Raw genomic sequence first — 103,071 nt, forward strand, 5'->3', positions numbered from 1 at the left:
ACCAATTTGGAGTTAAAAAATAGAATAAATATGGGGGCACCTTGACGGTCCAGTTGTTAGGACTCCAAGCTTCCACTGTAGGGGACATGGGTCCAATCCCTGGCAGGGGAACTAAGATCCCACAAGCCACCTGGCGCAGCCAAGAAAAAAAAATTGCTAAGAAAATTTAAAAGGGAAATGTCGGATACACAGTTGAGAAAAATATTTAGAGGCTTTAAGTCATGTTTAAAATTATTACTTTATTTCATTATGTGAGGGAAAACGTATCATTGTTAGAGATGTTTAGAGTACAAAAGAACTCCAGCCGGCTGTTCTGAGGAGGGCAGAGAGTGCTGGGTGGCCTCCATGAGTTCATCCAGGTCCCTTGTGCCCCCATCTCAGACTGAAGGTTGACCTGAATGGACCAAATCACCCTTATTTTTGGCTTCTAATTGGGCTAAGCCAACGGGAGGCATGGGGTCCCCAGGTGGCACATTAGCAAAGACTCTGCCTGCCAGTTCAGGAGACGCAAGAGACTCGAGTTCGATCCCTGGGTGGGGAACATCCCCTGGAGAAGGAAATGGCAACACACTCCAGTATCCTTGTCTGGAAAATTCCATGGACAGAGGAGCCTGGCAGGCTACAATCCATGGGGTTGCAAAGAGTCAGACACGACTGAGCATACACACACACTCAATGGGAGGCACTGGCAGAATTCAGACTAATGTAAAACATATATAAAGTTAATTCTCTGTCCTGGTAAACAGAAGTCTAGCCAAATATCTGAAGGCAATGTGTCCAAAATGATGAAAGAAATAATTTTCCACTTGGAAGTGATCTGAGAAATCGTCTGTTTCCAAACCTGACCACACAGGAGAATCAGCCTTGGAGTGTATTAAAGATACAAATTCTTGGGTTCCATCCTGACCTGAGTTAAAGTAGCCTTTCCACAGGTAGGGCCAGGGGACCTGTGTGTTTAGCGTGCTCCCTGGGTGATTCTTGGGCAACAGGTCTATGGACTGCTTTCTGGCACAAACAAATGCCGGCTCTGGTGTTCTTTTCTGCACCAAGTGGAGTAGATAGAGACTTCTGACTTTAAACTAACCAAATTATGAGTACTGATGGATTTTGGTGACACAGTTTATGGGGAACCCTAGCCTTAGTTCTCTTTGTTTCCACTCCCCAAGATCTAGAGCAATGCCGAGCACAGAGTGATGAGCAATAGATATTTTTATGTGAACAGTGGTCCTGCCCTACCTTTCTCCTTTGAAGAGTTAGAACCTTGAAACAGTGAGATGATAGACTGTCAAACCCAGGAATGCTTGTGATAAAGAATGCTGCTTCTTCATTTTATAGCAGTTGGGTGTTGAATGCTTTTTATTTCTAAATATATGAAGATTGACAAGCATAAGAGTTCTGTTGTTGCTGTTATTTTCTAATTTAATGACTTCATAATCCAAGAATCTTGTCACTCTGATGGGTCTTAGAAATTTACTGAAACTTGCTTACGGCTTGCAGCGTAGACACTTCTTGTCAGCGCTCCACATACACTCTACCTGTTGGGCGAAAAATTTTGTAAATGTTATTGGACCAAGAGTGTTGATTTTGTTGTTCTAATCTATCATATCTTTCCTTTTCTGGGGGCTGATCTGTTAACAACTAAGAGTGACGTATTTAAATCTCTAACTGTGGCTGTAGATTTTTCTATGTGTTTCTATTTGGGGAATCATTTCTGCCCTGTTTATGTTTAGACTATTAAATGCTTACTTTGGGGATGTATCGTGTTCTCAGTGAATTGAGCTGTTTCCCAGACGTACTGGCAACCTTTCTGTCTTACAGTCTGCCCTGTCTGATACTGATACACTACACAGCTTTCTTTTTGTCAGCATTTGTTTGATATATCTCTTTCTAACCTTCAGTTTTTACCCTTTCCGATGGAGCTGTCCTAAATATCGTATAGGTTTTGGGTTTTCCAGTCTGACAGTCTCTGTCTCCTAATTGGTGATTCAATTCATATATTATTAGTCAACGTGAGCAAACTTACTTTTGCGACAGAAAAACACAGAAACTTCCGTGGTTTGACAAAATATGGGTTTATTTTTTAACCCACGTGCTTGCTGTTCAAGGCAGGTGAGACATTCTGTACCTATGAAAGTGAAAGTATAGTCGCTCAGTCGTGTCCAACTCTTTCCGACCCCATAGACTGTAGCCTCCCAGGCTCCTCTGTCCATGGAATTCTCCAGGCAAGAATACTGGACTGGATTGCTATTCCCTTCTCCAGGGGATCTTCCAGACCCAGGAACTGAACCTGGCTCTCCCGCATTGCAGGCAGATTCTTCACTGTCTGAGCCCCAAGGGAAGCCCTCTACATCTATAGCGTTTCTTAAAAAGTGCCTCATGAACCCAGGCTGGCTTCCTCTTGCGTCTCACTGTTGAAAAGCCCTTTGCTTCCAGCTTTGCAGACAGGAGAGGGCCTCAGGAAGGTGCATCTGCTTTTGTTGCTCTGGACCAGAAACCCCGCGTTGCGTCTGCTCACATTCCATTGGCAAGAATTAGACCATGACCCTGCCAGGGTGCAAGGGGGCTGGGAAATGCAGTTCAGCCGTGTGTTCCGGAAAATATAATGGTTTGGTGAATACAGGCACTGTCTTTGCTCCATTTCAGCCATACTTATTGTGATTATTGCTGTGTTTTGACTTGTTTCTAATACTGAATTTATTTCAATATTCTAGTTTTTCCTTTTCTAGTCTTCATCATCTTTACTCGTAAATTAATTTTATTGAAGCATAGTTGATTTACAATGTTGTGTTCATTTCTGCTGTAAAGCAAAGTGAATCAGCTACACATGTAGATATATTCACTCCTTTTAGATTCTTTTTGCATCTAGGTCGTTACAGAATATTGAACAGAGTTCCCTGTGCTATCGAGCGGGGCCTGATTAGTTACATATTTTGCGTAGAGTAGTGTGTGTATATCAGTCTTAATTTCCCAATTTATCCTCCCTTTCTCTCCCTTGGTATCTGTAAGTTTGTTTTCTACATCTGTGACTACTTCTGCTTTATAAATAAGTTCTTTGTACCACTTTTTTAAGATTCCACATACAAGCAATATCACATGATATTTGTCTTTGTCTGACTTACTTTACTCTGTATGATCATCTCTAGATCCATCCATGTTGCAGCAAACGGCATAATTTCATTTGCTATAGCTGAGTATTATTCCATTATGTATACACACACACACACACACACACACACACACTTCACATCCTCTTTATCCATTTACCCGTTGGTGGACATTCAAGCTGCTTCCATATCCTCGCTGTTGTAAACAGTGTGGCGATGAGCATCGGGGTACACACACTCCATCTTTTTTTTCAAGCTTTCTCTATACCCCTGCCTTCTTCCCTCTAACCAGATAAGCACCTTAGCATACTTCCAAATACATTCAAATACTTCTCCTTCACCAAGGTTTTCGATCAGCCTTACATCCCATACCTTTTTGGCATCTCCTGATGTTTTATCTTGTAACACTTCCTCCCAAAGTATTTTAAACATGAGTACTTGTGTGGCAAACCTTCTGAAGCTTTGTATGCCTGAGAACATTTTTTATTATAACATTTTATTATAATAAAAAAATACAGCTACATAACATTTAGCTGATGTATTAAATCCTGTTTGACTTTTTTCCTGTACTATTTTAAGTACTATTATTCCAATGTCTTTCTGCATCCAGTGTTGATGTTAGGAAATCTGATGTCTGTCTGTCTAGAACCTTTTAGAATTTTCTCATTTTTCTGCAACTTTTAAAATAACTGTCCTCATTTCTTTATTTTTATTGCTGGCTGTGCTGGGTTTTCCTGGATGTGCAGGCTCTTCTGCAGTTGCTGCGAGCGGAGGCTGCTCTCTGCTTGCAGTCTGTGGCCTTCCCGTTGCGGGGGCTTCTCTTGTTGCAGGGCGCAGGCCCTGGGGCACACAGGCTTCAGCAGCTGAGGCACACGGGCCCCATAGTCGCAGCTCTCGGGCTCTAGAGCACAGGCTCAGTAGTTGTGGCTCATGGGCAGAGCTGCTCCAAGGCATGTGGGATCCTCCCTGACCAGGGATCGAACCTGTATCTCCTGCGTCGGCAAGTGGATTCTTCATCACTGAGCAACCGATAAAGCCCTCACTGTCTGCTATTTTAAAATGTCATTTTATGCATCTAACATGGGCTTGTCCTAATCTTCCTGCAGGACATTATGGAGCCCCTTTCTCTATCAATCCTGAGAATTCTTCCCTTTTATTTCTGTAACTCTTTTCTCCTCTCTATTTTTATCAATTTTTAAAATATGTATTTATATTTAATTGGTTCATTTATTTAGTTGGCTGTGCCAAGGCTTGGTAACGGCCCACAGGATCTATCATCTTTGTTGTGACCTGTGAGACCCAGTTCCCTAACCAAGGATCCCACTAGGGCCCGCTACACTGGGCGCTTGGAGTCTCAGTCCCTGGACTACCAGGGAAGTCCCTCAATCTTTATTTTTATGAAATTCGTATTATCCATATTGGGCACTTCTCTCATTTTGCCTTCTGACTGTTCTATCTTCAGGTTCCTTATCCTTCCATCTTTTACTCTAGGAGAGTTCTTTAGTCCTCCAGCTTACTAACTGGTTTCCAGCTGCATCTCTCCCACCAGTTATTCTCGTTAACATGGTTTTCCATTTGACCACTATATTTTTTACACCTAGAACGTCTATACAGTTTTCCCCATATCCCCTAGGTTTTTTGTTTTCATGTAGTAACTTTTCTTGCTTTCGTAAACACATTGCTCATGCTCATTTGAAGTGGTTAGTCTGTATTTACTAATACTTCTTCTTTTAAGGACACCACAGGCCTGTTTGCTGTTTTCCTTTGAAGGCAGTGGTGCTTCCTTGAAGGGAGGGGGTTGTTATTCTGGCCTGTGAACCAGGGCAGGCCAGAGAAGACGTGGGAAACAGGACGTGGCCTCCCCCTCCGGGCGCCCGGATCCGTAACGTGATGTTCTGACTTTCAGGTTCCTGTATCAAATCCTCATAACACCTCCTAATTTCTGGTTCCAACGCACCACCAAGACCATGAGTAAGAGAACAGTGAACTAACTAGTTTATGTGAAAATTCCCCAAACCGAGACAGACACTCATTCATATCCCCACATCTTGCTCTGGACCCTGTAGGAGAGATACGACCTTGACCCACGTCTGTGATTCAGACATGCGAAAGCCAGTTAATACACTGGGGTCTCCAAAGGCGCTCACAGACGCCCCTGAAAGACGTGGGGAGAATAAAGTCAAGCCGGGGGAGTGGGCGGGGCTGCCAGGGGAGTAGTGACTCCCGTACGAAGTGGCATCAAAATGACACTGAATCACTGAGGGCTTGACAACATTTCTATGGGAAACTCCTGTGAAACAGGAGGTCTACTGCAGAGAAAGATAAATATCCCATGATATCGCTTTTATGTGGGATCTAAAGAAAAGACACAAATGAATTTAGAGACTCATAGACGTAGAAATGGAGAAGGCGATGGCAACCCACTCCAGTACTCTTGCCTGGGAAATCCCGCGGGCGGAGGAGCTTGGTAGGCTGCAGTCCATGGGGTCGCTAAGAGTCGGACACGACTGAGCGACTTCACTTTCACTTTTCACTTTCATGAACTGGAGAAGGAAATGGCAACCCACTCCAGTGTTCTTGCCTGGAGAATCCCAGGGACGGGGGAGCCTGGTGGGCTGCCGTCTGTGGGGTCGCACAGAGTCGGACACGACTGAAGTGACTTAGCAGTAGCAGACATAGAAAATCAACTTATGGCTACCAAAGAGGAGGGAAGAGGGATAAATTAGGAGTTTATCCTAATATATAATAGTTTACACTATTATACATAAAACCGATAGGGACTTTCCTGGTGGTCCAGTGGTAAAGAATCTGCCTGCCAATGTAGGAGGCATGGTTTCGATCCCTGGCCCAGGAGGATCCCACATGCCACCGAGCGACGAAGCCCATGCGCCACAACTACTGAGCTGTGTTCTAGAGCCTCGGAGCCGAAGCTACCGAAGCCTGCTCGCCCAGAGCCCGTGCTCTCCAGCACGGGCTGGAGAAGCCCGTGAGAAGAAGAGAAGAGAAGAAGAGAAGCCACTCAGTGAGAAGCCTGTTGCTAAGTCACTTCAGTCGTGTCCGACTCTGTGCGACCCCATAGACGGCAGCCCACCAGGCTCCCCCGTCCCTGGGATTCTCCAGGCAAGAACGCTGGAGTGGGTTGCCATTTCCTTCTCCAACGCAGGAAAGTGAAAAGTGAAAAGTGAAAGGGAAGTCGCTCAGTCGTATCCGACTCTTAGTGACCCCATGGACTGCAGCCTACCAGCCTCCTTGGTTCATAGGATTTTCCAGGCAAGAGTACTGGATTGGGGTGCCATTGCCTTCTCCGAAGAAGCCTAAGCAACAAAATAAAATTTTAAAAAATAAAATAGATAACCAACAAGGACCTACAGGATAACTCAGGGCACTATACTCAGTATCTTGAAATAATGTTAGAGAACATAAAAAGTATACTTATAAATGTATAACTGAATATATTTGTGTGTGTGTGTGTGTGTATACATAACTGAGTCACTTTGCTGCTGCTGCTGCTGCTAAGTCACTTCGGTCGTGTCCAACTCTGTGTGGCCCCATAGACGGAAGCCCACCAGGCTCCCCCATCCCTGAGATTCTCCAGGCAAGAACACTGGAGTGGGTTGCCATTTCCTTCTCCAGTGCATGAAAGTGAAAAGTGAAAGGGAAGTCGCTCAGTCGTGTCCAACTCTTAGCAACCCCATGGACTGCAGCCTACCAGGCCCCTCCATCCATGGGATTTTCCAGGCAAGAGTACTGGAGTGGGGTGCCATTGCCTTCTCCGGAATCACTTTGCTATATACCTGAAACTAACACAGAATTGTAAAGCAGTTATATTTGTTCAGAGTAAATCAGCCCCATGGTGAACAGCAAACATCCTTATTCCCTCTGCCCCATGCTCTCGATCACGAAGCCCCCAGGGTGGAGCCAACATTGTCTAGACCAGCCGTGGTACCTGCACCCACATTCCGGGTGTACGATATGTGCTCTAGGAACTTGAAAGTTTAGAGAGACCAGGAACAGGCCCTGGAGTCGCCAGGAAGGCGCCGGACATGTCTAGCTCTGACACATAGGTATTTACTGGTCTTGGAATTTCTCAGGAAGGATGCTGTGTAGGGAGAAGTCCCAGAGGAGACTGGGGCTTTTAGATCAGTGTGGGGCTCACCGTGTCATCATACTTCAGTTTCTGACCTGCATTAAGTGCTTTCTTTGTGTCAGGACCTCTGCAGGGAGATAAGTAGAGAGGAATCACGGATGGGCAGGAATTGGAGGGGTCTTTGGGGACACCCATCACTGGTGCTAAGGAGCACAGAGATTCAAAGGGACTGGAGATTTAAAAATCTGATACAAAGAAAAAAAAAAAAGCGGGATTTCCTAGTGGCTCAGTACTAGGACTCAGCCAGTTCACTGTGGTAAGCCCTGGTTGGGGAACTAAGATCCTGCAAGCCAGGCAGTGCAGCCAATAAATAAATAAAGTAGATTTGATGCTGGACTCCCTTCTGAACGCTTCTGTTGCAGAAAGGTTGTCACCCACAGTAGGACAAACATGGGGGAGTTAGGACCCCCTTCATCCCTTCACACCTGTTCCCTCCAGTGCCTCCCCTCGCAGGCCCCTAAGAAGAAGGCGATCTTTCCAGCCGGTGGAGACCGGTGAGAGGTCAAGAAGCACCCTAAGGAGAGGTCACACCACTCTCTCCAGCTCTCCACCTGCCCGCATGCTTGGTTTCCTCTTAGACCTGAAGGTTCCCTAAGGCAGGGCTCTTTATAGTTAATGCTGGAAAGGACCGCAGAGATGATTTAGCTAAATCCCCCATCTGTGGAGAAGGGGAACTTTGGACCAGGGAGGGTCTGTGATTTCTCCAATATCATACAACTGAGTCTAAAAACTCTGAATATTCCATCATTTTGCCCTGGAAAGTGATGGGTTCAGGGGTAGTCGTCAAAACACTTTACATCAGCAGGAATAACCAATACTCTGTTGATGTGTCGATGCTTTGAGGGGGACTGCAAAGAGGCTGGAGATGAGGTGAGGAGATAGAAAGAAAACACAAAGTTGTATAGCTCTGCTCTCTCAGCGCTCCCTGGACACAGGGCAGAGGCAGCCCTCCATCCAGACATTCTGCCGGAAGGAGGATGGAGACTTAAGGGAAGAGGCAAAAGACAGGACCCACACGGCCCTGGGTGCAGCCACTCAGCATCACAAAGAAAGCGGGCAGAGTGTCTCGGGGGCGTGGGGGTCTCTCCCAGGGCAGCCCTGCACTGGTCTCTGTCTCCCGCAGAGCAATACAAGCACAGAGGAGTGACTGCTGAGTCCGACAAGATGGATCACTAAAAGCGATACTTTTACAACAGAAATTTGCATCCAGTTTGACAGTGCCATGGGGGTGTTTCTAGCTGTGACCAAGAAGGCCACAGCGGTGCGTGTTCATTGCAGTGCTTTTTATGGTAGCCAAGCCATGGAAGCAACCTAAGTGTCTGCCGACAGATGTGGTGCACATATGCGACAGAATATTACTCAGCCATGGAAAAGAACGGAACCATGCCATCCGCAGCAACGTGGCTGGACCTGCAGAATAATGCAGAAAGACAAATACCCTGATAGAAATGAACTTATTTACAAAACAGAAACAGACTCACAGACTTAGAGAACTAATTTATGGTTACCGGGGGCGAAGGGTGGTGGAGGGAAGGGATAGAGTGGGAGTTTGGGATTGACACGTACACATGGCTATATTTAAAATAGCCAGTGGACTTCAGCGGCAGGCCAGCGGTTAAGACCACGGACTTTCACAACAGGGGGCACAGCTTCCATCCGTGGTCAAGGGGCTTAGACCCTGCAAATTACATGGCACAGCCTAAACAAATAACAAAATAAAATAGATAACCACAAGGACTTAATGAATAGCACAGGGGACTCTGCTCAATATTCTATAATAATCTGAGACAAGAATTTGAAAAGTAATAGATACATGTATATGTATAACTCGGAAAAGGCAATGGCACCCCACTCCAGTACTCTTGCCTGGAGAATCCCATGAACGGAGGAGCCTGGTGGGCTACAGTCCACGGGGTCGCTAAGAGTCGGACACAACTGAGCGACTTCACTTTCACTTTTCACTTTCATGCATTGGAGAAGGAAATGGCAACCCACTCCAGGGCTCTTGCCTGGAGATTCCCAGGGACAGGGGAGCCTGGTGGGCTGCCATCTATAGGGTCACACAGAGTCGTATATGACTGAAGGGACTTAGCATAGCACAGTATAGCATGCTATGAAAAAAAAAAACATAATGGAAAAGAATATGAAAACAGATGTATATGTATAACTGAGTCACTTTGCTATGCAGCAGAAATTAACACACTATAAATCAACTACACATAAAATCTTAAAAAAAAAATTTTTTTTTAAAGAAAAACTGCTCCAAATTGGAATATCCAGAGTGAGTTCCTGGGACTGAGACAGAGCAGGATGGTCAGAATGCACAGACCCCTGGACAAGGGCCCCACCCTGCCGCGCAGAGCCGAGAGGAGGGTGGGGGAGGGGAGCCCCGGGAGGCGTGGGCTTGGCGTCACAGGAGGGGCGGGCTCTCTGCCCCATCTCCACGCCCCAGGAGGTCCCAGGCTGAGCGGCCTGAACCCAGGAGGCGTCACAGGGCGGTGGGGGAGACCAGCAGGAGAAAGGGCCAGACTTCCTGCTCCTTAAACACAGAAGGAACACCGGGTTCCTGACTCTTGCTACAATCTCTTGTTGTTGTTTTGGAGTTGCAGGAGGAAACTAGGAACCACATTGAAAGAAGAATGAATCAAGCTACTTCTTTTCTCCTTCTCTTTTTCTAATGAGATCAAAAGAAGGCTGTTGGGCTGATAATAGTCTAATGTCAAGATCGTATCTGGCAGGATGATACATCCTTTTGAGCAAAATGGGGAAATGTCAATTTAGGTAGCTTCCTAACAGGTTCAACATTTCTGTTCAAAGAATATTACTTACCAGCCTAGACGTTTCTGGCAAAAGTGTTATAAAGTGTTACAGGGCGCCAGCTTTGACCCTCTCCTGGTCCTCTCTGCTCTCTATTGTGTCTGACAAGGTCTTTCTGGGGAAATTTGCATGTTTCTTCTGTTTTTCCAACTCTTTTCCCCACCTTCTGCCTTCAAGTAGCTCACTGATGATATATTTATCTTTAGCATCTAAATGTCAGTTTGGCTTAAAAATAGTCACTGTAATGTACACCTGTAACTTATATAATCATGCGCATCAACCATACTTCAATTTAATTTTTTTTTAAAGTAAAAGTCAGTTTGGCAAGAAAATCACTTAACATGCGCTTTATCTGTCTCCTTTGTCATAACAGGATTCTTTCCCACACTCCTAGTCCAGGCTAAAGTGAGTGTCACCCCTCCAAGCTGGAGACCCTGCAGGAACAACAATCTGCTCGTCTAACACATGACCGATTTCTATCTGGGCCTCATTCAAGCCCGCTGGTCAGCTGGGATTGTGTCCACCACCTGGTCCATCATGGGGCCTGGGCTGCCCAGCTCCTCGTGATGCTGAAAACAGCCCATCAGCAGGGAGGTGTCTACACTTGCCAGTGGAGCACCCCAACCTGGACAGACTGTCATCTTGGGGTGCAGTGAGTTACTCCCTGATGACCTTGTGGACTCCAGGCTCTGGGGTCCACTCACCATGTGTTGAGATCACACCATGCCGTGCTTTTTCTCCTCAACCCCCTGACTATGGTCTGGGCTGGCAGATTCATGCTAGATCTGGAGATTCTAGCATACGTTTATCCCTGCCCTGAGAGAGCCTAGAGACTCTGTCCTTGTTAGAAAACCTCAGAAAAGTATCCCCTTCGTGCCTGGCCCTCAGTCTCCCTTCAGCCCCTGAAGCTGGGACCTGACCATCTGGCATTGCTTCCCATGAAGTCTCCACTCCGAGATACAGATCTTTGAGAAGAATTCCTTGTGCTATATAGTAGGTCTTTAACCTAGTTCAGTTCAGTTCAGTTCAGTCGCTCAGTCGTGTCCAACTCTTTGCAACCCCATGAACCACAGCACACTAGGCCTCCCTGTCCATCACCAGCTCCCAGAGTCCACCCAAACCCATGTCCATTGAGTCAGTGATGCCATCCAACCATCTCATCTTCTGTCGTCCCATTCTCCTCCTGCCCTCAATCTTTCCCAGCATCAGGGTCTTTTCAAATGAGTCAGATCTCTGCATCAGGTGGCCAAAGTATTGAAGTTTCAGCTTCAGCATCAGTTCCTCCAATGAACACCCACAGCTGATCTCCTTTAGAATGGACTGGTTGGAACTCCTTGCAGTACAAGGGACTCTCAAGAGTCTTCTCCAACACCACACTTCAAAAGCATCAATTCTTCGGCACTCAGCTTTCTTTATAGTCCAACTCTCATCCATACATGACTACTGGAAAAACCATAGCCTTGACTAGACAGACCTTTGTTGGCAAAGTAATGTCTCTGCTTTTCAATATGCTGTTTAGGTTGGTCATAACTTTCCTTCCAAGGACCAAGCGTCTTTTAATTTCATGGCTGCAATCACCCTCTGCAGTGATTTTGGAGCCCCCAAATAAAGTCTGACACTGTTTCCACTGTTTCCCCATCTATTTCCCATGAAGTGATGGGACCGGATGCCATGATCTTAGTTTTCTGAATGTTGAGCTTTAAGCCAATTTTTTCACTCTCCTCTTTCACTTTCATCAAGAGGCTCTTTAGTTCCTCTTCACTTTCTGCCATAAGGGTGGTGTCATCTGCATATCTGAGGTTATCATTATTTCTCCTGGCAATCTTGATTCCAACTTGTACTTCCTCCGGCCCAGCGTTTCTCACGATGTATTCTGAATATGAGTTAAATAAGCAGGCTGACAATATACAGCCTTGACGTACTCCTTTTCCTATTTGGAACCACTCTGTTGTTCCATGTCCAGTTCTAACTGTTGCTTCCTGACCTGCATGCAGGTTTCTCAAGAGGCAGGTCAGGTGGTCTGGTATTCCCATCTCTTTCAGAATTTTCCACAGCTAATTGTGATCCACACAGTCAAAGGCTTTGGCATGGTCAATAAAGCAGAAAGAGATGTTTTTCTGGAGCTCTCTTGCTTTCTCAGTGATCCAGTGGATGTTCTCAGAGATCTAGCGTATCTCTGGTTCCTCTGCCTTTTCTAAAACCAGCTTGAACATCAGGAAGTTCACGGTTCACATATTGCTGAAGCCTGGCCTGGAGAATTTTCAGCATTACTTTACTAGCGTGTGAGATGAGTGCAATTGTGCAGTAGTTTGACATTCTTTGGCATTGCCTTTTTTGGGATTGGAATGAAAACTGACCTTTTCCAGTCCTGTGGCCACTGCTGATTTTTCCAAATTTGCTGACATATTCAGTGCAGCACTTTCACAGCATCATCTTTCAGGATTTGAAAGAGCTCAACTGAAATTCCATCACCTCCACTAGCTTTGTTCGTAGTGATGCTTCCTGAGGCCCACCTGACTTCACATTCCAGGATGTCCGGCTCTAGGTGAGTGATCACACCTTCATGATTATCTGGGTCCTGAAGATCTTTTTTGTACAGTTCTGTGTATTTTTGCTACTTCTTCTTAATATCTTCTGCTTCTGTTAGGTCCATAACATTTCTGTCCTTTATCAAGCCCGTCTTTGCATGAAATGTTCCCTTGGTATCTCTAATTTTCTTGAAGAGATCTCTAGTCTTTCCCATTCTATTGTTTTCCTCTATTTCTTTGCACTGATCTCTGAGGAAGGCTTTCTTATCTCTCCTTACTATTCTTTGGAACTCTGCATTCAAATGGGTATATCTTTCCTTTTCTCCTTTGCTTTTCACTTCTCTTCTTTTCACAGCTATTTGAAAGGCCTCCTCAGACAGCCATTTTGCTTTTTTGCATTTTTTTCCTTGGGGATGGTCTTGCTCCCTGTCTCCTGTACGTCACGAACCTCTGTCCATAGTTCATCCGGCACTCTATCAGATCTAGTCCCTTAAATCTACTTCTCACTTCCACTGTATAGTCATAAGGGATTTGATTTAGGTCGTACCTGAATGGTCTAGCGGTTTTCCCCACTTTCTTCAGTTTAAGTCTGGGTTTGGCAATAAGGAGATCACGATCTGAGCCACAGTCCACGTGCGGTCTTGCTTTTGCTGACTGCACAGAGCTTCTCCATCTTTGGCTGCAAAGGATATAGTCAGTCTGACTTTGGTGCTGACCGTCTGGTGATGGCCACGTGTAGAGTCTTCTCTTAACCTAGACAGCATATTAAAAAGCAGACATTACTTTGCAGACAAAGCTCCGTCTAGTCAAAGCTATGATTTTTCCATGTCATGTATGGATGTAAGAGATAGACCATAAAGAAGGCTGAGCACTGAAGAATTGATGCTTTTGAACTTTGGTGTTGGAGAAGACTCCTTGGACTTCAAGGAGATCAAACCAGTCAGTCCTAGAGGAAATCAATACTGAATATTCACTGGGAGGACTGATGCTGAAGCTTCAATATTTTGGCCACCTGATGCAAAGTGCCAGCTCAAAAAAGACCCTGATGCTGGGAAAGATTGAAGGCGGGAAGAGAAGGGGACAACAGAGGGTGAGATGGTTGGATGGCATCACCAGCTCAATGGACATGGGTTTGAGTAAACTCCAGGAGATAGTGAAGGACAGGGAAGCTGCAGTCCTTGGGGTCACAGAGTCGGTCACGACTGAGAGACTGAACAACAATGAGTTTATGTCAATTCCAGTCTTCCAGCTTAGCCCTCCTCCTGTCCTTTCCCTCTTGGTAACCGCAAGTTTCTTCTCTGTATCTGTGACTTTATAACTACTTCGTAATCATAGTTTTTAATCTTAGTTTAAAAATCATTCTGGCTGTTACCTTAGAGTCCTGAACATCCCACCCTCTGCTTACGTTGCTGTTCAGTCGCTCAGTCGTGTCTGACTCTGTGCGACCCCATGGACTGCGGCACGCCAGGCCTCCCTGTCCATCACCAACTCCCGGAGCTTGCTCAAACTCATGTCCGTTGAATTGGTGATGCCATCCAACCATGTCATCCTCTGTCGTCCCCTTCTCCTCCTGCCTTCAATCTTTCCCAGCATCACGGTCTTTTCTACTGTGTCAGCTCTTCGCATCAGGTGGCCAAAGTACTGGAGCTTCAGCTTCAGCATCAGTCCTTCTAATGAATATTCGGGGTTGATTTCCTTTAGGATTGACTGGTTTGATCTCCTTGCTCTCCAAGGGCTCTCAAGAGTCTTCTCCAGCACCACAGTTTGAAAGCATCAATTCTTCAGCATTTTGACTTTCTGTTTGACCAAGAATTCATTCTAATGTGCTATCATCAGAACACAGTCATAAAAGTTGCAAGTCAACTCAGGATTTTAAGGATCAAATCAGGTTTTCAAATTTGCCCTCTTGGGGGTAGAAAATTATCACAAGGAAACATGGAAGATAAATTATTAAATGCTTCTTTTCCTTTCCCGTTTTTATTGGGCAACTATAGGAAATTAAACCTGTGGATGGGGGAGGGAAAGATTGGGGATTTGGGATTCGCAGATGTAAAGTATTACATACAGGATGGATAAAAAGCAAAGTCCTACCTTACAGCACAAAGGAACTATATTCAACATCCTATGATACAGCATGACGGAAAAGATAGTTTAAAAAAGAATGTCTCTTTGTGTATAATTAAGTCACTCTGCTGTATAGCAGAAATTGACACAATACTGTAAATCAAGTATACTGCAATTAAAATAAAAATTTTAAAACAAACATAAAACTTTAAAAAAGACAAATAAAACTGTGGGATGCTTGTAATTTTATGAGAAATAGTCTAAGATTTTTGAGAGAAAAGGTAAAATTATCCATTGCCAAGAATCTGATTTTACATGGTCTTTAGAGAATATTCAATAGGCTACCATCGCCCCCTCGTGGCCAATGGTGGAATTTAAGCTTGGAACAAGAAACCCAGGGATTGGTGCACAATTTGTTGGAGTAATCCTACATTCACAGTGGAAAGGTTAGACATATAAAAGTTAGAATAAATATGACCAAATGTAGAGGCTTTGGCAGCACCAGCACTTCTGTGGTTTGGCTGTGGCTTTGACACCCCCCATGGAAATAAGCTAATCATTGCTCTTTGCAATATTCATATTTTTTTAATCTTTTTTTTTTTTGGCAGCATGGTATGTGGGAATCTTAGTTTCCTGACCAGGGATTGAACCTGCGCTCTCTGCATTGGGAAGCATGGAGTCTTAACCACTAGATCGCCAGGGAAGTCCCTATTTATATTTTTAAATAATTGCATATAAAGAATCATACCAACAGAAGGCAACCCTTCAAAATCAACTTTGGAAAGAAGAAAGTCTATGTAAGTAGAGTCCTAGTGCCCACAAAGCGAGTGGAATCAGCAGCAGCACTGCCCAGTAGAGCTTTCCTGATGGAGATGTTTACATCTGAGCTGCCCCGTAGGGTGCTGCCAGCCGCAAGTACTCTTGAGTACTGAAAATGCCAGCAGCTGGTGCAACAGGTGGGTTCAATTTTTCATTTAATTCTAAATTAGTTAAATTCAATTATTATAGCCACATGTGACTAGTGACTACCATATTGGACGGGCAGAGTTGAGTTTACAATCATTCTCTTTAAAAAAAATAGGCCCTCTTGGAATTTCCTGGTGGGCCAGTGGTTAGGACTTGGCACTTTCACTGCTGAGGCTGTGTCTTCAACCCCCAGTCAGGGAACTAAAATCCCACACAGCACAGCCAAAAAATATAAATAAAACAAACAAATAAATGAAGGCCTTCTCTTGTAGCCTTTAATGGAGGCAGGACCATCTGTAAGGTAAGTTGCTAGAAAGCTGAAAAATGGAAAAGAATCTGAGTAAGCCAGGGAAGGTAAAGGTGAAGTCTTCTCTGACCATTGGATCGTTAGATATGGGGAGAGCAGAATCTCAAAACCCAAGAGGCCCACTAGCAACCTAATATCTTTACAAAAGAGATGAAGGGACAGTCCAGTTCTGGCAGATACAGAAGCTACCGCCACAGAAGGAATCTTGGCAAACCCTCAATTCACGTAGTTGGAAAATGCTGGGAATGAAGCCAAAGGGGATTACCATGACAGAAAGCTCACAAACTTTGAGAACACAGTACATACGGAAAGGGGGCGTTTCCAACACCTCCTCTGATTCACCTTCTGAGTCTACAGAGCTTTGCCCTGAAGATCAAGCCAGACCCTCTCCCAGGACACACAAATGACTCCAATGTCCTTCCCTCCGGATCTGTGTGTAACAGGGTTAGTTCTGTCTGGAAACACTGCTGCTGCTAAGTCGCTTCAGTCGTGTCCAACTCTGTACGACCCCACAGACGGCAGCCCACCAGGCTCCCCCGTCCCTGGGATTCTCCAGGCAAGAACACTGGAGTGGGCTGCCATTTCCTTCTCCAATGTATGAAAGTGAAAAGTGAAAGTGAAGTCGCTCAGTCGTGTCCAACTCTTGGCGACCCCATGGACTGCAGCCTACCAGGCTCCTCCATCCATGGGATTTTCCAGGCAAGAGTACTGGAGTGGGGTGCCATCGCCTTCTCCAAACAGGGTTACAGAGAAACAAAATGTTTCTATGGTGATTTCACCTGTCCCTGCATATGTTCTTTGAATTTATTACTGAAATTTTGGGAAATAGAAAAGCTTCCACTTTGAACACTTGAAATTCCACGTTCCCAGAAAAACATGTCAATAAGAAATAGGGTCAGGTCTCTAGAAGAGTATGCAAAAAACAATTATGACAAAATAGTTGGAGAAACTTGAAGTAATCCATCCCACCAACTCTCTCTTTTTTTTTTTTTGCCACACCTTAAGATCCCCCTCTCCCCCTGCTACCCACCAGTGTGGGATCTTAATTCCTCATTCCCTGATGAGGGATGGAACCACACCCCCTGCACTGGAATGTGGAGTCTTAACCACTGAACTCCCAGGAAAGTCCCAAACAGAACTCTCATTTTGTTCAGTCGAAAGACAGATGAATCTTGGAAGTTAATTGCGAACTATAGCAATATTAAGAATAGCAGCTAATCCTTTTAAAAGTTTTTATTGAAATACAGTTGATTTACAACGTTGCGTTAGTTTCATGCGGCTTCCCAGATAGCTCAGTTGGTAAAGGATCCGCCTTCAATGCAGGAGACCCCAGTTCGATTCCCGGGTGGGGCAGACCTGCTGTAGAAGGGATAGGCTGCTGCTGCTGCTGCTGAGTCGCTTCAGTCGTGTCCGACTCTGTGTGACCCCATAGACGGCAGCCCACCAGGCTCCCCCGTCCCTGGCACTCCGATATTCTTGGGCTTCCCTTGCGGCTCAGCTGGTAAAGAATCTGCCCGCAATGCAGGAGACCCAGGTTCGATCCCTAGGTTGGGAAGATCCCCTGGAGAAGGGAAAGGCTACCCACTCCACTATTCTGGCCTGGAGAATTCCGTGGACTGTAGTCCATGGGGTTGTCAGAGTGAGTTTTAGGTTTACAATGAAGTGAGTCAGTTATACATATACATATATCCATCTTTTTTCTTTTTAGATTCTTTTCCCATGCAGCCTATTTCAGAGTCTTGAGTAAAGTTCCTGTGCTGTACAATATGTTGTTATCAGTCGTCTATTTTATTACAGTAGTGTGTGTATGTCAATCCCAATCACCCAATTTATCCTTCTCCAGCAGCCAGTTCAGTTCAGTCGCTCAGTCGTGTCTGACTCTGCGACCCCATGGACTGCAGCACACCAGGCCTCCCTGACCATCACCAACTCCCAGAGTCCACCCAAACCCATGTCCATCGAGTCAGTGATGCCGTCCAACCATCTCATCCTCTGTCGTCCCCTTCTCCTCCCACCTTCAATCTTTCCCATCATCAGGGTCCTTTCAAATGAGTCAGTTCTTCACATCAGGTGGCCAAAGTATTGGAGTTTCAGCTTCAACATCAGTCCCTCCAATGAATATTCAAGACTGATTTCCTTTAGAATTGACTGGTTGGATCTCCTTGCAGTCCAAGGGACTCTCAAGAGTCTTCTTCAACACCACAGTTCAAAATCATCAATTCTTCGGGACTCAGCTTTCTTTATAGTCCAACTCTCACATCCATACATGACCACTGGAAAAAACCATCGCCTTGACTAGACAGACCTTTGTTGACAAAGTAATGTCTCTGCTTTTTAATATGCTGTCTAGGTTGGTCATAACTTTTCTTCCAAGGAATAAATGCCTTTCAATTTCATGGCTGCAGTCACCATCTGCAGTGATTTTGAAGCCCAAGAAAATAAAGTCTGACACTGTTTCCACTGTTTCCCCATCTATTTCCCATGAAGTGATGGGACCAAATGCCATGATCTTCATTTTCTGAATGTTGAGCTTTAAGCCAACTTTTTCACTCTCCTCTTTCACTTTCATCAAGAGGCTTTTTAGTTCCTCTTCCCTTTCTGCCATAAGGGTGGTGTCATCTGCATATCTGAGGTTATCATTATTTCTCCCAGCAATCTTGATTCCAACTTGTGCTTCTTGCAGCCCAGCGTTTCTCATGATGTACTCTGCATAGAAGTTAAATAAGCAGGATTACAATATACAGCCTTGACCTACTCCTTTTCCTATTTGGAACCAGTCTGTTGTTCCATGTCCAGTTCTAACTGTTGCTTCCTGACCTGCAAACAGATCTCTCAAGAGGCAGGTCAGCTGGTCTGGTACCAGGACCCAGGGACCCCACAGAGACTGAGACAGGCTGTGTTTGAGCGTCTCCTGTGGGGTTTGGGTCAGCAGTGGCCTGCCGCAGGGGCAGGGGCTCTGGGTGCAGCAGACCTGGGTATGGCATAAGCCCTCTAGGAGGAGGTCGCCATTAACTCCACCATAGAGCTGCCAGAACTTACACAGGACTGGGAAATAGACTCTTGGAGGGCACAAACAGAAACTTGTGTGCACCAGGACCCAGGAGAAAGGAGCAGTGACCCCACAAGAGACTGACCCAGACTTTTCTGTGAGTGTCTCCAGCAATAGCTAATTCTTAGTATTGTTGTTTAGTTGCTAAGTCATTTCCGACTCTTTTGTGACCCCATGGACTGTAGCCAGCCAGGCTCCTCTGTCCATGGGGACTCTCCAGGCAAGAACACTGGAGTGGGTTGCCATGCCCTCCTCCAGGGGATCTTCCCTTTCCCAGGGATCTTCTGCACTGGCAGGCAGATTCTTTACCACTGAGCCACCTAGGAAGCCCAATTATTAATATTACTCAGTGATAAGAAAAAAAGAATGAATTGTTGGGCAACAAGGTCCTAGTTTATAGCACATGGAACTATATTTAATATCCTGGAAAAAACTATAATGGAACAGAATATAAAAATCATGTATATATATATATATAATAACTGAGTCACTGTACTGTACTGTAGAAATTAACACAACACTGTAAACCAACTATACTTCAATTTTAAATGCTTAGAAAGTGAAAAAAAATTAATTAAAAAATAAAAAAGAATGAAGTATTGCCATTTCCAGCAACCTGGATGGACTTAGGGAAAATCATGCCTGGTGATGTCAGAGAAAGACGCACACTATATGGAAACACTTCTATGTGGAACCTAAAAATGACATAGACGAATCTGTGTGCAAAACAGACCCACAGACACAAAAACAAATTAATGGTTCCCAAAGGGGAGGGGGACGGAGGGACAAATTCGGAGAAGGGAATCAACAGATACAAACCACTATTCATAAAGTCGATGAGCAAGGATTTGCTGTATAGGTCATGGAGTTATATTCAATATCTTGTAATAATCTCTAATACAATTTAACCTGAAATATATGTATAACTGAGTCACTTTGTTGTATACTTGAAACAAACACAATAATATGAATCAACTATCACATTTTTTTAAAGAATAACAGCAAATTCTCTTTTAAATAAGTAATTCTTAAATCGTGCTCGCTAGATGCCAGGGACTGTTCTAAGTACCTTTTGAAACATTTATTTTATTCATTTACTTGGCTCTGCCAGGTCTTAGTTGCAGCGTGCATGCTCGGTCACTTAGTCGTGTCCAACTCTGTCCGAGCCCATGGACCGTACACAGCCCACCAGGCTCCCCCGTCCATGGGATTTTCCAGGCCAGAATACTGGAGTGGGTTGCCATTTCCTCTCCCAAGGGATCTTCCCAATAGCACGCAGGATCTTCAGCTGCGGCATATGGGATCTTGTTCCCTGACTAGGGCTCAAACCCAGGCCCCGTCTATTGGGAATTTAAAATCTTAGCCTGGACCACCAGGGAAGTCCCTAAGTACTTTTCAAATATTTCACTCATAGTGAATGAAATGTGGTTAGCACCGTACCTGGTATTATTTCCTTAGTGAAAGATCTCTCTAAATCAATCCTTGATTAGCATGTAGGCACTCATCTGGCTGATACTCTTCTCGAAACCGATGAGCTATGCCCACCACCAGGTTATTTTCCCTTGACTGCTCCAGCGAATCACATTCACTACAGGACTGCAGTAGATTTTTTCACCCTGAGGCTCAATCCAATAAAGCGGAAGTTAAAGAGATAACCTAAACCCAGTGCAAGGATTAAAACTGTTCATTAAATTTACGACACATTAACCAGGGGCGACTTGAAAACAATTATGTCATAGCCTTTATTTCGATCGAGGTGACGATTACACAATGGATATCCTTGTCAAAACTCACAGGACAGGATAGTTAAAAAGGATGAAATGATTATACGTAAACAATATCTCAGTAAACCTGTTTTTTTTTTAAAAAAACTGCACCCCAAAACTGTCTTCCCATATTGATTTTATTATGAAAAGAGAATGAACCATAAAACCACAAAATTTTCAGTAAATTTGGGAAGAAAATTTTGCCTAAGATCAGGCCCTTGAAATTCCCTACCCCCAAAAAGAAGAGCAGAAATTAATTGGCCTGTTTGAATTCTGAAATCTGAATCTCACACATCTGTATTAAACTACGATCTCTTCATCATATGACTAAGAATGGATCCAAATTCATGTGGATTTTTAAAAATTAATTTATTTATGTGAATTGGAGGCTAATTACAATATTGTGGTGGTTTTGCCATGCATTGACATGAATCATCCACGGGTCTCCATGTGTCCCCCATCCCGAACTCCCCCCCGCCTCCCTCCCCACCCCTCCCCTCTGGGTTGTCCCAGTGCACCCGATTTGAGTGCCCTGCTTCAAGCATCGAACTTGCACTGGCCATCTGCTTCACATATGGAAATACACATGTTTCAGTGTTGATATGGGTCTTCCAACAGTAAGATGCCTTAGGGCCACGCTGTCTGATACGGTAGCCTCTAGCTACATGCGGCCGTTGAGATTAACTAAAATTTAATATAACTAGAAATAAAGTTCTTTAGGTGCACTAACCTGTTCTTTCAAGTGCCTGATAGCCACATGTGGCTAGTGGCCACCGTACTGGATTGCAGAGATGTAGAATGTATCTGTCATCACAGAAGGATCTAGTGGGCAGCCAAACAGGTGTACAGACCACTGGAGTTTAAGGACTGGGTGCTGAATACGTAACTGTGTGGCGCCGGTCTCTGAAAATTCTGTTTGGCTGGCATTTCTGATTGAAATCATCTTGAGGAGTTCCCTGGTGGCACATTGTCAGCCTACCAATGGAGGGGACATGGGTTCGATCCCTACTCCAGGAATATCCCACATGCCACGGGGCGACTGCGCCCATGCACCACCACTACGGAGCCTGTGCCCTAGGGCAGTGAAGGCCCAGCACAGCCAGAAATAAACATAAATAAATTAAAAATCAATCATCTTGAGATGATACATATTATAGCTATTCCACTGGTACTCCAACAAAGTCAATGACCTTCTCGGACACTCAGAGGCAAGCACGCCAGTAGAGATAACTCATGGCGGAGTCGCAGAGAAAGCGTGACACACGCCTGCAGAACTGTGAGCAATCCCTAGAGGGAGGTTTGCCAACAAAACAGGACGAATAGCCTATTTATATTTAAATTTCTGCTTAATGCATCGCCTAAAGCTGTTGGTTTTTAGGCCACCACTCATGGGTAGGTTACGTTGGAACCCCCTGGCCAAGGAGTCAAAAGTTAACTATTAAACAGTTGATTTTTAAGGAAGTTGCGGGACTGCTTTTTTAAAATTCTTTCTTTTTGAATTAAATTTTATGAGCGTACAGTTGTTTTACAATGTTGTGCTAGTCTCTACAACAAAGTGAAACAGCTATATTTTGGATTTCCTTCCCATTTAGGTCACCGCAGAGCACAGAGTAGAGTTCCCTGTGCTCCACAGGAGGTTCTCAGTACTCACCTATTTTATCCATAGTATCAATAGTGTCTTCGTATGTCCATCCCAGTCTCCCGGGTCATCCCACCCCTCCCTTTGCCCCCTCAGCGTCTGTATGTTTGTTCTCTATGTCTGTCTCTATTTCTCTTTTGCAAATAAGATCACCTGTACCATTTTTTCTAGATTCTACATAGATGTGTTAATTGTGGGACGGCTTCACTGGTAAAAGCAGCCACCTCACCGTTCTCCCTTTCTAGATTTTCTCGAGAAATTATTTAGAGACACGGCATGCAGAGAGTTGTGCTGCCCCCGTATCTTTAAACCACAATTCCCTGATGGAAATTGCCATTTTATTTGGGCTCATAGACTTCGAGAATGAGTCCTAGTTTTCCATCCTCCTTCCCATGACCTGTGGCCACGTGTGAGTTCTGGCCAACGCATTGTAAGCAGAACCGCTGTGTGCAGCTTCTAGAAGGTGGTCTGGGACCCTTCTTTCTGCTTCCTCTTTCCTATTGATGGAAGGCAACCATGAAAGCTGGAACTCCAGCAGTCCTATTGGACCTGAGAGGTAAGAACCATGTTGAGGCTACTGCAACAAGATGGGAAAAGTCTGAATCTCTGACACAGTTAAATACCATATCAGCTCTGGGTTTCAATGCAAAAGAGAAATAAAAGTTTGTCTTAGTGAAACCGCAATTGTTCTGAGTTTCCTGCTCCGCACAGCTCAGTCAATCCGAACCAATATATCCAGCATCTCTGGTTCACAATGAAAACATAACAAGAATAACTCATGGAAATATAAAACGGAGCTCTCGATGTATGTATTACCCCCAATAATCAGATACAGTCCCAAGGCAGAACCCTGACGAACGTCTGTCTCAGCAGCTTATCTGCGCGGTAATCACACCTCACTTGGTGCCTTGTCAGCATGACACCCTCCACGGTGCTTGTCAGTAAAGAGCAAGGGAGGGTCTGTGAGCCCTGAAACTGCAGCTGGCCGGATGGGGAGGGAATCTCAGATGCTGTTGTGTGGGTCTGTGCGCATCTATTGAGCTTGGTGCCATCTCAAAGGATTTCAGAAAGGATCCGGTGTATATTTCTTTGCGGTAATAAATCAATAAGACCATTCAGCAACTGTTAGGCTTTCCAGTATTCCATGTTGCATCCTCATCTGCCAAATAGGAGACTTAGTATCTTCAAAGCATAAAATCAATCTTTAAAAACATAACAGGTGGAACTGGTTATTTCTACTGCTAAGTGGTGTCAGGCATGTCTAAGGCAGCTTTTCTTTCATTCAGCTGTTTGTTTTGGCTGTGGGAGGTCTTTGTTGCTGCCCATGGGCTTCCTCTCCTTGCAGCTAGGGGGCTTCTCTTGTTGCGGAGCACCAGCCCTCAGTGCAGGGCTTCAGTTGTTGCAGCACTGGGCTCAGTAGTTGCAGCACTGGGTTCAGTAGTGGCAGCACTGGGCTCAGTAGTGGCAGCACTGGGCTCAGTAGTTACAGCACTGGGCTCAGTAGTTACAGCACTGGGTTCAGTAGTGGCAGCACTGGGCTCAGTAGTTACAGCACTGGGCTCAGTAGTGGCAGCACTGGGCTCAGTAGTTACAGCACTGGGTTCAGTAGTGGCAGCACTGGGCTCAGTAGTTACAGCACTGGGCTCAGTAGTGGCAGCACTGGGCTCAGTAGTTGTGGTGCATGGGCTTAGTTGCTCCACAGCATGTGGGATCTTCCTGGGCCAGAGATTGAACTGGTGTCCCTTGCATTGGAAGGTAGATTCTTAACCTCTGGACCACCAGGGAAGTGCTAATGCAGCTTTTTTCGCCTAATGTCATGTTTGACAGTGATATTAACAAAAGCACAACAGCTATCACCAAAACATGTGTTATACTCGCCAAAGAAACTCGCCCAGTGACGCCACCTCTCATTGACTTGATGACCAAGCAGAGCAGAGATAAGGAGCCCACAGCCTTCTGGGATAGGTATGCTCCCAAGTACAGTTATCTAAGTGGTCCAAATTTTACAGATTGTTTTTAGACCATAAGCCCCTGGTAGCTCAGTTGGTAAAGAATCTGCCTGCAATGCAGGAGACCCCAGTTCAATTCCTGGGTTGGGAAGATCCCCTGGAGAAGGGATAGGCTACCCACTCCACTGTTCTTGGGCTCCCCTGTGGATCAGCTGGTAGTAAAGAATCTGCCTGCAATGTGGGAGACCTGGGTTCAATCCCTGGGTTGGGAAGATCCCCTGGAGAAGGGGAAGGCTGCCCACTCCAGTATTCTGGCCTGGAGAATTCCATGGACTGTATAGTCCATGGGGTCACAGAGTTGGACAGGACTGAGCGACTTTCACGTTCACAGACGCCACAAATACCAGCTTAAGGCTAAGAAGCAGTCCAAAGTGCGGCAGACTAGAGGACCCACCCCCAGCATTCATACTGCAGTCTTACTGACTTCCCTACTCCAAGCCCCCCCCTCCTAAGCCTGCCAACCTGTTGTTGGCTGTGTGCCTGTGTCTGGACCCCTCACACCCTCCTCCAACCTGGGGGATGAGGGGAGTTGCCTGCAGACAACTCCATCAAAGCACGTACTGTTCCAAACGCCATCAGTGACTTCCTCTTCCTTGTTAGGTTCAAGTTAAACCCTTTTGAGAGGCAGCCAAGACATTTCAGAACCCAGGCCCTCCTACAAGAATTTACGTTCTGACTCAACCAAACCCAAATTCACTCCCCAGGTTTCTGTTTCCCTCCATATATCACCTCACCACCCCATCTAGAAGCCTCCACTGCCCACAAGCCACTGGAGGTGCCGCCAGCTCCCACATGTCCAGATGCCGGGACACTTGCCCCACCCACGCCCAGCCCCACCCCGAAACTTCCACCTCTGAGCCCTGCCCTCATCGGCCCCAGCTTTCTGCAGGGGCAGGAGAAGCCCCACCGTGAGCAGAGGGCTGTGGTCCTGGCGTCCTCGCCTGCAGCTTGGCACAGAATCGCTCATAAAACTGTTATACAGGGTTGCTTGGCATGCTAGTGAAAATAGGCTTTTGTGGATTGGCCTGGGGACCTAACCGCCGTGTATAAATGTTATTGGAGTAAATGCATAGCTTTGTTTCCTCGGAGAAAAGCCCTCTGAGCTCAGAGCATCTGACCAAAAGTGACCTTTGGGGACACTCCCCTTTGTGCTCCGAGGGCGACCTCTGCGGTTTGGCTCCAGCTGCAGAGAAAGCTCTGGAGAAACCTCGGCTCTGGCCCCGGCTTGGCTGGGAGTGGGTGCGGGCGGGTAGCGTGGGGAGTGTCTATTTAAGTCTGATCGCCTCTTCAGCCTGGGGTTCGGGGTGAGGGGCGGGGGAAGAACGGTGTCTGAAGCCGCTGAGATGGAGACGAGGGCGTGGGTGACCCCAGAAACCACATCCATCGCCTGGCCCCAAACAGACGACGTTCAAGGGCTTCCGCCCTTGTGCTGCGGGAGTGAGGGCTCCCCTGGTGACTCCGGAGGGGCGGCGGGCAGGGATGTTTTCGGGGCTGCGCTTGCGCGTTAACCGGGGGCGCCCTGGGCACCAGGGGGCAGCGGAAGCAGAGACGCGCGCCTCCCGGGCGCCCGCGCCGAAAGGGGTCTACACCTGCGCCCGGTTTTCCCGCGCGCCCGCCGCCGCGGCAAGGCTGGGCTTCCGCATGGGGGGCGCCCTGGGGCTGAGACCGAGTCAGCTCCGGCACTGCAGGGATTCAGGGATCCGGGCCGTGTCGGGGATCCCCGGAAGGAGGGGCGAGGGCGCTACCTCCTGGGACTCCGGCTCGGGGGTGCAAGGCGGCCCCTCTCCCGCTGGCTCCCTGGGGTCTGCGGACCGGAAGCCAGGACGCGCACACACGTGCACACACACGTGCAGACGCTCGTACGCGCGTGCCCCTCCCGCGCCCGCAGCCGGGCGTCCGGCGAGGAAAGCGGCCTCGCGACCCGGAGGCCCCGGAAGAAGCATTCGTCTCTCCTGCCCACATGGGCGGGAGGCGGGATGCGCATCCCGGGAGCCGCCAGGGATGCCCAGCGGTGCGGCCAGCCCTGAGCAGAGGGGACACCTGGCCCGGAAGGCTCGGAGCTGCCGAACAAGCCCCGGGATGCGGGGGAGGGCGCTGGGGGACGGCCCGGAGTCGGAGGAGACTCCGGCAGAGCCCTGTGCATCTTGCCGCGTCAGGAAGCTTCGAGGAGTGTGGACGCTGATACCCGAGAGCCTGGGTAGCCCCGGCCGCAGCCCTGGCTATGATGACGGGGCAGGCAAGCCTGCACCAAAGGCAGGGGCAGTAAACGCCGTCGTGAAAGTCAGCCTCGGTCTCCTCTTTCGCAAGGAGCCCAGACCAGGCATCTAAGGCCCCTTCCAGCCTCGAGGGCCCTAAAGGTCTGGAAGGGGTGTCAGTTAAAACCAGGGAGGGTCAGGCGCCCTCACCCTGAACCGCTCAGGGTCTGTTATGAACTCTCTGCACCCTAGCACCTCAACAGGACAAGTCCTCCAGGAAACGGATTAAGCCATCCATTTCTGGTAACAGCTCAGCCAGGAGTAAGGGGGGTGGTGGGAGGGGGGTCCGGTGAGGATTGAAATAACAACACAAGCAGCAGGCACACACACCCCAGGAGAAGACAATCACATTTTTTAACCACCAGTCAGAGTGGACGCAGGTCATAGTGCTGGACGAGGTCCTGGGAGTCCCTTCCATCCAGATCACACGATAACTGAAGGGTCAGGGAGGGTGGGGCACCCAGGGCAAGGATGGGGTTGGCCAGGATGTCCGTGGGATACTCAAGGGACTCAGGGCCACCGTGGTTTCCCAGCTAATGTGGAAGAATCTCAATATTTCAACCGTCTGCTGACCACTGGCCCTGCACACGCCCCTCACTATTCCACGTCTCCCCTGGGGGAGTAGCCAGGTCCCCAAGTAACAGGCGTTCCTGCAAGACCCCAGACCGAGTGAAAGACAGCAGGCAGGCAGGTCAGGGAGCCAAACACCCAGTAGGTAGAGATGAGCGAGCCCCAACTGGGCAGAGAGAGGCAGAGCCCTGAGACAAAGGAGACCGTGTATTCCAGCGTTCACAGTGGGTGCTGCGGGTGGGTGTGAGGGAGGCAGGGGTCGGCCCCCAGCCCCACACAGTCACTGAGGAAAGCCCTGAGGCGAGGAGGAGGGTGCTGGGGCTCGCCCCTGGAGAGCCCGTCTCCAAAGTCCGCTGATTTTTGTTGGGATTTCTCTCTTTATCTTTTTTGTCATTTTGCTTTCCATGCTTTAAATAATTAATATAATTACTTTTAAATACAAAATACACAGTGTCCTTTCTCTTCTCTTCCACGTGTTTGGGGTCACTGGGAGGTAAATTTTAAATAAGGGTCTCGGCTGTTGAGCAGGGCCCAGGGGGAGGGGCGCCGCGAGGCCCCGGGGCCCCCCTCCCCTGCTTTGCCCCTGACGGGGGACTCTCAGTGCCCTGGCCGGAGGCCCCCTAGATGGCGAGAAGCCCTCCTTTGAGGTGGCACAGAGCCGACGCTGTGGGACTCCAGGTGGGCCTGGCGTCGGCGGACAGGGTCAGACGGAGAAGGTCCTAGCCCATGAAGCAGACAGGCCCCAGCAGCACCCCGCCCCGCCTCGGAGGGGCCCCCAGGTCTGAGAAGGAGGCGTCCAGCACCGGCAGCTGCTCCAGCACAGGCGTGCGAACCTCCAGCACCGTCCGGCCTTGCTGGGTCTTGAGGAGGGGGAGAGACACAAAAGCAAGAGGAGTGAGTGTGGGAAAGGCACGCGGGAGCCTTGGGCCACCCAACCACAGGCCCAGGTCCCCGCTCCTTTGAGCACCGTGAGACGCTGATCCCCTCATCTGCGTCACAAGTTCAAACTGTGCTAAATTTCCTATCTAAAATTTCTTCCAGAGAGCCAGGACTGGGAAAGCTCTGTGTGTGTGTGTGTGGGGGGGGGGGGTGTGGGGGGGGGGGGGGGGGTGTGGGGGTGGGTGGGTGGGTGTCCTCCCTGGGGAGCGAGCAGTGTTAACAGCCCCGTGTGTGCAAAGGGGAACCCATGTAAATATGCTTATGAGCCTGCATGCCGGGCTTTGAGTGGACCCGTCCTCCACCGTCCAGCCTTCCTGCCCTTCCCGACACCAGAAGCTGGCTTCCTCCTGCTCAGCCCAGCGCCCCTGCCCGGGGGTCTTCCTGCCTCCTCCAGCCTGAGTCCAGGGCCTGCCCCAACCCAGCTCTCCCTGGTGCCCACCTGGCAGCCGTCCCGGATCTGCTTGACGTAGGGGCTGGTCTCCGGGCTCAGCTCGTCCTCATTGGCCCCACGGAGCTTCAGGGGGCCGTCCTGGGTCTCCCCAGAGCACGGGTAGGAGACGTTCTGGCGGGCTGAGACGCTGAGCAGCCGCAGGAAGGTGAGCTGCACCACGCCCACCGGGGCGCCCTCGGAGTCCACGTAGGAGAACTGGGGGAGAGCAGGGGGCTACAGTCACAGGCAGGGCCGGGGCCAGGGTCACGAGATCGGAGTGAACAGGGAAGGGCCGGGAGAGACATGGGGAGCAGGGATCAAACAGGGCAAACGTTTGCGCAGGTGGTCAGGGGCAGGAGACGAGTTAGCAGCAGGAGACTGCTGAGAAAGAACAGAAGCGTCAGCCGGCTCCACGAGGTCAAAGGCCAGGGGACGTCAGAAACCCGGGAGCCTCTAGGCCCAGAGGGGGACTGCACAGGGTCAGGGCGGCCAGGGGCCAGCTCTCACCTGCGTGACATCGTCCCTGGGCGTCACACAGGTTTCCCCTCCAGCCGTAAAGTTGCAGAAAACCCGGAAGGCATCCCGAGCACAGCCCTGGTTGGGGTCGACCCAGTACTCTCCTGTCAAGCGAGGAGGGGCGGTCAGGGCGCCTGGGCCTTGTACCCAAGAGGGCTCTGCCCCACAGGTCCCCCTGTGGCTCCCACCGGCCGCCCCCAGGCCTCTGTTCCACCCCCAGGCCCCCAGAGCATAGCCGGCCCCACTTCAGTCTCCCTCCTCACTTTATGCCCCTTCCCACCGCTGCCACCCCTCCCCCGGGCAGCACCCCAGGCTGGCGGCTGGGGTCTGCAGGAGCGCTGACATCCGCACTCTGGATGTGTGGCCACAGGCTTGCACACGTGTCTGTGTGTGTGAATGCCAGCATGTTCCACGGGTGTATGTTTATCTATTCCTGTAGACATTGGGGAGATGGTGAGCTGATGACCCCGGGAGGGGAGAGAGAGAGAGAGAGAGAGAGAGAGAGAGTGTGTGTGTGTGTGTGTGTGTGTGTGCGTGCGTGCGTGTGCGTGCACTCAGCCGTGTCTGATTCTGTGACCCCGTGGACTGTGGCCTGCCAGGTTCCTCTGTCTGTGAAATTTTCCAGGCGAGAATACTGGAGTGGGCTGCCATTTCCCACTACAAGGGATCCTCCCAACCCAGGGATTGAACCTGCATCTGCTGTGTCTCCTGACTTGGCAGGCTGATTCTCTATCACTACCACCTGGGAAGCTCTTTAAAAACCGTTTCTAACAGTAGCCCACGACTGAATGAGCTATTCCACGTGTCTGTGATCAGTCACTCAGTCCTGTCCTACTCTTTCCCTTCCTGAGGACTGCAGCCTGCCAGGCTCCTCTGTCCATGGGATTCTTCAGGCAAGAATACTGGAGTGGGCTGCCATTTCTTCCTTCAGGGGATCTTCCTGACCCAGGGATCAAGCCTGTGTCTCTTGTATCGCCTGCCTTGCAGGCAGATTCTTTACCCACTGAGACATCACACCAGTTGCTAATACTGCAATGCTTCTGATCTGGTTGGTAAGAGCTGCCGCCCCAAGCTGCCCCCCGCCGGCCTCATCCCCACCCCGACAGCTTCCCCAGGCCTCCTCGACATCCATCCTGCTTGTTCACGTCGGCGCTGTGGTTCACAAGCTGAGCTCCTGAGGCTGGCACTGACCATCGGGCAGCTCCGGGTGGCAGAGCTTCAGGTCCTGGCAGGTGCGAGCAGGGCTGTCCTGGGTCCCCGTGGGCCGCCTCATTTGCTCGATCTCCTCTCGCAGGGAGTCCAGGGAGCCAAAGATCTCCTCCAGGCCCCCAGGACTGCCCGGGGCACCCCCAGTCAGCACAGCTTCATCTTCCTGCATCAGGCGGCTCCCATCCACTGAGCGCCGTGTCTTCTTGGGCATCTGGATGGGCAGGGGCTGGATCACCTCTCCCGGGGGCCCCTGGGTGAGAGACGAGGTCAGGGTGAGGGAGATGCAGAGAAACACCCAGACAGAGCAGGCCAACAGAGACGCAGGCCCTGCCTCGTGACTCACCGGGTGTCCCGGAGGGCCCTGGACGCCCTTCTCTCCCTTAGGTCCAGCAGGGCCCTGAAAAAGGAGGCAATGAGGTCATGGAGGGGTCAGGAGGTCAAGTAGGTGATTAAGGTTGCGGAGGATGAAATCGGTCAGGGCCTGGGGATGGGGGGATGGGGGGATGTCCCTCCTGGAGAGACAGTGTCAAGTTCAGCTGTGTGTGCGTCGAGGGGGCGGTCAGAGCTGCTGGGGTCACTCACTGTGGCTCCTTTGGCTCCTTTGGGCCCAGCAGGTCCCTGTGAAATGAGGATCGAGAAAGAGGTGGTCACCACAAGGGAGGGTCGGGACATGGAGAACCGCAGAGGCGAGGTCACGAGTCCACAGGACCCTGGGGCCACCCAGGAGAGGCAGGCGGGGGAGACAAGGGGACACTGGGGAGGCGCTGGAAGGACAGGTTGGAAACTCTGCAGGTGCAGGAACATATGGGGGACACGGGGGCCTCTGCGTGTTCTGCTGGCGGTTGCCGTGGAAACCAGGGGGGATTATGGGGGCCGCGGGGTTTGGAGGATTGAGGGGAGGAACAGATGGGATACTCACAGGGAGGCCGGGGGGCCCTCCAGGACCAATGGGGCCAGATGCTCCCGGAATGCCCTAGGAAGGGGGGGCCTGGTTCAGCTGCGTCCTCCTCAGCGCCCCACCGCCCACCGCCACCCCGCCCGCAGCACGCCCCCTGAATCCCCAACCTCCATCTGCCCAGACCTCCCAGCACCACGCCCCGCACTCACCGTCTCTCCCTTTTGCCCTGTGGAGCCCTGAGGACCCGGAAGCCCGCGATCACCCTTCTCCCCCTGCTCCCCAGGGGGGCCGATGAGCCCAATGAGACCTGGGTGACCCTGGCAAAGCGGACAGGTGGTGAGGGGGAGCCACAGAAGAGACCCGAGATGGGGAGAAGGAGGACCAGAGGTGTCGGGACACAGAAGGCAGGAGGGCCTCAGGCCAGGCTGCGGGGAGCCCAGGGCTGCCACAGCCCTGACTGAGGAGGGACCCCCGAGAACGTGGGGTCCCCACAGGCTTCAGGGAGGAGGCTGAGATTCCTGGTCGCACGTGGTCACTCACCTTCTCGCCCTTGGCCCCAGTGTCGCCCCGGAGGCCAGGTAGCCCTGGGGGTCCCTGTGGGGAGACAGGAAGTCACTCTCTCCTGCGGGAGGTGGGACCACCACTCCAACTTCCTCCAAGGCAGGATGCCCACTGCCCCGGGGGCCCCACCCCACCCCACCCCATCCACAGTCACTCACCACAGGGCCTGGAGGCCCAGCCTGGCCTGTGGCCCCGGGACGGCCTTGCTGACCCTGCAGATTTGAGGGGACCGCAGAGATCAGGAGCCGTGTCCCCCGCACCACACCCCTCCCAGCCCAGCCGAGCCTCTGCATCACGACTTACCACTGAGCCAGGGAGACCTCTCAGGCCATCAGGACCAGGCTTTCCTGCTGGGCCTGCAGGACCCACAGGGCCTGTCTTCCCTGGGGCGCCCACAGCGCCAGGGTCCCCCTGAAACACACCAAAGAAGTGTCCCGAATGGCAGAGGATGGTGTGGTAGGAGCAGCGGATCCAGGGTGGGTGGGGGGGGGGGACAGAGGGGAGGGGTCGAACCCGAGACCGCTGGGGTAGGGAGGACAGGGAACACCGCCTGGAGGAGGGGGCGTGGGGGAGGCGTCTGGGGGCCGGAGGGTGAGGACGGGGAGGGGCGGGGCGGTGCAATGGGCGTCCCAGCATCCAGGAGGCTCTCCCCACCTTGGCGCCCTTCTCTCCTTGTCGCCCTTCAGGACCAGGTGTGCCTGCAGGTCCCTGCAGGTGGAGGAGGGGAGGGGGTGTAGGCGGCCATGAGCAGCCAGGCTCACCTCCCACCCCCGAGCATCCTCCTGGTACACACACACACACCTGTGCACGCGCACACCTTCACACACACAGTCACAGAGGCTGACTCATCTCCCTCCCAAAGCAGTCCTCCTGGTACACACACAGACACAATCACAGAGGCTCACTCACTGATGTGAGAGCTGCTACAAAGGTACCAGTTGTCAAAATACTGTGCATTAGGTGAAAAGCCTCTTGCCCACATACCACCAGTAAACAAAGGGTTCATCCCCTGCCAGCCCTTTTCCTCCTAACCCCTAGACCAAGGATCAAACTTGTGCCTGCCCTCCACAGTGGGATCAAAGAGCCGCAACCACTGGGCCACCAGGAAATCTCCCCCCACATCTATTCTGATTGGTTAGTACACACACCACCACCCCTGGCAAGATCAGACAGGATATACAGGAGCAAAGATACCCAAATCTGCACAGCACACTCGCAAACACACGTGATCACACACACCTCCCCCAAGGATGGCTGGGACACCAGGCCTCTCCGCATCCTGCCCCCCATCGCCCCAGCGGCCATCCAGCCTCCCCCAGGACTGCCCGCAAGGTCCACCTCACTTACCCTCTTTCCAAGCGGTCCAGGAGGTCCATTCTCTCCCGTGGGACCGGGGGACCCCTGTGGAGGGAGGGAGAGTGGTGGTGAGGGAGCCCCTCAGGTGTGGGCACAGCGGAGGGGACTGGGCCTGCGGGTGGGGGGTCACAGGTACTCACAGGCTGTCCTGGCTCCCCGTCCTCTCCACGGTCACCCTTGGCACCATCCTGGCCCTGCAGAGATGCAGCACTGTCAGAGGGGGCCCCCGGCCTGGCTGACCTCACCCCCAAACCCGCCGATCCTCCCATTCTTCCATCTGCCCCCCACACCCCCAGTTCCCACCTGCCATTCAGAGTGCCTCCAGAGCAGACCACCCTCCTCTCCCACCCTCCCTGGGTAAGACTCACCCGAGGGCCAACTTCTCCAGGAGGGCCAGGGTCACCAGGAAAACCAACAGGACCCTGATCCGGAGGGAACCCAAGGGTCAGGGTCACAGCTCCTAAGCCCACCCAGCGCCAACACGACCCCCATTGGCACAGGGCGCACGCTCTCTCTCTACAGGCAATGCCCACCCGCACTGCCCTAGGAAGAGGGCCTCCGGTAGCCCTTCTCCCCACCTCATGCGCGGCCTGCCCTCCAAGGCTTTCAGGTCAAGTTTCATTTTCTCTCTGGATCCCAAACTCCATAATCCCTCCCAGGAGACCCTGTTCCCCCCTACAAGTCCCCCACACTCTTGCCCCCCCCACTCCAAGATCCTCACACGCATTCCTAGGTCTCCACACACAGGGCCCTCCTCCAAGCCCCCTCCCCAAACTCACGGGGTTCCCTTTGGGACCGTCGTCGCCGGTGGGGCCCTTAGGCCCCGGTGGTCCCGCCTCTCCCGCCTGCCCAGTCTCTCCTTTCTCCCCGCGCTCCCCACGTGGACCCTGAAGGATGGGTGGAGGTTACAGACGGTCCCAAAGGAGGATTCAGCCCCCCCCACCCCTGCTTCCAAGACGCCTTCAGCCTCCCCCTCATCCCCCCGCCCCCACTGACACCAGGGTGCACACAGAAGTCGAGCCCATGGAGGGAGGAAAGGGGCCCCTCTTCCTTTCGAGGAAAGGCGGGTGGAGCCCCCTCGGATCCAGGGACCAGGCCCCCTGAGAACGGCTGGGAGCTGCAGCTCCAGGAGGTCACAGGAAAGGTGGGGGTGGGAACGAGAGGGTGGAGGGGCTTGGGGAGCCAGCTCCAGAGCCACCGCTCACCTTGACCCCTGGCTCGCCCTGGACTCCCGGAGACCCCGACTCTCCTGGCTCCCCCTGCAAGGAGATGGGGGTCAAGAGCCTTCATTCCCCCGCGCCTCCAAAAGCCTGGCACTCCCGTCTTTCTCTCTGTCTCTCTCGGTCACACTGCGCAGTTCGTCTGACGACTGAGCACAGGCCGCGGCAGTGAAAGCACTGACTCCTGGCATGGGACCACCAGCGGCCCGTCCCCATCGCTCTCCTTTGAGGCCCCCACCGGAAATGGCGGAAACTCACCCCCCAAGGCCCTCCCTGTACCCTTTCCCAGTACCTTCTCTCCAGGGGGACCCAAGTTCCCAACACCTCCTGGGGGGCCTTGTGGACCCTGAAAGAGAACCAGAAATAAAGGGGAGGGGTTGCCCCGTGGGCTCAGAGGCTGGACGAGGCCTGAGGTCACCGCCACGAGTCGTGAGACGGCGGGGGGCCTTCCCGGGGGCCAGCGGCGTCTCTCGGCATCTGAGATGAGACCAGAGGTTACAGCCTAGGGGGAGGGAGGCAGGGCACTGGCTACACCGGGGCCGGAGGACTCACATCCGCTCCATTGGGTCCAGCTGGGCCTCGAGGTCCTGGGGGGCCAGGTGGTCCCTGGAGAGAAGCAGACGCCAGGAGGTGAGAGAAGGTGAGCCAAGGATGCCCGGAGCGGCGGGGCCAGGGAAGCGGGCGCGGAGGGAGGCGGCCGGGCCAGGGCAGGGTGGGCGCTGGAAGCCGGGGGGACTAGCAGGTGAGGCTGGGGTCAGGAGGGGCCCACCCCGCCAAGGGGGCCACACTCACCATCGGGCCCACATCTCCTGTTTCTCCCTTCTCCCCCGAGGGGCCTGGTAGACCCTGCGCAGGTGTACACAACAGACCCAGGTGACCAGCCCACCTGGAGCATGCCCTCCCCCGGCCCCTCCCCCGAGACCCCAGCCCCCCACCCCCCAGCCCTCCTTCCCAAGCAGGGGCTGGCGAGGGTCTGGGGCAGACACCAGCCCCGCTGTGACCCCCCTCCACCTCTCAGCCCCTGCCTCCTCTCCCCAGCTCACCTGCAGACCAATGGGTCCCGGGGGTCCATTGAATCCTCTTGTTCCTTCGTCACCTTTGGCTCCGAAATGTCCCTGGGGACCCCGAGCTCCAGGCTCCCCATCTGCCCCCTGAGGTCGGGGAGGGCAGGGACGAGGACTCAGAGATGGTCCTGGGTCCGGGGTTTTCTAGCCCTGCCCAGAACTGGGCAGCAGGCCCAGAGCCCCCCATCCCCACCCCCAACTCCAAGGGCAGAATCGGGGCACCGGTCACTCACCGCAGCGCCAGGCTGCCCCACAGGCCCGATGGGTCCGGGGGGCCCAGGGGGGCCCTGGGGGAGAAAGCAGAGTCAGAGACGCCAAGACAAGGGGCGGGGCCGGGAGGGGCTGAGGTTCAGGGGCAGAGAGGAGAAGTCAGAGGGATGAACACTCACGTGCTCCCCCTTGTTGCCTTTGGCGCCCTTCTGTCCAGGGTCTCCCACCTCACCCTGGGGGAGGGCAAGGGGAACGTTAGAGGAAGCAGAGGGCAGGAGGGCAGAAGGAGCCACGGGCCCGGGGGCCACCCCCAGCCCAGCGAGCTCTCGCGCAGAAGCTGAGCCCGGGGCCTGGGGCTCTCTCACCTTGTCTCCATCCTCTCCTGCCCCACCCGGGGGCCCGGCGGGGCCAGGAAGCCCCACGGGACCCTGCACCCCATCGCGGCCGGTCGGACCGATGGGGCCCTTCTCACCCTGTGGGAAAGGAAGGCAGGCGTCGTGACCCACAGATGCTGTTACCCTGGAGGCCCCTTGAGGCCCAGCAGCTCCCAGACCCCCCACAGTGCTTCCCAGGGACCCCGCACTCACCGGGACTCCTTTCTCTCCCGCTGCTCCAGGTGGACCCTGTGGTCCCGGGCGGCCTGGGGGACCAATGGGTCCCCCGGATCCTGCCGAACCTCGCTCACCAGGGGATCCCTGTGACAGGAGCAAGCGTCAGACCCGCTAAAGGGGAGACCACAGCCCCTGACACCAGAGTACACCCAGCCACGGTTCCCAGGAGAAAAGCCCAGCATCGGAGGCCTCATGCTGACCCCAGCCTCCCTCTGCCAGGTCCTGCAGCCCCACCGGAATCCAGATGCTGCCCCGCACCCTTCCTCCCACCACCCCCCAAGGGCCCCAGACTCACCGCAGGGCCAGGGGGACCAGCCGGGCCTTCATTCCCCTTCAGACCAGGCCCACCCTGTGAGCCAGAGATTGGGGACAACAGACGTGAGACGGGAGAGGGGGACCTCACAGGCTGGGAGCTTAGGAGACACACGGGGAAGGATGGGGGCTGGGACGTGGGCGTGGGGTGACGCTGGGTGCCAGGAGGTGCGGGGCCTTGTTACGGGTATCCAGGTTGGGGTCACACTCACAGCAGTGCCAGGGAGGCCTCTCTCTCCCGGAAAGCCCCTCAGACCAGCGGGACCATCCTTCCCCGGGGCCCCAGGGGGTCCAGGATCACCCTAAAAGGAAACGAAGGTGATGAACCACTGCCAGGCTCCCCAGTTGGGCAGAGACCTCTGCCCCTTCAAACCCCCAACGGGCTGCCCCCTTAGGCACCCGAACCCCATTCTCCCAAGCACCCCCTCCCAGGCCCTCTGCTGACCTTCGTGCCTTCTTTTCCAGCTGTTCCAGTCAGTCCCTGCTCGCCAGGGGGGCCGGGGGGGCCTGGGTGGCCTCGCTCCCCCATGGGCCCGGTTTCCCCTGTGGCTCCCTGGGAAGGAGGCAGACAGACCCCAGTCTCAGCCCCCGCCTCACTCTGGTCACCTTGCGGTGCCCCGAGTACCCCTTCCTGTCTGCCCCAGGGTTCCCCTAGGCCTCCACGCTGGTCCCCCTTCCCCGGTGTGGGGTGCCCACACCGCCCGGTGTCCCTGTCGGGGCCCTTCCTCTGCTCCAAGATGCACGAAGAGGAGAACTGGTCCCAGAAACAGATGGAACTCTGGGATCCCTGCTCCAAACCCAGCCCCCACCACGCACCCCAGTCCCAGGGGCCCCACAGGCAAAGCAGGGTCAGGGGCCCGGGATCAGGAGGAGAAGAGAGGCAGACTTTCCAACCCCCAGGGTCTGGGATGCTTTGTCTCTGCGGGGGGGTGGGGGGCAAGCGTACCTGGGGTCCCACCACTCCTGGGGGGCCAGGGGGCCCAGTCTTCCCTTGGAAGCCCTGAGAGAGAAAGAGAGGAGAGGGGGTCAGAGCACACAGTCTGGCCTGGACACGGCACAGTCCCCAGGCTCCCAGGTCACCACCAAGTCCTTGGCTGCGGTCTGAGCAGCATTGGGATGGGGGGCACTCCCAGGAGACCCTTCCTTGGGGGCCTTCCAGACAGGACAGCAGGGTGGGGGCGCTCTGTGGGTGCCGGGGTGCCACTCACCACTTCTCCTCTCTGGCCTGGGTGTCCCGGCAGCCCGTCCTTCCCGGGGGGGCCCTGGAAGGGGTTCAGAGGTCAGGTGAGCTCTAGACTGGGCAGGGGGTGAGGAGGAGGGGCACCCAGAGCCAAGGCAGGTCAGAGGGCAGCTTACCGGAGGTCCTTTGGGGCCAGGAAACCCGTTGGGGCCCTGAGGCCCAGGGAGACCCTAGAGACGGAGCTGGTTGTCAGGAGAACGGGGAGCCGGCACCACTGGCCCCGGGACAGCGCCAGGGCGCAGGGGGCTCGAGCACACTCACCCTCTCTCCGGGAGGTCCGTGGGGGCCGTCTCCACCCGAGGTTCCCTGTGGGGGAGACAGGGGAAGAGAGGCTGACTTCTAGCCAGCCCCAAGGTCGGAGAAGGGGACGCAGCTGGGCGCCGGGGCGGAGGGGAGACGGAGCCCCGCGGAGACCACCAACCTTGGCTCCAGACTTCCCGGTGGCACCTCGAGGTCCCCGCTGACCACGCGGACCCTAGAGAGAGGACAGGGGAGTTATCAGAAAGACCCCCAAAGCACCCCCTTGGGCTCCCGAGCCACAAGCCTCTTCCACTGCACTCACCGTGGGGCCGCGCTCTCCCCGAGGCCCTGATTTCCCTGACAGGCCCTGGTGGGGGCAAAGTGAAGGCAACGCATCAGCCCTGAGCCCCCCAGAGCCACCCCTCCCCCCACAGCCCCCCTTCCCCAGCTTACCCGGGCTCCCTTCTCTCCACTGGCTCCAGGAAAACCCGGAAATCCCAGCGACCCCTGGTGAGGATGGAAAAGGGGGAAAACCGAGCAGTCAAGAAGAGGGCAGGCTGGGGAAAGGCCAAGGGGGGTCAGGAGAGGTGATGGAAGCAGAGGGTGGAGACTCGGGCTCTGCCGATAGCTTGGGGGCCTTAGACAAGCCCTGGTACTTTCTGGGCCTCCGTTTCTCCATCTGTAGAATGGGCGTGGACTAAATTCTGTCTAGGGTCCCCTCACTGCTCTGTCCGTCTGCTTCCTGCAATTAGAGGTCAGGGAAGGGAGAGGGAGGAAGGGTTCAGTGGGGCATCAAATCACCTTGGGGCCCTGGCGTCCGGGGTAGCCAGGCAGACCAGGAACACCCAGCTTGCCCTGTGGACAGACAGGGGGCCATCAGGAGCAAGTGGGACCACGGATCCCACTCCATCCTGGAGACCCAGCCCCCAAACAGCAAACATCTAGCGTGCCCCCAACCCCCACCGCCCTCATCCCCCACCAACCCCACCCCAGGCTGCCTGGCATTTACAAAAGGGGACTCTCCTTCCTGAGAGTGGATTTTACCCAAACTCCAGGGCTGGAATCTCATCTCCTCTGTATCTTAAAATCAGCAGCTCACGCCCTGCAGGCGCTGAGATCCCCTGCCTGCCCGGCACCTCTGCTCCCTCCTCCCCGGCACACACAACCAAGACCAGCCCCCTTGCAGCCCCCCGCTCTGCCTTGCTGCAGGCTCAGCTCTGCAGCCCCCACCGCCAGCCCCCCATGCCCTGCCCCCTGAGGCCTCAGGGCCTGTCTTGCCGAAGAGTGGATGTGGGGAGCAGGGATCTGGTCGCCTGACTCCAGGGGCTCCAACCCTGGTTCTACCCTGCACTGGCTGTGTGACGAACAAGCCCCCAAACCTCTTGGTGCTTCAGGACCGTAGTAGTGCCCACCCCGTGGGGCTGACAGGACACGGCAGCCAGGTTAGCCGTGAAGATGGCAGAGCTCACCGCCTCGCCAGCTCGGTCCCTTCTCGGAGTTCCTACTGGTCTGAGTCTGCACACACTTTCCCTCTGCCTGGCACCCCCAGGAACCCTGTGACAGCCTCTCTGCGTGTCCCCACAAATCTGTTGTGAACTCTTTATGACGGGGACTTTCCTAGGTTTCTTATGTAGCCCCTCTCAATCCGTCAGTGTCTAGGGGGTGCCAGACACAGAGAGGAGCATGATTAACGCACGCTCATCTTTGACTGACTTTCCGGCTTCAGCCATTGGTGTCCCCGTACCCGCTCTGACCCCAGCACCCCAGGCCTCACACCCTCCATGTCCCACAGCACGTAGACATTGACCCCCTCGCCCCCGTCACCTTCTCGCCCATGAGCCCCGGGGGCCCAGGGTCCCCCGTGGGTCCAGTGCGCCCCTTCGGCCCCTCAGGACCATCCTCACCCCTGGAGCCGGGGACTCCAACCTCACCCTGGGGGAGAGGAATAGAGGTGAGAGATCGGGACTCGGGGTGGGAGCTGAGCCCCGAGATGGGGGACAGGCCCCAGTGAGGCTGGTAGGGTCGGTGGGGGTCCCTGGAGTTCCTGCAAGACGAGGAGCCCCAAGGGGCAGGGAGAGGGCGGCGATCAGCCAGCCGGTAGGTCACAGAGCGCAGGGCTGGGTCCTGCTTGAATCGGGCTCTAAAGGGAGGTCAGATCCTCAAGGGAGCCTGGAGATGGGCAGTCCAGGGGTGTTGGAGTGAGGCTGGTAACTGGGGGCTCAAAGAGGAGGGTCACCAGCGCTTGGAGTTGGGGGGCAATGAGGAGGTCTCTACTCACCCTGTCGCCTTTCACACCCATGTCCCCTTTGAAGCCAGGAAAGCCATCCTCGCCCTGAGAAATATGAGTGAGTGAGAGGACATCACGGATGATGGAAGGAGGGGTGGGCAGAGGCAGGCAGGAGAGGGGGCGGAAGGCAGAGGGGAGCTGGGGCTGAGAAGCATTGCTCACCTTTTCACCCTTGTGACCCTTCAGACCCCGAATTCCATCCACGCCCTGGAATTGGAGGGGGGACAGAAGGAGCGGTCAGGAGGGGCAGTGGGGCTGGCAGGACCAAGCTCTGGGCCCGGCTGGCTGCCCCGACCTCAGCCTTCCTCTCCCAGCCGGCTGGTCTCTTACCTTGATGCCCCGAGGTCCTGGGTACCCCAGAGGACCCTGAGGTCCGGATGGCCCCTGCAAGAGGACAGAGAAGGTCGATAAAGGGTCTTGGGGTCACTGAGGGTGCCCCAGGGTGGGAGAAAGGGAAGTGAGCAATCGGAGTCTGGAGAGGGTTGCAGGGGGTGGACTGTCAGAGCCACGTGAAGATACGAGGAGATCCCAAGGACTTGGACGCCCGGGTCTGGGTGGCAACCCCGCCAGGGGATGCGAGGGGCATGGAAGAGCTTACCTGGTTTCCTTTGGTTCCAGGAGGGCCTTCCTTGCCCGGGTGACCCTGGGGGTAGGGGAAGGAGAGCGTGACCACTGGTCCCTGACACTTCCTGCATCCCTCTCTACACTTCTTGGACCCAAATGCCCCCGGGACCTAATGAAGCTGACTGACCATTGGCAGCATCACCAGTGACCTCCCAGGGCAAGGGACACTCCATAAGGATACTCACTGAGGTGCCTGCAAGTCACTCCCTGGGGTGGAGGGTCAAGGGGGATTTGTATGAAGAGGTGGGGGCACTCACCGGGGGTCCATCTGAGCCGGGCATGCCAGGCAGCCCTGGTTTCCCTCGAGGACCCTGCAGGGAGACGAGGACACTCAGTCCCAGCCAGACATTTGGGGGCTCCCTGCAACCCGCCTCAGCACACCCACCGTCCCCCAGACCCCTTAGTCACTTACCTTCTCTCCATGAGGGCCGATGGCACCCTGGGGCCCGGGGAGACCCTAGACACCGGAGAGAAATGTCACAGGGGCCCCCAGGGGTGGGCCCCACTTTCTCCCCCAGCCAACAGCCCTAGTTCACAGCACAAGCGGCAAAGACTTGAGGCCCTTCATTTCCAGTCCCCACGCAGCGTCTGACCCACTGTGGGAGCGCAGGGGAAGCCCCTTAGGTTGTGGGGCAGACAGGACCACTCACCTGGGTCCCAGGGGTCCCCTGCTGTCCGGGAGGTCCTGGTTCTCCCTGGGGTCCCTGGAAACAGGCAGCCAGGCAGGGGTCAGAAGGAAATGGTGACAGAACAAACTGGGCAGAGGAGCTGAGTCCCAGGAGGGACAGACGAGGGGGCAAGCGCCGGAAGCAGGAGGGGGTCAAAGGGGCAAAGGGACGAGGACCTTGGCAGAGACGCGGGGGGCGGAGGGTCGGGGGGGGGTCTCCATGCCTGTCACTTACCAAGCTACCTTTGGGACCGTGGGGGCCATCCATGCCTCGGACTCCCTGAAACATGAGAGGGGCGTGAGTCTGGGACAGACCTGTGGTTTCCGAAGCCAGGCCATCCCCACAGGACAGGGCAGGCGCGTGGCAGCTGCCCTCCAGTTCATCCCAAACCTAAGCAAACACGGCCGCCCGGATCCACAGGGCATGGGGCTCTGGTCTGTGGGTTTGTGGGGCTTTGTTTTGTTTCTCTTGAGGACCTTTTTTTTTTTGCTATGCCCAAAGTGTTTGATGCACTACAGGATATGGGCCCATGTGGGCACCTTCGGGTGCAGGCTCAAGGGGCAGTGGGGGCGGGGCGGGGAGGCATTCAGGGAAGGTGGAGAGGGCAGGGTCAGAGTCAGGGACAGTCACTCACCGGGGGTCCAGGAATCCCAGGAGGGCCTTTGGGGCCAAGGAGACCTCGAGGTCCCTGCGTTCAGGTGAGGGGAAGACAGGACCACGTGGGTGAGAGAGCATGTCCCTTTCATGCCCACGCCCCTCCTCTGGGGTCTGAGCCACACTCCCCCCCCCCGACACTCACCGACTCCCCAGGCAGCCCCCGAGGCCCGATCTCTCCATCGTCTCCCTGGAGGAAGACATGTGAAGCAGCCTCACCTTCCAGAACCCCCCACCCCCAGCCCCAGCACCCCCCGGCCCCCACCGCGCCCGCCCATGCAGGCTGCAACACTTACCCTCTCTCCATCCTCACCAGGGGGCCCAGGAAGGCCCTGGGCACCAGTATCACCCTGAAAAATGGGCCACCAGGTAAGAGGGGTACAGAGTCCCCAACACAGACAGACATAGGCCGTCTTCAGGGTCCAAGGAAGTTCCTTCTCTCAGCTCCTGCTGGGACCATCAGCCTCCTTCCCTGGCCTCGAGATCCCTCCCTCCCTTCCCCTCCAGGGAAGATCTGCCCCCATCACGACACCCTACGGACCCCATACTCACTCTGTGTCCCTTCTCCCCAGGCAGCCCTGGGAGGCCGTCAAATCCTCGGTCACCCTAAGGAGGAGAGGGGCAGCCCAGGTGAGGTGCCAGCCCCTCTCCCATCATGTCCTGAGTGGGGCGGGGCTATCCCCAGGAAATAGATAAGCTCAGGAGTTCTGGGTGGGCATCAGAGAGGGGCCCAGGCCTGTTACCTTCACTCCAGGTTCCCCAGGCATCCCTCGGGCTCCGTCAGCACCCGCTCGGCCCTGGGGGTGCAGGGGAGGTGTCAGAGCAAGCAGGGGCCCAGCCCTCCACCCCCTGCACCCTGTCTCCATCCCCCACCCCCTCCCATCCTACCCCAGTCACTCACCCTTCGCCCCGCCTTGCCAGGAGGGCCCATGAGGCCCTGAGGTCCTCTGGGGCCCTAGAAGGGAGAGACAGGAGCAGGGTTAGTGGGCACAGGTTGGCGGGGGGGCAGCACTGAGCTGGGGACCAGGTAGGGGGAGGCTGCCACCTGAGGTCCCAGGTCTCCAGACTCTCCTTTCATGCCAGGGCTCCCGGGTTGTCCCTGTGAGGAGAGAGGGGGGCTTGCTGAAGGACACACCCATCGGTGGCTGCAGAGCCTTCCCCCAATGCAGCAAAGTAACTCTCAACTTGGTCCTTTTCCAGGACTGTCCATACCCCTAAAACATGGATAAAGGACCCCCTATCACAACACCCCAAGCACTCACCAGGGGGCCAGGGCGGCCTGTGTATCCCATAGGGCCGGGGGGTCCTCGGAGGGCCATCTAGGGGGGCAGAGCAGACGGCAGAGCTGAGCACAGGCAGCAGGAGAACCCCGGACCCCGGGTCACCTCCCAGATTCACCCTTCTTCCCTGACCTTCATTCCACTGCCCTGATCGTCGTCAACCTCGCTGTCAGCCCCCAAGCCAACCCAGACCTCTCCCTGCCTACAGTCACACCGACCTACCTTTCCAACCCCTCCTAGTGCCTTCCTCCGCCTACCACACCCCTCCCGCCCCCCTCGCAGGACCCCTGGCCCTACTCACCCGCGCCTGCTGCAGAATCGCCTGGGCCTGGGCCTCCTGGGCCGCCACCACGGGGCCCTTGTCACCCCCACCACTGCCGAACCGGAACTGTGGGGCAAGGAGAAAAAAGTCTAGATTCTTCCAGGAAGTCCACGAGAGCCCCGAAACCAAAGGCATCACCCAGCACGTGGGCCTCCATCTCCCAGGTTCCAGATACCCTAAGCCCTCCTCCAGTGTCTCCCCTGGGCTCCGGGTCATCACTCAGAGGTTTCCAGACATGTAGCTCCTGTCTCCCTCCCTCACTCTCAGCCTCTTCCTCCTAGATTCCCTGAAATCTAGGATTTTCTGCCCGATTCTAGATGCTCCATGTTTGGTTCTAGGTCATCAATGAGGCCTGAAACCCTCCACCCCGATGATCACATTCTTTGGGTGGACCGTCCCGAGAGACTCCTCCTAGGTTTTCCTCCCCTTTTGGTTCCCTGCCCTCTCCTCAGCCTGTTCCACAAAGCCCAGAAGACCACTCACAGGGAGCATGAGGGATGTTCCGGGAGGGCCAGGGGCGCCGTCTGATCCAGGGAGCCCGGCTCTGCCTGGGGGGCCCTGGAGAAAGACGGAGTGACAGCATGTTGTTAGGCCCCGGCATCATCTTGAAACCCTCCTCAATGGAATAGATGCAGACTTCCCTAATCTCCCCACACCCCATGGAGAAACACGTCATGGAGAAAATCAACAGTGAGACACCAGACTGCTCCCCCGCCAACCACACGCTGCCTTCTTTTCTGGGTGCTGAGGGCACAGCAGCCCCTCCATCAGTAATCAACCAGCTGATGAGAAATCACCGAGAATGGCACCCCCCTGGATACCAGAGGCTCCTTTGCAGCCCTCCCCGCCCCGCAGGATGCTCTCATACCCTCTCGCCTGGGTCTCCAACTGGGCCTGGGTTGCCTTGGATACCAGGGGGACCAGGAAATCCCTGAAGAACACAAGAAGAGGGGGTCAGATGTGGGTGGTCAGATGGAAGAGGGGTATGTGGCTGGGGGTGGTCTCCGCAGAAGAAATCTGGGGATCTGGGAAGCTCTGATTGGAAGGATGCTCCAAGTTCTAAGGAGGAGGCCTGGGCCAATGCTGGGAAGGCCCAGGTGAACAGGTAGGAGGCATTTCTGCAAAAAGAATGGAGGCTGGCGGGGCGGGGGTGGGGTCACAGCTAGAACTCACCGCAGGGCCTTCTGGACCAGGGGGCCCCTCCACTAGCATGCCCTGTGGAGCCAAAGGTTAAAAGTCAAAGGCTATAGGGCTAGCACCCCGCCTCCTTCCCTTCTTCCCACTGCCCTCTGCTCAGTGACCAGAGTGACTTACAGGTTCCAGCACCGCGGGCTCCCCCTTCTCTCCCTTCAGCCCCCGGGGGCCACGGGCAGCCTGAAGGAGACACACATGTAACCCCCAGTGGGGCCCGTGAGCAGCCCCGACTGGGACTGCCCCCACCAGGATTGCCCTCAACCCGGTGCAGTCACAGGTCCTCTGGAGACCTCTCTGACCTAACCCCCCAAACTCCCTGGTCCTCCTCCAAGACTCCCTCTTCACAGACCTCCCAGGTCTGCCAAGGGAGATCTCGGGGTTCCCCACCCAAACACACCCTCCCCGTCTCCCTGAGAACCTCTCTCAGGAAGGTCCCCAGACAGTTCCTGGGACACCAGACCTCCAATCTTCCCAGACCCTCTCCTGGAGGACTGCACCTTATCCCCCACACTTCCTTAGGACCTAAAGAAATCATCAACTTCCTCACCTTTAACTCAACTCGCCAAGTAAGATTCTAAGATTTTGATAGATTTTTACTTGGGTTTGGGGAAGGTCATGCATCCATATGAGAATCTGACATAATCTACAGTGTCTTTCTCCAGAAAAGAAAAAGGGTATGCCCTTATGCACATAATTTTACTTAGAATTTCAAGGGGTTCACAAGTTTAAAACTCCCCAGAGATTAGACATTCATACTCTAAGTATATTTGGAGAGCAGTCTCCACTGATACTTCCAACTTGGAGCTTATAACTGGATTTTGAAAAAATACAACTTGGGCTCAGTTACTCAAGCCCCGGCACAGAGCCCCTCAGCTCCTTCCAGCGCCGCTCCCAGCATGGAGGCTAGACCCTTCCTCTAACCCTCATTTAAACTTCAAGCCTACCAGTAGCCTCTCTTCCATACTTCCAGTCAAATGCCCACCCCTAGCTCTGGGGCCACAACCAAGATAAGGACAGGGAGAATGGGGGATATTGATTTACCACATCCCCCGACTCTCTCCACAAAGATCTTCAAAATGCCCCCTCTACCTCCCTCCTGACCGAACAATAACGATCATTTTCCAAACTCTCCCATATCCCAGATCAATCCTAAGTTTCTGGCATAAGGGAAAGGCAGCAGAGGGTCAAGGGTGGCAATATTAGAGCACGGAGGGTGGAATGAGGCAGCAGGGTTGGGGAGAGAGCTCTGACGGCAAGGCAGGCAGAAGCTGAAGTGAGCACAGGAAATACCCCACTGACAGGGAGTGGCTGAAGACACAGGACACAATTAAGGGAGACAGAACAAAGGGACAAACTCTTGGAAGCAAGAATGATACCAGGGCCAAAAAAAATCAAACATGGCCAAGATGGTTAGAAAATGAACCAGATAAACAGGAAGTGGTGGGAAAGACAGGAAGCAGCCAAGGAAAGAGGATCCAGGAAGTGGACCTTCAATAACAATATGGCTGCCACAACCAAGAAAGAAAAGAAATTCACAAAACAAGACAGAAAGTGAGAAAGTGACTCTGGGAAATGGATTACGACAAAGAAAGACAATTCTCCCAGAAAACACACATCTTTCAGAAAACAGATACACAGCAAGTGGCCATGATAAATATTGAGACCCACAATGGAAACTTTGTGATTTGGATGACTGGAGATACATACGAAGTGGCTTATTATCAAAGGATAAAACAGCATGAAAAACTAGAGCAGAAACACAAAGAATTAGTCCCCTCCAGTCCAATCTGACACAGTCACCTGAATGGATGTCATGACTGGGACCAGAGGGGACAGACAGGAAGTGGCCTGTAGGTTAGAAAATGTGACAGAGAAAGTCAGATTGTTTGGCAGCAACATGGATAAAAAATGGTTTTGATCAAGAAGAAATGGCGGAGACAGACTGAAAATGGACATATGACAGGGGCTTATGACCGAAAGCCTATGAAATCCAGCTTGATGGAGATAGGAAGGGACCGAGAAAGACAGCAAGTGGCCAGAGGATTGAAAAAAAAAAAAAAAGCTTCAGACAGAAGGAACCATAAGGAGTCACAGAGAAAGACATTTGACAAGGGAAGGCAGGAAGTAATCTTTTCAAGCAACAGATACAATCCACGTGAACAAAAAACGGCAAATCACCACCGGTGGGAAGTAGCTCTCAGAGGACAAACAACCAAAGGCAACAGGAAGTGATTCCCGCTGGAGGTCAAGAGTGGAAGAGGAGCTTCTTGGACTTACGGCTCCCGAGTGGGCTGTCTCCGCAGACAGGGCAGGACCAAGCTCCGTCTCCTCGCGGTAATCGTCCCCATAGGCATAGGTGTAATCGTAGGGCCCTGCGGGGGGCTCTGCGCCACCCTCCCCATACTCCTCTGTCAGGAACCTGTCGGCTGTGGGGGGGACCTGGAGATCTGTCTGCTCCTTCCCGGGGGTGGGGAGGGAGAGGGGTAGATGGGGGCATTAGGGCTAAGAGGAGGTCTCCCCTGCACCCCAGGGTGTGACAACTTTCAGCCCAAAGGGTACTGAGGGTGATGGGGGCCAATTTTCCTCCCAAGAAGAGCAAGGGGAGCCATTGAAGAGAAGGGGGACAGCCACCAAAGGCCCCCAGCGAGGAGAGAGGTCCAGAAAGTGGGCGTGGCTGGAAGACGTGAGGGGTAATGAGAAGGGTGGCCAGAGGGCTGGACACAGAGTGGACAGTCCATGGACATAATGATGGAAGAAGGGGTCCAAGGAATGACCAAAGAAATTGGTGGAAAACGACCAAAGAAATTGGTGGAAAGACAGACAGTGACAGGGTTGGACAGAAAATGGCTCCTGGGAAAGGAAATGTGAGAGAAGTACAACCGTTGACAACGTGGAAGGGGACGACCCTGCCAGAGCCAAAGAATAAAGGCAGGGACACGGATGCTGCGGAAGAACGGCTGTCCCAAGAGACAGCAGACCCAGAGATCCGGAGGAGCCAGGAGACAGCATCGCGGACCAGAGGCAAAGAGCCTCTGGCCAGAAGAGGGGCTGGTTCATCAAGACGCCCTAGGGCAAGGGGGGCAGGCCACAGACGCCCACCAGCCCTAGCTGGGGCGAGGGTGGGGATGGAGTTACCTCCGCAGGGGGCGGCAAAGGGCTTGACTCCAGGATTCCTTCCTCTTCACCTGGGGTGGGCTCCTACCCCCAAGGGGAAGGGAGGGGAGAGGAGCAGAGGGCGGGAAGGAGGAGAGAGGTTAGCGGCAAAGGAGGCCAAGCAGCAGCCCGTCCTGGCCCATCCCGAGGGCAGTATCTGTCTGTGCTGGGGGTGGGGGCAGTCTCAGATCTTGCAGCCCCTTTGGAGGGGATACAGTTCAGGGAGAGTGAATCTCTGAGGTCAGAGAGGTTCGGGGGCAGAGATCTGGATGCCCCGGCTCTACCTGCCGGTAACCGCTGCCTCTGGTCCTGGGGGGGCCCCGGGCAGTGGGGGGAGCTGCCTGCTGAGCCGGGTGCCGGGAGAGGGGAGGCTGGCCCCGGGCTGGGCTGGAACCTTCACTTCGAGAGGGCCTCTGGTGTGGTGAGGGGGACGCCTGCCGGGCCGCTGACCTCTTGGCAGGAGGGGCAGGCTTTCGGGGAGGGGTCCGACGCCCCCTGGGGGGAGGGGGAGCCCTGTGGTTGGGGCTTGGAGGTCGCTGCAGTGGAGAGACACGGGAGGCGCAGTGAGCACACGCCCTTAATCTAGATACAACGTGGCTCTCCCCAAAGTGGGAAGGGGAGGACAGTGTCTTAGACCTTTGCAAGGGGTTGGTGGGGAGAACAGGGGAAGGGAAGGGGTCCCTCAAGTTTACCTGATAATCAGGGGTGGTGCCCGTAGTCATCACATCATAATAGGGGGGCTCGTAGTCATAGTAGAGAGACTCAGTGGACTGGGGTTGGGGGAGGGGCGGTGGGAACAGGTGGGAAGGGGGTGGGGGGGGAAGAGGAGGTGGATGGGAGTTGGGGATGATGGAGGGATAGGAGTCAGGAGAGAGATGGGGTGGGAAGGGGGGTGGGGAAGGGGGGTGAGTCCCAAACATGGGACAGAAGCAGACATGATTAAGAGATTGAGCCTCCAACCTTTAGGCCACTGACCCCAGATCACACTTGTCACTCTGGCTATCAGGACTCCACCCCATCCCCCCACCCCCACCAACAGCCCCCGATCCTGCCCCTCCCGGGGCAAGCAGGGGCCAGAGACGGCCCTGCACGCTCACCTGCACAGGCCTCTACCTCCTACTCCTTCCCCACATCTCTTCCTGGGTCTCCCCAGCTCAACTTCTCCTGTCTCTGTCTCTCCCTCCTCAGCTCTCCCAACCTCTGCCCACACCCCCCAGTTCTCACCCCCACCCTCCATGGCCTCCCAATCTCTTAATTCAAGGAAGAGATGGAAAACCCAAGGACAGTTCCAGGAAGACTAGCAGAGGAGACACAAGCCAGGGACACAGTTCCCAGCCATGAATTCTTCATAACGACTTTTTATTTTTACATGAAAATAAAAAGGTTGATGAATGAGGACTGGGAGAAGGGTGGGGTGATGGGAATAGAGGGGATGGTTGGGGAGGGGGTACTGGGGGGGAGAACAGGAGCCCAACATTGGACGGGCCATTGGGGGAATTCCCCTGGGGCACTGTGGTGGCGGCTTCCCTCCCCGGGGCGTGCTGCAGTTTGGGGTGCGCCCAGCTCCCTCACCTGTGCCTGGGGTTCCTGGTTTTGTGGCCTGTGAAGTCTTGGCGGTTGCTGCTTCGGAGATCTCTGCGTTCTGTGAGATGGCTGTCTCTGGGGTCTCTCCCTCCAACCCCCCTCACACTCCAGCTCCTTCTGGTCACAGGATTCGTAGGCAGCTTGCACTCCCGGGATGATGGAGAGCTCCTGAATATCACCCTGCAAAAAGGAAGGGACAGGAAGGGAGGCAGGCGGAGAGGGCTTCAGAGAGATGCAGCATAGAGTCTGGGACGTGGGTCAGAGGTTAGACTACATGATGGAGACGGCCGGCACCAGCCCGCCCACACGCAGTTTCTTTGCAGGTTTCAAAGGACCTTCTCTTTCATAACCCCCTTGAACCTTCCCAACAACTAGACAGCTGGACAAGGATCAGAGTCAGCAGGACAAGGGTCTTCATGCTCATTTTCCAAGCACAGTGCATTCATAAAAGTTCCAAGAGACGATGACTGGCCCAAGGTCATGCCAAGTGGTAGAATCAGGACTAGAATTCAAGCCTTCCACCCCAAGTTCAGCTCTTGGCCTACACCCTGCCCATGTGATCGTGCATGAGCCTGTTTACAGGGGCTTCTGGAGACCTAAGGTTGGAGACCCAACCTTAGTTGCTTTGACCTTCCAATGCAGTGTTGATAAGAATTCTCTGGACCTCTGGAAACGGGACGAAGCCAATTCTGATTTCCAATGGCATATACTTGCGCCCACATGTGGTACTGAGCAAACCCCTGTATGGGCGTGGGTTATAGCTTGGGAATACTGTCTCAACTCCAGAGCAGAACTTGGGATGATAGAGATCTGATGATATTCTTTGGCGTTCCCCTTGGCTCTAAGCCAGCAGGTATTCAGAAAACATTGGCTGGCTGGGTGGGTGCATGGACGGATGGACGGGTAGATGGATAGATGGCTGGGTGGGTGAATGGGGGCTCAGACGCTTGACTGAAGGAGAGGGTGGATGGATGGTGAGTGAGTGAGTGTATGTGTGGGTAGACTGATACAGAGGAAAATGAGAGGCACACAGTAGACAGAAATGGAAGTAGATGGAAGAAGTGGAGAAATGGCTGGATGGAGAGTCGGGGGGTGAAGAGATGGGTGGGTAAATGGGATGCACGTATCCTTCCATGCACATGCAGACAGGGTGGAGGAGCAGCTGGATGGGTGGGTAAATGGATGGGTGACTTAGAGAGGATGGATGGATGGATGGAAGGACAGATGAACAGATGGGTGGCCTCAAGGAAGGAGTGGCTAAGCAGGGGAAGAATAGGCAGGTGGGAGAATACAAGCCCAAATGCTTGAGTAGGTGGGTGAGTGTGTAAATGAACAGTGGGGTGGATGGATGGGTGGATGGGTCAGTCAAGGGGGTGGATGGATGGGTGGACTAATGAAAACTGCCTGACGGAATAAATGACTATGGACAATCCTGCCGTATAAACGGGCATTTAATTCTTCTACAAAAAAAAAAAAAATGTAGTCCTGAAGATGGGAAGTAGAAATAGACATTTATGAAAGGAAAAGTGAAGGGTCAAGACACAGGAAGATGGAGTACTGAGGTCAGGAGGGGAGCGAACAGATGCAGGACCAGCACCCTCTCTCTAGTTGCCGCGGTTACCTCAAAGACTTCCTCATCCAGGATCCGAGCACCGAAGATGATCACGCCCTGGGTGTCCAGAACTGGACGGGCACTCCGGGGGAGGGGCCGAGTGACTCGCTTCTTACAGTCAATTATCAGGGTGACAGACTGGCCCTTCACAGCCACAGCCACACGGTGCCACCTGGTCGTGAGAGCAGGAGAGGGTCCAGTGACCGACTGAAGGGAGGAAAGTCACGAGGGCCAGGGAGCTGTTGACGAACAGGCTGACAAGCCAATGGTAATACAGTAGCAGTCACAGCAGCTACCATTCACTGAGTGCTCACAATACCCCAGGCACCAGGCAATCACTTTCCCATTTGATTCTCATGATTCTAGTATCCCTACTTTTCAGACATAGAAACCAAGTCTCAAAAGAGTCAAGCAGATAGGTATGGCTGAGTCCCTTTGCTGTCCACCTGAAACTATCACAACATTGTAAATTGGCTACACTCCAATATAAAATCAAAAGTTTTTTTTAATTAATAAAAATAAATAAAAGAAAAAAAAACACTCAAGTAACTTGCCCAAGGTACAAGGTAGTCCTATGCACAAGGATTTAATCTCTGAAGCCCAAACTCTGGGCTAGAAGAGACTTGACTAAAGTTTGGGCAGTGGGTAAGCAAGTGGTAGCCCAAAGGGATTTTCTAGATTAGGGGGGGAAATTGAAGGCAGGATGAGAAGGGGGTGACAGAGGATGAGATGGTTGGATGGCATCACCGACTCAATGGACATGAGTTTGAGCAAACTCCAGGGGATGGTGAAGGACAGGGAAGCCTGGCGTGCTGCAGTCAAGGGGTCACAAAGAGTCAGACACGACTTAGCAACTGAACAACAACAAGGATTAGGGCGTGGGCATTCTGGGGGCAGGAACCAGAGGGGAGCTCCTAAGAGACAGGCTGGACAGGCCAGAGGAGCACACTGACTTACTTGCCATCCGCCAGGCTGAGGCCTCTGAAGACAGGCTGAGCCGGTGGTTGCGGCCGCCCAGTCTGGTCCTCGTACAGGAAGCGGACTGGTCGGCCAAGCTCCAGGCCCAGCTGCCGGACGCCCTGGGCACTGTAGAGGGTCAGGAGGGGCGCCTGGAGGCCCGGGCGGGTCTGGACCACAGTCAGCAGAGAGAAATCTTTGGGAAAGCCTCCTGGGACACAGACAGACAGAAGGAGGAAGAGGCAAGGTGAGCCATCAACCCCTTCCCCCCTGACCCCACCCCCCATGGCCTTGCCCGAGGCTCTCCCTGCTCTGGCAGGCCACCCATACCTGGAAAGAGCTGACGGGTGGGTGCGCTGAGCTGGGCAGGTCGGGACACTCGGTAGGCCACATCAGCTGGACAGATGCCTCTCGCCCTCCGGACACCATCAGGGAGGGCGGGGAACCTCAGGGCCCGAAGTACGTCCACGGGGGCTGCACCTGGGAGAGTTTGCGAGGGTCAGGGGAAGGCACGCACTCCCAGGGGGGCATGCACAGGGGACTTTGGGAATCTAGAGATCAGGTTCCTGGGGCTCAAACTCCCTGCAGGATATAAGTCACCTCGACCTTCCACGCTTCTGAACAGAGCATGCACGGATGGGAAACAAAGTCACCTGGAAAAAGGCATCGTTGGGCCTGTACTCAGCTCCATGCCCACCACCACCCCTCCTCCCAGCCTCGGCCTCTGTCACGCCCTCCCTGTCTCCATCTCTCAGCCTATGAATCTCTATTCTCTTTCTTTTTTTTTTAAAGAAAGCCCGAGTAACTATTTTAATCAGTTTATTATTTACTTTCTGGCTGTGCTGCTTGGCATGTAGGACCCTATTTGCCCAGCGGGGATCAAACCCTGCCCCTTAACCACGGGATCACCAGGGAAATCTCTCTATTCATCTCTCTCTTCCAACTCTCCACCTGCCTCCCCTTCACGTGCTGTCTCTCTGACTCTGTCGGTCTCTCTCTCCCTGGCTCTTCCATCTTCCTCCGCTTCCCTCGCCCTCTACCCGTCTTTTCCTTTCTCCAGCTCTTCCTTCCTCTCAGTCTCTGGGTCTCTGGCCTCTGTCCAGTGTCTCCAGCATAAACAACATCTGGGCAAGCCATCATCCTGGGCACAGGAGGGGATGGGGGCCACCAGGGAGGGAGTAGACAGGCAGCTCTACGGAGAGGGGGCGTCAAGCTGCTGAAGGCCCCGTGTTTGGGGGAGGCGGGGGCCACTCTGACCATGCAGAGAAAGGAGATACAAGAAGGAGCCAGCCCCAGAGCCAGTGCCCGTGGCTGGGGAGATGAGCTGGGGGGCGGGGGCACGTGGGGAGCCTGAAGCTGCCACGCAGAGCCGGAGCAGATCCAGGGCCCGGAGCCAGACATCTGCGGATCCCATCAGAGTCCTCTGCCCAAAACCCGGGTAAGCTCCCCACACCTGGAACTTCGACCCTGCCCCACCACCCCCGCCACCCATGGCCCAAAGATTCTAGAGCCAGGCCACCAGCCCTGTCTGCCTAGAACTTGGCTTCCGAGGGCTCAAACTCCCCAGGAGACAGAGGTTGCCTCTTTCTCCCTCACTCCCCCAAACACACGCTGCTCACACCATCAGTTCCAGATTGGAAGAAAACCAAAGAAAGTTCCAGCAAAACTTTCAGAGAAGTGTGGGGCAGGGCAGGGGCCAGAGAGATCAGGAGCGCAGAGCTGGGTGGGGTGGGTGAGGTGAGGCGGGCAGGCAGAGAAAAGGCCCTTTGAGTCCAGAAGCCGGGAAACCACGGCCTTGCCCCCTCCCACCTCCCTGCCCTAGCCCGGCCCCCGCGTGTGGCAGCTCCGCAAACATCAACACACAAGGGCCGCTTTGAGAGACGAAGGGTAAGTAAGACATTGACACAGAGACTCACAGAGACCCCAGGCCAAGGAGACCTCAGGGGCCCCCACCCTCTACCAAACCCCAGGAGAGTCCAGCTCAACCCTATAGACGGCCTAGCTACACCCGACTTTCTACTTCAAGTCACACAGGGGGCCCCTGGCTCTGGCCTCAGTCTGCCCCAGTCTCCCCACTGGTGACCCCATCACCCCCACCACTCTGCCTGGTTCTGATGAATTCCACACTAATCCACTTCCCTCCAGAGTCCCACCTCTACCCACTCAGCCCCCAAATAAGAGACAGTCATCTCAGCCACCTCCCTGTCTCCACGTTAAAGGATCCCTTTTCTCCCTAAAAAAGACTCCTAGTGTCTACAGACATCCCGTACTTCAATTTTCTGTCCCTGAGCTCCTCCCTGTCTTGAAAGTTCTTCCTTCCATAATCTAATCTAAATCCTTGATGCTGCTTTTCTGACCAGAAGAAATAAATAGTCGTTATATACAGATCAGTCTCCAAGGTTTGGGGTGGGGGGGCTAATTCCAGCCTGCCTACTACCCAGGTACTCTCAGCCTCCTCCTCGTCCACATCAAACCCCCTTTCCCCAGAGCCAGGACTTCTGGATCCTGGGGAAAAGAAGGAAAAGGTTGGGATTGTGGAGGCCAGGGTCCCAGGGGAGCCCGGCTGGGCAGAGGGGGAGGGGCGGGGCAGGAATGCAGAGAGTTGGCTCCTGCCTCAGACACCTGATCCTGGCCTGTCCAGCGGCCGTCCTGTTGGCAGTCAGCCCCACGGCTCCCCAGAGCCAGCCGCGTGGCAAGATCGAGGGCACGGAGGGGGAAGGGGATCCTGTCGGGGGAGCCAGTGAGACAAACAGTCCAGGCATCCCTTCTTTCTCTACCTACCTACCGGGCTCTGTTCTGACCCAAGGATGCTCGCCTCTCACCCCAAAGATGTGGACAGAAAGAAGACAGACATGCACCTCCCATCCATCAACACTCGCATCTGCCCCTGACTCCAGCACCTGGCTGGACCACACTGGCCCTGCTGGAGTACCCCAGCATCCATCCCCACTCACGTGACCTTCCACCATTCAGCCCTACCTGCCCTCCCCTGGTCACTTCAGAGAAGAAAACAAATCTCCATTCTGGCTCCAAGGAACCCAGGTGTCCTGCCCTCCTGCCTGGACCCTTGACCGCCCCAAATCCCATTCTCAGACCCAGAAGCATCCCCCCGTCCCTAGGTATCCGCTGTCCCCTGTACCGAGGACATGCGGACCTCCAGCCTGATTCCGATGACCCAGGCGTTGGGACTCCGCTTACCTGCCCAGGCGGGGGCGGTGCTCAGCCCCAGCAACAGCGGCACCAGCAGCAGGAGGTGATGGCAGCGGCTGCACCGCTCCATGGCTGGCGCCCGGAACTCCCGGTCCCGGGGACCAGGGGACGCCGGCGGCGCTGGGCACCCCGAGGCTGCAAGAGAGAGCGAGGACGCCGGGCTCCTGGGGAAGTCGGAGGCTGCCGGGTAGCGACGGCTCTCAGGGACCCAGCTCCATGCAGTGGGGCGCCGTCGGGGCTCCGGCGCTGTTCCCTCCTCGGTGGCCGCCGCTCCTGTGTGTCCCCGGCCACCCCAGCAGCCCAGAGCCCCCAGCTCGCTCCCGCCCCCGGCCCAGCCCCCGCCTCCAACCGCCCGCCCACAGCCACCGAGGGAAACCCCACCCCCGATCTCCACCTGGTTGGGGGGGGCGCGAACGGGAACCCTCCCTCGCGGCTCTCGGGCTGCTCTCCTCTGCTTCTCGCAGGGACTCAGTGGCCTGTACCTTAGGATGCTCTTTTCGGGGAACCCCAATATCTCTTCCCCAGTCTATTTTGGGGGGACCCAGAGGTCCAGTCACAAGACCCCTCCCCTGCTCCTCCCCCTTGGAGACCCAGAGCCCCCTTTCAACAAAGTCCAGGGCGGAATGTAGTGGGAGGGGACAGGCGGGCCCGGGGGTCGCTACCTCCCCTCACCCCATCGGATCTCCATAATTATTTCCCCTCGGCCCGGCCCGCCCGCTGTAATTACAGAGCCCGGCCCGGAGCGCGGTATTTATAGGCACCGCTATAGATAGCGACTGGGGACCTGCAACCCGACGGCCGCGGGGAGCGTGGGGGGGGGGGGGCCGGTTGAGGCTGGGCGGGGGGCCCTAGAGGGGAGGCCAGAGACTGGACAGACGCACATACAGGCTGATCGGGTCCCAGGGGATGGAGAGGGGGCCACCACGTAAGGGCATCCTGGAGCCCAGGTGGAGAGGCATCCAGTCGCGGAGGGGGGCGGCGGGGGGCGGCCACGCGGGTTGGCAGAGTCCGGGAATCGGGGTCACTCGGGGACGAGGCCGCCTCCAGGCGGGCAACGCCGGGGAAGGCCGCGGCGCTCCGCGCCCAGGGCGCCCCCACGGGCGGGCACGGCGCCGGGTCTGCCCGGAGCCCGTGGCGCGGCCGAAGGGCCGCCCGGAGCGAGCCGAGGCGCCGCCGCCCGCTGGCGCTGGGAGGGCGCCGGCGAACAAGGCGCCTTTGAGAGCCGGCCGCCCTCCTCCACGGCCGCCCCGCCCCGGCCCGGCGCACCCTCGGCCCCCTCCCTCACCACAAAGCGCGCCTTGTGTCCACCCCCCCGCCGCCCCTCCTCGCCCGCCTCCCAGCCCCAAGGAACTACGGCGGCAGCCGCGGCGTCCAGGGAGCGCGCCCCACCGGATACCCTCCCACCCGCGGCCCGGGGCGGCGCTCCTCCCCACCCCCAAGGCAGTCACCTCAGTCCAGAAAACAGCGATTTTAATTTGAAAGCAATTTTATGTGAGTGAAAGATAGGGGAAGGGAACCCCGGAGAGAAGAGCCGCAGGGCAGAAGTCATGCAGCCCCAGCACCTCACCTCCGCAGGCCGGCCATCTCCCCTCAGTCAGGCCAGGACACTCAGTGCCCCAGGCTCTGCGGGGTGAGCCCGGGGCTGCAGGGGGAGCTGAGACGGGAAAGGCCTGAGGACTACTCACCACCCCGGCCCTGACCTCAGCCCAGGCCCCTTCCCCAACACAGACAGAAGAGCCGCAGAGAACCCAGAGCACCCCAGGCCCTGCCTTTCCCAGACACCACCTCCACCACTGGCATCTCTTAGTCAACCTGGGGAAGTACAGTACTTCTTTGAGTCTAACTGCAAGTCTCTGTCCTCGAGGAAATTAAAAATAGCAGATGGGTTCCCACCACCCCTTCACCACCACCACCACCACCTTTCTCTGCAGCCCCAGGCTCACCCCGCAGAGCCTGGGACCTTCTCAGTCTGACTGCCAGAGGTGGGGAAGTGTGAGACGGGACTCTGGCCAGGAGACAGTGACAGGGTCCCCTCCTTCCAGAGAAGCCCCATCTGCCAGGCTGGGTTAGAGGAAGGCCTGGCAGAGCTTTCCTCCCGTGTCCATCAGTTTGGGGGGCCTGCCCCCCAATATCCATCTCTGCGGGAGTTCTCTTTCCATTCTTCAGATGGGGATGCCGAGTGAGGCAAGAGGAGCAGCAAGGACCTGGGAGCAAGGACGGGGCTTTGTGCTGGGGGAGGAGAGGCCACTCCAGGCTGGAGTTCTGAAAGCCCCCCAGACCATGGCAGAGCCAGACAAACTCGGAGACTCGAGGCCGCCGCAGGGAGAGGCCCACCAGTGGTCTGGGTCCCTCTGACTTGGGACCTCAAGCAAACCCTTACAGGGTTTAGGACACCCCCTGGAGGCATCAGTTCTGCCCTGTGCTCCTCCATCCCATCAAGATTCTAGGAACACAGTCCCTCCCCACCCTGCCCCAAGGCCCAGAGTCCCTTGCCGCTGTGCCCTCCCCCAGCGTGAGGAACAGCACGTCTGCGTGTGGGCTCAGGCCAGCTGGTGGGGAGCCTCAAGCATCTCCATGAGGAAGGTGTCGATGGGGGTGTCACCGATGAGCTTGAAGAAAAACAGATGCTCTAGACACTTAAGGCCTATGGACCTGAGAGCAGGAAGACGAAGCAGCAGCTTGGCAAACCTGAGGGCACGGGAGATGCTGAGTAAGAGCTGGGGCCCCGCGGGCCCTGAACACGCCCTGGTGGCACCCCCACCCCGGGGCCGGCCCGGGGCCCCTCAGCGCCGTCTCACCGGCCCTGTTGCTCAGGGTACTTCTGTTTGCAGTAGGTCTCCAGGGATGCATATACTTTCTCTCGCAGGACCTCGACCTCGCTGGGGTTGGAGAGGCCCTTGGCATCTGGGATGGCAGGAAGAGAGGAGGAAGAGGAAGGAGGACCAATCAAACCAGGACAAATGAGGAGACATGGCCCACACGATGTTCCTTCTGGGCACCACCTACACACCCTTCACCAAATGCCTGGCCAGGGAAGCGGGGCGCAAAGGGTCTGGGGGATGCGATCGGAAAGGGAATGTTTTTCAACGAATGTGGGTTCCTCTTGGTCAGCTGGGAGATTTCTAGGTTGAGGGGGGCAGCTGGGTAACTGAGGAGTCTCCGAAGAAGAGGCGGCTGCAAGGCTGCCTGGGTCTTGAGGAACAGGGGCAGCCCTCCTCTTACCTGGATTGAACAGAATGATTGCCCGCAGGCAGCCAAGTTCTGTCTTGTCCATCCTCATGTCCCGCATTTTGGACACTAGCTCTGTCAGCACCCTGGAGAGGGACCTGCAGGTCACTCAAAGGTCACAGCTCAGCCAGCCTTGGACACGGACCAGCCTATAGCCCCGCCCCCGCGACCACCAGGCCAGCCCAGCTGAGGGCCACTGACCTATCAAAGATGGCTCCCACGCCTGCGGAATGGGCCGAGTTGCGGTGCACATGGAGACCTGTAGCGAGGAGGATGCCATCTCGGACATCGATGGATCGGTGAGAGAAGGAGGCGATCAGCAGCTCGTTCCAGCCTGGGGGGGGGCGGGGGGGTGCCCACAAGGGTCAGGGGCCAGGGACGAGGCCACAGGGTGGAGAGCACATTGAAGGAAGGGGAGAAGAGGGGGTGAGGTCAACGAGACTGGCTCCCTGAAAACGTAAGGTAAGGTCACTTGGGTCCCTGAAGGTCAGGAGGTCCAAGAGGGGTCCAAAGACAAGAGGTCCAAGGGGTCCAAGGTCACTGACCTGCCCGTAGCAATATGACCTGGTCATCCAGAGGCAAGGAGGAAAAGTGAGGGATCCTCTTCGCCCACTCAACAAGCGTGAAGAGCTGTTTGTCAGCTGCCTGGCAGATGTTGGTCACGGGGTCATTTGGCTGCAGGGATGAGGGCTCAGAGTTACAGGAGGTTTGGAAGCACACTGGGAAACCCCCAATCATAAAATACTTTGGACAATTCCCTGGTGGCTCATTCAGTAAAGAATCCACCTGCAAAGCAGGAGACCCAGGTTCAATCCCTGGGTGGGGAAGATCCTCTGGAGAAGGAAATGACAACCCACTCCAGTACCCTTGCTTGGAAAATCCCATGGACAGAAGAGCCTGGTGGGCTACAGCCCATGGGGTCACAAAGTCGGACACAACTTAGCGACTAAACCAGCACCTTATCTGCAGTCTCTTCAAGCCCCATCTGAACCCACTCCTGCTCTTCTGGCATTCAGGAAGACAACTGTTACTTTGGGACTTGCCTGTGGCTGTTTTGGGAGTGAGGACAGAGGACGCTACTGCGCCCACCTCAGATGTGAGACTGTGTCTGGGGGCACTTCCAGCCCCCGGCAGTGTGAAGGGTGGTGAGGGGAAGGGACGGGAGTGGGACATAGCACAGCCCTAGCCCGTGGCGCCCCCACCCCAGCAGGAAGGAGAGCACTCACGCTGCTGCCGCTGCCCCCAGTCCCCCCAGGACCCTCCACGCCCTGGTCACTCTTCTGCTCCACAGCAAGCTCCGCCTCCAGGATCCTGTCCACAGGCATCTCCTCGGGGGCTCCCCCGGCACCCTCCCCATCCCCGTCTTTGTCCTTCCCCCGCTGACGCTCCTCCTGTACAGCTAAGGGGGAGGGGGAAGGAGAAGAGAAAAATGGAGAGTCAGCAGCCAGCCATGAGGAGATTCCAAAGTGTCCTTAGGGCCATACTGGGGTCTCCTGGCCTAACTCAGAAGATATTTATAGCAACTGGGGAAGTCACTTGAAACCACAGCATATTTGTGGCAGTCTAGACACAGGAGTTATGAAAGAACAGATGACTACTCCAAGAAGTAAAAGAGGTGGACAGAGAAATTAGACAGAAAGCTAACATTTAAACAGAAGGCCTACTACATATGAAGAAACACGCCAAGCGTGCTTCAACATTCACTCCAGTATTACAGCCACCCTGTGAGCTCCTGACCCAATTTTTAAAGAGAACAATTTTGAGGCAGTTCCTTAAAACACTCTGTCCAAGTTCACAGGATACACGGCACAGCAGACATCTAAACCCAAGTGTTCCTAACTGCAAATCTGGTGTTCTTCTGACTCAGCCACGCGGCCGGAGGAGGTGCCCTGGGCCTGGGTCTTCAGGGACATGGGTTCTGATCCCAGGCCTGTCACTCTTTTGTTGCATGACCTTGGGAAAGCCAGGCTTCAGGCTCATCTTCTCTAAAATGAGGCAGGTGACCAATATAAGCTCCCTAAAGCATCTCTCTCAGGATTTCAGAATCAGACTTAAAACAGAGAGAAAAAAGAGGGAAAGATGTTTTGGGGGTCTTTTAGTAAAGGCTGCAGTTTAAGAGAGCACCGTCCCAGAGTCTGGAGAAGCCAACACAGATACCACGGAGACAAGAGGCGAGAGTGGAAGGCAGGCTCAAAGAGAAGAAAAGCCAATTTGGTTAGAGAGGGGGAGCTAGAGAAACCATCCTGGGGAAGGAAAAGTGATCCTAGCACCAGCCCGGGGTGAGGGGGTGGGTGGTGGTCAGAGGTTCAGGCCCGAGTGGCAGAACCATTAAGAAGGAAACTCAAGGGACCAGATCAGGGTACCAGGGAGGAGAGCGGATGTGCATGGGAGAGAGGAATGAAACAGCGCCCTCTGGAGGAGAGAGAGGGGCCCCGCCTTCCAGAGAGGGCGGTCCCGGAACTGCTCCCTCCCCTCCTCCCACAGGGCACAAGGGGAGGCCCCTTACCCTCCCTCTTCATGCCAGTAGCCAGGCACTTCTGGTAGCGGCAGTACTGACAGCGGTTCCGCTGGCGCTTGTCCACCGTGCAGTCCTTGTTGTCCCGGCACGAGTAGGTCAGGTCCTTACGGATGGTGCGCTTGAAGAAGCCTTTGCAGCCCTCGCAGCTGTAAACCCCGTAGTGTTTGCCTGCGAGACGAGAGGAAGGGCAGTGAGACTGCACGCACGCACACCCTGGGCCCCGAGGGCTCCTGTCCACTCCCTCCTGCCCACACGACCCCAGCAAACTTAGCGAACCAGGACGTGAGGGATGATACAGTTCCATTCTTCTCAGGGTTCAAAAACCCTAGACCAGTCCCCTCCCCCCTCTGACCAACCCCCACCCCAAATCTAAGCCGGAGGTTCCTCAATTCTCATCACGCCTCTCCCAGTTCACTAGCTCAAACAAAACCTCACGAGCCCCTGGGAATCCCCCAGATGACGGTACGTGGTACACACACTCTCTTCCTCCCTGCTAGTCCTCTGAGCCCCATACCTGAGCTTCGGTCCCCGCAGATTGCACATAGCCGTTTGCCAGCCCCAGGGCCACCTGGAGGGGGTGGACAGTGCAGGCCCCGGACCCCTAAGACTGGTGGCTTCACATCTTCAGGGGGGCCAGACCCACCCCCAGGGAGCGACACTGTTGAGTTAATCTGGGATGGGGGAAATAGGGAAGTCACAGGGAGACTCACTGGGAAGGATAATCTCTCAGAGGGGACGGACGTCATTCTCTACCGCCTAGGCGGGGCCCTGCACTGCACGCTGCAAAGAACACTACGCGCCGTGCCTGGGAAGGGCCACCCCTGGAGCACAACCCCGAGGAGATGAGACATAACGGTCCCCTGAAACCGTGCAACACAGTGGCCCCAAAGGGCTTTTATCTTAGAAGGGCAGATGGGACCAAAAAGGCAAAAAACCCACTGATAGACAAAAGGGACCTCAAGAATAATAGGTTCTTTTATAGTACTGGGGAGGAGGCGTGCACTGAAAGTTCAGTGGCACCTCAGGAAGGGCCAGGGGTTTCACAAGGACCACAAGCCTGCCAAGACTAGAAGTTCAGGGGACCAGGGAAGTTCATACAAGGATCTGGAGTCAGGAGGAAAACAAGGAAACGAAAGCGGAGCGGCAGTTAAGTGGGTCACAACCTCTCACCTGGGGACTGCTGACAGGCCCGGAGAATCCTGGGGGAGCTGGAGGGGGCAGGCCGGGGGACCCCATGGAAGAGCTGATAACTGGGAAGGGGGAGCCCAGTGGTGGGGGTGGCATCGAGGGTGGGGGTGGAGCCCCAGAACCTCCAAGGGACGCAGCTGCTGAAGGGGGTAAGGGTGGTCCGGGAGGAGAAGGGGGAGCGGCCCCCTGGGGAAGGGGATTTGGGGAGGAACTGTCTGGGCTCCGCGAGTCTGGGGGGGGTGGTGAGGGAGGGTACACACAGGCACAGACACACAGAGACAGGAGAGACAAAAAGAGAAAATGAGTCTTGGATCGCCCAACGGGAGACTTCCATTCTTTCTCTCTGATTTCCCCACCGCGCCCCCATTCCACCCGTTCCCAAGTCCAGAGGCAGCCTACTGCCAAACAAGGGCTGAACCCCTAATCGTGGTGGGAGGAGGGGGCTGATAAACAAGAGGAGGAGAGCTGAGGGGAGGCAAGCTCCAAATAGTGAATTTGGCCACCCCAGGCCGGAGGCGTCTCGTGTGGGTGGGGCAGCACGTGGGGGGAACCCGCCAGCCTCTGCACTCCCAGCTCGCCGCCCGAACGTGCAGGGGAGAGAGACCCCGCCGAGGGCGCGGAACTCGCCTCCCAATGTCCAGGGTCCTCAGGCTCGAGGACCGGGGCCCTGCGCCGGGGACAGCGGGGCAGCCGGGCCTCCGGCGGCCGCCGCTGGGAGAACGGAAGCGCCCCCTGGCCGCCCCGCCCCGGGGGCAGGGCACTGCGGCCCCCGGGAGGAGGGGACGCGTGTTTACAAACAAGGGGGCGGGGGCGCCCGGGAGAGCGCCCGGGAGGGGGAAGGGGCCGCCGGTGTCGGGGTCTCGGCGCTCGGGCCCGTCTGCGGGCTCACTCACCCCGCCCGCTGTCGCCCATCCCGTCCCGTCCAGCCTCCCCCGGCTCCGGCTCCGGGGCCTGCTGTCCTCCGGCCGCCGCCGCCGCCGCCGCCGCCGCGGGATCCAGCCAGGGCCGCCGCCGCCGCCACCGGGACGCGACCCCACAATGCATTTCTTTTCGCACCCCCACCGGCCCACACTGCCCTGCGGCATGCCGCTGGGGGAGGAAGGGCGGGCGCGCAGCCCAAGACATGACTCCCAGCTGAGTGTAGGGACGCCGAGCGGCACCAGGGGTTGCCGAGGACCGCTCGGGGGGACGAGCCGAGCACGAGGAAGCCCCAGAGAAAACGACTCTGGCTTCAACCGGGTCAAACTAAGCGCTTCGCCCGGCCCTGTACCAAAATGACAGCGCCAGTGTGGCAGCCATCTTGGTATAGACGGGAAGTCTTCGCGCTAGTTCCCGCCCCCTCGTCTAGTTGGAAACGGAGGAGGCGGTCTTCTCCAGCCTGTTAGCCAGTCTCGCCAGGCATCCCCTTAAATAACCTCCACGTCCGCGCATGCGCGCCAAGGCTGGTCCGCATCCCCGCCACCCGGAGTGCGGCCATATTGGTAAAGGTGCTGGGACCGAGGTAGAACGGGACTCCCAAGTTCTCGCGGGAGCTAGGGGCGGGACTGCCACGTCCGAGTAAACCGGGAAAGGAGAGGATCCCGGAGCCGGTGAGAATTCCCTGCTTTTCTCTACTGTCCTTTCCAGGCCCTTTCCCTCACCTTGCGGGTCATAGAGACGAGAGCCCAGAGAGTCCATAAAGTGGAGGATCGAAGCCTAGAGCGGAGTCCCGGGGGCCCTGTATCAGGGAAGGGGCTCGGGATAGAGTCTCGGGAACAATGTGGGTGGGGACAGAACGGAATGGGGGAGCGGCCCATAGAAGTGGACGGTGGGCGCGAACGGAGTAAAGCGGACCCCTCATGGGTGTAGAAGTGAGGGCCAAGTGGAGTCACTGTCTCTGTCCCTCTGGTCAGCGTGATGGCCAGAGGCCTGGGGGCCCCCCGCTGGGTGGCCGTGGGACTGCTGACCTGGGCGGCCTTGGGGCTGCTAGTGGCCGGACACGGGGGTCATGGAGACCTTTACGAAGACCTGCACGAGGACTTCCACGGCCACAGCCACAGGCACTCACATGAGGATTTCCACCACGGACACAGCCATGCCCATGGCCACGGCCACACTCACGAGAGCATCTGGCATGGGCATACCCACGGTCACGACCACGGACATGCACACGAGGATTTGCACCATGGCCATAGTCACGGCCACTCCCATGAGAGCCTCCACCACCGAGGACACGGACATGACCATGAGCACAGTCATGGAGGCTATGGGGAGTCTGGGGCTCTAGGCGTCAAGCAGGACCTGGACACTGTCACTCTCTGGGCCTATGTGAGTCCCCTGGGGATGGGGCAGAGGGAGGCTGATGCTGTATTGTTGGGAAACCCCACACCTCTTAACCCTTGACTCTCCCTCACCAGGCACTGGGGGCCACGGTGCTGATCTCTGCAGCTCCATTTTTCGTCCTCTTTCTTATCCCTGTGGAGTCAAACTCCGCTCGCCACCGCTCTTTGCTCCAGATCTTGCTGAGTTTTGCTTCTGGTGGGCTCTTGGGAGATGCTTTCCTGCACCTCATTCCTCATGCTTTGGGTAAGTGATCTTTAGCTTCTACCTCAAATCTTAATGAATTTTAGTCTTTGGGCAAGACTGTTCTTTCCCCTTTGTGACCCTTCACCTTCTAGTGTTCCTGCAAATACACACCCCTTGCTTGGTTCCCTCATCTGGCCTTTTCTCCCTCTTCTTCCAGAACCTCATTCTCACCACCCTCTGGAGCAGCCAGGACATGGACATTCCCACAGTGGTGAGGAAGGGGCGGGTGGAGACACGGGTTGGGGTGCTGGAGAAGGTCTATCTCTCCTGTTCTTCTCCTATGCTTGGGGAGGAAGAGTCCAGAATCCACATCTCCCTTAATGTCTCAATGCATCTATTCCCAGGCCAGGGCCCCATTCTCTCTGTAGGACTGTGGGTCCTCAGTGGAATTGTCGCCTTTCTTGTGGTGGAGAAATTTGTGAGACATGTAAAAGGAGGACATGGACACAGTCACGGACATGGACATGCTCATGGTCACACACATGAAAGTCATGAACATGGAAGACAGGGTGAGCCCAGGAACAATTTTTCTGAAAGCCACATTGCCTACCTTTGGATCTCCTCATTTGAAGGTTCTGAAGTGGGAGGAGACTAGCCTTGTGAGGATATATTGGCAGATCTTTGTTCTCCGCTTACACCAATTCCTTTTTTCACGTACAGAGCGTTCTTCGAAGGAGAAACAGAGCTCAGAGGAAGAAGAAAAGGAGGCAGGGGCATTGAGGAAGAGGAGAGGGGGGAGTACAAGGCCCAAAGATGGGCCAGTGAGACCTCAGAACACTGAAGAGGAGAAAGCAGGGTCAGGTGAGAGCCAGGGTTCCATAGGCTTGGGCCAGAGACATAGTTGTGAATTGCTGGAAATAGCGCTGTGGGTGATGGCAGGTGTCTGGGAAATACTAGGGCTGGATATGAACTGGTCTCTCGGGGAGATGTGATAATGGTTGATCATGGCTGGGACTAGGGGTGATGAATGCCTCTAACTCTTTCATCTTCCCTTTCTCCTGTAAAAGACCTACGTGTATCAGGGTACCTGAACTTGGCTGCAGACCTGGCACACAACTTCACGGATGGTCTAGCCATTGGTGCTTCATTTCGAGGGGGCCGGGGGCTGGGGATCCTGACCACAATGACTGTTCTGCTACATGAGGTGCCCCATGAAGTCGGAGACTTTGCCATCTTGGTCCAGTCTGGCTGCAGCAAAAAGCAGGTTGGTGATGGTGTACACCAAACATGGTTACCTCAAGCCCTTTACCCTCTGCTCACCTAGCCCCAAACCAGACTGCCACTCATGAGTTTGAAACAAATTGTACTACAGGCATACTTTTATGTGTTTTATTGTGTTTCTGTATTGCACTTAGCAGATACTGCATTTTTTACAAATTTGTAGCAACACTCTGTTGAGCAAGTCTTTTGATACCTTTCTTCCAACACTGTTTGTTTACTTCACATCTGAGTCACAGTTTGGTAGTTCTTGCAACATTTCAAGCATTTTCATTATTGTTACCTTGATCTGTGATCTTTGCTGTTACTATAGCAAAAAGATTGCAACTTGCTGAAGGCTTAGGTGATGGTTAGCCTTTTTTAATCGGTATTTTTTAATTAAGCTCTTACATTGTAGGTATAATGCTACTGCACACTTACAGGATAGTGTCAATATAACTTACATGCACTGGGAAACTAAAAAATTCATGTGACTTGCTTTATTGTGATGGTCTGGGACTGAACTCACAGTATCTCTGAGGTATGCCTGTATTGGTGACAGTGGATCCTCTAGTAGTGAAAAGGAAGAAGTTGTGTTTGTCGTGCAGTTCAGTAGTTCTTGAGCTGTAATCCAGAAACCATCTGAATAGTATAGGGGTCTTTCACACCATGCCCCCTACCGTGACCTGTTGAGTCAGAAGGTCTGTGGAAAGGGAACTCTTTAAGATCTTTCAGAAAGTGTCTATTCTAGCCCCCCCCTCTTTTTGCTTTACTCTTTAGTTTCCAAGGACATGCACCCTATTCATGCACTCCTAGACCATTCCAGCCATGTCTAAACCACCGATAACCTTCAGACGTTGATGAGTGCCTCTCTCTCTTTTCTGCCCACCAGGCGATGCGTCTACAACTACTGACGGCAGTAGGGGCACTGGCAGGCACAGCCTGTGCCCTTCTAACTGAAGGAGGGGCAGTGGGCAGTGAAGTTGCCGGTGGCGCAGGTCCTGGCTGGATCCTGCCATTCACTGCTGGTGGCTTTATCTATGTAGCAACAGTGTCGGTGTTGCCTGAGCTGCTGAGGGAGGCATCACCATTGCAGTCACTTCTGGAGGTGCTGGGGCTGTTGGGGGGAGTTGTCATGATGGTGTTGATTGCCCACCTCGAGTGAGAGATGGGGTAAACCAGCCCCAAACCTCTAGCCTCTAAGCCCTCCAGGTCAGGGGTCTGTGGAGGCTGGGGGTCCTGGCCTAGGACATCTGCCGAAGGAGAGAGTTGTATCCTAGGGAAATGGTGACTTTGGTTTGAGGGCTGTCAAGATCGGGCAGTCATGCAGGGGCTGCAGAGGTGAGGATGAAGTCCAGAGGGTCCCTAGTGTTGGGCACGTGCTGACCATGTTGCTGGGTTTGAGGACTAGAGCCGGAAGGCCGAAGGAGAGGAGTCCTACCCCACGTCCCCCACCCTGCCTGTTCACAGAGGACCAAGCCGCCACGCACAGGCTTCTCCAGGGCCCACCTCCCTCTCTCCCGCCTGTTGGTGGAGGCTCCAGGGAAGACCAGAGCCCTCCACAAAGGGAGTAGCAGAAGTCGGGGATAAACGTCAATCGTGTGACCTGATTTGGGAGTGATTGGGGGGCGGGGCGGGAATGGCTAGTTGCTAATCTCATGGCCTGATTTTTTTGTTTGTTTCTATTCTTTTATATTACTTTGAATAGAGGAGGGGTGGGGACCGGAAATAAAACCCTCGGACCTTGCGTTCTACGCGCAGTCTTTGTCTTTTTCGGGGGGTTGGGGCCCCCTTCCCTCGGCTCCCCAGGCCCCCCAGCGGCGGCGCCTGGTCACGCCCCCGCGGCTGGGGGCCGGCCCCGCCTGTGGCCACCGGCCGGGCTTCGATTGGCTCGGCTCCGCGCTAGCCGCGCCCCCTCTGCGCTCGGAGTGGCCCAGCGTGGGGCCCCGCCCGGCCGCTGGCTGTCATGGCGTCTCCGCTCCGACTGCGCTCCGCGCTGGCACTGGTTACAGGTGGGGGGCTCCTCTCTCGGGCGGATTGGGGTGCCACCGTGACGTCCGGGGCGCGCCGTCGGGCCGCGCAGTCGCCCTGATCTCCGGCCCGGGTCTTACTACCTCTGCGCCCCGCTGACCTCTGACCCCGCGCCCGCTTGTCCTCTCCCGTCCCAGGTGCGGGCGGCGGCATCGGCCGCGCCGTCAGCGTGCGCCTCGCCGCCGAGGGTGCCGCCGTAGCCGCTTGCGACCTGGACGAGGCAGCGGCGCGGCAGACGGTGCAGCTGCTGGGAGGGCCGGGGAGCGAGGAGCGGGCGCCCCGCGGAGTCCACGCCGCCTTCCAGGCTGACGTGTCCGAGGCAGGGGCCGCCAGGCGCCTACTGGAGCAAGTGCAGGTGAAAGCCAGACGCCCTCGCCCCTTTAAAGCCCTATAATGTTGCCTCCACGGCCCTCGGCTCTGCACGGTTTCTCGGTGTGTAACCCCCGCCCCACCCCCCGCCACAGGCCTGCTTTTCTCGCCCGCCGTCTGTCGTTGTGTCCTGTGCGGGCATCACCAGGGATGAATTTCTACTCCACATGTCTGAGGACAACTGGGACAAAGTCATAGCTGTCAACCTCAAGGTGGTGACCTCTGAACCCGTGACTTCTGGGTCCTCTAGCCTGGGGAGAGAGTTGGAGGACCGTCACCCCAACTGATCCTTCCTGCCTTTTGACTTTCCCGCTCCACCCACAGGGCATCTTTCTAGTCACTCAGGCTGCAGCCCAAGCCCTGGTGTCCAGCGGCTGTCCTGGCTCCATCATCAACATCAGTAGCATCATAGGCAAGGTCAGGCTGAGCTGGGAGGAGGTGAGCCAGTCAAGTGGGCACAGAGAGGAGAGCCCTTCCTTGTGACCCCTGACTCATCCCACGTCTCCGGCGCACCCATAGGTGGGGAACATGGGACAGACAAACTATGCTGCATCCAAGGCTGGAGTGATTGGGCTGACCCAGTCTGCAGCCCGGGAACTTGGACGGTTGGTCAGACGCCTGGGGGCATGTGAAAAATCAGAGGAAGGGGTCAGTGTTCAGTCCTCTCTGGAGTCAGCAGACACTCACCTTTCCACAGACACGGGATCCGCTGCAACAGTGTCCTCCCAGGGTTCATTAGAACACCCATGACCCAGAAAGTGCCACAGAAAGTGCTGGACAAGGTAGGAGACTGTGGGTGGAGGGCAGAATGATTCAGAGGCCAGCCTCTCCCGGCTTCAGAGAGAGGCTGCTGGGCCCAGTGCAACGCAAACAGCAGACAGTCAACAACTGCACAGGGAACCCACAAAAGAAACTTTCAGTCACATGAGTTTTTCCTTACAGGTGACTGGAATGATCCCAATGGCACATATGGGGAATCCTGAGGGTGAGCACTGAATGAAGAGACCCGAAAGTCTATGGTATCTGAGGGGGGTCTCACCAAGATTGGTAGTGGGGGGTGGGGAGGATTCTGGTGGGAGGTGACAGCTACTTTGGGCCTGTGAGAGTGAGGATTCTGCTCTCTCCCCTCCACTCCCATAGATGTGGCAGATGTCGCCGCATTCTTGGCATCTGAAGACAGTGGATACATCACAGGGGCATCAGTGGAAGTCACTGGTATGAGGCCATCGTGGGGAGGAAGAGGGCAGAGAAGTCGAACCCAGACGATAGGAGAAAGCTAATGAGAGGAGTCTGGAGCCACCGAGGGAAGGGCAGGAGTTCCCAGAGGCCAGGGACAGAAGTGGGCGCCTCCCCTGCAGCCGGTTTGTCTCCACCTACACATCTGTCCAAATGTTTCTGCCCCTCCCAGGAGGTCTTTTCATGTAACTGCCTCAAGGACCCTGGACTCTGCTCACTCCCCCACTGCTCTGCTGGCCTCCTGCTGATGAGGACTCGGAGTTCCCAGGCTACAAAAGGGGTGGCTGTGTATGGCTCAGGAATGCTGAATATGGGAGGCAGGGGTGCTTGTGACCCTAATAAATTCCAAAACCTCTTCCCTGCCACCTCCGGTTCTTCTTGTGTCCAAGTCCTCAGACCCTTCCCCACCTCCCCCTCCTTTCCCTTTTGCGAAGGATTGTTCCCTTTCACTGCCTGGTCTCCCAGGGCAACCCCCGCCGCCGGGTGTGAGAGGCGAGAGTGTGTGTCACTGTGTGTGCGTGACACTCTGGGTCTTTTGGAGGGAGGGGTCTCTGCCCCACCCCCTGCCACTGATCCTGTAGCCCTAGTCCCTTCCCCCCAATTCCCTGGGTCCTTACAGTCCCCAAGGGTGATTTGTTCATGGTCCCATCCTGGTGTCCAGTCTAGCCCTGAGAGGGGGTCTTGGAACAGGTGGCCCTCCCCCACCCCTCTCCTTTCTCTGAGTCCCCCCTCCCCTTTCTCTCCACCTTACAATAGCTGCAGCCGGCCAGGGGTCGGATGGGGGGATTAGGGGAGGGGGCCAGGATTAGGGGAGTGGGCCAGCCGATGAAAGGGGCTGGAGGAGAGCAGAAGGAAGGGAGGGGGCTGGGAGGAGGAGGAAGGGGAGGGGGTCCGCGCTAATCGACTCTGGAGCCCACATAAGGACTGGCCACGGACTGAAGGAGAGGACAGGGAAGTAGAGGGAACCGGGGGAGGGGGTGAGGGGACCCACTGCGGCATTGCCCCAGAGACAGGCCACCCCCTGGCAGTTGCAACCCAAGTCCTGGCACCCCAGTTCAGGCTGGAGGAGACAGGACGCCCATCAGGATCTCTCCCTCCACCCCGCCCCCTGTACCCCCTCTCATCCCCTGCCCTCAATGGGGATGGTCTGCCCCTTCCTCTTCTCTTCCTTCCCCGACCCTTCCTTTACTGGGAAGTCCTGGAGGAGACTTATGCCCGCTTCCCGCTCCGGACATTCGGCCCCTGGCGGGCCCCCCGCCCCCGCCACGACACGCGCACACGCGGTCCCCGAGAGGGGCCCCACCTCGTGCGGGTGCGTGTGTGTCCCTGCTTCCGCGTGGTGCCTTCATCCCCCCGTACCTCCCGGGCGCCTTCCTCCCCCGCCCCGGGCCGCGGCTCCTGATTGTCCAAACGCAATTCTCGAGTCTTTAGCTCTGGCCGAGAGTTGAGTCTGGACGTCCCGAGCCGTCGCCCCCAAACCTCGAGGGGGAGAGCGGGTCGGAGGGTGTAGGGAGAGCCAAGGCGGAGGGCGGCGCAGGTCCCCCGGGTGGGGAGGGGATCCCGGGCACGTCGGGACTCCGCCGTGTTCACGGGGCCGGAGGACGGCAGCGGCAGAGACTCCTCTGCGGCTTTCCCCCCCTCCGCCCTGGGATCCCGGGCTGGGACTGCGGAGAAGCCGTGCGGGGGAAGCGGGCATGCAGGCCCTCAGAGCCGCCGGGGGCACGGGCCGGGGGGAGGCGGCCCCTCCCCGGGGTCCGGCGACGCCGGGCCCCGCCCTGCGGAGCGGAGGACCCCACGGGGCCTTCGGGGAGGGGACGGCGGCAGCCCGGGGACAGGAGCGCGGCCCCCGCGCGGCGCGGGCCCCGGGGGCGGGGAACCGGCGTCCACGGCGCTGCCACCCGCGCGCGCCTCTGGGTGACGTCCCCCGCCGCCGGGGGAGGGGGCCGCGGGCGGGCGGAAGTGACGCAGGGCCCAGCGCCCGGGCCATGGCGGCGGCGGTGGCGGGGGACCGGCGTCCACGGCGCTGCCACCCGCGCGCGCCTCCGGGTGACGTCCCCGCCGCCGGGGGGGGCGCGGGCGGGCGGAAGTGACGCAGGGCCCAGCGCCCGGGCCATGGCGGCGGCGGCGGCGGCGGTGCGAGCTGCTGTCTGAGCGGCGGCTGGGGACCGGACGGCCTCGGCCGGAGAGCCCGGTCCCGGGAGCGGCGCTGCGGCGGCTGGGGCGCCGACGGCGGGACCCGGGTGAGGGGCCGCGCGGGGGCGCGGTGCGGGGAGCCCCGGAGGGCGGGGTCCGCGCGAGGGCCGGGCCCCCTGACACCCTTCCCCCATCCGCCAGCCCACCTCTCCGGCGCGGCGGCGGGGCAGCCGTGGTGCGGTCACCATGACGACGCCGGCGAACGCCCAGAACGCCAGCAAAACGTGGGAACTGAGCCTGTATGAGCTCCACCGGACCCCGCAGGTGACAGGGGCTCTCCGACTGCAACTTACTGCCTTTCACTAGACGGCTCCATCCGCAGACCCCCTTCTCACAGCCGCTTTTCCACTTTTGGCCCCTTTTCCACCCAGCTTCTCACTCCCTACCCTGCTTTGGAATCACTTTTCACATTTAGCTCGTTTAATCCTCAAAACTGACGTGCCAGAGAGGTAGAGCCAAGTATTATTGTCTTCACTTGAAAGATAGTAAACAGGCTGAAATGAACTTCCCTGGTCTTCAGTTCCGCATCATAAGTGTGTGCATTTAAGACTCCCCTTGGGAGTGCATTAAAAATGGAATTCTGGGCCGGATCTCACACACACACCGTCCCCACACACACACTAACAGTAATGGGATGGGACCCCAGACTCTGCATTTGTAGCATGCACCATAAGGGATTCTGATATAGGCAGTCCCAGGACCGCACTGGAAGAAATTCTGTTGACTAAAGTCTTCCCCAGAAGGAAAATCTGTGCCGTGCCCATCTCCAGGCCTATCGCCAAACCTCAGATCATCCTATTTCAAAGCACCTACTCTTAGGATTTCTCTCTTCCTCAAGTGGCCAAATGGGGTACCCAGATTCTGCCATCTCACTGCATTTCTCAAGACTCCAGTTTCATGGACTGCTTGTTTCTAAGATCCCTTTTACCTCTTTCCACCACCGCCTTTCCACTCGTCACCGTCTCCAGGAAGCCATCATGGATGGCACCGAGATTGCGGTTTCCCCCCGGTCGCTGCACTCAGAGCTCATGTGCCCCATCTGCCTGGACATGCTGAAGAACACGATGACAACCAAGGAGTGCCTCCACCGGTTCTGCTCTGACTGCATCGTCACAGCCCTGCGCAGCGGGTAACAGGAGGGACGTGTTTGAGGTGGGGGCAGGGGGAGAGAGCGGGCCCTCCGTCCCCAGTGACTGAAGGCTCAGGGCCACCTTTCTTCCACCCCAGGAATAAGGAGTGCCCTACCTGCCGAAAGAAGCTGGTATCCAAGCGGTCTCTGCGGCCAGACCCCAACTTCGATGCTCTGATCTCTAAGATCTACCCCAGCCGGGAGGAATACGAGGCCCACCAAGACCGGGTGCTCATCCGCCTCAGCCGCCTGCACAACCAGCAGGCGCTGAGCTCTAGCATCGAGGAGGGGCTGCGCATGCAGGCCATGCACAGGTTTGGGGGCCACAGGGAGGTGGACGCGGGGCGATGGGAGGAGCCACGGGTCAGACACCTGGGGGTCTCTGCTGCTAGGCCCCAGCCTCGTGAGCGCCCACCACCATCTGACTGCATGCCTGGAGGTCGTGGATGTGAACAGAGCTTTTTAGTTAGTAACTAGCACTACTATTGGTTTTTTTTCTTAATACTTATTTATTTGGCTACAGAGGGTCTTAGTTATAGCATGTGGAATCTAGTTCCCTGACTAGGGATCAGCCCAGGTCCCCTGCAGTGAGAGTGCAGAGTCTTAGCCGCTGGACCACCAGAGAAGTCCCTGGCACTGTTATTCTTAATGAATACCTCGCCTTCTAACTTTCTAGAAGTTAGAGCAGTAGAGTGACTTTTGAGCATAAGCTTTGGGGTCACACTGCCGGGAAGTAAATCACCTCCTAGGGCAGCATCGCTCAGTCTTCAACGTGTATTTGAATTACCTGAGTTTTGTTTAACATGTACATTCTAATTCGGTAGGTCAGAAGTTGGGCCCAGATTCTGTGCTTCTTCAAGCCTGTGCTACTGGGTCTTAGACCACACTTTGAGAGGCAAAGCGACTATGATCTCAGACTAATGATTTAACCTCTCTAAGCCTCAGTTTCGTCAGCCATTAAAAAAATGGTATAATTACCTGCATCTGTAGGATTTGTGTAATTTGAGGCAATCAGTGCAAACACTTAGCAACGTGCTTGGCACATAATTAGTATGGAATAAATATTAGGAATCATCGTTGAGATTTCCCTGGTTTCTTAATTCTCTGAAGTTTAAAGTCGAAAGCCCTTGTCCTTGGTGCTTTCTAATCTCGACCACTTGCTCCCACAGGGCCCAGCGTGTGAGGCGGCCGATGCCCGGGTCAGATCAGACCACGACGATGAGTGGGGGCGAAGGAGAGCCCGGGGAGGGAGAGGGGGATGGAGAGGACGTGAGCTCAGACTCGGCCCCGGACTCTGCCCCAGGCCCTGCTCCCAAGCGACCCCGAGGAGGGGGCGCAGGGGGCAGCAGTGTAGGGACAGGGGGGGGCGGCACTGGTGGGGTGGGTGGGGGCGCCGGCTCTGAAGACTCGGGTGACCGGGGAGGAACCCTGGGAGGGGGGACCCTGGGCCCCCCAAGCCCTCCCGGGGCCCCCAGCCCCCCAGAGCCAGGTGGAGAAATCGAGCTCGTGTTCCGGCCGCACCCCCTGCTCGTGGAGAAGGGAGAATACTGCCAGACTAGGTGAGAGCCTCGTCCTCCCCAGACCACTGAGAAACCAAGGGCCATGGTCTGCATCACAAGTGGGCCTCGCCCAGACCCAGAAAGAGCCCCCAGCCCAGCGGCCCTGTGCCCATCTCCCACTTGGCGGCTCCATTTGAGGCGTCTGTGCCCTCAGTCTGCCCCCTTTCCTACCCAGGTATGTGAAGACCACTGGGAATGCCACAGTGGACCATCTCTCCAAGTACTTGGCCCTGCGCATTGCTCTCGAGCGGAGGCAGCAGCAAGAGGCGGGGGAGCCGGGAGGGCCTGGAGGGGGCACCTCTGATGCCACCGTGGGACCTGATGGGGGTGGAGGGGAGGGTGGGGGTGCCGGAGGAGCCGACGGCCCTGAGGAGCCTGCCTTGCCCAGTCTGGAGGGCGTCAGCGAGAAGCAGTACACCATCTACATCGCTCCCGGGGGCGGGGCTTTCACGGTGAGCGCCCCTGAGTGTCGGGGGCGGAGAGGGTAGGGGGGGTGCGCAGCCGCAGACCCGACAGCCTCAGCGACCCGCCCTCTCCTCTGCATCTCGGTCTCCTTTCCGTGTCCGTCCTTCTTCCCCATCGCCCGTGTCCTCGCTGTGCCCCGTTTATTGTTTCTTTGTCTTTCCTCTCCCTTTGGTCACTTTTCCTCTCATCTTACCATCTTTTCCAACTCACTTTTCTGCTCCCCCTTCCGTCACCTCTGTAGACGCTGAATGGCTCCCTGACCCTGGAGCTGGTGAATGAGAAGTTCTGGAAGGTGTCCCGACCACTGGAGCTCTGCTATGCCCCCACCAAGGATCCAAAGTGACCCCACAAGGGACGGCCAGAGAATGGGGCCATGGGGTGTCCTGGAGTCCTGGCCCACCCCCTGCCTGGCTTCTTTGTCCCCCAGAGCCCCCCAGCCTGACCAGCCAGCAAGAGACACAAACAGGACAAGTGGCTTTTATACAAAGTATCTATATCAGATTCTTCTATATTGTACAGAGTGGGGCTTGGCCCCTGTCTGCTGCCTTTTCTATTGCTCTCAACCTCCCGTCCACAAGATGCTGGGGAGAGTGAAAAGCCCTCCCCTCCGTGCCCTCCTACCAACAACAACAAATTTGCTTTTTTTTCCTCTTTGAAACCTGCGGTTCTGTGTCTCTTTATCAGGGGTGTACTAGAAGGAGATGGAAACAAAGATTGGGGAGAGAACCCTAGAAATCATGGAGAGTCAGTCTTGGAAATGGGGAGGAGATGTCAAAGGCTATTCATGGTGTGTAGGGCCCGTTTTCCTGAATCTTCAAATCAGCAAATACGTAGGAAAATAGGAACCATCTGTGAAGCTGGAAGAGTGGAGAGGTGTGAAGTCAGTTCCCAAGCTTGCCCCTGTGACCTGAATGCCCAGGCTGGGATCAGGGGTATCAGTACCACAGCTTAAAAGTAGCTTAAGAGGAAGGTGTGTCTGTAGACATGGCGGGCCTTGATGTTTGGAAGGGGGATGATTCCTTGACCGTGCCCGAGAAGCTGGGGAGAAAAGGCGCGGAGGTGGGGAGGGCTGCGAGGAACTGCCTGCAGACGTGCTGCGACCCCGCCTCCCTGCCCAGGATTGTAGCTCCGCACCGTCCCGGAGGCGGTTGAGAGCAGAGGGCTGGGGGTGTTCGGTGAAGCTCTCGCTGCCCGCCCACCTCGAGAGGGGCTGCATCTGGGCAGTGTGGCGCCGGGCTGCGGAGGAGTCCCTCTCCAGAAGGGACCAAAGCTGCCCCCCGGCCGCGCTTCGACCTCTCTGCCCCTCACACTTCCTGTTTCCGTCGCCTTATGCGCCCCCAACTCCGGCGGCTGGCTCAGCCTCGGCCCTCCTAGCGGAGGGGTCAGCCTGGGGGTCTGACCTGCCGACCCAAAGGGCACCCCACTGCACACTTAGCATTTCTCGACGACGCCCTCTCGTGCCCACCACCCTCTGTGCGGCGGACGCGGGGAGTCCTCTGCAGCCCTGGTGACCGGGCGCCCACCCCTGAAACCGCTCACCCTGCAGAAACGGAAAACACCCGCTTCCCCCTCCAGGGAGGAGCCCCTTCTCCCCTCTCCTGGCGCCTCCATCCTGGCTCCCTTTCTCTCCTGCTTCAGGCATCCTGGGGGGAGACGCCCCCGGGACATGAGGGCGACGGGAAGGTAGGCATCTCTCCCGGTGTTTCAAAGGAGAGAGACCGATGGGGAGCAGTCGAGGGAGTACTGAGGTGGGAGCCGAAGAATCTGGAATGAAGCCGGCTTCTTTTTGGTTCCAGAGGCTGCCTGGAGCGACTGCCCCCCACCCCCACCCCCCTACCCCCACCACTCCCAGCCAGCCCGGCAGCCTGCTCCCCGCCCTCTTGCTTCTCCCAGGAGTCGCAGCGGGCCGCCCGGTCCCTTCCCTCCTCGGGCCCCAGGCCGCACCGCCCCACCCTCGCCCTCTGCCTCTCCCGCTCCCCTCGCCCGCCCTGCTGCCGCGTTCCTTCGCCGCCCCCCGCCCTTGAGACAACTTCACAGGCCTCCCTTTTCTGATGACTCCATGTGAGTGCCGCGCAGAGCTGTCGCCCCAGGGACACCTTCCTTGCCCACAACAAAGAAAAAGTGACTCCCAGCCCGGACCGACCCCTCTCTTCCCCAGTGCGGGCCGAAGCGGGTACAGGAGACGCCAGTTCCGTCCCTCCCACCCCCTAGGCTAGTGCCCCAAGTCCTTTGGCCTCTCCCAGTTTGGCCCGCACCTGTGGGTGAGGCAGAGTGAGACACCAAGTATACAAAAGGGAGCTTGACTTTTGCTGAAGGACAAGATACAGAGGAAAGGAGGTGAATTAACAAATTGTGGTGCAGATCTCTGACAGCTGCTTACAAACCATGCAACCTTGCTTCAGAAAGGGCCTTGTGAGGTGGGACCCGCATGTGTACAAGGAGAGACCCTCCTTGTCCAGTCTGATGTGCACGGGGTGTGTGGGGCGGGGTATAGAACCGCTGCAGTAGATTGCTCTGGTCCTTAGAGGATGAATGACAAGCGGTCCCTGCAGGAGGGGTCCCAGACATGGTGCGGAGTGATTAAGAAGCGCTAGAAACTGCAGGGTGGTTAAGGAGAGCTTCACAGAGAAGGTGCCTCCAAGGAGGGGAGCTGGAGGGAACGGAGGAACAAGGGGAGTCTCTCTCTCCCCTCTTCTTCCTCTCATTTTATCGTTTCCAGGCTCCTTGATCCCCAGACCTTAGCAGATTTGTGTCTATGTGCATAAGCTGAGCCCCCGAGCCCAGGGCTGCAGGAGACCCCTGCCCAGCTGAGGCCTAACCCTGAGGCCTCTGCTGTTGCCTGGCTACCACCCGAACCCTGGCAAACTCCTCACAGGAACCCGGGGCTCCTCGGGGAGAAGGCAGGAGTCACTGAGGCCCTCGGCCACCCGTTTGGTGGGGGGCAGGGCTCAGCCTGCCTGTACCACCTCTGTCCCTCTGGCTCCCCCCCCCCCCGCCCACCGCAAGCGGCTACTCTCACCTTCACCCCCCTCCCCAACATGTGGGGGGCCCAGGCAGAGGAGGAGGACGCAGGACAAACACCCGGCCCCCCATCTGCCGTCACCCCCCTGCTGACCCTGCTCCACCACGAGGCCCTGTCCAGCCTGGCCTGCGGACCTCCTCTTCGCTTGCCCCCAGCCCTCCCAGCACTGCCTGGTGCATGTGAGTGAGCAGCCCTTTCCCTGTCCGCCTCCTCCAAACACCCTTCTGCCTTGACAACCATCCACGCCCAGTGGGAAGGACAGAGGAGGGCCCTGGGGACAGACTCCCCCCACAGTGGGAGCGACTGCCTCCTGGTGGGAGGCAGGATGGAGCACGCTCCCCACCGCACCCCACTCTGGACAGAGCCGCCACATCAGGCGACTGACTCGGAACTGCAGCGGCCCAGTCCACCTCACTTCTAGTTCACAATCTAATCCCCCGGGAAAAGCTTTCCTTAGGAAGGAATCTGTACTTTCAATCCCTTGTCCTCCACCTGAGAAGTTTAACCAGGCTGCCTGGGACCTGCTGTCATCTCGGATGGATTCGATTCCCTGTGGGTTTTTTGAAAGCGTCACTTTATAGAAACAACTGAATCCCCAGAGATCTCCATGACAACCCCCACCATCAAAATCCTAGTCACCCAAAAAAACTCCCACCCAGCCCCGTCACTCCCCCCAGAGGCTGCTGGGTGCTTCTTGCTCCACCCAGCACCCCATCGGATGAGGCCACCTCCCTGTGCCTGCTCCTGGCCCCACAGGCCATGGCAGGGTTTTCTGTGGGCTTCACCACACTTCTCGCTAAGAATAGAGCCCAGACGAAGGCTGCTCTTTCCAGCAGCACCGGGGGCTTCTTATTAAAAGGTGAAAACAGGCACATATCCAGGGAGGCAGCAGGGAAATGGAGGAGATGGAGACCAGAGGAGGAAGGAGCCAAGTGAGACTGGAGGACAAAGTGGGAGGTTCTGGATGCGGAAAAAGTAGAGCAGGGCTGGGTAGAAGCCCAGCAAGAGACCGCTGGCCAATGCAAGCACTTCCTGGCATTTGTACTTCTTCCACAAGACTGCTCGCTTACTGTCTTGTTCATGTGCCGGGAAACTGGTTTTGAACAAGAATCAGCAGGGAGTCCCAGGAGCATCCCTCAAGATGGGCACCCTTGGGCCCAGCCTAGCCCTGAGAAGGGCACCATCATCACTGACTTGTTTTTGTTTAAATATTCATTTATTTATTTTTGGCTGCGCTGGGTCTTCGTTGCTGCGCTCCGGTTTTCTCTATTTGCGGCGATCAAGGGCTGCTCTAGCGGCAGCGCACTCTGAGGTGACTTCTCGTTTCCAAGCACAGGCTCTAGGCTCGAGGGCGTCAGTAGCCCAGGCTCTAAAGCGCTGGGTCAGTAGTTGCGGCACGTGGGCTTAGTTACTGCGAGGTGTGTGGGATCTTCTCGGGCCAGGGATCGAACCTCTGTCCCCTGTATTAGCAGGTGGGTTCTTAACCACTAGACCGCTCAGGAAGCGGCGTCATCACTGACACTTGTAAAAGTTTCTGCTGGGGGAGTTACCCCTTGGACCCTTGGACGGCACCTTCAATAAATGTATTGTTCTTGTTCATGTTCTAGGATAAGGTAGACCTTCATTCTTGTATTAACTTCCCCTTTATAAAGAATACTCTTTAGACCTTGGCAGATTTCTCCCAGTGCTGTATCAGAGAAGCTGGTTGTTGCCACACATAAGAAGGGATTGAAGAACCTTAGCGGTGAAAGGATCGCTTGAGAGGCTGCGGGTCAGTTCCACCATTTCAGGAATTATGTGTTGAGTCCACCACATGTCACAACCTGCGTACCACGTGTTCTAGGACCTGGGTACCACAGACAGGTGTGTGATGTGGTCCCTGCCTTCAAAAGATTTGATCTCAGGGGTTTATGGGACTGTCTCGGTATTGAATCTAGCATCAAGTCCTATCGGGGGTAGCCATTATAATATCTCTCAAGTCTGTTCACTCTTCTCCATCCCTCCCCCTCCCTGATCCATCCGCCCCCTGGACTCTTCTTTGAATCACGGAGATCGCTGGAGAGGCTGGGAAAGGCCTTCAATAAACAAGCAGAGGGCTGTGTGAGACAGACCTTTCTGAAATGCAAATCTGATGATTTGGGGCTCCTTGCTGAAGCACAGACAATGGTTTCCCACTGACCTTAGGTTAAAGACCCAGGTCGTTAACCTGGCCTCTAAGGCACTGGGAGGTCCGCCCCGCCGGCCTCCGCTCAACCCGCCTTCACTCCTTAGCGCTTCACTCTGCCGCGTCCTGCTTTCTCCAGCTGCCTGGACCCTCTGCCTGAAAGTCTCCTTCCATTTCTCTTTTAAGTTAGCTCCTGTTCGTTCTTAAGTCTCCGCTCGTTTACCTTTACCATAACCTCAGGGAAGGTACCCAGACCCTCCTTTCGGGTCAAATTCCCCTCTTCGGAGCGCCCAAGCCGAGGCGCGCTCCTCCTCCAAGGCGCTGGGCGAGGTCGCAGGTCTACGTGTTGGGGGGATTGTTTGACTGGAGTCTGGCTCCCCTGGAACGTAAGATCCCTTAGGGCAGGAGCCGTGACTGCGCCTGCTCCTTCTCAGCATTCCTGGGACCCGGGACTTGACAGTTGAAATGCTGGTTGGAAGGATGCATGCGCGCCTGAGTCTGGGGCAGGGGCTTGCATATTTCAGAATCTCAGAACGGACTGAGGCAGTGATTCTCCAGCAGCTGCAGCCCAGAAGTCTCATGGGTCATTTCCCCAACACCTTTCCTTCCTGCGTGTTTCCTGGCATCATCCATCTCCACCCTGGTGTCCCCGTTCCAGCCTTCTCCACCTTGCCCGTGAGATCCCTTCCTCCTTTGACTTACAAAAAAAATTATTACTGGAGTATGATTGCTTTAGTGTTGTGTTACTTTCTGCTGTACAACAAAGTGAATCAGCTGTGTTCGCGTGTGTGTATGCTCACTTAGTCTAGCCCACTCTGCAATTTCATGGGCTGTATGTGTACATATATCCACGCCCCCTTCAGCCTCTCTCCCACCCCCCACCGCGTTGACTTTCTACTGCCCCTTCCTGGTTTTGCCTGGTTGGCTTCAGTGTAATGTGGCAACAGCAGAGGATTCAGAACCAGAAATCCGGGTTCAATAACTAGGTAAAAGTATTACTTTTAAACCACTTTGAACCCTAGCTTTCTTATCTGTAAAATGGGAACAACATCAGAATCAAGCAAGATGGAGAAACTGGAAAATCTGAAAGCACCATCACCTAGAAATACTAGATAAAAAGAAAAAAAAAATTAAATGTATGACTGAGTTCTCAAAGGGAAAGTAAAATCCTTGGTCTAAAAACAAAGAGGAAACTCAAAACCAGACAATGAGCTGCCTGTAGCTACAGTTCCAAGGAGGGGGCAGGGAAGGAACTGGTTCTGTTAACTAAGGGCTGTTTATCAGCCCCCCAGGACGGAGGTAGGGAAATTAGATAAAAGGCAGCCAAAGTTGACCCAAGAAGAAATAGAAAGCCTAACAAACCTATGCGGCTGCTAAGTCACTTCAGTCGTGTTCGACTCTGTGCAAACCCATAGACGGCAGCCCACTAGGCTCCTCTGTCCCTGGGATTCTCAAACCTATAAATCCTAATAAATTGAATGGGAAATTTTACATATATACACACACAAGCGCATGCGCGCGCGCGCACACACACACACACACACACACACGCTACCCAAATGGTTTGTATAAGTAGCATTCTGCTAACTCTTGAAGGAACTGTGTATTTATTTACATAGACTGTCTTAGATAACGGAAAAAGAGGACCAACTGAACTTATAGGAGTGAAAATCCTAAATAAAATATTAGCATACCGAGTCCAGTGGAGTTTATGCAAGTACGTGTATGTATGCATTCGTGTATATGTGACTAAGCAGTGTTTATTCCAGGAGTACAAGGATGGTCTGCTTAAAAATCTGTTAATGATATTTACAATATTGACTTATTAAAAGGAACAAATATGATTATCTCAATAGGTACAGAGAATGCACAGGAAAATGTTTAATACTAGTGATTTAAAAAATAAGTCTAGCTAACTAGGAATAGAAAATAACTTCCAACATTAATACACAGATATTAGTTTTACTGTTTTTACTCAACTTACGCTGGCGAGATGGGGTATCTGAACTGACACAATAAGAAAAAAAAAAAAGAAAGCCATCACTGTACACAGATGATTGCCTATCTACAAAGAAAACTTATGAGAACCCTCAAACAAAATTAACACATCGCTTTCTGGAGGCAAGATGAATAGTCAAACACCAATATGCCTATACAGCAGTAGTAAACAGAAGATTGTGTTTTAAGAAAATAGCATTTGTAATAGCCACAAAATTTATTATACTTAGAAATAAATATAATAAGATATGTGCATGATCTTTATGAATAAAATTATAAAACTCTTTTGGAGAACATGAAAATAAGACCCCCCAAAAAAGAACAGAAAAGTACGCCATGCTCATGAAGAGGAAACTTCAATATAAAATTGATAATTTTCCTCAGGTTTGTAAATCTAGTACAGTTCTATTTGTACTAGATAGATATTTTATTTAACAAGCTGTTCTTAAAATTTTTGTAGAAGGGTAAATGGCCAAAAAAGAGTCAAACCAAGTTTGAAGTGGGAGAGTACTTGAGTGTTTGCCTCACTGTATATCACAGCTTTAAAACGAGAGTGATTTTTGTTAATATATTTGTTTATTTATTTGACTGCACTGGGTCTTAGTTGTGGGATGCAGGAACTTTCAGTTGTGGGCTGTGGGATCTAGTTCCCTGACCAGGGATCGAACCTGGGCGGAAGTCCCATAACGCTGGTGTGATTTAAAGCAGTGTCGTCCTGGCATATGGACAAATTAGACCTTCAAAGCTATGAGGACTTGGTACATGAGCTTTCCACATAACTGACATGTGGAAAAGGAGGGACTGTTTCTTAACTTGTCTGCGGTTAATTGCCTGTCCCAGTAAAAAACAAAATACAAAATCCTGCATTACAACACATCCAAAAATAAATATCAGATAACAATATGTGACAAATAAAACTTGAAATTCTTCTAAGACAATACAAGAGAATATATGGACAGTATCGGCATAGGGCAGGATTTCTTAAGACCAAATTGCACAGGCAATAAAAGATGGACACGTAAGCTACTTTAAAACAAATTTAAACTTTGATGAGACCAGAAACAACATAACAAATGAAAATACAAGCCACAGACTTAGAGACTATTTACAATCTACATGGCCAGTGCAGGATGAGTGTTCAGGATTTATAAAGTACTCTTGCAGGGAATTCCCTAACAGTCCAGCGGTGAGGAACCTCCACTGTATCTGCCATGGGCCTGGGTTCGATCCCTGGTTTGGGGAACTAAGATCCTTGCAAGCCACACGATATGGTAAAAAATAAAGCTGAAAGAATTCCCTCATACCAAGCAAAGTCAATGAAAGGGGAATTAAAAAGAGAAAGAAAAATCCCGTGTAGATCAACAAGAAAAGGACAAGGCAGGGAGAAATGAGCAAAAGCTGTGACCAGGCAGATCGCCAAAGAGGAAGACCAGATGGCCAGTAAACGTGAAAAGATGCTCAGCGTCCCTAACCCAAACTGTGTACTGCTTCACTGAAGCAATAACGTCAAAGTAACTCTGATAACAACAAGTGTTGACAAAAATGTGGGATAATAGGAACTCAGCCATTTTGGATCGAAGCGTGAACAACGATAACAGATTTGAAGGGAGATTTGGCAACACTTCAGGCTGTAAATACACATACCCTAAAACCTAGCGACCCGGCTTCTAGATGTATTCCTTAGGAAAACATTTCTCCATATGCACAAGGAAGCAAGGGTAAGAATGGGCATGGCAGTATCATTTGATGGTCCAGAAAATGTGGAAACAATCTAATCTATCCTTAAGATAAAGGAATGCATAAATAAAGTACAGTTTATTCTTACAATGCACTGCTACACAGCAGTTAAAATAAATGAATTATAGCTATGTTTACTAATATTTGAGTAAAGGAAAGTTGCAAAAGTGGATGTTACAATTTATTTTATAACAAACTGGATGTTGTATGACATTTATGAGTTTAAAAATACACAAACAGGGACATCTCTGTTGGTCCAGTGGCTAAGACTCCATGCTTCGATTGTAGGGGGCCTGGGTTCGATCCCTGGTTAGGGAACGAGATCCCACATGCTGCAACCAAGCACTCACATAGCACAGCTAAAGACCCCAAGTGCTGCAACTAAGGCCCAGCACAGCCAAATAAATAACATATACCAACAATGATACATGTTTTAAAAAGCATATTTTTAATGTTTTCTTTATTTTCTTATCGGTGAGTTCTAAACTTGATTTACTCAGGAGAGATTTTTAAGCTTCCTTCCAGATCTAAAAAAAAATTTTTTTTTTTTTACCATTTTAACTGTTTATTTTATTGGAGTATAGCTGTTTAACAATGTGATAGTTTCAGGTGGACAGTGAAGGGACACTGCATGTACATGTATCCATTCTCCCCCAAACTTGCAACAAACATATTTGTTAAAGTACAGAATATGCGTGGGAATAATTTCTAATGACTTCAGAATGATAATTACCACCCAGGAACGAGAGAAATGGGATGCATTTTGGCTGTTACTATAAGGCTTTTAAAAATTATTTTGAAAGAAAAAGATAGGAACAGAGACGATGGGAAAATGAGGGTTTGCTTAATTGGGTTGCTGATTAAATTCTCCCCACCCTCCAGAAGTGTGTGCTTGGGAATCTAGCAGAGGCTCAAGCTCAGCCTTTCACAGGCTTCGATTGTAGTCATCTTTTGTTTCCAGGATATAGAGCAAGAGATTGCAGAAGCATTTCCCTGGGGCCAGAAGAGTGTTAGCTATGAGCAGATGTTCGGGGTTTCAGGGTGTGCTGTGCCGGAACTGAGAGCCGGATCCCAAGTGACAGAGGTGCCCACGTTTGTCTCATAAATGCTGTATGTGATAGAGGAGGTCCTCTGAAGTCTGTGGACCAGGGCAGGACCTCTAAGGTCCAGATCTGAGGATGACACTGTTTGTGATCATATTCATATTCACTTTGAATTCATTTTCACATTTTCACATGCTAAGTTTCTGGGACCTTTGAGACATCCACGTAGGGGTGTCAGGTAGGAAATCAGATCCACAAGTCAGGAGACCAGAGGAAAGACATACATTTGAGAGTGATCAGCTGATAGCAACTGAAACCAAGGATCGGTTGTGATGGATCCCCTGGAGGGAGAATGTAGCGTGAGAAGAGGGGGGGTCCAGGGTGCACGACCCTTGAGCATCTCCAGGATGGCCAGAGAGGGCAGGATGAGCACACAAAGGTGCCAGGAGCAGCCAGGGGGAGAGGAGAAACACAGGAGAGCTCTCAGTCCTGAGCACCAAGGAAAGACCAGACTGTGCTTCAGTAAAGAAATGGTCCAAAGTGTTGAATACTGGTGAGCGGTCAAGCAGAAGACAACTGAAAAATGGATTTAATGACATGAGGTTCACAGAAAATGCACTTGCTTGACTTGGGAGGGCAGATACCAGCCCAAGCGTGTTAAGGAAAGGGTGTGCATGAGGCACGAGAGAGAGAATTTTCCCCCAGCTTTTTATTAAAAAGTTTAAATATGTTCAGTTCAGTCGCTCAGTCATGTCTGACTCTGCGACCCCATGGACTGCAGCACACCAGGCCTCCCTGTCCATCACCAGCTCCCGGAGCTTGCTCAAACTCATGTCCATTGAGTTGGTGATGCCATCCAGCCATCTCATCCTCTGCCGTCCTCTTCTCCTGCCTTCAACCTTTCCTGGCATCAGAGTCTTTTCCAATTAAATATGTGGAAATGTTGAAACTATAGCACAATGATGAGTTGTAAATTCGACACTGCACTTAATGTGACAACTGTCATCATTTATACATACGTGTGTGTGTGCGTGCTCACTCTCTTTGGTCGTGTCCGACCCTTTGCAACCCTATGGACTGTAGCCCGCCAGGCTCTTCTGTCCAAGGGATTCTCCAGGAAAGAATACCAGAGTGGGTTACCAGGCCCTCCTCCAGGGGATCTTCCCAACCCAGGGACTGAACCCGAGTCTCCGGTGTCTCCTGCAATGCAGGCAGATTCTTTACCGAATATTCTTTACAGAATATACTCAGTATACTTTAGCATATTCTTTATAGAATATACTAAAAAAAAAAAAAACCCAACCCAAATTTCTTTTATATATGTCTTTTTCAAATCAAGATCTGATCAAGGTACACATGCTGTAAATGTGAGAGTGAGGCTGAATGATGTACCAGGAACAGTCAGAGGAGGAGGAGACGAGGCAGAGGAGGGTTTGGCTTTGGGAGTTTTATTTTGGGAGGGAGAGGGCGAGGATTCAGGAGGGGGAGTGGGGTTAATCAGGAAGATGAGGGACGGTCACAGGGAGAACTGGCTTTGAGGAGGAGGCCAATGCCTCTGCTCCAGGGGTTCTCAAAGTGGGGTCCCCAGCCAGTAGCATCGAGCATCACATGGAAACTAGTCACAAATGAAAATTCTAGCCCCACCCACCCAACACTGAATAGGAAACGTGGGTTTTTTTCTTTCTTTTTTCTTTTCTAAATTATGAAAGTATGATAACACATTTACAGGAGACCTGGAAAATACAGAACAAAGTTACATATGGTTCCAATATATATTACCATTATTTTTTAGGTAGATAAATTAAGAATTTTTAGTTGGCATTTCAATATTAAACTCTCAAAAATTAATAGAATGAATAGACAGAGAATCAGAAGGACACAGTAGACCTGAAAAGCACTATGAACCAATTCAACATACTGAAGATGTATACGATCTTCACACAACAGCAGGATACATATTCTATTCAAGTTTCCATAGGCTGTAAAACAGGAGACACTGGAATATGTCCAGGGACATAAAACAAGGTGCAAACTTTCATGGTCTAAAGATATTGAAATCATACAGAGTCTGTCCTCTTAACACTGTGGAATTATGTTAGAAATCAATATCAAAAGATATTTGAAAGTAACCCATATATTTTCAAGTGCAATCCAAGAGAGATCTTTGACATAGCCATCAAAAGACTAAATAAAGTTAAAAGACAGAAAAACACAGAAGGTGACTACAGAGAAGAAATCATTTAAATGAAAAATTAATATCAAAATGAGAAATTAATATAAAGATACTTTAAAAATCCTGTATGTTTGGAAATTAAATGTTTACTTTTAAATGATGGGTGTATCTAAGAAGCCATAACAGGGAAAATTAGAAAATATTCATAACAGAATAAAAATGAGAACACAATTTCACAGAATTTGCTGTATGCAGTTGAAGCTGCTCAATGCAATTAATACAATGTGGAATCTTGACTAGGGCCTGAAAACAAATTGTGGAAACCAGTGTAAAATTTTGTGAAATTTGAACAAAATCTGTACTGTACTTAATAATACATGTTCATTTACTGTTTTTTTTTTTAATTGTAAACAACATCATTGTTGTTGTTCAGTTGCTCAGTCATATCTGACTCTGTGACCCCGTGGACTGCAGCATGCCAGGTTTCTCTGTCCTTCACTATCTCCTGGAGTTTCCTCAAATTCACGTCCATTGAATCAGTGATGCTATCTAACCATCACATCCTCTGCCACCCTCCTCCTCTTGCCTTCAATCTTCCCCAGCATCAGGCTCTTTTCCAATGAGCTGGCTCTTTGCATCAGGTGGCCAAAGTATTGGAGCTTCCCAATTAGTCCTTTCAATGAAAATTCAGGGTTGATTTCCTTTAGGATTGACTGGTTTGATCTCCTTGCAGTCCGAGGGACTCTCAGGAGTCTTCCCCAGCACTACAATTCAAAAGCATCAATTCTTCAGTGCTCAGCCTTCGTTATGGTCCAACTCTCACATCTGTGTATGACTACTGGAAAAACCACAGCTTTGACTATACGGACTTTTGTTGGTAAAGAGATGTCTCTGCTTTTTAATATGCTGTCCAGGTTTGTCATAGCTTTTTTCCCAAGGAGCAAGAATCCTTTAATTACATGGTGGCATTCCCATCCACAGTGATTTTTGAGCCCAAGAAAATAAAATCTGTAACTGCTTCCACTTTTTCCCCTTCTATTTGCCATGAAGTGATGGGACCGGATACCGTGATCTCAGTTGTTCCCACACTGAGTTTTAAGTCAGCTCTTTCACTCTCCTCTTTCACCGTCATCTCTTGACTTTTTAGCTCCTCTTCACTTTCTGCCATTACAGTGGTATCATGAAGTTGTTATTTCTCTCCCAGCAATCTTGATTCTGGTTTGTGTCTTATCCAGCTGGGCATTTCACATGATATACTCTGGATATAAGTTAAATAAACAGAGTGACGATATACAGCTTTGTCTTTTTCCTTTCCCAATTTTGAACCAGTCAGGTGTTCCATGTAAGGTTCTAACTATTGTTTCTTGAACTGCATACGGGTTTTTCAGGAGACATGTAAGGCGATCTGGTATTCCCATCTCTTTAAGAATTTTCCATAGTTTGTTGTGATCCACACAGTCAAAGGCTTTCGTGTAGTCAATAAAACAGAAGTAGATGTCTTTCTAAAATTCCCTTGCTTCCTCTCTGATCCAACAAATGTTGACAATTTGATCCCTGGTTCCTCTGCCTTTTCTCAACCCTGCTTATATATCTGGAAGTTCTCCGTTCACGTACTGCTAAAGCCTAGCTTGAAGAATTTTGAGCATAAACTTACTAGCATGCAAAATGAGTGCAATTGTATGGTAGCTTGAACATTCTTTGGTATGGACCTTCTTTGGGATTTGAATGAAAAGTGACCTTCTCCAGTCCTGTGGCCACTGCTGAGTTTTCCAAATTTGCTGACGTATTTAGTTCAGCACTTTAACAGCATCATCCTTTAGGATTTTAAAAAGCTCAACTGGAATTCTCTCACCTTCACTAGCTTTGTCTTTAGTAATGCTTCCTAAGGCCCACTTGACTTCACACTTCAGGATGACTGGCTGTAGGTGAGTGATCACAAACATCACGGTTATCTGGGTCATTAAGATCTTTTCTATATAGTTCTTCTGTGTTTTCTTGTCACCTTTTCTTAATCTCTTCTGCTTCTGTTAGGTCCTTACCATTTCTGTCCTTTATTGTGCCCATGCTTGCTTGAAATGTTCCCTTGATATCTCCAAGTTTCTTGAAGAGATCTCTCATCTTTCCCATTCTATTATTTTCCTCTGTTTATTTGCATTGTTCATTTAAGAAAGACTTCTTATCTCTTCCTGCTATTCTCTGAAACTCTGCATCCAGTTGAGTATATCTTTCCCTTTCTCCTTTGCTTTTCACTTCTCCTCTTTCCTCAGCTATTTGTAAAGCCTCCTCAGATAACCACTTGCCTTCTTGCATTTCTTTTTAGCAGTAATGCCAGAATAAATGGAACTATATCAAAATTTGAGTGAATATAAATTAGAAATCTAGCATTCTATTCATACTTAGTCAAACAAGTGGAACCAAAATGTCATTGATTCTTTAGCTAAGAAAAAATTGTGTTTTCTAAAATATATAAATTATATTCTATACTATTTATCAATATATATGCATACAAAAGCTTTTCTACTACACTTCATAAAGGTTTAAGAACCAAAAAAAAAGAGAGATGAAAAAACTGGAAAACGTAAACTAAGAGAAATGGAAACACTGAATATGAAATAGAAAAAGGGAGTCAAACCAGATAAAAGTAAAAGATCGTCATATAGTATGGTTGTTTTTCAACATGGCTGCTCATTAGACTCACATCTGGAGCTCTGGAGAAAAAAACAATATCTGGACATTAGTATTTTTCAAAAAATTCCAAGATACTTAATAAGCATCTGGATTTTAAAAAGTGATTTCAGGTTTTTATATTAAAGGGTAGTTTTAGTGATACAGAATTCTATTATTTTCTGAGCAATCATGATATGATGGTATGAAAATGAATAATAGTTACATAGTTCAGTCACTCAGTCATGTCTGATTCTTTGTGACCCCATGAACTGCAGCACACCAGGCCTCCCTGTCCATCACCAGCTGCTGGAGTTTACCCAAACTCATGTCCATTGAGTCAGTGATGCCATCCAACCATCTCATCCTCTGTTGTCCCATTCTCCTCCTGCCTTCAATCTTTCCCAGCATCAGGGTCTTTTCAAATGAGTCAGCTCTTCACATCAGGTGGTCAAAGTATTGGAGTTTCAGCTTCAACATCAGTCCCTCCAATGAACACTCAGGACTGATCTCCCTTAGGATGGACTGATTGGATTTCCTTGCAGTGTGGAAAAACCATAGCCTTGAATAGATGGACCTTTGTTGACTAATAGCTCTGCTTTTCAATATGCTGTCTAAGTTGGTCATAACTTTCCTTCCAAGGAGTAAGCGTCTTTTAATTTCATGGCTGCAGTCACCATCTGCAGTGATTTGGGAGCCCAGAAAAATAAAGTCTGACACTGTTTCCACTATTTCCCCATCTATTTGCCATGAAATGATGGGCCCAAATGCCATGATCTTCTTTTTCTGAATGTTGAGCTTTAAGCCAACATTTTCACTCTCCTCTTTCACTTTCATCAAGAGGCTTTTTAGTTCCTCTTCACTTTCTGCCATAACGGTGGTGTCATCTGCATATCTGAGGTTATTGATATTTCTCCCGGCAATCTTGATTCCAGCTTGTGCTTCCTCTGGCCCAGCGTTTCTCATGATGTACTCTGCATAGAAGTTAAATAAGCTGGGTGACAGTATACAGCCTTGACGTACTCCTTTTCCTATTTGGAACCAGTCTGTTGTTCCACGTCCAGTTCTAACTGTTGCTTCCTGACCTGCACACAGGTTTCTCAAGAGGCAGGTCAGGTGGTCTGGTATTCCCATCTCTTTCAGAATTTTCCACAGTTTATGGTGATCCACACAGTCAAAGGCTTTGGCATAGTCAATAAAGCAGAAATAGATGTTTTTCTGGAACTCTCTTGCTTTTTCCATGATCCAGCGGATGTTGGCAATTTGATCTCTGGTTCCTCTGCCTTTTCTAAAACCGGCTTGAACATCAGGAAGTTCACGGTTCACATATTGCTGAAACCTGGCTTGGAGAATTTTGAGCATTACTTTACTAGCATGTGAGATGAGTGGAACTGTGCGGTAGTTTGAGCATCCTTTGGCATTGCCTTTCTTTGGGATTGGAATGAAAACTGACCTTCTCCAGTTCTGTGGCCACTGCTGAGTTTTCCAAATTTGCTGGCATATTGAGTGCAGCACTTTCACAGCAGCATCTTTTAGGATTCGAAATAGCTCTACTGGAATTCCATCACCTCCACTAGCTTTGTTTGTAGTGATGCTTCCTAAGGCCCACTTGACTTCACATTCCAGGATGTCTGGCTCTAGGTGAGTGATCACACCATTGTGATTATCTGGGTCGTGAAGATCTTTTTTGTACAGTTCTTCTGTGTATTCTTGCCGCCTCTTCTTAATATCTTCTGCTTCTGTTAGGTCCATACCATTTCTGTCCTTTATCGAGCCCATCTTTGCATGAAATGTTCCCTTGGTATCTCTAATTTTCTTGAAGAGATCTCTAGTCTTTCCCATTTTATTGTTTTCCTCTATTTCTTTGCATTGATCACTCAGGAAGGCTTTCTTATCTCTCCTTGCTGTTCTTTGGAACTCTGCATTCAATTCTTTTCTCCTTTGCTTTTCACTTCTTTTCACAACCATTTGTAAGGGCTCCTCAGACAGCCATTTTGCTTTTTTTGCATTTCTTTTTCTTGGAGGTGGTCTTGATCCCTGTCTCCTGTACAATGTCACAAACCTCATTCCATAGTTCATCAGGCACTCTGTCTATCAGATCTAGGCCCTTAAATCTATTTCTCACTTCCACTGTATAGTCATAAGGGATTTGATTTAGGTCATACCTGAATGGTCTAGTGGTTTTCCCCACTTTCTTCAGTTTAAGTCTGAATTTGGCAATAAGGAGTTCATGATCTGAGCCACAGTCATCTCCCAGTCTTGGTTTTGCTGACTGTATAGAGCTTCTCTGTCTTTGGCTGCAAAGAATATAATCAATCTGATTTCGGTGTTGACCATCTGGTGATGTCCATGTGTAGTCTTCTCTTGTGTTGTTGGAAAAGGGTGTTTGCTATGACCAGTGCATTCTCTTGGCAAAACTCTATTAGCCTTTGCCCTGCTTCATTCCATACTCCAGGGCCAAATTTGCCTCTTACAGGTGTTTCTTGACTTCCTACTGTTGCATTCCAGTCCCCTATAATGAAAAGGACATCTTTTTGGGGTGTTAGTTCTAAAAGGTTTTGTGGGTCTTCATAGAACTGTTCAACTTCAGCTTCTTCAGTGTTACTGGTTGGGGCATAGACTTGGATTACTGTGATATTGAATGGTTTGCCTTGGAAATGAACAGAGATCATACTGTCATTTTTGAGATTGCATCCAAGTACTGCATTTTGGACTCTTCTGTTGACCATGATGGCTACTCCATTTCTTCTGAGGAATTCCTGCCCACAGTAGCAGGTATAATGGTCATCTGGGTAAAAGTCACCCATTCCAGTCCATTTTAGTTCGCTGATTCCTAGAATGTCGATGTTCACTCTTGCCATCTCCTGTTTGACCACTTCCAATTTGCCTTGATTCATGGACCTGACATTCCAGGTTCCTATGCAATATTGCTCTTTACAGCATCGGACCTTGCTTCTGTCACCAGTCACATCCACAGCTGGGTATTGTTTTTGCTTTGGCTCCATCCCTTCATTCTTTCTGGAGTTATTTCTCCGCTGATCTCCAGTAGCATATTGGGCACCTACTGACCTGGGGAGTTTCTCTTTCAGTGTCCTATCTTTTTGCCTTTTCATACTGTTCATGGTGTTCTCAAGGCAAGAATACTGAAGTGGTTTGCCATTCCTTTCTCCAGTGGACCACATTCTGTCAGACCTCTCCACCAAGACCCATCTGTCTTGGGTGGCCCCACAGGGCATGGCTTAGTTTCATTGAGTTAGACCAGGCTGTGGTCCATGTGGTCCATATTATTGCAATGAGAAAAGATGCTTATCAATTTTTACAATCAATAGCCAGACAAAAAAATGATAGTTACGACTATCAGGTTGTAACTTGTAACTATCAAGTTGATAGTTGTAACTAGTTTATATTTATAGCTATCAAGTTAATGGGAAGATGATTAACCTAACAATGTAAAATAACTATGTGCAGCTTGGGAGATTAAGTAATGTGTTAAGCAGAAGTGCATACATGCGCATGTTTTCATCCACTTAGCCAGTCTATGTCTTTTGGTTGGTGCATTTAATCCATTTACATTTAAGGTAGTTATTGATATGTATGATTCTATTACCATTTTCCTAATTCTTTTGGGTTTATTTTTTATTGGTCTTTTTCGTCTCTTGTTCACGCAAAGATGGACTCGATAAAGGACAGAAATGGTATGGACCTAACAGAAGCAGAAGATATTAAGAAGAGGCGGCAAGAATACACAGAAGAACTGTACAAAAAAGATCTTCATGACCCGGATAATCCCGATGGTGTGATCACTCATCTAGAGCCAGACATCCTGGAATGTGAAGTCAAGTGGGCCTTAGGAAGCATCACTACAAACAAAGCTAGTGGAGGTGATGGAATTCCAGTAGAGCTATTTCGAATCCTAAAAGATGATGCTGTGGAAGTGCTGCACTCAATATGCCAGCAAATTTGGAAAACTCAGCAGTGGCCACAGAACTGGAGAAGGTCAGTTTTCATTCCAATCCCAAAGAAAGGCAATGCCAAAGAATGCTCAAACTACCGCACAATTGCACTCATCTCACACACTAGTAAAGTAATGCTCAAAATTCTTCCAGACAGGTTTCAGCAATATGTGAACCATGAACTTCCTGATGTTCAAGCCGGTTTTAGAAAAGGCAGAGGAACCAGAGATCAAATTGCCAACATCTGCTGGATCATGGAAAAAGCAAGAGAGTTCCAGAAAAACATCTATTTCTGCTTTATTGACTATGCCAAAGCCTTTGACTGTGTGGATCACAATAAACTGTGGAAAATTCTGAAAGAGATGGGAATACCAGACCACCTGACCTGCCTCTTGAGAAACCTGTGTGCAGGTCAGGAAGCAACAGTTAGAACTGGACATGGAACAACAGACTGGTTCCAAATAGGAAAAGGAGTACGTCAAGGCTGTATACTGTCACCCAGCTTATTTAACTTCTATGCAGAGTACATCATGAGAAACGCTGGGCCGGAGGAAGCACAAGCTGGAATCAAGATTGCCGGGAGAAATATCAATAACCTCAGATATGCAGATGACACCACCGTTATGGCAGAAAGTGAAGAGGAACTAAAAAGCCTCTTGATGAAAGTAAAAGAGGAGAGTGAAAAAGTTGGCTTAAAGCTCAACATTCAGAAAACGAAGATCATGGCATCCAGTCCCATCACTTCAAGGGAAATAGATGGGGAAACAGTGAAAACAGTGTCAGACTTTATTTTTCTGGGCTCCAAAATCACTGCAGATGGTGATTGCAGCCATGAAATTAAAAGACACTTACTCCTTGGAAGAAAAGTTATGAGCAACCTAGATAGCATATTCAAAAGCAGAGACATTACTTTGCCGACTAAGGTCCGTCTAGTCAAGGCTATGGTTTTTCCAGTAGTCATGTATGGATGTGAGAGTTGGACTGTGAAGAAGGCTGAGCGCCGAAGAATTGATTCTTTTGAACTGTGGTGTTGGAGAAGACTCTTGAGAGTCCCTTGCACTGCAAGGAGATCCAACCAGTCCATTCTGAAGGAGATCAACCTTGGGATTTCTTTGGAAGGAATGATGCTAAAGCTGAAACTCCAGTACTTTGGCCACCTCGTGCGAAGAGTTGACTCATTGGAAAAGACTTTGATGCTGGGAGGGATTGGGGGCAGGAGAAGAAGGGGATGACAGAGGATGAGATGGCTGAATGGCATCACCGACTCAATGGACGCGAGTCTGAGTGAACTCCGGGAGTTGGTGATGGACAGGGAGGCCTGGCGTGCCGCGATTCATGGGGTCGCAAAGAGTCGGACACGACTGAACGACTGAACTGAACTGAACTGAACTTCCTGCCTAGAGAAATTCCTTTAGCATTTGTTGGAAAGCTGGTTCGGTGGTGCTGAATTCTCTTAACTTTTTCTTGTCTGTGTAGCTTTTGATTTCTCTGCCAAATTCAACAAGAGTCTTGCTGGGTAGAGTATTCTTGGTTGTAGATTTTTCTTTTTCGTCACTTTAAATATATCATGTCATTCACTTCTGGCTGGTAGAGTTGCTGTTGAGAAATCAGCTGATAACCTTAAAGGAGTTCCCATGTATGTTATTATTTGTCATTTTCCCTTGTTGTTTTTAATATTTTGCCTGTGTCTTTAATTTTTGTCAGCTTGATTCCTGTCTGTCCCAGTGTGTTCCTCCTCAGGTTTATCCTGCCTGGGACTCTGTGCTTTCTGGACTTGGCTGACTATTTCCTTTCCCATGTTAGGGAAGTTTTCAGCTCTTATCTCTTGAAATATTTTCTCAGGTCCTTTCTCTCTTCTCCTTCTGGGACGCCTATAAGTGAATGTTGGTGCCTTTAATGTTGTCTCAGTGGTCTCTTAAGCTGTTTTCTTTTTTTTTTCATTCTTTTTTCTATATTCTGTTTTGCAGCAGTGATTTCTACCATTCTGTCTTGCAGGTAACTTATCCATTCTTCTGCTTTAGCTATTCTGTGATCAATTCCTTCTAGCGTATTGTCCATCTGTTTCTTTGCTCTTTAGTTCTTCTGGGTCTTTGAAAAGTGAAAGTTGTTCAGTGAGTATCTGACTCTTTGCGACCCCATGGACTGTAAAGTCCCTGGAATTCTCCAGGCCAGAATACTGGAGTGGATAGCCTTCCCCTTCTCCAGGGGATCTTCCCAACCCAGGGATCGAATCCAGGTCTCCCTCATTGCAGGAAGATTCTTTACCAGCTGAGCCACAAGGGAAGCCCAAGAATACTGGAATGGGTAGCCCATCCCTTCTCCAGCAGATCTTCCCCACCCAGGAATCGAACCAGGGGCTCCTGCACTGCAGGCGGATTATTTACCGACTGAGCCATCAGGGAAGCCCATTTCTGGGTCTTTGCTCAACGTTTTTTGCATCTTCTCCATTCTTTTTCCAAGACCCTGGATCACCTTCACTGCCATTATTCTGAATTCTTTTTCGGGAAGGTTGCTTATCTCCACTTCATTTCGTTATTTTTCTTGGATTTTATCTTACCCCTTCATAATCCTCTACCCTTTCGTTTTGATTAACTTTCTGTGGTGGTGGTTTCCATTTTGGCTTCTGCAGGATTGTAGTTCTTGCTTCTTCTGTCTGCCCTCTGGTGGAGGAGGCTAAGAGGCTTGTGTAAGCTTCCTGAGGGGAGAGACTGCAGTGGGAAAAACTGGGTCTTGTTCTGGCAGGCAGGGCTTGCTCAGTAAAACTTAAAAGTTTTACTCAGTAAAACAATAAAATCTGATTTTCTGCGAATGGGTGGGGCTGCATTCGCTCCCTCGTTAGTTGTTGGGCCTGAGGTAACCCAGCCCTGGAGGCTACAGGCTCTACAGCAGGGCTAATGGTGGCCTCCAAGAGGGCTCATGCCAAAGGACGCCCCCTGGGACTGCCACAACCGGCTCCCGCATCCCTGCAGCAGGTCCCTGCAGGCCCGCACTGCCGCAGGAGTCCCTCAGCACAGGCAGGGGGGCCAGCTTCAGTCCCCTGTGGGGTCGCTGCTCTTCTCCCCTGGGTCCTGGAGCACATGAGATTGTGTTTGTGCCCTCCAAGAGCAGAGCCTCTGTTTCCTCCAGTCCTGTGGAAGTCCTGCAATTAACTCCGCCCCCCGGCCTTCAGTCAGATTCCCTGGGGATCCCTAATCCCTTTGCTGGATCCCTCGGCTGGGAAGCTTGACATGGGTTCAGAACCTTCACAACAGTGGGAGACCTTCTTTGGTATTACTGTTCTCCAGTTTGTGGGTCACCGACACAGCAGGCATGGGATTTGATTTCATCGTGATTGTGCCCCGCCTCCCATCTCCTCATGGCTTCGCCTTTGCGTTTGGATGTGGGGGCATCTTTTTAGGGGGGTTCCAGGCTCCTCCTGGTGATAGTTGTCCAACAGCTAGTTGCAACTCTGGTGCTCTCAGAAGAGGTAATGGGTACATGTCCTTCCTCTCCACCGTCTCGACCCAATCTCAAAACATGCTTTTTATACTTATTGACTTTTCAAATATCTATGTGAATGCACCTTGTGTAGCATTGTAGGTGTGTGTGTATGTATATATATATACTTGTTAGAGGGACCAGAGTGTAGTTTTAGGACAATAACAGAAGCAATGCCAACCTTAAGAGAAAATCATTTAAATCTGCAAACAGTCCATATCTACTAAAAATTCTCTGACTTTTAAAGGTCAGAAGCCCAGAATCCGCATTTAATGATATTTTCTAAAGGGATTGTTATCATTTTCTGTTGCTATAATTTTATCGGTATTTCTGCTTGCTAATCATTTTGTTCTGTTCATAGGACCAAGAATTCCATGTGTTCTCTCATTTTTTCCAGCATTTGAAGTGGTGTCTCTCGAACCACATCCTTGATTGGATGGCCATGTTCCTCCTCAGGGATCCTGAAATTCCCTCATGTAATAGTTAGCACTCTGGATTCCGAATCCAGGAAACATGTTTTAACATGCCCTCCAGGCAATTCTGATGCACCAGGTTGGAAAACCCTCACTCTTTTCTGTAGGAAGAGGGAAAGATGAGCACAGGTCATTGTGAATTTGGTGACAGGTGGTCGAAGGAGTCCACCTCTAGTGGCTCTAGCTTTCTCTGTGATGTAAAAGCAAGATCACCACATGAATATGAGGTGAGAGACAGAGAGGCACCTCCTAGGCTCCAGGTTCAGGGAGTTTAAAGTGGTCAGTGACCAGCCTGGTGCAGCTGGGTCACTAGGCAATGTCTCGTAGGGACCACGAATGAGGAGTGGTGACCGTTTCCTGGCTGGAGACTTCCTCCGTTTCTTGACTTGCAGAGTAAAATCTTGGAGAAAGGAGATCATTAGGCTCAGCAGGGTTGAGATTTTTGCCTGAGAAGTGTGAAGGATGAAAATACACTAGCGTGAGGGAGTTCAGGATCCTGGCAAGGGAGCTGATGAAATGAAGACCCACAGAGGCGAAGCTGCATGAGGCAGGGCTGATGGGAGAAGGCACGCTCCGTTGACCTGGAGGTCCTAGGAGACTGGAAAATGGTCATGAGAGGAGCCGAGACAGATGGGAGGAAGGATGGATGGGAGCTGAGTGATTCTGGAAGAGCTGCTTCAGATCACAAGGGCCAGGGTGTGACAGTGTGAAGCGGTGGCTGAGCTGAAGTGGAGACGGTCCAGGTCATGAAGTCACCAATGTGCTGAGGAGCTAGGTGGGGAATGGGTCCTCTCCTCGGATGATGAGACGGAAAGAGGCAGTCTGCCGAGTGCCAGTAGCCCCCTGAGTGAGGCAGTGAGACAGACGGTAGTCAAAAGGAAGGAAAATGGCAATTTAGCCCAACAGTTGGGCCTCAGAGGCAGTGAGTTATTTTATACTAGAAACTGGGGGTGGAGGATGAGGGTCTGGAGGCAGCCATCTGGGGGGGAAGAAAGGACGCTCACGTATGAGAAAACAAACATCTCTCATTTTGGAAGCTGGCAGAGGAGGTGGTACCCTCCAGGGAGAGTTCAATTTCAGGGGAAGTCAGGAAGTAAAGGAGCACTCCAAGGAGAAGTGAGGGGTAGGAGGAGGCTCCCAGCTTACTAGAGCGCGTGTCAGGGCGGGCAGGGGGTGGATCGGAGCCAAAAAGCACAGAGTCTTGTGGAAACAGTAACGCCATAGAGTAGGTGGGTCAGGGAACGCACAGGCAGGCTGGATATCATCTCATCAGTCTCTGGGAAACTGTGAGAAGTGGTGGTTCAGGATGCGGAGCAGACCTCCTAATTCAAATCCCAGCCTTGCCTTGCAAGACTTTGGTCAAGGGCTCTGGACCCTCATTTTCGCATCTGTAAAATGGGGATAACAATAGTTCCACCCTCACAGGGTTGCTGTGAGCCAACCTGTGATTCAGTGACTTAGTGCGTTAAACACTGAGAACAGGGTCTGAACAGTTGCCTCAGATAACTAGGTCGTGGCTCCCAAGCCTGCTGGAGCAGGCTCTTGGCTGTCCTGGCCCCTGCCCTGTGCTAGGTAGGATAGCGACGCTTGGATGGAAACAAGGAGTTTGATGAGCAGCTGCAAATGCAAAAATGACTTAAAGATCAAAGACACTCAAGAAAATTCTGGTAGAAAAAATGGTCTCTTTGGGGCCAGCAGCCTGGGGACACTGCCCACACAGGGTCTGGATGGAAGACTTGGTTCCTCACGACCACAGAAGGTTTCACTGCTACATATCACGCCAGTTATGGCTTCTCTAAAGATATTGTGTCTAGCTGTACCGCAAATGGCACCCCATTCCAGTACTCTTGCCTGGAAAATCCCCTGGATGGAGGAGCCTGGTGGGCTGCAGTCCATGGGGTTGCTGAGGGTCAGACACGACTGAGCGACTTCACTTTCACTTTCATGCATTGGAGAAGGACATGGCAACCCTCTCCAGTGTTCTTGCCTGGAGAATCCCAGGGACGGGGGAGCCTGGTGGGCTGCCGTCTATGGGATCGCACAGAGCCGGACACGACTGAAGTGACTTAGCAGCAGCAGCAGCAGCAGCTACCACAAAAATACAAGACGTCAATCAATGCTGGAGATGTAGAGGAACTTCTGCCAAGAAAAAATACCAAAACCTCAAACCCACTGATCCTCAAAAGAGGGGAGATAAAAGAAAGAATCGAGATGGTTTCATGTTGATAAAGATAGCAATACAAATGCATGATATATCTGACTTGCCTCCAGACGTTATAGTGTGTGAATTTACACAGCTGACATCCAGATTTTGCATTATTTTGAGAAATCCTCAGAAAAATTTAAGGTCAAGTTTTTTTTTTGTTTTTTTTTACAAAGATAACCAAAGAAATCTTAAAGGAGACGGGCTATGCTGTTATGTGAAGAAGGAATCTTTGGATCTTGCATTAAAGCTCTTTGATGAAGATAAAATTAGAAGCTACAGGGAGGGACGGACTGGGAGCTTGGGGTTAGTAGATGCAACCTGGTATATGTAGAATGTATAAATAAGGTCCTACTGTATAGCACAGGGGACTACACTCAATATCCTGTGATAACCCATGACGGAAAAGGATATGAGAAAAAATGTGTATGTATGCGTGTAACTGAATCACCTTGCTGCAAGCAACATGGTAAACCAACTATGCTATCTCAATAAAAAGCACAAAGTGGCAAAGTTCCAGCCGAAGGAGTGATATGGTGCTTCAAAAAAGAAGTACAAAATCTAAGAGTAGAAACTGTCTCTGCGACAGAAGCAATTAGACTGGAGACCTGAGAGGCGATGGGCCATCCGGAACGTACCAGGAGTGAGTTGTCAGCATCGAAAATACATGTCATCCAATGGATCTGGAGGATGTTCCACTGGTGCTGAAGGAGATCAGAGAACACCTTTGAATAGAGTGTTCAAAGGTCGGACGAGGTAGGAAGCTCCTTTTCTTTACTAGGCACGCAGCTGGTATGGACTTCCTGTCCTTGAGGAATGCAGAGGAAGCTGGCTGTTGTATTCAAACCCCTGATGGAAGGGGGTCGGATGGCCATCAGAGCACTGCAGCAGGCGGGATTACAGACCATGAGGTTGGGGAGACCTCAGGAGAGAGGGGGAGTTGAGGGTAAAGGCAACTCTCCACAGACTGTGTGTGTTTATGTGACTGCAGGTGGTTCATTACCCTGTGTGTGGCGATACGCCAAGCCAGGTGGAGTGGGAGGGGGCTGCACTGTGGGGAGGAATGTTTTGTTACCATCCTTGTATTATTGCTGGTGTGTGGTAACCATAAAAGTCTATTTTAGTATTATTTTAAAATTTTCTACAGACAGCTGCCTTGGAAGAAATACTGAATTTCACTGTGAGGTTGGTGGAAATAAAATATACTCTTCCCCATCCTCATTCACAGATTCTTTGGGATGCTGGCTAAGAGCCTTGTCTTAGAGCCAGGAATGCCTTGGAGTGGAAAGGAAGTCAGGTCAGGAGAGCATATTGCTTCCTGCCCACCAGCCTTCTTCCCCTTGGTCCCTAAATCCTGGAACTGTCATGGCTTCAGTCCTCCCCAAATCCTGCCTGTTCAGCGTTCCTCTGGAAGGGCCTTCAATAATTTCTTCTTACTTCTTAGAGTTATGGCTTCCCTGATAGCTCAGTTAGTAAAGAATCTGCCTGCAATGCAGGAGACCTGGGTTTGATCCCTGTGTTGGGAAGATTCTCTGGAGAAGGGAACGGCTACCCATTCCAGTATTCTGGCCTGGAGAATTCCATGGACTACAAAGAGTCAGACACGACTGAGCGACTTCCAGTCACGCTTAGAGGTAATGCGATATTTCTCTCCTGACAGCTGCTTTTTCAGCTCCAGGACTCCCAGCCTGGAGTCATGGCGCAAGAGGGAATCTGGGGTACGGAAGCTTCAAACCACCGAGAGGCTGTGTGTGTTGGGTTCATTACTTAGTCCAGCACAGAACACAGGAAGAACACTTCCGGGGGCAGGAGTGTGAATTCAGTGAGACGACACGTCTGCTTTGTGATTTCGGGGACCTTGACTTATTGTTGGCTGAATCCACGGTAGCTGGCAGAGAACACAGGGAGCAAGATGAATGGATAAAGAAGATACGGTACCTATCCTCAGCCACTAAAAGCAACAAAACTGGGTAATTCATAAAGATGTGGATGGACCTAGAGACTGTCATACAGAATGAAGTAAGTCAGAAAGAGAAAAACAAATAGTGTGTATTAATGCAAAACGAAGATCATGGCATCTGGTCCCATCACTTCATGGGAAATAGATGGGGAAACAGTGGAAACAGTGTCAGACTTTATTTTGGGGGGCTCCAAAATCACTGCAGATGGTGACTGTAGCCATGAAATTAAAAGACGCTTACTCCTTGGAAGGAAAGTTATGACCAACCTAAACAGCATATTAGAAAGCAGAGACATTACTTTGCCAACAAAGGTCCGCCTAGTCAAGGCTATGGTTTTTTCCAGTAGTCATGTATGGATGTGAGAGTTGGACTGTGAAGAAAGCTGAGCGCCAAAGAATTGATGCTTTTGAACTGTGGTGTTGGAGAAAACTCTTGAGAGTCCCTTGGACTGCAAGGAGGTCCAACCAGTCCATCCTAAAGGAGATCAGTCCTGGGTGTTCATTGGAAGGAATGATGCTAAAGCTGAAACTCCAGTACTTTGGCCACCTCATGCGAAGAGTTGACTCATTGGAAAAGACTCTGATGCTGGGAGGGATTGGGGGCAGGAGGAGAAGGGGATGACAGAGGATGAGATGGCTGGATGGCATCACTGACTCAATGGACGTGAGTCTGAGTGAACTCCGGGAGTTGGTGATGGACAGGGAGGCCTGGCGTGCTGCGATTCATGGGGTCACAGAGTAGGGCACGACTGAGCAACTGAACTGAACTGAACTGAATGCATATATGTGGAATCTAGAAAAAATGGTGCAGATGAACCTATTTGCAGGGCAGGAATAGAAACACAGACACAGAGAGTGGGCATGTGGACACGGGGGTGAAGGGGAGGATGGGACGAATTGGGAGACTGGGATTGATGTATGTTCACTGCCATGTGTAGCTAGCTAGTGGGGACC

At 52.9% G+C, this 103,071-nt stretch overlaps 5 protein-coding genes across 12 annotated transcripts; 3 read left to right on the forward strand and 2 right to left on the reverse strand.

Moving 5' to 3' along the window:
• Positions 1-27,410: 27,410 nt before the first annotated feature.
• On the reverse strand, positions 27,411-56,204 carry COL11A2 (collagen type XI alpha 2 chain). Of its 2 annotated transcripts, XM_069564738.1 has the most exons (67): positions 55,967-56,204; positions 55,561-55,707; positions 52,693-52,842; positions 52,363-52,573; positions 51,415-51,577; positions 49,782-49,973; positions 48,902-48,979; positions 48,192-48,254; positions 47,334-47,513; positions 45,177-45,236; positions 45,036-45,077; positions 44,731-44,793; positions 44,346-44,420; positions 43,842-43,928; positions 43,523-43,579; positions 43,306-43,359; positions 43,162-43,215; positions 43,004-43,057; positions 42,813-42,866; positions 42,557-42,610; positions 42,406-42,450; positions 42,241-42,294; positions 41,841-41,885; positions 41,589-41,642; positions 41,351-41,395; positions 41,196-41,249; positions 40,913-40,957; positions 40,645-40,698; positions 40,477-40,521; positions 40,306-40,359; positions 39,852-39,959; positions 38,829-38,882; positions 38,481-38,534; positions 38,350-38,394; positions 38,209-38,262; positions 38,049-38,093; positions 37,904-37,957; positions 37,756-37,809; positions 37,494-37,547; positions 36,993-37,100; positions 36,760-36,849; positions 36,531-36,584; positions 36,212-36,319; positions 35,990-36,097; positions 35,804-35,857; positions 35,648-35,701; positions 35,394-35,501; positions 35,143-35,196; positions 34,903-34,956; positions 34,643-34,696; positions 34,336-34,389; positions 33,910-34,017; positions 33,499-33,552; positions 33,271-33,324; positions 33,122-33,175; positions 32,429-32,482; positions 32,078-32,185; positions 31,933-31,986; positions 31,754-31,807; positions 31,423-31,530; positions 31,235-31,288; positions 30,898-30,933; positions 30,659-30,712; positions 30,298-30,565; positions 29,098-29,210; positions 28,600-28,806; positions 27,411-28,081 (listed from the first exon to the last, which is right to left on the reverse strand). In XM_069564738.1, the coding sequence occupies exons 2-67, from the start codon at positions 55,640-55,642 to the stop codon at positions 27,941-27,943; spliced, it is 5,211 nt and encodes a 1,736-aa protein (XP_069420839.1). In that variant the 5' UTR covers positions 55,643-55,707; positions 55,967-56,204; the 3' UTR covers positions 27,411-27,940. The 2 variants fall into 2 exon arrangements, with proteins under 2 accessions (XP_069420839.1, XP_069420838.1); XM_069564737.1 differs by lacking the exons at positions 48,902-48,979; positions 55,967-56,204 and having other exon boundaries at positions 55,561-55,850.
• An 836-nt stretch (positions 56,205-57,040) lies between these two features.
• RXRB (retinoid X receptor beta) lies at positions 57,041-63,886 on the reverse strand. 3 transcript variants are annotated; one of them, XM_069563148.1, is made up of 10 exons: positions 63,400-63,886; positions 62,489-62,736; positions 61,833-61,989; positions 61,307-61,486; positions 60,027-60,199; positions 59,346-59,475; positions 59,002-59,134; positions 58,795-58,898; positions 58,371-58,476; positions 57,041-58,260 (listed from the first exon to the last, which is right to left on the reverse strand). In XM_069563148.1, exons 1-10 carry the CDS (start codon positions 63,629-63,631, stop codon positions 58,113-58,115), a joined length of 1,611 nt encoding a protein of 536 aa, XP_069419249.1. In that variant the 5' UTR covers positions 63,632-63,886; the 3' UTR covers positions 57,041-58,112. The 3 variants fall into 3 exon arrangements, with proteins under 3 accessions (XP_069419249.1, XP_069419250.1, XP_069419251.1); XM_069563149.1 differs by having other exon boundaries at positions 58,795-58,886; positions 63,400-63,840; XM_069563150.1 differs by lacking the exon at positions 63,400-63,886 and adding an exon at positions 63,134-63,254.
• SLC39A7 (solute carrier family 39 member 7) lies at positions 63,590-68,015 on the forward strand. Its single transcript, XM_069563151.1, has 8 exons — positions 63,590-64,095; positions 64,399-64,813; positions 64,903-65,071; positions 65,229-65,282; positions 65,416-65,580; positions 65,732-65,872; positions 66,079-66,275; positions 67,161-68,015. Exons 2-8 carry the CDS (start codon positions 64,403-64,405, stop codon positions 67,431-67,433), a joined length of 1,410 nt encoding a protein of 469 aa, XP_069419252.1. The 5' UTR covers positions 63,590-64,095; positions 64,399-64,402; the 3' UTR covers positions 67,434-68,015.
• A 12-nt stretch (positions 68,016-68,027) lies between these two features.
• On the forward strand, positions 68,028-70,269 carry HSD17B8 (hydroxysteroid 17-beta dehydrogenase 8). Of its 5 annotated transcripts, none has more exons than XR_011251190.1 (9): positions 68,028-68,280; positions 68,437-68,654; positions 68,764-68,880; positions 68,993-69,106; positions 69,188-69,273; positions 69,366-69,450; positions 69,611-69,687; positions 69,809-69,883; positions 70,077-70,269. XR_011251190.1 is itself a non-coding variant. In XM_069563153.1 (9 exons), the coding sequence occupies exons 1-9, from the start codon at positions 68,235-68,237 to the stop codon at positions 70,091-70,093; spliced, it is 801 nt and encodes a 266-aa protein (XP_069419254.1). In that variant the 5' UTR covers positions 68,028-68,234; the 3' UTR covers positions 70,094-70,269. The 5 variants fall into 5 exon arrangements, 2 of the variants coding, with proteins under 2 accessions (XP_069419254.1, XP_069419255.1); XR_011251191.1 differs by having other exon boundaries at positions 68,993-69,085; XM_069563153.1 differs by having other exon boundaries at positions 69,611-69,653.
• A 1,574-nt stretch (positions 70,270-71,843) lies between these two features.
• On the forward strand, positions 71,844-75,908 carry RING1 (ring finger protein 1). The gene is made up of 7 exons (XM_069563152.1): positions 71,844-72,144; positions 72,239-72,361; positions 73,066-73,226; positions 73,325-73,540; positions 74,396-74,785; positions 74,961-75,237; positions 75,492-75,908. The coding sequence occupies exons 2-7, from the start codon at positions 72,284-72,286 to the stop codon at positions 75,591-75,593; spliced, it is 1,224 nt and encodes a 407-aa protein (XP_069419253.1). The 5' UTR covers positions 71,844-72,144; positions 72,239-72,283; the 3' UTR covers positions 75,594-75,908.
• Positions 75,909-103,071: the final 27,163 nt, after the last annotated feature.

The sequence above is a fragment of the Ovis canadensis genome, chromosome 20, assembly GCF_042477335.2.
Source record: "Ovis canadensis isolate MfBH-ARS-UI-01 breed Bighorn chromosome 20, ARS-UI_OviCan_v2, whole genome shotgun sequence".
In the NCBI taxonomy this organism is placed as follows: Eukaryota; Metazoa; Chordata; class Mammalia; order Artiodactyla; family Bovidae; genus Ovis; species Ovis canadensis.

Bases quoted from the DNA above. Each gene is read 5' to 3' on its own strand.
- RXRB (XM_069563148.1), bottom strand. From the start codon at position 63,631: ATGTCTTGGGCTGCGCGCCCGCCCTTCCTCCCCCAGCGGCATGCCGCA. The intron at 59,135-59,345 runs GTCAGTGACCTT...GCCCCCCCCCAG, and splicing joins GGTCATATTGCTACGGGCAG to GCTGGAACGAGCTGCTGATC. The intron at 58,261-58,370 runs GTGAGACGGCGC...CCGTGCCCTCAG, and splicing joins TACCCTGAGCAACAGGGCCG to GTTTGCCAAGCTGCTGCTTC.
- SLC39A7 (XM_069563151.1), top strand. From the start codon at position 64,403: ATGGCCAGAGGCCTGGGGGCCCCCCGCTGGGTGGCCGTGGGACTGCTG. The intron at 65,283-65,415 runs GTGAGGAAGGGG...ATCTATTCCCAG, and splicing joins ACATGGACATTCCCACAGTG to GCCAGGGCCCCATTCTCTCT. The intron at 66,276-67,160 runs GTTGGTGATGGT...TCTGCCCACCAG, and splicing joins CTGGCTGCAGCAAAAAGCAG to GCGATGCGTCTACAACTACT.
- RING1 (XM_069563152.1), top strand. From the start codon at position 72,284: ATGACGACGCCGGCGAACGCCCAGAACGCCAGCAAAACGTGGGAACTG. The intron at 73,227-73,324 runs GTAACAGGAGGG...CTTCCACCCCAG, and splicing joins GTCACAGCCCTGCGCAGCGG to GAATAAGGAGTGCCCTACCT. The intron at 73,541-74,395 runs GTTTGGGGGCCA...TTGCTCCCACAG, and splicing joins CGCATGCAGGCCATGCACAG to GGCCCAGCGTGTGAGGCGGC.
- COL11A2 (XM_069564738.1), bottom strand. From the start codon at position 55,642: ATGGAGCGGTGCAGCCGCTGCCATCACCTCCTGCTGCTGGTGCCGCTG. The intron at 41,643-41,840 runs GTAAGTGACAGG...GCCTGTTTCCAG, and splicing joins ACGGTCCCAAAGGTAGCTTG to GGACCCCAGGGAGAACCAGG. The intron at 39,960-40,305 runs GTGAGTAGAGAC...CCTCTCCCCCAG, and splicing joins TGGGTGTGAAAGGCGACAGG to GGTGAGGTTGGAGTCCCCGG.
- HSD17B8 (XM_069563153.1), top strand. From the start codon at position 68,235: ATGGCGTCTCCGCTCCGACTGCGCTCCGCGCTGGCACTGGTTACAG. The intron at 68,655-68,763 runs GTGAAAGCCAGA...CCCCCGCCACAG, and splicing joins GCCTACTGGAGCAAGTGCAG to GCCTGCTTTTCTCGCCCGCC. The intron at 69,107-69,187 runs GTGAGCCAGTCA...GCGCACCCATAG, and splicing joins TCAGGCTGAGCTGGGAGGAG to GTGGGGAACATGGGACAGAC.